Consider the following 136,208-nt stretch of genomic DNA (forward strand, 5'->3'; position numbering starts at 1 on the left):
TCTGTTTCGAAAAAAAATTCAAGCACGCATTGCGTGCAAAAAATTCTAGTGACCAACTACCAAACGAGCCGTTAGATTAGAGGAAAATATAAGGAGAATTACCTCCAAATATTGCAGTTGAAAGATTATAAGGTAAATTATTCCCAACCCACTACACCAAAGAAGTTTGGGGATAAGTATTCCAAACTGTAGTTCAAACATGTAAGTGTTACTAGTTTCTGTAATTTTCGTAGCCACACACTCAACCAAAAGAGATCTGCATTAAAATGTATAAAGAATAAAGGATAAGTAGTTGTGTGTCAAATAGACGACAACCGTGATAGTAGACTACGTAGCAACTATAGCGATGGAAATTTCACTTGATTACGACCATTTCATGCGTTTTCACGAGGGTATACTCGATTCCCTTTTTTAATAGGATTATCTTATTGTGTGGACTGTGGAGTGTGATGTAGGAAATTAAATGGCAAGCACTGAGTCATCAATTGACCAATAATGACTGAGAGTACCTTATACCAAAAATAACTTTTACATAAACTGATATACGTCCAAGTATGTGGATTAAGCAATTGTGTCGTATGTGCGTTTTATCAACATAAACTAGTTATTAGGCCCGGGCTATGCCCGGGTAAGAAAATTTTCATTTATTAATATTGTACTTTGATATGATAGCACTAGATACAACTTGGTCTAGTGGTTAAAACTTTAATACATGAACTTGAGGTCATGGGATTGAAACCTATACTATGCAATTTCTAATTTTTTTTATTGTACATGGAATACATGAACTAAAACTTCTTAGGAAGAGCGCCACGTGGCAGTGGCACCGTTCCTGATTTACGCACGCCTTTTAATATATTAGTATAGATACGTGATGATAATTTGCTAATAGATATCGATGCGCTCTAAATACGCACCTAAAAGTCCATATCCATCATGAATAGTGATAATAAATTGAACCTGTATAATTTTTTTATGTGGGTATAAATCTAAATTACATCCACCCTAGACCTAACAATATTATGAAGTTATTGACTAAATATCATATATTAGTTTCTAAATGCAAGATAAACATCAGTTATAACATCAATACATGTTTATTCTGACATTTTCTAATTGAACTACATGCACGTTATATATATTCTTTGAAATACTACTAGGTTAATGTAAATACATGCTTTGGGAGAAATTTGATAATGTTACAAGTTGGATTTGACTTGTTTCTTTGCTTTATCATGAGAAGAGAGTGTGCATTTGTGAACTTTAAGGGGATAGAGAGCATAAATGAAGAAATTGTTATTACTATTATTTTATTATCATATTCCTTATTATTATGATGATTATTATTATAACAACAATATAATTACTATTATTGTTATAGCTCACTGTATTCAGATCAGACCCTTCGACCATTTTCCGGCATTTACTTAATTTTTCCAGCGAACTTTTTTTACCCCCTTCCCTCTTTTTTCCCCTCCAATTTCATTCTCTCTTTCTCCTTTCTTTCACTTCCTTCCCAGCCTGACCCCTCATTCTCTCACGCAATATCTCTTTCTCCCAAACCCACCCCAATTTCCAGCCTCACCCCCATTCTTTATCCTCCACCCTCACCTTCTCGCCTTATCCTTTGCACAAGAAGCCATCGCTCAACACTGGAAGCCTTGGGCAGAGCCCCTATTTTAAACCTAAACAAACCATTCTCTATCACCTCTCTTTCAAATGACAATCCCAATTTGAATCTCCTATGAACTTGTCATTTCCTCTCCTTTCTCTCATCTCACCATGATTGCACGAAAAATTCAGCTTGAATGTTGTTAACCTAAGAAACCCCCCCAGCTTGTTACCATTAACAGTAAGAATGGAGACAGGGAACATAAGTGACATATTTGTATCATTTTTGGCGAATTCAGCGAGAAGATGAGTGGCTCGTTTAGCAGCGGCTCTACGAGCTTCAGTCCACGAGTAATTCGTCTTGGGAATATCAACCTGAGTAGCCACTTCTCGTTGAAGAGCTTCACCGGTAAGGCGGTAACAATGGCGGATTCTCTCTCCTCATATTGTTGCTCTAATTTCCTCTTTTACCCGTTCCCGTCGCTCGAATTTCCTTGCCTTGCCACTCCTTAGACCCCATTGCAGTCACAAAGGACGAAGAGAGAGATTGAATTGTTCTAGATTCTAGATAGATGGGAAAGTAAGAGAGAGATTGGTTTTTTTAGGGTGGGTTTACAAGAAAGAAATTGGAGGGAAATGAAGAGGGAAGGGGGTAAAAAAAATTCTTCGTCGGAAAAATTAAGTCAATGCCGTAAAATGGTCGAAGGGTCTAATCTGACAAGAAAATAGAGTTTAAAGATTGTTTTTTACAAAAAAATTATAAAAATGTTTCTCACAAAATAACACTTTATTCGCAACAACGTAATTATGTAAACAGTAATGTAAAAGAGATGTTGATTCATTGCACGTGTAAAATGGATTCAACTGAAACGCATAAAACAGCAAAACTTATCTCAAAAATCTTCAGCATGTGCCGCACATCAATTCTGGTGCGTCCATTTCGCAGAATAAAAAAACAATAATAAGTAACCACACACTCATACAAAGTCGGAAATGCTAACCTAAAGTTAACGAAGTTAATGTAAAAGCTTAATGAATTCAACAACGGCAATGACGGAATTTTTGGCAGCAACCGGTAAGAAGGTGTCGGCTTCGTTAGATTCGGCCGAACCGCCGCCGGCTAAGTCAGAGAGCGCCCGAAGGGTGATGTGAGGAACCCTTTGTTGGTGGCATATGAGGGCTACTCCAGCACTTTCCATTTCAACAGGGCTTAGCTTAAACTTGTCATATATAGAGCTTCTATAAGCTGCATTGTCTACATATATGCTTGCACTTGCTCCTCTTAGCACTGTACTCATCTTGGGTCTTGTAGGTAAGCATGTGGTTGCATTCACACATTGCTCCAACTTTATGTTCTGTAAACCAAATTTTAAATAAATTAGGTCACGTAAAAAAATTGGGTCTACAAGAGGAAAGCTAGGTTGAGAAAAATAGAGGATAACTAATTTTGCTAATAAAGATGTGGAATAGGAGAACAAGAATTCTATCCTGAATAAGGTTATGTAAAAAGATCGTGTTAGCGGAATGGTGTTGTCATGATTTGATTTTACCTAATTATTTACAAAAAGAAAATTAAGGGTTTTATTTCATATCGCAACCAATAACCAATTATACCAAACACATGTGTAAAAGCTCAATAGTTAAACAATCAATATAAGCGATCAATAAACAAGTAATCAAACCAGCCAAGTAAAACAACTGAAAGCCAACCACAAACAGCTAATAACTAAATGTGAAACGTCCATAATAAATCAAAATTCGTATTATGTAAACTTCAAATATGAATAATTAGTTTTTTTTTGTTGATTCAAATAATTTATTTATAATCGAGTTTTACCTGAAGTTTCTTGGCAAGTTTAAAGTAATGAGCATCAACTGGAATCCAGAAAACATGTTGTCTCTCTTCAGGAGTTCCATCTACTGGGAAAACTTCTTCTGCTTGATACCAGAATCTGTTCAATTGATTGTCAACTTTTTTGTTATGTTTGATATTTGTGGTGTAATCAGCAAATCTTAAGTTGCCATATTTCCTTGAATAATCTCCTGCTGCTTCAAGAGCTAGTTCTTCATTTGGTCCATGTCCATTTCTCTGCATCATCATTAAGCAATAATGCGTGATTAGAAACTTTAAATTTTTTCCAGTCGAATTAAAATACAAATTAAATATATGAGTCCCCAAATTAAAGCTTGTAAGACCCTAATCTTTTCATAGATTGTAGTGAACTGAAGTTACGGATTCTCAACAAGGAATTATGCCACGTGGCGCTCTCCTCAGGGAGTTTTAGTTCATGTAATCCATGTACAATAAAAAAATTAAGAAATTGCACAGTATAGGGTTTGATCCCAAGACCTCAAGTACATATACTAAAGTTTTAACCACTAGGCTAAGTTGTATTTGGTGTTATTATCATTAAGTATTATACTAATAAATGAAATTTTTTTTCATACCCGGGACATAGTCCAGGCCTACAAACTAATTAATTTCTATATGGCGGTTTACTCATATTTACCGAGCCAAACTTACTTTTACGAAAAACTACTACTTGTATTTCTAAATACATTTAACATTGAAATTAAACTTTTGCACCATTCAAATACTAAATTTGACGGCATTGCAAAGCTAATAAAATAAATACAAATAATATGTCATAATATGTTATCAAATTAGCCTCAAAATGTATTCTCAAATATATATTTATATAAGTTCAATTAATTGACAGTTAAAGGTGTTAACCATTAAAGTAATACATCGACATATGTGAAATTCAACATGTTGCGTGTATTTAGAAGCAGAAGAAGTAATACTATTATATTTGTAGTAAATCGAATAGGGTCAAATCGTCAACATATATATACTTTATTGTTAAATTAAGTAAATTGGTGCAAGTATTAAATTTTTAAAAATATTAGGCAAATTTTACCTGCCAATTAAGAAGACCAAGGTGGGCCCAATATTGAGGAATGGCAACATCTCCAATATGGAGGGAAGGATCTGCATTGCCAGCTATTCCATAATGTACAACTCCCGAGACCCTAAATAAATTCAGAAGCAATTGTGTAGTGACACCTGCATTTACCTGTAATATTTATGCAAATTCCCAAACAAATCATTAAGTTTATTACCTTTAATTATTAACAAATCACATGTTTATAATAGAGAATAATCTCAACTCATACAATTGAAAAAAGTTGATAATATTATTTGCTCATAAATTTTTTAAAAAAATAATAAAATTGTTAAACTTCAAATATTGTCCGGTTTAGTGTAGTTGTGTATGTTTGCATCTTGTTAAAAAATAAATGCTTCTTACCATGCCAAGTCCGGTCATGACCAATATCACTTTCTTGTTAGCTATGGTCCCAAAACGAAATCTTCTACCTACAAAAGATAGTAAGAAAGTAGAAAAAAGAGTAGTTTATATATGATGGAAAAACATATATATTAAATTATACGTCTAATGTAGAAACTTCGTTTGTCCTTTTTGACGCTATGTAGCTGATCAAAAAATATTAACAATGGAAAATATATTTTTATGAAAATTTTATTAGGGTAAACACAATAATAAATTAGTTCATGTGCTCATAAGGCAACAAAAAAATAGAGAGAAAAGGAAAATGAGTATAACATGAAGGGAAGATTATATATTGCATAAGAAAAAAGAAGAATCTAAGACATAGCATAAGAAAAAAAAAAGTATGTTTATCATTCTTGGAATAGCTTCTTTTTTTTTTAATCTCTAAGTCTCTACAAACTAAAAAAAGGAAAAACATTTCTCCTAAATTTATATTTTCGGATCAAATAGATTGTGTAGATATATTTTTCCGATCTTTTTGTTTCCTAAATCATTTATAAGCATTATATATACTTTCATTTCTTCAATGCACGTTTTGAATCATTAGTATCTTTATTTACATATATTAGTAAAAAAAATTAAAACTTTGATTTTTCAAATGTACACAATGAGCCGAAACAAAACAATTCACATAAGTGTATTTTATCTTATATATTGAAATTCTTTTTAGAATTTTCTTTACTTACAAATAATGTCCAAATAATAAATGAAATATATATAAAGGACGAAGGGAGTATAATACAAAAACCATCGAGGATTATGGTAGAGTATAGTAGTGTATGCATAAATATAGGAGGATGGCTAATGATTATTGCATGTATTTGTACCTGAAAAATCAATGTTAAAGTTGGAGGATTTATAGCTTGGAGATTGAAGAAGGGGGTTCAACTCAAATAAGTTGGGTATTACAACACCTATATAAGGGCCCTTCATATTTGCTACATTAATCATATGCATTGTTTTTCTGGGTATTTCACCCTTTGCTCCATGTTGAGCAACAACTAAAACAAAGAGAAAAATGATAGCTCTAGAAAACCCCATTTTTCTCTTACAACTTTTTTTCGGAAAGAATGAATTTGGAGTTGTATACCTATTAATTAAGCAAGGCAACCAGCGTTTATAAAGAGCTCAATTGGGTCACTGGGCCCAGCCATACCTTTTTTGGATGAAGTTTTTTCTTGTCTTTTTGTTATTTTTTCAAGAAACGTGCGGTTTATAAAGATCAAAATATGATAAGATTTTAGAAAAGACGTATTTAAGAAAATATATTATTTTTCAAATTACTAATTTATACTAAAGGAAAAAATCATGTGATAAATTGCTTTAGAAATTAAACCTAGGTCAATAAATTGCTCAATGCCAATGGACAAAAGTTGAGGTGCCAAATCACTTATACAAGGAAATATACGTTTTAAATTGACGCTGTCGGAAACTATGGAGATTAGCAAGCACTAATCTCGAATTAAGAACAAGCAGATTCACAAGCGATGAATCTGTAAAAACTCCGGAATCCACCAGAAAGAGTATAAACTCTGTGATATTATTAAAAGTCAAAAACTGCCTCCAAACATTGACCTAATAATGTTTAAATACGTTAAGTAAAACTCTAAAACGAAATTAAGGAAATAATTAAATTCGGAAATAATTAAAAAGCTGATTTCGGGCCTTAAACGGACCCGGATGGCCTAAAACGCCTATATGTCACAGCAACTGTGAGTTTGACTCGTTGGGTCGTTCCGCTTCCGAAAAGATATTACAATAGTCAATCGGACTCCGTCGGCCCATTTTCTGCAAAACAATTCAGGCCTTTTTCCGCAAATCCTTTTCGAACTTTTCCGCTAGTCTGCCTACGTCAGTCTCCTCCACCTCTAAAGAACTCGACCCCTAGTTCGTATCACCATAAAGGGCCTGATCTGCATGATACTCATAAATGTCAGCCACATTGAACGTGTTGGAAATGTTCATATCATCCGGCAGAGCGACCACATATGCATTGTCATTAATCTTGCGCGTCACTTTGAATGGCCCTTACTTGCGTGGTTTCAGTTTATTGTAGGTACCAACAAGGAACCTCTCCTTAAGCAAAAACACCATCACCTCATCTCCCACACTGTTACTCGCCTGCGTTTATCAGCAGCAGCTTTATTCTTCTGCCCAGTAGCATACGTTTTAGGCTTCACAGCCTCCTTAACAGCAACAATCTCCTCTGCCATGTTCCCAGCTGCCACACTAACTCCCGGCCCCTTAGGAAGCTTAATCAGATCCACCACATGCCTAGGGACAGAAGTGTAGACCACAGAAAAGGGTGATATCCCTATGGCCGAATGCACAGCACTGTTGTAAGCAAACTCTACCTGAGGCAAAGCCAAATCCCACTGCTTTGGTTTATCACCACATACACTACGAATCATATTCCCCAACATCCTGTTAGTGACTTCAGTCTGCCCATCTGCCTGTGGATGAGCTGTTGAACTCCTGTTCAGTGCTGTCCCAAACATTCTCCATAGAGTTATCCAAAAATGGCTAAGAAACTTAGTGTCCTATCCGAAGTGATAGAGTAGGAACACCATGAAGCCTGACCACCTCCCTAAAGAAAAGCTTAGCCACATTCGAAGCATCAGCTGTCTTCTTACATGCAATGAAATGAGACATCTTCGAAAAACGATCAACCACCACAAAAACAGAATCCACCCCTCGTTGAGTAAAAGGCAACCCCAAAACAAAATCCATGGCCAGATCTTGCCAAATATCATCAGGAACAGGCAAAGGCATATGAAGACCGTATTTTGAGACTGACCTTTGGAGACTTGACACACATAACAGCGACGAACAATAGTACCAGCATCCCTTCTCATGTGAGGCCAATAAAACCGCTCTTCTAACCCAGAATAGTTTTATCCCTCCCCAAATGTCCTCCAAGACCACCTCCATGAAGATCTCTAATCACTTTCTCGCGTAGGGACGAACAAGGAATGCACAACTGATCACCTCTAAAAAGGTACCCCTATCGAATGTGGAAATCTGCACTAGGCTGCCCCTTGCTGCACTTTGCCCACAACTCCTTAAACTCCGCATCATCCTCATAAAACTCCTTCAAACAATCAAAACCCACAATCTCCTGAGCTAATGTGATGAGTAAGGAAGCTCTCCTACTCAATGCATCTGCCACCTTATTCTGCACACCAGATTTATGTTGTATAATGAAAGGGAATTTCTGCAGAAAACTCACCCACCGAGCATGCATCTTATTGATCACCTTTTGGCTGTGGAGGAACTTTAGTGCCTGGTGATCAGTGAATAGAATGAACTCCCTCTGCACTAGATAGTGCTCCCACTGCCGCAATGCCCTAAACACTGCATAAAACTCCTGGTCATACGTACTCCACTTCTGCCTAGCATCACTCAACTTTTCACTGAAATAAGCCACAGGCCTCTTCTCTTGTGACAGAACTGCTCAAATACCGACCCCACTAGCATCACATTCAACTTGATACACCTTGTCAAAATCAGGGAGTGCTAATACCGGTGCACTGTAAAGTTTGGTTTTAATCAGAGAAAAACTCTTTTCCTGCTCATCTCCCCACTGAAACTTCCCTTCTTCAAACATTCTGTGATTGGTGCGGTTATGGTACTGAAATCCCGAATAAATCTCCTGTAGAAAGTTGCTAGGCCATGAAAGCTACGAACTTCCGTCACTGATGTAGGTGTAGGCCAATCCCGGATTGCGCTCACCTTCTCCTCATCCACCTGAATTCCCTCGGCACCAACAACAAAACCCAAGAAGAGTAATTTGCTGGTACAAAACGTGCACTTCTTCAGATTAATGTACAACTTATTTTCCTGCAACACCTGAGCCACATGCTCCAGGTGATCTTTCTTGTCCTTGCTGTAAATCAGAATATCATCAAAATACACAACAACAAAAGAACCAGTAAAAGGACGAAGAACTTGGTTCATCAAGCGCATAAAGGTACTAGGTGCGTTTGATAAACCAAAGGGCATTACCAACCACTCATACAACCCCTCCTTGCTCTTAAAAGCCGTCTTCCACTCATCTCCAGGTCGAATACGAATCTGATGGTACCCACTTCGCAGATCTATCTTCGAAAACACCTTAGCTCCTGCCAACTCATCAAGCATATCCTCCAGTCGAGGGATAGGGAAGCGATACTTGATAGTTATCTTATTGATGGCCCTGCTGTCAACACACATCCGCCACTGATTTCCTTTCTTAGGGACTAAAAGAACAGGAACTGCACATGGACTCATACTCTCCCGAATGAAGCCCTTTTGCAACAAATCCTCAATCTGCTCTCTCAAGATCTCATTCTCCTTGGGACTCATACGATAGTGGGGAAGGTTTGGTAGGCTACAACCAGGAATCAGATCAATGTGGTGTTGTATGTCACGCATGGGGGGTAGCTCTTTTGGTAATTCATCAGCAATCAACTCCTTAAAGCCCTCTAATATCTCCGAAACTTCAGCAGGAATAGGGTTCTCTTCTTTTACAGCCCCAAACAACCCTTTAACTACTATTGGACAGAAAAGGTTCAGTTTCTTTCACAGCATCATCAAGTTCCTTATCATTATAAGTCATTACTAAGAAACTGGTTTTCTTTCCACAGCCTTATCATCAAAGTTCAAAACAGGAGCCATTGCAATTTTATGGGAACCCCAAGTAAACATCATCACATTATCCCTTCCCCGATAAGTAATATCATTATCAAACTGCCAAGGCCTACCAAGTAAAATATGACACACATCCATATCAAGAACATACATCACATATTACCTCGTCTTTGTAGTGTTTCCCTATGGAGATGGGAACTCTGCAAGTCATTGTCACGCGAACTTGAGAACCCTTGCTGACCCAACCCAAAGCGTAGGGTTTCTCATGTGGTGTTGTGGACAGCTTCAAATATTCCACCAGCTTCTGGGACACCAGATTCTCCGTACTACCATTATCCACAATCAGGTTACAGACTTTGTTCTGAATAGAACAATGAGTTTTAAACAGGTTCTTACGCTGGCCCTCCTCTTTTGAAGCTAACAAGACCCTTTGTAACACGAAGTTAACTCGCTCCTCAGACTCTTCTTCAGCACACTCCGCACCTGCATACTCATCATTTTCTCCTTCAAACTCCTCTCCATCTTCTCCCCCTTCTAAAACAGTAGTTACTCTCCGAGTTGGACAGACATTGGATCTATGACCCTTGCCATTACAACGATAGCAAGTGTCCCCACTTGGCCTGGTATAAAGATTATTTTGTTTTTGGGCAGGGGCTTTTACTTGTGGTGCACTACTAGGGCCGACTTTTGGTGCAGACCCAGACTCCTTGTTTACTGCACCCTTCTCCTTCTCACTGTTAAATTCAAAGCTACTCTGGGCTGAATACCTTTTGAATGACGAGAAATTTCTAGGGGATTTCTCTATTTGCTCCGCCTTTAATGCCAGATTGGATGCCTCAGCCACAGTCCACACAGTTTGCAAACCCATCTTCTCTTGCAGAGAATTCTTCAACCCATTGATGTACCGAGCCACCTTCTGATTTTCGGATTCCCCTAAATCATTCCGCTGTATACTCCGTCACACTCCTCTTCCCCTGGACGCATTCTATATACATCTTATACAGAATCTGCTCATAATCCTCCGGTAAAAACCGCTCCAACATCAATTGTTTCATCCGACGCCAGGTTTTAACCGGCCCCTTCCTTTGCCTCTGCCTCTGCATAACCAACTTATCCCACCAAACAGCAGCAGTACTCTTCAATTTAACCGCCACCATCTTAACATGTTTATTTTTCAGGAACCTCCATAACTTCGAAAAACTTATCCACATCAATCTGCCAATCCAGAAACTCCTCTACCCCCATATTCCCATAAAATAATGGAATATCTGCTTTTACTCGGTAATCATGTTTAAAAGAATTATTACCTTCCTCGCTTGGTTCTTCTTCAAAAACCTCCTCTTCCTCAGAACTCGAACTATCTGCCACAACAGTTCGTTTTCCTCTCCCCCGTGGAGTTCGATTTGGTTCTGTCCTCCTGTCTCCTCCTCGATTGTTATTAGCCTGCATATTATTCACCTGCGCAGTCAACGCAGTAATCTGCTCGGTCAGTGCAGTAAGGGTCGTGGTAAAAGTCGCGGTAACCCCTTCAAGATCTGCCCTAGTCACTGGTTCTCCCATGATCTTCAAGCTACGAAAAGAGACAGGAGAAAGCCTGCTCTGATACCACTTGACGCAGTCGGAAACTATGGAGATTAGCAAGCACTAATCTCGAATTAAGAACAAGCAGATTCACAAGCGATGAATCTGTAAAAACTCCGGAATCCATCAGAAAGAGTATAAACTCTGTGATATTATTAAAAGTCAAAAACTGCCTCCAAACATTGACCTAATAATGTTTAAATACGTTAAGCAAAACCCTAAAATGAAATTAAGGAAATAATTAAATTCGGAAATAATTAAAAAGCTGATTTCGGGCCTTAAACGGACCCGGATGACCTAAAACGCCTATACATCACAATTACTGTGAGTTTGACTCGTTGGGCCGTTCTGCTTCCGAAAAGGTATTACAATAGTCAACCGGACTCCGTCTGCCCATTTTCCGCAAAACAGTTCAGGCCTTTTTTCGCAAATCCTTTTCGAACTTTTCCGCTAGTCTGCCTACGTCATAAATGCTCAAAGAAATGTATGAATTTAAAATAATACTCAATTCGTAAAAAATGTATATTACCTATTTTAATTAAAATATTTGAGTAATAAGAAGTATAAAATACTGTGAAATATTATCTTATCTTTAAAATAAATATTTAAATCACATTCCTAGTATTATAAAGAAAAAACAATGAGTTGTCATAAAAGAAAACAAATAATAAACAATAAAAGGAAAAAAAATTAAAAACATTGGATAATAATTCTACCTTGTGTCATTATTTAGTGTTTATTTGTTAGACAGCTCCCTATAAATCTCAAACGTTACTTGTAGTAACGCTATAGAACAGCTATCTATAATCTACTCCAACCACTATCCGATATTATAACTACTACCTTATCAACACTCATAATTTTTTTAAGTAGTATTTTAATCATCTCCAATAGCTACCGCAACCTAAAATGTTGGTGCCAATTAGGGACGGAAGCTGAATTACATATTTGATAGATAGAAATGAGGGAGTTAATTAATTCGCCACATCTCAGCGTAATAATTAAGCTGAATTACTCTCTCTTTTTCTCTCTTTCAAACCCTAGTCTCCGATCCCCTACCCCTTCTTCATCAATTAGGGGCTGCCATGGATGTTTTCATCCATAGTAAGCCCTTTTCCCCTTTTATTTTCAGTTTTTAGTTCTTTTTTTTTTGTTTTATTCAATAAATTAGTCTTTTTTTATGAGATTTTTTCAAACCCTGTTATGGGGTTTTTAGTTTCTGTTTTGAAAATCTCCTTCTCCCCTATGGGAGTGGTGAGTATGGTTCTTTTGTTTTTAGGTATGAGAAATTATTCTCATTGGTTGAAGTTCGAGACTCAACATGAAGGTATTGGAATCTCGGATGCGGTCAACCTGACTCGATCAAGAATGTTCTTCCCAAACTATATCAGAATGATAGACTTCCTCATCAATAGCTGCTTGATTCAGCAAATACAAGGGGGACGTGCTTTATTGTTCGATCTGGTTCATTGTAGTTTCTTCGAAGACGAATTTGATTTAGTTTTGTTTAATTGTATCTTGTTTTACTTTAATACCTATTGTAGATGTCGTTTGGCCTTCAATTAATGAAATTTCTCTTTCAAAAAAAAAAAAAAAAAGATTCTAGTAACACGAATGAAGCAAAGTCACTAATTAGATTTCAACCAATTTTATAAGAACTAAGGGTTTGTTATCCTCAACTTATTTTCAGTTCAGTTCAGCTCCATTCAGTTCAGTTCAGCTCCAATCAGATCAGTTCGGATCAGCTCGGTTCAGTTCAGTTCAGTTCAGCTGCATTCTTTTAATAACTATTTTGTTAAATATTATTATTATGTTGGTATAATTTATTTTACTAATTACTCTTATTATTATTTATTTTTATTCATTACTATTAAGTATTATTATTATTATTATTATTATTATTATTATTATTATTATTATTATTATTATTATTATTATTATTATTATTGTTGTTGTTGTTGTTGTTGTTGTTTCTATATATTATTTTGTTTATTATAGCTTTACTCATTATTGTTACTATTATTATTAGGAGGAACATGGTTTAGGTCAATGCACAAATAAACCCACGTTTTTTAGCCATAAACCAATCAAATAGTGTCAAAACGGTTTATGATGTAATTTTCGCGGTCCAACCCAATCATTATTTTTATTACTAAATATTATTATATTATTAAATCTAATTATTAAAATAGTAATATTAATTTACTTCATAATATTATTGTTATATATATCAGCATCAAGTATTAATATATTAATACAAATAATATAAAATAATTATTATTAATTATCATTATTATCATTAATTATTATTATTATTATTATTAATTTATGTTTATTTATATTATTTATTTATAACTATCATTTAAAAATATCCAAAATACTATTATTATTATTATTCATTATTATTACTTATCATTATAATTACTATTTAATATTCATATTATTATTGTTTAAATATTATTCATATATTTATTACATTCAATTTAATTTAATTTAATTTAATTCAATTCAATTCAATTCAATTCAATTCAATTCAATTCAGTTCAGTTCTATTCAGTTCGGTTCAGTTCAGCTTAGGTCCAATCAGTTTAGTGCAGTTCAGTTCAGCTCCAATCAGTTCAGTTCAGTTTAATTCAGCTGTTTTATGCCGAAGAGAACATGCCCTAACTTTCCTATCAATATTAAGAATTATGAGGGAATTCCCCTCACAAAAAAAAATCATGAGAGAAGCGTTATACAACCACTACGGAGAAATGTTTCACTCGAGGCATCGACTAGTTTTAATTGGTTACGCATATGTATTTTTTAATATATGAGAAACACATTATTTGACCAATGATGGCCATAATTATTAAAAAAAATTGATTGTCAAAATACACATCAAAAGAAATCTATTAAGATTTCACACAATTGTTATTTGGTAGGATGGTTTAACGTTAGAGTGTGTTTTTTTTGGTGTAACATGTCACATCATATCTTATTGTGTAGCAATATTTCATAAGTGTGAAATAATATTAATGTTTCATGTCATTATAAAACTATTTCGTGTCATTGTTAGCGTATTTCATATCATTTTTGAGCTGATTTTTCATTTTTAAAAAATCATGTCATTTATAAAACTCTTTCATGCCATTGTTATCGATTCAATGTCATTTTTCTAGAAAACTTGTATCATTTCGAAGATGTTTCATGTCATTTTCCCTATATCCTTATCATTTGTCAATTGTTTGTATACTTTATCATCATTAAACATCAATTATTCATTTTTTGTTATTTTAGCAAACTTGTATCATTGTCCCCAATTTCATCATCTTCTGTCAACTTTTTATATATATCTTATCATTATTACACAAATTGATATCGTTATCACTCAATTTTGTTTTTTTTAGCAAACTTATATCATTTCTTCCTATTTCATTATTATTTATCAGCTCTTTATAATCTTTATTATTATTACACATACTGATATCGTTATTACTCACTTTTATAACCTTTTTCCTTCTCTAATGATCAATCATCAAAATAATGTTCTTAAAAAAAAGGTCAAAATTAGGTAAATTGGCATGATTATATTGGGCCATCACGTGGCTTAATACTTACGGTCTCCAGGATCATAACACAAATTGATGACGTGAACAAATTGTTTCATTGTCTAAATTAATTCATACTAGTAACCTCATTTATTTACACAGGTAACTTCAATAAATCATACGAGTAACCTCATTTAATTATACAAGTAACTCCAAAGGTCAACGAAAGTAACCGCATTTGCTTATAAGAGTAACCTTATTCATTCATAAAAATAAACTAATTAGTAACCTCATTTGTTCACAAAAGTAATTTCGTTTTTTCATATGAGTAATCTCATTAGTAACCTCAATATTAACCTTATTTAATCATATGATGATGACCCTATTTGATCAAGTAACCTCAATCGTTCACAAAAATAACCCCATTTTATTATACCAGTAACCCCATTTTTATCACATAAGTAACCCAATTAATTCATACTCGTAATGTCATTTAATTTAGGAATAACCTCATTTAATCTTATGAATAACCCAATTAATTCATTCTAGTAACCTAATTCATTTATACAAGTAACTTTAATAAATCATACGAGTAACCTCATTTAATCATACGAGTAACCCCAAAGGTTCACAAAAGTAACCGTATTTGCTTATAAGAGTAACCATGTTTCTTTATAGGAGTAACACCCTTTTATTGTTAAAAGTAATCACATACTCATACAAATAACTCCATTTGGTCATAAGAGTAACTTCATCTGTTCATAAGAATAACTCCATCTGTTCATAAGAGTAACTCCATTTGTTTATATGTATTTGTGCATAAGGATCAACTTCAAAAGGTCATATCTCACAGCATACTTAATATTTTTGGGGAAGATTCAAGTTGAAGATGAAAATTTGACTCGATATCTATCCAACGCCTGGTCAAAAGCTCGATTCCGGTGAGAAACAAGTGAGATATGACCATTTGAAAATGAGCTGACATGCTAACAGCGTGTCGCGCGCGGCCACACTTGTAACTTCTCGTGTGGCCGGCCGTATATAAGAATTTGTGTAACATGAAATACTACGAAAGTATTACTTGTTGCCAAAAAAATATTTTTTTAAGGTAAGAGAAAGGGGACTCGCTTGAGGGGATAAGGGGAAATACTCAAATGAGTCTCATAAGATTTGATCCCTATACCTTAGGAATATGAGGTGGGAGACGATACCACTATTCCATCACCTCAAACTCTTGTTGCCAAAAAACATGTAATATGTAAGGTATCATCACATTTTTTTATTAGGAAAGATAATTTATCCGAGACCAACCCCTATTAGGCTACAAAGCTAAACAACCCGAAAGTAAATGTCCAACATATTGTTGGGATGAGGATTCGAACTCCAGACAATGCCCTAAAATTCGGAGTAATACTCTACTAAGCTACTACCTCTCCTCGAAAGGTATGGTCACATGAGCTGTACACAAAATACATCAAAAAAAATTAAAATACTCCCATTAAACTTACGGGTAAAAAATTTAGCTACCCAAAGAAAAATAATACTAGCCCATCTCCTAAATTGGCACGTGGTTATACGATCATGTAATCTCGTCCAGTGAATTGATACTCTCTACTCTCTAGTCAATTATCTGTACTATTTTGTCTTTGTTTAGTTTTGTTTTCGTATGACAGTTGACAGATATTTTATCACATTAAACTTCAAATAAAAGCTCTTTCCTTTTTTAAAAAAAAATCTTTTTAATGGAAAAGATAAGCTATTATTAAAGAGATATGCTAAAATTCAGATGAGGCCATTATTGTCCCTTTATTTAAAAACTAAAAAACGAGGCAAAAAAATGAGTGGTGAGAGATCAAAGTTATGTTATCTTCATTTTACTTGAAATATCCATTACTTATTTATGTGATATCCAGATTTGATTAGATCAAATTGAATGATTTCTAATCAGACCTCACCTAACTAGACAACATTAAATGTTTTATTCTCATAAATTATCACAATTATAAAGAAGTGGATGTATTGCTCAAAGAAAATGTTCTATAACTCATTTTGTATAATTTTGCAGAAACTTACAACACAGTTTCTTCCTCTGCTTGCTGCTGTCTCACTATTATGGCTACCACTATTATTAACTCTTTAGAAAATAGTCTACCATTCCCTTAAAAAAAATGGTCTGTCATTCATTCCCTCAAGAAAAATGGTGTGCCACTAAATATTCGTTGCTACCAAAATATTAAATTTGATGCATGAATTAATGAATATGCATGAATTTTAGAGTGAAGGGCTCTCCAGACCTATTCTTTCCGACTTATTTTCAGTTCAGTTGAGTTCACTTCAGTTCAGTTTAGTTCATTTCAGTTAAGTTAAGTTTTGTCCGGCTCTGGACAATACTTTTACTCTCAAATATCACTATTCATTTCAGTTCAATTCAGTTGTTTTATGCCGAAGAGAACAGGTCCTTCCTTTTTCTCTGGAATTCTCCACCGCCGCTCTCTCTCAGCCATTCCGCCGCCCCAAAAATAGTCGTCTCTCAAATATGTTTGAAGGCAGAGGAGATGCCATTTTATATGGTTTGGGGAAATTTCTAATTTACGTATATTTGACATAGGGAGATAAATCTTAGCTACGATCCATTATGTATGAATTGTCGTTAGGCGTACGAGTGTGAGGGAGAAGAACTTGACTATACGAATTTTCCCGACTGGTGCCAAATTTATTTCAAAAGCATAATTTAAACAACGCCTGTATGCCAAAAGCGATTTATCAAAAATAGTTCAAGTATTGATATTGCCTTGAATTTCAAAAATACGACTCGGATTTATAAAGCATGTTCATATTATTTCCGATCCTCAACTCAAATATTACGTGTACCTTTTACTTAGGCTCTATTCTTTTGAACACAATTTCACTTCAACTCAGCTCAGTTCAATTCATCTACTTGTTCTTATAGTTTTACCTCAGTTAAGTTAAATTCACTTCATTTCACTTTAATTCAGCCTGAGAAAACACAATCTTAAAGGTTTGGAGGAATCCAAAGAGAAAATTCTCATAATTGCCACGGGGGTTTCAATATCCTCCCAGAAAGGTACGAGCCTAGTTTGCCTCCGAGATGGAGCCAGGAGATTTTAGCACTAGTGTAGGAAAAGCTTTAGTGTGCTTGTTTGGTGTGACTTGTTAGTGACTCCCTCTCAGGCCTCAGCCCTAAAGACGCACCTAATACGATTATTCTACTGGGGCAGTCGCACACCGCGGCTACAGAAACTGCAACTTCCTTGCAGCCAGTCGGCCACTACAAGACCCAGCCATAACCGACCAATACTCATGCCACTGCCTAATGTTGTTACTAGCTGTGTTTCTATCAAAGAAATTATTAGCAGTTGTGTTCACGGTATTAAAGGAATTGCAATGAGGGGATTAGATATTATGTCCGAACTAATAGTTTACTTACTACTATTTCGGTTAAGATAGAAAATGGAACCCATTCTAATGCCTATTCTAGAATCCAAAGCATCTTACATAGGTCTCCTTTACCTAAGCCTTTAAGATACCCAATGGTTAATTACAGGCCTCGAGGTTGGAATGTGTTCTCCTTTCCACTAGATCAAACTTAGCTTGGTAAGTATCATGCTCTTTATACACACACTCCGTAAGTAAATAGCATACCGTTTAGAATAAAATAAGATATTTCACCTTTATTCATAAAAGTATATGCAATTAATAGTGAAAGAACATACTACATACAGAAGACAAGATTAAGGTCCAAGCTTAAAGGCCAGGAGGTTTCAAAAATGGAATGAAACCAAAGACTGACTCCATATCAATGGGAACCTTAAGAGCGGCACTCAGAATCTCCGGCGTTGTGGTTCTTCCTTTCCATGCCTCAAACCATGGTCCGCCACCTACCTCCAGAGCTGCCATGTTACTCGTTACCTCCAAGATAACCTTCAAAATATAACATTTTTTTTGCAAATAAATATTCCACAGAAATATCCCTTACCTCAAAAAAAAAAAGTGTAACAGTGACTACCCCATTCTTCATCCCCCAGCAGAGGGTGAAGACTCGCGTAGTTACAATTCATGAGAAAGTTAATCCCTCAGTCTAATTGTTTTAGCTGTTAGTTTGACAATGATTTGAGATTATACTATGAGACAAAAAAGCTCCATGACAAGCTGTGAACTTCAGGGACAGTAGCCATATCCTGGTGATTACTACTCACTAGGGCCTTATCCTCTCTTGCAGAGATAAATAATAATAAAAGATACTTTTGATAAGTAAAAATCAGCTTATATATCAAAAAAAATATTATGATCAATGAACATGACATTCAATCGGTGAATTTAGTAAATTAGTATGATAAAACAATACTTACTAGCAAAAATCAGTTTTGATAACTTTAAACACTCTTATGATTAGCAAAAGTCGGATTTGATTAATAAAATTCAGTTTAAATAAGTTTAAAATAAGTCCAGTTTTGTCAATATTTTTAAAGATCGAGTGAAGAGAAGACACCCTTACATAGTACATGTATGCTTAATGACTTATAAGCAAACTTTCTATCTGACAGATTAAATAAGCTCAGACTCACCAGACTTGGAGCACTATTTGACTAGCTGACAAGAAAAACATTATTGAGAAAATGAACAAACTTAAGTGCCAGAAAATAAAGGACCTTTCCCTTGCTGCCATCTGATCTTCGTTCCCACAGTTGCAATTTCAATTGACCGAAACAAGTGTCTTTGCAAGCAACAGCAAGACCATTCTCTGGGGTAGGAGCACGCAAAGGTGTACCTGGATCCTCGGTTTTCGCCTCTACTTCCACCTACACAAGGTAAAGAAACATATATAGAGAGAGAAAGGACATTATGAATTTACTTTTGCCGAGGGAGGGTTATGCAAGGAGGGACGCAGTTTAAGAGTGAGTCCGGATAGGAAAATATGGAGTAAAAAGGAGGAATTCCGTTGATTGGATAACATGGGAGAGGGGAATAGAACTCAAAAAATTCATTTTCAAGCTCAATACTCTTCCATCTACTTCCTTTTCTTCCCCTTCCTTCTCCTTCCCTAATACCTAACCTTTTAGACTCTACCTCCACGATTCCTATCCAAATAAAATGTAAAGTTAATTTGTATCTATCCCGTTTCAACATGAAATATTGATATGTGGGTTCTTTTCTCAAAAGGAATAGCTAAAGAGAACTATTCAATTTGAACGAAGATATCGGGATGTGTTGTGCATGGTTAAAAAGCAAAGACAAGATGTTAGCATTTCAAAATATTTGACGTTCTTCTTACCATGTATGATCCGTTGTTAGCAGAAATTTTCCAGTAACCCCATGGAGCAATCTCCCACTCGACAGATCCGTTCCATGGCACAAATTCATAGAAAATTCCTCTGTCGTGCACTCCAACCTGTAACAGAAGTACAGAACTCATGGGTTATTACTTGTTATGCTGCAATAAATAATGTCATTTTTTGAGAAAGACTCCATAGAATAAACAGAACCAAAATACTTTAGCATCTCTGTTCTTTGCCAGTCTTCCGATTGTTATATTAGTTCATGTATTTAATTTGTGTTCATGCGTACGTAACATTCGCTGTTCGTTTATTCCATTTAGCTACCTGAACTTCTAACATGGTGCACTGTCATCCATCTTTCTCCCTTAATAAGGCCTTATTTCTAGTTTATTTCAGTGTTCCATATTTATCACGTTTTAGGCCCAAGCAGCCAACAGGAGGTTGAATCCCAAAGTTAAAATTCTAGTGGCAACCATATAACCAGGCAGCAAACATAGTAATGATAAATGCACTTTCAGGTATTATTACTTAAGGCTCGGGAGAACAATGTCCACAAGGAAGTTGTGGATCACAAATATCGAAGAAAGAAAGAATTGAAGAGTAGAGATGACATAACATATAGTTGCAGAAACGTGTACCAATGCCGCATTTTCAATTCTGCCACCAGGAAGCTCTCTCAACCCACCTCCAACAGTTAAAGCAACTTCTCCGGTTGCACCCTCAAAGACATTGCATTGGACCTGGAGAAAGAAGGGAATTTTTAGTTTAGTCCACCAATCACTAAAAAAAAAAAATCTGCATGGAGACTACAGTATTAGAGTCAACAGTCACTGTTGCACAGATGGAAAACCTTGAGTCTAGGAAGCAACTTGAGCAGCAAGGACAACGGAAAAGTTTCTTAATCCTGAATTTCCCTTAATGCAAAATCATACAGCACAAAAGCAATTGCCTAATGCATTTAATTCATAAACTCGTAATCCAGAGATGGAAAATAACCTGAATCAACTGCCAAAGTTGAGAAGCTAGGTACAGCTCAAGCCTCAATGTGGACTAATATAGCCAATAGTCATCAAATTTACAAAATTTTGGAGGAAGAGGTGAAATTAAATGACAAACAGAAAAAGTTCTATTTGGTAAACAACAAATATACTAAGATTGATAATTCAAAGATGGAAAATATCTTCAATCAACTTGTACAGCTAATCAATGTGGACTAGTATAGCCAATAGTCATCAATTATAACAATATTTCGGAGAAAGAGGTGAAATCAAATGACAAACAGAAAAATTTCATTGGGTAATCAACATATACGCCAAGATTGCATTTGAAAGATAAATCAATTTCAGAGATTTGTAGGAAGTTTTTGGGTATAAGGAAAGAGAAGCCTGTCTACAAAATAAAAATCTAAAATAAAGAAAAGAATGTTACAGTGTGAAGAAAAGGTTAGTGAGACAGATGGCAGAAGCAGGTGTGAGGTACACCGATGACACAGGAAAAATTGACTTCCAAGCAAGGAAACTCTGGTGCTAACGTCATTTATTGACAGACTATATAGGCACTTAAATTAATGAAAAAATGAGGTACTAGGGATGTTTCTTTCCCAGGTTTGTCTTTGAGAAAATAGGTTCAATAGATAAGCATTCAAATTTCAGCGGATAAGCTCATGGGCAGCCTTTGTATAGAACATCAAGTTATCTATAAACTAGAAAGTGAGTGGATTGATATCAGTTCCAGTTATAGCCTGGTAGGAGCAAGCTAGGGGGGCCACGGGGGGGATTTGATCCCCTTTGCTCGCGCGTTCAATTTCAAGTTAGAAGTTAAAGAATTTAGTTACAGTTATTAAAGAATTAAGTTACAGTTAATTGAATCAACTCAATTGAAAAGAGAATTCATGAATCGGGATCCTGATTCATATATACAAATGGTTCAATGGGAGCAAGAATTTCCAGGAACAATTTGGAACATTTCATTTCTGAGAAAAAGAGTTGTTTTCGAGATTGGGGGTTTGAAGAAAAACAAACACGAAGAAAAACCTCAGCAAAGTGTTCACTTCTTTTTCACCAGCTTCCTCAGTGACTTCAGAGGTTTTTCAGGTCTACTTCTTGCAAAAGACTGGTGTATCTTTAGATTTTCAGTGGTGTATTTGTTTCTTTTTTCGGAAAAGGTAGTGAGGCGATTTAAGAAACAGCCTTACTAGCTGATTATGGGAATCGGGCGGCTGATAAGTGCACAAAGAATATAGCTAATAAAGCAGACCTGCGGTTCAAATGGAGGGCAAAAAAAGAACTCAACATTGAACATTCACCCAAATGGCCAAGAACTGCATAAGTATCAGACTGCATCCTATCAACAAAGTGTTTCACATTTAGAGCATGGAACACATGCTTTCTACTTCTGAGATGATTATTTGAGAAGAATGGTTGGCATGAATGCAAGTCTTAAGAGCTGAGGACAGTAAAACATGTACTCAAGGGATCAGAGATGGAGAATATTGCATTTACCCAAAACCACTTTTTGGGGAAACCTGCACCCCAGTTCTTTTCCGAATATGAAGGCGCGTTTTCAAATTCAAATCTTTCTCCATCCCACTCGATCCAACCTGAAACAAAGACCATATCCACGTGTAAATCCAATAAAACAATATAACACCCATTGAAACTGATTTGAAGCAACATGAGAAAATGTTCCAAGTTACAATCAAGACAGTGAATACTACTGATAGTCCAGCGGGTATGCCGGATATTAATAAGGATCAAAGGCTTCATGCAAACAACATCATTTCATATTTTTGCAGTAAAGCTGCAATAGAAGGTCAATGTAGCCTCTTAAATCATGAAAGAGTATGACAAAAGGGAATCAAAAACAAGAATAGACACAGCAAATTAGTAATCTAAGGCAGAAAAGAAAACAATATTTTAGTCTCACCATAATAAATCTCAAGCCTATAAAACAAACCCTCACTAAGTCATTTTAATTAGATGACATGTGATGCCTTCCAAGTTCCAACTGCACAAATTATAATGAAACAGCTCAGTGCATTAAGCCAAGGAACAATGGAGATGAATAGAAGTACCTGTTGACAGTCCCCCTGCCATGCATATTTGCCAGTGTGGTTCAAAAACAGGAAAAGCAGCAAGCCAACCTGCAGTTGATTTTTGTTTCGAGCTCACATTACCCCAGCCATATACAGGACGGGTACTATACTCCCAACGTGCTGTTTTCACTGTTTCGACATAGTCTGACCTGTCAGAAAAGGCATGCAGTGCGAACTGTAATGTCAGCCAAGAAAATTAACATACCAAGTCCAGAGCAGAGTACAGAAACTAAATTGCATGAAAATAAAAGTGCACGTTTCACATACAAGAAAGTTAAATAGCTCCTTCAACAAAGGATGATTTCTATGAGGGCAGTATGCAGACAAGGTAGATGCACAGAGCCAGGGGTTCAAACTTCAAACAGAAGACTCGTCATAAATACTAAGTCCTTAATTGGTGACTACAATATTGACCCGCTCAAAGTTGCGAGAGAAGAGGTCTTGTTGAAGAAATGCAAAGTAAAAAACTAAAAACTGCAGACAGGTGACTTGATGAATAAGAAGACATAAAGGCCTATATTACACATACTTCGACTAGCCATAAACATCAGTTAAGAACAACTAACCCCCAAAGCAAGGCATATCAGAAGCCATCCTGAGCACCTTATCATTAAGAATTAAAGATAACTATTGTGATCTTTTGACATAGCTAGGTCTCAAAAAGATACATAGGAGCAGGCTAACTCTAAGTCTGCAACATAGTAGATAACACATGCAGAACAAATAAAACAACAGATCAGAGAAAAAGACAAAAGTTAGGAAAATACCATAAACATACGTCTTTTATCACACTACATAAAATACAAAACTATGCCACTGGATATAATTTCACCTGCCATCATCGCAAATGAATCCTTGATGCCACAGTGGGGTCACTTGAAAACCTTCAGACACTCTCTCATTGAATTCCTATAGAAGATTACCGTCAAAATAAATCAGCAGGAATGGTAATAAGATTTTCCTGCAAAACAATTGTATAAACACCATGTAATACTATAGGTAAACAACTTATATAGAAGCAATCATTAGACAAGAATTAGAGCAAAAAATGCAATTTGCAGCATTTTCTTCCATAAACCAGTCACTCCTTTCATTGACATTCTGAGAAATGAAAGATTATTATTCTCCTCATAATTCCTCACTGGTCATAGGAGATTAGAGCGACCGTTGCTGGTAGGTATCATTTAACTGTGAAATTTAGGGACTTTCCATGTAATTTGATGTCCTAACCTTGATCTTGCATATTTGACTACTTGGTTCATTCATGAGCTTAATAAAATTTAAGCTCAACCCTTCATAACATGATGAATAACACAAGCACTCACATAAGCACACTGAATGCTGGATCCTGAGCCCATATTAGAAAATGTTCATGCCTTACATGGAGTAACTGATCATATGTTTCTTCCTCACAAATATAGAGTTCACATAAAGTCATCATCTACAAACAATTTTCATACTTCCTCCGTTTTTTTTTAGATGTTACACTTTCTATTTTAGGAAGTTTTAAATTAGATGTTATACTTTTATTTTGGGTAATAACTTCTCTCTATCTCTCTCCTATCACATGTTCACATGGGACCCTTTTGTTTTTCATTCTCTCTATCTCTCTCCTCTCCAAAAATTATCTAGGAGTCTGTGATTTGAAAAGTGTAACATCTAATAAAAAAACGGAGGAAGTATATAAATTTACTAGACATGGCAGTAGATGGACAGCAATTTACACATGATTTCCACAATTTATCCCATGTAAGGCCATGTTTAAATTTTTACAGACTAGGTCACTGCAGAAACCCATAGTCTCATACTTTAGCAGATGCCAAAACAAGTACCTTGCTTTCCAAGATTCATAATGCAAAATGTGAATACAGATATAGTTGAAGACTTAAAAGTATATGGCACCTCTGGAGGAACCTCTTTGTTGGGAGGCTGTGAACTTCCGCTAGATTTGAATGTACTTCCCAACATTAACTCATGCCTGCCTATACGTTAACAAAAAGTCAATTTAGTGCTAGGGTACAAGAGTACCTTTTGAGCACTCGAAAGAAGAAGAATGTCTTAATATTTCTGCCATCTTTGTAACAGCAGGATTAAAAATGACTAAGTGCAATGATATTATGATAAATTATTTAAAGGGGTAGGAAGAAAGGCTCACAAAGAAAGGCATCGGAAGAATGCAAAATTCACAGCAAGAAACAAGTCTGTTTCATTTTCAAAGATCTTAAAATACAGAAAAAGTAGAAAAAAGATTGAAGAATCAAAGTAACCAAACCCTAGGATAATGGATAAACTCATAAACATACTGAAGAACATTCAAAGAAAAAATAAAGAACCAGCCACTTGAGTAGCGTATTTAACTTCCTACTCCTTGGAAGCTACATGTTAATTCAAAATGACACCGAAATGAGGACATATAAAAATAAACCAGAATCATTCAGAAACTTACTTCCCCAAAAGTTGGGTGATTCTTCCGAATACTGGCAAATGTACTTGTCATCAGCGCCAAGAATCTGAGCCCCAACTCCAGTAAATCGACGGCCATATTTTGCTTCTTCGATGGGAGTTAATTTCTTGCGGAATGCAGGATTCTCAACCGAATACATGAAGCAGAAGCTTTGCCTCCTTTCTGGAATAGAGACCTTAAAATACCAGCCCTCAAAAAATTGTCTACTGCTCCCATCAAAATGATATCTACCAAAGGAGAAAGCAAAACAATCATCACTGAAAAACTTAATAACTACTCAAATTCAGAGGACAATTTAAACACCTAAGCATACAATATTACATTTACATATGTGCAGTCTCAACATCAAGTGACACATGCAATACCTATTCGAAGTAATTAATGTATGCCACGGGTTCAAATGATTAACAGATATATGCTCTGGAACAAGAAGCCATTAAAACTAAAAAGGCCTCAAGAGGGTGTTCAAAACTTCAAATGATTGATAGATATGTTGCCTGACTGTTCGAACCTCGTCTTGAAACTAAACCTCTCCTCTAGAATTAAGAGGGTGCATAGGATAACACAATACATCATGATTGAATTGCTATGATATTTTGATATGTGCACAAACTCAAGAAAACTTTGCACATTTACTACTATCCAGACTTCTACTCAACTTCATTGCACTCATTGACTTATCTTAAGAGTTACTCAAATTCTTTTATCAGACAATTCGACGGTCCGACCATCTATTGGTTAAACAAAAGAACAACAAAACTTACAAAAGATAGACAAGAAGTTAGCCTTGTAATGATCAAGGAAAAAACTTGTAAAAAAAATCTTCAAAGTTCAAACACTAATCAAAAAACAAAGTCAAACAAGTTCAATTTGATTTGGGGTTCTGGTCACACACAAAAATATGCACAAAAAACCAGCTAATTTCAAGATCATTGTGGGTCAAGTCAAATTATGCAAAAATTGAAATGAACTGAATTTAATCAATCAAAGTTCCAACATTTAGCATAATATAAAATGAAACAAAAAAACCCAAAACTAAAAATGAAGAAAATTACCCACTATGAGGAGTCCGAAGCTCTCGATTAGGGGGAGTAGGAGCGTAAACAGGAGTAATGGCGCCATTTTCTCTCTCCTCCGCCATAACAGAAGATTCTGAAGAAGACCCAGTTCCTGCCATTGAAGAATGAGGGGAAAAAATGCGTTTATTTGTAGTTTGAAGCCTTAAATTTAAGGGTAATTGAAGATTGGAACACGATAAATTATCAAATGGGTTGAAAGATTTGTGGGTTTTAATTGATGGTAGAGTGATTGAAGATGATGAAAGTCCACAGGAAAGATCAGTTGCTGAAAAACTCATAGTTTATACTATCAATGACTATAATATAATGTTTATAAGGAAAAAGATTGGGTTATGTTATATTATCATTAATGGAAAAAAAGGGTTAGGTTTGAATTGGTAAAATTGTGTCAAATATGTTGCCAGGTGACTGAGGTGAGACTGTGAGAGTGAAGTATGTGGATTGTGGAAGAACTGGCGGGTGGAAAACAAATTTGTTTTTCAATTAGGATGGAAGAGAAAATTGCCAAATTTTGTTCTGAAATAATAACTGCGACACTTCATCTCAGATCTGTTCCTTTTAGGTTCATGGTTAAAGCCCTAATGGTAATTAGTTTATGCTAGCAAATTAGAGAATTTCAATCTTGTGAATTATTCTAACTAATATATAGGGATGTCAGTGGGACAGGTTTGATAGAGACAGTTTCGCATTCATCTTAGTTAGGTGAGGATGGATGGAGATTTGGTGGATGGTGGGGGTCGGAATGAAGATGAAAGTTGTATCAGCTGAGTATGACTAGTATTATCCTAACTAATATATAGGGATGTCAGTGGGACAAGTCTGATAGAGATAGTTTTGCATTCATCTTAGTTAGGTGAGGATGGATGGAGATTTGGTGGATGGTGGGGGTGGGAATGAAGATGAAAGTTGTATCAACTGAGTATGACTAGTATTATCCTAACTAATATATAGGGATGTCAGTGGGACAAGTCTGATAGAGATAGTTTCGCATTCATCTTAGTTAGGTGAGGATGGATGGAGATTTGGTGGATGGCGGGGGTGGGAATGAAGATGAAAGTTGTATCAGTTGAGTATGACTAGTATGAAATTCAGGTTTGATTCATCCCACCTCATCTCCACCTGCCTTGCCCCATCCTATAAATTTTTCTTTCATGTACAAGACTAACTTAAGTTAATTACATATTATCATAACGTTGTGGTCTTTCAATTTTAATATTTGTATGTGGATTTCTTTAAAGACTAAGGTTGACTTGAATTTTTATGTTGATATACCCAATATGTGAATTTAATTTTATGATGTGGGTGATAAGAAGGATATGAGGTGGTTAAGGATACCCAAGTGGATGGTGAGGCGGGGTGCTCGTTGGACCGGTCATAGATTTCGAATATGTATCAGCCATGGATAAAGGGGCGGGAATGAGTACGGAAATTTTCATTAATATCTTTACAAGTATAATAATGTGTAATGTACGCGTATTACAATGAAATAAAATAACATAGAGCCAAATCAATATTGAAACCATCTTAAGTTTCAAGTATTCATATACAAGGAAAAATTTTACAATACTTTTCATTATTAAAACAACAAGACTTACACCCTTATTGAGTGTGAAATTATTTTTACTATCAATGATTTATTTTCACAATGCAATGATTAAATATGAATTGTGTAGCCATGGTAGAATGTTCCTAAAACAATAGATATGTTCAAGATAGCGGGCTATCATCATCATCAAAAATTGTGAGAAGTACCCCCTCGACCATCAACAAATGTAGAGACGGATCAATTGCACCATCAAACTTGATCTCACCTAAACTTTTTAGATTCAATCTTCGTCAAAGTGCACGTCTCTCTATGCGCTCAAACAAAACATATTCTTACAATATGTGCATCATGAGGCCATTGATTTACGCCATAGGAACACATGTTGAACCCAAGGTTTGAAGGCCAAAGCAAGAAAAACTACAAAATGTAGTGTACTATAGAGTGCCAAAACTATGCCCAACATGAAGTTAGCCCTTAGTTTTTCAACATAGGTGGATAACAACAACAAGGTTTCATAAGCGTCTGCTAGGGCGAGGAGGAGGAGGGAGATTAGAAACGCGAGCAAGAGGCAGACTACAATGGCGAAGATGATTACAAGAAGAATGCAAGAGAAGAAGGTACCATGGAGAAATGCAAGAAGAATGAGGTCTATCATGGGCAATATTTCAGAACTGTGGAAGAAACATAAGAAAAGTGTGTATATATCAGTTTATAAGATTTAAAGAATAGAATGAAGTGAAATGCACTCATACCATTTGAAGCAAAGTGAGAGCCCCATTACTAACTTTTGGTTTTTTTATACTAGGATGAGTATAAAGGAACTGCAGGTTTTCTTCTTATATGCATTTCATTAGTGGGCTTTTCTTCATTTGACTGATCACTATATTAGCAGCAATCTTATCACACGAGTAACAAGTAAGATAATTGAATCTTGCAATATATTTACTTCCTAGGATTTTTACTGGTAATGGATCAATAAAATTTATCACCGTACCACATTGACTATTTACTTGATAATATTTAGTTTTATGCGTTAGTAAAATCACAGTCAAATAGTGTTGCATGAATAGTGAACAAAATCAATATATTGCAACTAAGAAAAAAAAAAAGTAGAAAAAAATAAGCAACCACGTCAGACGGGTTGCTCGAGATAGGATTGTATTTAGTCAATTTAATATAAATATTTTACTTTTTTTTCTAAAAAGTTGATTCTAGTGGGCTCTCGAAATTTTCCCTTGAATTTGGCAATAGGTTTCTCAAATCTAATCAGGTTTCGACCAAAGCCTCCATAGTTCTCCTTTGAATTTGGCAATAGATTTCTCAAATCTAATCAGGTTTCGACCAAAGCCTCCATAGTTCTCCTGGAAGCACCTAAACATTTGCAGATTTCGACACAAGTGCTATTTCAAGAGGTCTGGTTGATGTCAGTCAATCTCAATGTCCATGCTTTAAGTATGACCTTTCGGACATTTCAGGTCCATTTTGGTCGGATTTTCTTCAGCTGGTTCAAGACAGATCTGTTTGACAAGTCAAAGTGGACCAGAATCCACCTATAAGTTATACCCATTGTTAAACTGATTTTGCAAGTTTGCTATATATTCTCTCAATCGCTTAAAAAAGCGGATCAGAGATCTCGAAAAGATTACATGTATTTCCATTACTTAACCACCTTTTGAAAAGTAGAACCAACACATGAAAAATATGGTGTAACACAGAACTTTCATTTTCATATGAATGATACACATGTATCATCAATGAGATTACTCACAAGGAAATACACAAGTTACAGTGCTGTTTTTCATGAGCCTGAGACTACCCAAAAAACACAAAAAGGGCATCAAATCTCAGTCATGAATCTATTTTGAACAATATATCATCCTAGCATAGAAATTTCACTGCAATTTTGCATCTTTTCTAAGAAAAAATATTATATGTTAAGTTAGCCGACTTAAACGAGGGCAGAAGATTTCTGAAAATCTGTACAAATTCAATGCCTAGCTTCACAAGAAGAATTCGAGTCCTAGATACACTCCCACCTCTTATGGGGGGTGCAAATCTTAGTATAACCTGCAGTTGATGTATGGATAACATGCTCACAGCATAAGACTTTCTTAATTCTTGCAGCCGAAGGTAATGTGCAAAGAATTCTATGCTTTTACCAAATTCTCTTTCTGCAAATAATAGAATTGACAGTTATTGAGGGCGGGAAGAAGAAGTAGGTATTTAAGAGAAAAAATAACGGGATAGAAGTTAACTGAATGAAGCATCATTAGTTTTTCGTGCATTTAGAAGGGGGATTGTACCCAACGAATTTATCAAAAGCCTATGATGCTGAGTTTACAAATTTCCATATTCCATAAAAATATAAATAACATTTTCTCCATCCCATCATTATATCCAGTGCAGGTTGGTCACACAGATAAAGAAATGAGTAGACTATGGGACAAAGGAAGTATTACATGTATATGCACTTCAAATCAAAAACTATTAATATCTGCAAACATCAGTTTCCTTCATAGCTAACCCATGGGGGCAACACTTCAACTGCCATGATAAACAAGGTTTTGCGCATGGTCAGGAAGTTGGTTTTTCAGGAATTCTGGTAGATTAGTAGCTGATGGTCTTTGTCCAGAGCAACTAAACATAGGAGTCAAAATCCTAAGAGATCTCATAATAATGGTAGTCAAAGATGGTGAACATCTAAGAATATTAAAGAGTGTTATCAGTGCTTAGGGAGAAAGCATTAGGTACAGAACCATGCCCAAGACTCACGAGTCTGAGACTCCTAGGAGCCAAACATTGTGTGCGTGGAGTTATCGCAAAAGCAAAACAAGAGTAGGGATCTCGGGAAAAGCCTGAATAATTAGAACAATATAAAGTATCAAATGAGTTGCTGTATAACTAGTTATTTTGGTCAATCAAGCATTCAGCAAGCCATTTATGCTTTCTCGAACATTGCCCTTTGTCTGTTAGTATCAACTAATTACAGTTAAACAAAGAATGTAGAAAGTTCTTGTACCTTTTTCCTTCAGATTGATCAGACTACTTCAGTTGAAAGGTGCTTCTCCATATCCCTGCTTATTAACCACTGGTAAGGATAAGAGGAGGAAGATGATTCAAGGGGAAGACGCCACACCATGATGCTTGAACAATTTTCTAGTAACCCTTCCATTTGACTCTCATCTTCCACAACTTGCTCAATGAATGTACTCGCCTGAGGATAGAAAATGGATAAAAAAGATGCATTAGCCTTGTACATGCAATTGAATGATTTCCTCTTCAGCAAGAAAGTTCACACTCAATAAAACACGCGAAATGCCAGATGCAAAACCTCGTTTCTCATGATAAAACATCTGATTTTGTCCCTAACCTTCCTCTTTTACATAGAAGAAACTCCTGGAAACCAATTATAGTGAGGACTGACAAGTATATACGGGATTTCCAATTTCTATAGATTGTTATTCTATTCAAAAATTATGCCCAATTTAAGCGAGAGATACACATTGGAGAGTGGAATATCATAACAATTGAGATCAACAAGCACAAAGCTTCACCACTTTGAGATTAGAAATTCTTTCCCACTGAAAGTGGTTATAATTGCTAGTTTTCCAAGGTATGCAACAAAATATTAAGAGACCAACCACGAATCTTTCTTTCACAGTGTCAAGCTGCCGAATAGGCTCAAGGATAAGGCGGTGCCATCTCTTTGGATCCCATAGTATGGTACTATTGAAAGCAAAACCAGAAATATCAGCATGGAATCTTCGAGTCATTTCACGAGTCTTCCAACCAATTATGTCACTCCCGTTACATACAGGACCATCAAGAAAATTTGCACCTCGAGTCACTGAAAGTGTGGCCAATTTCCAAGTCCCAAATCTCCTGGGATCATATACCAGGGAATCAAAAAGTATTAGAGGGGAGCTAGCATTAGCAAAGACACTAATAAGTTATAAGTAGTAATAAAAAATGTACCATCTGTAACATTCTTATTGAGTCAAACCCCTAGCTAATGCTAGATCAACTGCCAAGAGCTTTGGACCTCTTCACCAACAGATGTACAGAACTAGCTGTTAAGAGATCTAATTTACAGGAAATAAAAAAGTACACTGCACATTCCGACCAAAAGGGTATCCGAGAAAGCTATAATCATTGTTCATCCATTTAGTAAGCCAAGACAAGGAGAATGACATTCAGATTCACCCAGACACGGGTAAACACCGGAAGACCAAACCTCCCTCCAGTACAAGAGCATAGACAGTGGTCTTATTTTTTCCATAGAGCCTTCTCACAAAAGACCATCTGGAGGCATAATTCATAAACGTACACAGTACTCGGTCAACTAACCACCAAAATGAAACACCAATTTATTTGATAAAGTAAATATTTACTCATGATATATTTATCCGGAGCAATAAAGAACACTTCGAATTTTATTGTGATGCCTACGGTGACAAACTATAATGTAATGTGCAAATATTCAAAGAAACTGATCACAGAGTGTCAAATACTTAATAAGTATAAACTTCATCACTGATATCAATTACAAGTGGAGATGATAGATGCCACGTGGTCACGCATGCGGCAGGCATCAAGCAAACATATCAAAACTATGACAATGTACGATTTTTATGCTATTATATATCAGCTTGCCACTGAAAATCAGTTCAAAATTGGAAAGAATTGATAGCTGGTCAAATTGAGCACAAAACTGAGCTTTATGAATTCAATGAAGACAAGTGGACTAAACAATCTTCATCAGCAAACAGATAATGAAGCTCATCCAAAAGGGTAGACAAAATCCTCAGGTAAGACCTAAACCTATTTATGTCTAATCAATAATCATCTTGGCCTATTTCTAGGTATTCCCTTAAGAAAGACATTCATGCGACTCTGGGATCATGAACTCAACTTGCGATTTTGGGATAAGAAGTGTATCATTCTGTCTAACCTCAACTCGTTCCAAGTTATTAAGGGATCCCAAATTTTACTCCTTAAACATATATGTCTACTTCTTAATAAACAAAAATCTGGCATGGCCCAGGGGTTTGATTGACCAGAAGTTAGAGTCTCCTTCATTTGTTGTCAAAGGCTCTTTTTTTCTTTTGGTTTACAGTTCAAGGCAGATATTTTGACAAAAAGGATCCCTACAGCACAACTAAGGTGCTGCATAGCAAAACTGTTACAGCAGAAAATGCTTGTGCAATGGGTCTTGCTTTTGTAGAAATAACTGCTTTAATGAAAATACTGTAGGTCTTGAAAATTGCTGACTCAGACTCACTGACCTCCAGGGATAAGAGAATTCAAACAACTACCTAGGAGTTTGGACACCTAATTATCGTCAAGACTAAAACGCTATGTTGGTGATATAGCCAGAATAAAGACACATCATATTTTTTTTTTTATATATATATTTGCATTCTCCAACTCCTCAAGTAGAATACACATATGTTCAAGAACCAAAGGCGAAAGGCAATATCAGCTAGGGTATATCAGGGTTCAATATCCTCATGTACCACAGCCAGATATTGGTAACTGATTCTGCTCTAAAATCTAACTGGGATAATCCTGATTCCGGGTAGAGAAAACAATAACAAATACAGCCATTCAGAACTCAAAAAGATGACCCACCAAATATTGTAAGATTAAACATCATGGGAAGGAATAACTCATTTCTGCTTGCGTCAAAACTAATTAGAAGTGGACAATTGCTAAAGGCGTTAATGGCACATGAACGGACACAATTGTGACCCTAAGGGACAACAAGTAGATCAAAACAACTTAAAAGGAGAGGAGTCCACATCGGTATGTGCTTTGAATGAAAGTTTGCTAATTAAACCTATCTAAAATAGCTGTTTTCTAAAGTAAGGTTGTGAATCTTTACAGAGTGACCAAACCTTAGCTAAAAGACCTCATCAGTCATCACTGGGATGTCTTCATTGCTATAATAAGACCTTGTCACTTAGTCTAATATGAATTTCCATCATAAGCTGGCCAAGAAAGAAAATCATGCAATTCATGTATAATTTTGACCTCCAATGACAATTTCATCTTCTAAGCTTGGTGGTGGAGAAAGGTTGATACATATTGCGAGAGGAGTGAGTTGTTTGTCCTCTATACACAGCATGAAGCTGCAAGTGCCAACTAGCCAGGACATAATTTAAAGCTAAGGGTGAAAAGTAGGTAGAGTTGAAGATGATTATGAAATTATGATGAGCCAATCAGAATTCTTAGTGATGTGACCAAGATCTCAAAATGCAAAATTCAAAAGAAAATTTAGTGGCAGAACAGATTACATGAGATGATGTAATCATTACTCACAAGTTCTTATCAATTAAAACTGAAAAGGAAAGAAAATTTGTAGATAAATCAACCTTAAATGCTGTAAATGGACATAAGATATTAAACATAGAGCACAAAAGGCAACTATGAAAGAGGTAGCTACCTTATCTGCCTCAGTTGTGTAAAAAGATCAACAGAGTAAACATTGGCATCATCTGCAAAATAGACAATTCCATCAAGATGGTGTGTTTCAATGTGTCCCAAGGCCACATTTCTCTGGTGAACAATTCTGTCCTTCATATCTGTTATGTTCTTGTCGCAAACTAGATGTCTGTACATAAGTCCAGTCTTCCTCAAAATTTCCGTTGTTTCTGCAGATTGAGAGTTCATCTCAACCACAACCCACAACAAAGGTGGTGGGACAAGTTTCAATGTTTGTGCCAACCGATTGAGATAGTAAGCTTGAAATGGTCGAGTATACGTAGGAGTGACAACTATCAAGAGCTTGCGAACTTCCAACGGTGGATCCTCAATGAATGGTCTACCAGAAAGTGTTTCACTAGACATCTTTTCCATCTGCTCCTTTAACCCTTGCTGTAGCTCTTGCGAGGTAGTATTGTCAATATCCTGCCTCTCATCTATGGAAACGTGATCCTCCAAGTGGGTATCATCTACAGCGGAAATATTTCTGGCACTGAAGGACGAATATCTGACTGCAGAAGGGATCATATCAAAGAAAAGTCTCTGATGCTGGGGCATGATTCTTCCAGGAAAAGTTGTGGAACCAAAAGGAGTCATTCCAATGAAGACCCCAACCAAAAAAAAGACTAAGAATTGTAGGAGAGCCCTCTTCCAGACTTGCCATTTCGGTTTCGATCTATCTAAAGAGCGCGATGATCTATTTGAGAACAAACCAAGGATAAAATTATGCATTCTATACAATGCATATTCTAATGAGTTGTAAGATGAATATGATAATCCACTAGGCTGTAAAGGGTTCTGCACAACTGAAGATGATTTGGATAACGGGGACGCCACTGAGCAGGCTTCCCCATTCGATCTCGAACCTGGACGGGGAACAGGAGAAAGTGTTCTTCTAATAGAAGCCATTTAAACAAATCTAGTTTACCTTCAACAAACAGGCAGCTATTTCTCAAAGAACATCCAATTTCAGGAACACTTGATATATCCCCACAAAATTATCAGATTCTCACTCAAATGTTGCAATCAATTCACAATTTCACATCAAACACTTTCTTTCAGCATGCTTCTCAAATGCACAGCAGCATTATAATCCATGCTCAAACCCCATTTCCCAAACTTTTGGAGCATAAAATTCCAGTTATTTTTTAGTTGAAATTTACCCCAAGTCATCCAATAACATACCATGAAGATCTAGCTCAAAAAAGGTGATAATTTAAGCAACGGATCGAGACTAAACAGCAAAAAAGTAACAATCCATTAACATAAACTCATATTATAAAGAATCCCACTAAAAATTAAGCAACACCCAGATGCTTAAATGAGCATAAAATTCAAAGAATTTAACTTGGGCATCAAATTAAAGCAGGAATTTGAATTACCGTTACCAATAATTGTGCTTAAATTCTCCTGCTTTTCTGCTAAAATACAAGTAGCTCTTTGTTTCTACTTTGACAACAAAATAGGGGCGTATTGAAGATGGTTTTAGACTGGAGATTATGTGCAGTAAAAGGTGGAAGTGTTCAAGATCTCTATTATCGTGAAAAGGAGGAGAGAGAAAGTGGTAAAACTGGAAGAAGGTTATTACATTAATTTCATATGCCCTCAGAGAATCTTTAGAGATGCAGTTTTGAAGTAGGGAAAAAATCGAAACAAAGAAAGGTTAAGGACTTTAAAAGGAAGAAAATTTTACATCAATTAAAGAACAGACTTTAGAAAGAAAAACATTACTATCCAAAATCTAGTGACTGTTTAAATATCCCATTTAGTTAACTATATTGTAGAGTTGATCATTTTGGCCCGGCCCAATCCATTTTTGGGCCGGGTTTTGGCCAGAATTTTTCGGCCCGTCCGTATTTTTTTTTTGCTTTGGGCGGGCTTTGCCAAAAACGACTTTTTAGTCTATTTTTTGGCCCGGTCCGTTTTGGCCTGCAAAAGCCCGCTAATTTAGGCCCAAAATAGCGGGCTTTGGACACAAAAATTCGACCCGGATTTAGGCCCGACCCGACCAATGGGCAAAATTTAAGCACCCCGTCGGATCTGGATTCCTTGCATGAGGTTAATATCGGTGAGACATGTCATATTATACGAGAGAGTATGTTCATATAGAAGGGAAAAAAGATATGGTGACAAAAGGGTCATCTTGGCGTAGGCCACATTCAGGTCGAAACAGTTCAATCATCTTCCCGTTTATAATGACTCGATATGAGACCGTGGAAATACATTGGTGGACCCAGTGTGCTCGAAATCCGTATGCTTGGAGAGCCTTGAGTAGGAAAAGCCAACGTATCTTATCATAAGCTTTATTCATATCTAGTTTGAGGACCACGAGGTGGTTGGGGCCACTGTGCTGTCGATTAATAGCATTTGTCAATTCAGGATTGATGAGATGTTATCGTCCATGTGTCGTTCGAAAATAAATGTATTTTGATCATTAATGAGATGAGGTAGAAGGGGTCTCATGCGGTTGACCATGCCTTCTTCGACCCATCAACCAATGCAATACTATTTACCTAGTATTTTGAAAATTAAACTCTAAACTCTAACCACTAACACTTAACAACTAACTATGAATTCAACAATTTACAATTACTTCCACAATTAGCAATAGAATAACTACTTTTTCCAAATATGGTCCATAGTAAATATGGGTGTCATGACATGATAGGGTCAGCACATATGTGAAGATGTGAGGTTTTTTTTTGGGGGGGTGTTTAAAGTGTCAACTTTGATATTTTATATACTACTATATTAATTAATTGTATCTCTTGTGATATACTGATATTGATAGTTTGACATTACCTCATTTATTTAATGTGAATGGAGCTAGCTACTATGAGTATGCTCTGTTCGTTTAAGACTTAAACAATTCAGATGTTTGATGAGGTAGTTTCATGTTTCTGGTATAACATATGAAAAAGGAATGTTAGTGTCTTCTTTATATTTCTCAACGTTGAGTTTGAATCGTTCAAGTTATAGTTTATACTACTTCCTCCCCTTTTTTCTTTAAATTATTCCATTTCTCTTTTAAGTTATATATAATGTAAACCCTATTAGCTTAATTAAGGTTATGTATCGAAATGACAAATTGAATGTTAGAGCATGGAAAAGTAACAGATGGTTTTCGTATTACTATACTGTAATGCTATATCACATAAATATGAGTCTTTCCTCGCTAAACCAGTATTAAGTAAATGAAATATCAAGGATGAGATACATGGTTTATGTTGTTTGCAAATGACTATATTAGTACTGGACTAAACTAGAAATGAGATTCAAGCAAAAGTGAAGTGATATAGACAACCATGAGAATATTAATGGTTCATATTAAGTCGGAAACTCGAACTAAAATAAGTACATGAAATGCAAAATTATTAATGAAAGGAGTCATCAATCAAGGTTATAGTAGCATTAGATGATAAGAAATTTCTCATAAGTGCGTATTCTGAAAGTTTCCCAAATCATTTTCACAAAGAAATGGAAATATTGACCAAAATGAGTCTCATAGAATACAAGTGGAGTAATAACAAGAATTGACTCGAGTGGTAAGCAACTTGATGTCGTTTAAGGGAGGTCTCGACTCTTAAGTTCAAGCCTCACTGAATACAGAAACTCTTGTTGGGAGACTCATCCACCAAAGCTAGGTGTGTGACCAGGGTCAGACTCGAATGTAGTCGGAGCAAAGCTCTAGTGAACCGAGTGGTAAAAAAAAAAATACAAATAGAGTGGTTTATATATGGAAAGAAGAAATTGACATAAACACCACTGTAAAATACTTCTAAGGTTAAAAGGGAAATTTTAGTACCACTAATAGACCATCTCTATCATATAGATCCAAGTGATAGGCATTGAGAACAAATCATACTTAGAGGACAAGGTAGCAGAGATAATATTTACCTTGACAAAAACTTTTTTTCTAATGTATAAAATCACATGTTGATGTGTAAGATTGGGTGGGTTAATATATGGATTTTGAATATATATTATTTTTTAGTAATTTGTTACTAATTATGATGGTTAAAATTGTGCATTAATTAACAAGTGTGAAAGTCAAGTTGTTGATTTATTTTGAAACAAAAATATTAACACATCATTTAAGCACCCATGTCACAATTTCAAATATAAAATAAATAGAGTATAAAAGCAAAAATCACACATTTTTTTTAGGGGGGGGGGGGGACATTGTCACATCTAGTATAGTAAATTACCGGAATATGAAGGGGGGTGGTGTGGTTTTATTTGGTGGCGATGGGTGGTTTCTTGCTGAGTGATGTGGGTTTAGTAGGGTGGGGAGGTTTCTTAGTGGGTGGTGGTGGATTTTGGGGTGAGTGGCCGTGGTTTTTCAGGGTGGTGGACGTTTTGGGGTGCGTGGATGTGGGTGGTTTTAGAAGGTTGGTGGAGGTATTCTGGCGGGTTACTAAGGTGACAGTGGTGCGGGAGCGGCGGTCTCGATGGTTATAGTGGAGAGGTGACGGTAAGTGGTGTTGGTCGTTGGGTTAAGTGAATGTTCGATAGAGGTCTAAGTAAAGGATAAGTACTGAAACCATTGGAGGAGGTGGAGAGTGGATGTAGGATTTGTCAAATGAACTATAGGGACGGACGTAAACGAAACGTCCCTTAAAGAAGATCCGAGATTGGCCAATGCGTCTGCTTGCGTATTCTGGTCCCTAGGTATCTGCAAAATGTCAAATGAATTAAACTTTGGGGTAAAGATAGGGTAAATGAAATCATTAAATTGACCAAAGTAATGTAATTAACTTGAATACCTCAAACCAAACGCCCCCTAAGTTAATTTTTAAGTATTATTTTTCTAAACCAGCATTGAATTTCCTAAACACCAATTGTTTCTGAAAACAACTATAATAGCTAACAACAATAAATAACTAATGCGAATAGGTAATATTTTTTTTATAGGATGCAAAAATCTACCAATTACCGCAACCACTATTTTCGTTCAATATTTGCACGGATTCAAAAGCTAGTGCATCATCGATCCAAAGTATCGAATATAGCCGACAAAATAGACCCGTTCCCGTCGACCCGACTTGTAAACCGCTTTCACTTGGGAATATAGCCCCAAAATAAACTCGACCCGAACCAAAACAGACCCGAATATGACCATGACCCGAATCCACGTGATAATGATGACTACAACTCGAACCCGACCCAAAAAGTTGTCATATTAGTTACTTTATAAACAAATTTAAGGAAAATATTGTCATGAAATATTATATATGATTTTGCCACTGTCCATTAGTTATTTAATTTACTCTCATTAGTCTTATTATGTGTTCTTTTATTTGTGAGATTGGAAACCCGACCAAATACGACCCGAAATATGATGGACCAGATATTAACTCGCTCCCGAGGGAACCGGCCCGAAAGCAACCCCAACGCAAAGGTGACTTGATCATGTCCGACCTGTTTTAAACCGACCGTTTAACCCGTTTGCCACCTCTAATATTGAACAACACACTCAATATTTTATTTGTTGTTGCAAAGTGGCCAGCTTAATAAAAGAGTTCCAAACTTCTCTTCTTCTGAGAGTGCTCAACCCCAATCACTAATTAGATCTCTACCTCTACTTTCTCTCTCCTCGAGAGGTTTCAACGTTACAGCTACTCGCCATGGCAATGGCGATTAGGGTTTCTCTTCTTTTCTTACTCTTCCTTTCTTCTTCTTTCCTCGTTTTCTCTCTCTATGAAGATCAAGTTGGTCTCATGGATTGGTACTTTCTCTCTCTCAATTCTATTAATTCAACTCACTTCACATCCTTTTTATATTAATTTTAACTGAAATTCATTGTTTTGCAAAAATCGCAGGCATCAGCAATACTTAGGGAAAGTAAAGCAAGCTATTTTCCATACTCAAAAGGCAGGAAGGAAAAGGCTTGTGGTTTCTACTGAAGAGAGTATCATCGCTTCTCTCGATCTTCGTCGAGGCGAGATTTGTAAGTTTTTATTTTTTTGAATTGTTCTTTATGTTTATCTTTGTTTGAGTTATGATTTCTGGAATTGTTGAAATTTGGATTATTATTTTTGATTGTAATTTTTTGTGTTGTTGTTGGAAGTTTGGAGGCATGTGCTTGGGGAGAACGATCGAATTGATCATATTGATATCGCGCTTGGAAAATGTGAGTATATTATATTACATTGTGATTGAAGCTGTTGAGAATGTTTGTGTAATCTTTATCGGATTGTTATGATGTTGACTAATGTATCACATTTGAAGTAGGACTTTATGCAGTAGGTTGATTAGATGAGATGATACTGTGAGAAGTAATTTGTTATTGAGAACTTATCTCTGATGTGTTGTGAATGTTGACTTTACACTTTGCTTTACTGTGTTGGGATTGGAGTTTAGATATTGTGGAGGAAAAGCTTTTGCTTGTGTGTTTGGGGACTTCTATCTAAATGTAGAATCCGAGTTCGTATGTTTTAGGTAGTCAGATTGTCCAACATTGTAAGAGTGGAAAAAGATTTCATTTTCGGGGGTAATTCGAGCAATCTTTGAATAGCGGGATTTTTCGGGATTTCACTAACTAATTTGAGGGGAATTTTGATGTTAAAGTTCTTGAGATTTGGACTCAAGAGTCCATTATCTGAGATGGTTTAGTGTTTTGCCTTCTGGTAGTCGTCAAGAAAGTAGTGCAACACCCAAAATCGGAAAAGAAAAGAAAAGATTAAAGCATATGTGCAATTTAACATGTTACTGGTGTCGAACTGGAGCAGCATTTATTAATATATGTATTTGTTATTGATTTTGGGTCAGATGTCATTACACTCTCATCAGAGGGAAGCATCGTTAGAGCATGGAACCTTCCCGATGGGCAGATGGTGTGGGAGTCATTCCTTGCTGGCAAGAAACCCTCAGAATCATCTTTATTGACAGTGGTTGGTCACAACTTCCTCGATTTTTTGTTTAAGATATAATTGCCGCTGTCTAGTGTAGCTGCATATCATATCTGGGTATAGATAAATTTCTTGTAGCATTGAAGTTATCCTTCTTTGTATATATTACTGGCAGGACAAACTTAGCTTGCTGATTACTAGTGTTTTGCTTTATAGGTGAATTGTTTTTCAACAGGTTTTTGAAGTTTGATCGTCTTAACTGCTCCAAACAATTTGGTACTCTTACACCTTAAATATCATATCACTAATGAATTTCACTGGGCACTGTCATGCAGGTTGATTTGAAGGTGGAGCGTGATAATGTAATTCTTGTTTATAGTAATGGTTTTCTCCACGCAGTTTCAAGTGTAGATGGAGCAAGTTTATGGGATATGGAATTAGAAAGGTTGAGAAACTTACCTAGTTTGATTTATATTTGACTGTCCAACAGCCCCTGCACGGCTGTACCTAGCTATATGTTTCACATGCCTTTTTATTTTTTGCCAGTGTGGAACTTCAACAGCTTATCAAGCCTGTCAGTGGTGATGTCATGTATGCTGTAGGATTTTCAGGCTCCTCTAAGTTACATGCATATGGAATCAATATCAAAACTGGTGAGGTGCTCAAGCAAGATGTTGTGGACTTTCCTGGAGGCTTCTCTGGGGAGATATCTCTTGTTTCCAGTGAGACATTAGTAGCTCTGGATGCTCAGCGGACATTACTGGTTATAATAAGCTTAAAAGATGGGAAAGTCGGTATTTGGAAGGTGCATATAAATGATCTTGCTCCTCAATTTTCTGGAAGAGCAGCCATATTACCGTTAAAATTGGAAGGGATGTTCGCCATTAAATGCAGTTCATACACAATGTTTTTAAGAGTGAATGACAAAAGCGAGGTTGAGGTTGTTGACAAAATCGAGGATTTTGCAGCTGTCAGTGATGCCATTTTATTCACAGAAGAGCAGAAAGCTTTTGGAATTGTTCAGCAAGGGAATACCAAAATGCATCTCACTGTGAAGGTCGGTCATGATTATAGCACCGATCTCCTGAAAGAAAGCATTGAGATTGATCACAATCGAGGGCAGGTTCAGAAGGTTTTTATAAACAATTATCTACGAACTGACAGATCTTATGGTTTTAGAGCATTGGTTGTTATGGAAGATCACTCTTTATTATTATTGCAACAAGGCAATAGTGTTTGGAGCAGAGAAGATGGACTTGCTTCCATTGTAGATGTAACAACTTCAGAGCTACCCTTGGAAAAGAAAGGTGTATCAGTTGCCAAAGTAGAGCAGGGTCTTCTTGAGTGGCTGAAGGTATGCATTTTATTGTAGATGTGTATTTATGCATTGAGGGCTAGTTGTGGTAGTACAAAGAAAGTGAGTGATTATTCTTGTAAATGGCCATATCATAAAACTCATTTGATACTTTATTGCTTTTTCAGTGCTTTTATGATGATGCACATCTGTTGCTGTGTTGTGCTGACATTTAGTGGACTGTGGTTAATGAATTAGTTTCATGGACATACTCTTTCACTATGTCCAAGGGATCACCCCTACTAAAATTTGTTTTGTTTTGGTTCGACCTTTAGTCCCATATGAAATAATGGACGGTATCAATTTACAACTGATTTTGACATTTGATTCACTGAACAATTAACTTTGATTGAGTAAATCTTAAATTGGCTAACTATCACTGTTTTACTAGTCCTGTTTAATTATGTCTTTCTAATTGCTGTGCTAAGATACCCACAAATTTGAGACCACTCCCTGGAGTTTGAGGAAATGTTTGTTGAGGTCAGGCTGTTCTGTACTTCTGTTTAATGAGGGTGATGCTGTGATAGTAGTGCATTGAATGGAAGGGGGAGAAAAAGGGTGTTGGTCATCGAACTTGATGGGCCTTTATCTTTTTGGGGTGTATAAGTAGGACAGATAAATAGGGAAATCACATATTTTACAGTATGGGACTAATATATAATGGAGCAACCCATATGTGGAGATTTTATGGGTTTAATTCTCGTTCCTTGACCGCTAGTTCCCTCCTACTCACAACCCATATAAGAAAGAGAAAGATGAAAAATGTACTGCTTCCGTTTCATAATATCTTTCATGTCCTGTTTGGGATGCTTCAAAAATGCATGAAATATCTAATAAGTCTCTGTATACATTTAATGCACTATTCCACTAAAGCTATTGCTATAGGTTTTACCAGTTTCTCTTAACATGTGTAAAATTTCAATTAGATCAAATACTTTTGTTTCAAAAGGAGTATCTAGTTTCTTTCCTTGTCCTTTGTCAATTTTGCTTTATATAAATGAGCTCTTTGAGAAGTGATGATTCTATATATCTTCTTGCTTTCCCTAAAAAGAGACCTCTATTGATGAAGGAATTATATATTTATTGTGATGGTGGACTTTAATAGACACAGAAGTAACCTAGTGGTCTCATCTATTAACCTGCCAGCAGACTCTGTTGGCGTCCTTGCAAATGTTGTTTCACAATTCTTGTGCAGTCTAGATTTGTCTCCACCTGTTTTGTATTGCTGATTGACTTTCATGACATAGGGACACTTGTTGAAGCTTAAAGGGACTCTGATGCTTGCAAGCCCTGAAGATGTGGCTGCCATCCAGGCCTTGAGGTTAAAAAGTTCCGAAAAGAGCAAGTTGACCCGAGATCATAATGGCTTTAGGAAGTTGCTAATAGTGCTGTCTAAAGCAGGCAAAGTTTATGCATTGCATACTGGAGATGGACATGTTGTTTGGTCCGTTTTTTTGCCTAATTTGCGAAAGTCTGAGACATGTGAAAACCCTGTCGCTCTTAACCTGTACCAGTGGCAGGTTCCTCATCATCATGCTATGGATGAAAATCCAGCTGTTCTAGTTGTTGGCCGCTGTGGAAATCAAATTGATTCCCCTGGCATTCTTTCAATTGTTGACACCTACTTGGGGAAGGAGCTTAACTCTTTGGGATTAACCCATTCTATTGTCGATGTCATGGCATTGCCATTTGCAGATTCAACAGAAAAGCGTCTTCATCTAATAGTTGATGCAGTTAACAATGTGCATTTATACCCTAAGACACCTGAAGCTGCTGCCATCTTTCAGAGAGAATTATCTAATGTGTATTGGTACTCTGTTGATGCTGAAAACAACTTGCTGAGAGGACACACAATAAAGAGCAATTGCATGAGCGAGCTAGCTGATGAATTTTGCTTCAGCTCGAGGGATCTGTGGTCAATTATACTTCCTTCAGACTCAGAAAAGATCATTGCAACTGCTGCTAGGAAAGCAAGTGAGGTATGTTTGCCTTGCAGCTTTATCTGTTTTTGCATGTTTGTTCGGTTAGCCTGTTAAAATGGTTTGACTGGACTGCTGAAATGATTTTAGAGTTGCCTTATCATGTTTTTTACGTTTTTCTGGGTTTTGGTGTTTTATGTTTTGCATCTCTACTAATGCTGGCAATGTGTTGGAGGGATAATCAGTATTGTTGTGTGAAGAAGCAGATGAACTGGACTCAGTTTAAGAAGTTTTCAACCCATTCTGTTAGTTGGTAGCTAGGAAACCTGTTCGTACTCGACACCTTAGTCGTTTCGAACTAATGTAGTTCCCGGTTCTTGAAATGTTATTCGTTCCAAAGTCCCATCTGTTTCTGTGCTACATAGATCATTAATTTATGTTAGGATTATTTGAAAAGTGGAGAGTAGAAAAGTATTGTTGATAAATTGGAAATAAAAAAGAAAACTATGTTATTTTTGGTAGGTGAGAAGGCCCCGTGGTGATTCACCTTGTGGGTTTATGGGGCTTGAATAGTTGGTTCCCAAATGTCATGGTCGGATGTGCGGGCAATGGGAGCTCTACTATTTTAAGCTTTCTTTGTCTGCTCATCTGTTAGATACTAGTTGGCAGGTGCTTAATCTAGAATTTGTATATTTCAACCTTGAGATATCCAATTCTATGCTTTGATTACTTGCTTTGATCATCTGGTATGGATTGTGAAATTATATCTTTAATTTTATAGGTGGTACACACTCAGGCTAAAGTAATGGCAGATCGAAATGTGATGTACAAGTATATTTCCAAAAATCTATTATTTGTCGCTACTGTTGCACCCAAAGCTGCGGGTGAAATTGGATCGGTGACCCCAGATGAGTCATGGTTGGTTTGTTACCTTATAGATATGGTGACTGGTCGGATATTACACCGTGTGATGCATCATGGTTCACAGGGTCCTGTCCGTGCAGTAAGTAGTCTTCTGTGGTTTTCTATGGCATTCATTCTCCTAAAGTTTAAAAATCCTTCTCTACTTATGTGCCTTTCCTTTTGCCCTCTTTTTCCTGAAGGTATTTAGTGAGAACTGGGTGGTCTACCATTATTTTAATCTCAGGGCCAATCGATATGAGATGTCAGTGATTGAGATCTATGATCAATCCCGAGCGGTAAAAGTTTGAACTTTGTGAGCTTGTATTGTATTCTCAATCTCAATTTACCATTCATTCATGTTTCTTGATGTTATTATTATCTGCAGGACAACAAGAATATTTGGAAGCTAATTATCGGAAAGCATAATCTTACCCTGCCAGTTTCTTCTTACTCTCGACCAGAAATCATGACGAAATCACAAACTTATTTTTTCACCCATTCTGTAAAGACAATCTCTGTAACATTGACGGCGAAAGGAATAACTTCAAAACAGCTTCTTATAGGAACTATTGGGGATCAGGTTAGTCTGGGTTTGACGTGTTTATTAAGGCTAAATGCAAATGCTGCGTGACTAATTATGCTTACTCTATGCTATGTCATTAATAGGTTTTGGCTCTTGACAAGCGCTTTCTGGATCCTCGTCGGTCTGCAAAACCAACTCCAACAGAATTGGAAGATGGAATTATACCTCTTACAGATTCATTACCTATCAATCCACAGGTATGTTGTATTGCTTGTCTGCTGCCATTGGCTGTTGATTACTTGGTCTTTGTGCTTTCCAGTTATAGTTTTATGTTTAACACATAACCAAATACGGGGAAGGCGAGGGACTTTGAGGGATCCTATTTCCTCCCCCTTTTAATAAGCCAAATCTTCTCAATACTGGAAATTTTTTAAAGGTAAGGTGCAAGTCCACTCCTTCCCTCACCTTCCCTCACCTTCCTTCTTCTCTTCCTCGTCCCCTTCTTTCCCTCTTCTCCCTCCAAATAATTTTTAAAAATTCTTATGCTATTGAGCTGTAGAAATATCAAATATGTTATGTAGGATTTTGAGCGGCTTAAATGATTATTGTTTTTGTAAGGCAGTGAAGATTTGCTAATTTTTTTTGACCATGATGGCTATAAATTTAGAAGCTTGAATATATTCTGAGCATTCATCTATAGAATGTGTCCTATGCTGTCTAAAACTAAGTTAAAAATTGAAAACAGACAGTGATACTGCAGGAGCCAATCTTTCTTTTACTAGCATTTACAGAAATAAAGTGGTTCTGATTGGAGACATGCAGATAATCAATAGACTCTTCTTAAATGTGTGAGTTAGCTTGTTCTTTTCTTACTAGTCAGATAGTAATAAGTGTTGCTGTTCGCTTTGCATCTTGTTTTGCAGTCTTATATAACACACTCTTTGAAAGTGGAAGGTCTAAGAGGCTTACTTTCTGTACCGGCCAAGCTAGAGTCCACTACCCTCGTCTTTGCATATGGAGCTGATTTGTTTTTGACCCGCCTTGCTCCCTCAAGAACTTATGACTCCCTCACAGAGGACTTCAGCTACGCGTTACTTCTCTTAACCATTGTTGTGCTTGTTGCAGCAATCTTTGTCACCTGGATCTTGTCTGAGCGAAAAGATCTGAGAGATAAGTGGAGATGATTCCCTTGTTTCTTGCTTCTTCTCATTTTGCATTTTCTTTGAACAATGTTTACACTTGTAACTTCTAACAAATTTTGTAGCATAATTGTTTCGAGATAGCTCGTCATGGTTGTATATCTAGAATTGCTGGAGGGTCTTTTACTAAATTATATGTGGTTACATTGCTAAACCAAATTGTAGTTAGACGTCACCATGTCTTTTTGACATCAAAATTCATTAGGTTGACATTATCTGGAGTTTCTTTGAAGTCCGGTTACGCTTATTTATTCTCCATTCTTGCCAATATCTTGTTTGGGTAAAAACTTCATTTTCTTGCATTCAGAAAAAAAAAACCACTATTTTATTTCTTTTTAAAGATCCTCTGGTTACAGATTGTTGCAAATAGCTGATATTCTATTAGCCAGCTTAATGTTTGCATTACCATGTATTGCAACAGTGAGAAATGTAATGGTAATTCTTTGATAAAATCGCGATCTTTTTGATTTGTGATCTTTATGTGTGCTAATAACAACTAATAAAATAAAGTGATACACAAAATACCCCTAGCTTGACTTTGCACTCGAGAGCCAATCTCCGTCCGGCCTGAGGAAACCTTTGCACGCCTCCGTTACCTTTTGGCAGGCCTATTCCAAAAGTGTAGTTCACCCGTTTTCTTCTATAATACTTTATGATAGTAACACTAAATACAACTTAGCCTAGTGGTTAACACTTTAGTTTATGTACTTGAGGTCTCGGGATCAAACCCTATAGTATGCAATTTTCTTAATTTTTTTATTGTACATGGATCACATGAACTAAAACTCCCTAGGGAAAGTGCCACGTGGCACAGTTTCGTGTCTTCGCACGCCTTTTAATATATTTGTATAGATGCTCCCTCGTCCCTTGTATGTATTGTCATTTGTCAAATGCGTCTTCATAATTGCCAAATTGTCCACAAAAGGTAGATTACAAATTCAATTTCAAAGACAGTTAAACTGGACTTTAAAGAAACTACAGATAATGTCCAACAAGATGATGGCCGAATTGAAGTGGTTTGTCCTTTGAATATTATGAATTAGCCACCACAGTCCACATATGAGAGGGGAATCTAGCACAGTGGCACTCCTCAAAAAGGACAAGAACCATAAACTGATAAAAGAAGTAAACTACAAACTTCCCTTCTCCTACTCCCCTACTCCACACCTCTATATGATTTTGAACTTGTATAGTAGTCAAAATTATTAAATTTATGGAAATGTGCACTTTCCTAAGCAAGAGGCTTTTTGTTATAATCGAAACAAAATTGAAAAAAATTATTATTCATTTTCCAGTAAATTATGCCCGTTTTTTTTTTAAGTGTAAAACTTTAACTTTTACACTGTGCACAAATCTTACTTTGATCGTACTTTATTTTACTAATACATAAAAACAAAAATTTTCATATAAAATGTTGCTGGAGTTGTTTCAATGAATATTTTCATAACATCAACCTTTTACAACTTTTCAAGATACGTAATTAGATATATTAATAGTCAAAGTTGTCTATTGGCAAGCGTAAAACTTTTTTCTATTCCATTTCTTGCTGGCTACAAATGATTCAATTATTGCCTTCCTTCCATTTTAGATTTTCAATTGTCATACTTTCGAAATATAGAAAAAAAAAATAAGGAAACATAATTTATTATTATGTTTTCCACCTTCTATACTAGTTTTGTTATGCTACTAGCCAGCAAGAAAATTGAGTTTTTTGTAGTAAGAGAAATAATTAGCCCCAAAACAAACCCTTACTACGTTACTAGCCAGCAGAAAAAATTATGTTTAGTAAAATTATTTTTATTGTTTAATAATGAATACTTGACAACTATTTTTAGAAAATTTTTAAATGGAATTTGACAATAATATGAAACAAAGAAAATATAATTTTTCCATTGTCAAACAATCTTAGCTTCTTACATAAAAAAAAAATTCAACAATTTAATATTTTATAATTCATAAATAATACCTAATTATTGTATTTTTTCTTACACATAGGCTATGTTTAGTTCACCTGAAATTTTCTGATCTGATCTGAACTTATTTTTTATGATCTGATCTGATCTGATCTGATTACAAGATCTTATCTTTTAGATTTTTCTCAATATATAAGAAAAAATATAGTCATGTGGAGTCTTGTTTGATTCGTCTCAATGAGTACTTTATTAATATTCAATTATTATAATTTTTACTAATATGTAATGAAAGATATAATGATTTTTAAATATAAGCATGATCTGAACTGATCTGAACTTATTTTTTCTGATCTGATCTGATTAGATCTAAAATAAGTAAAAATAAGGTGAACTGAACATATTCATGGTAAGTACAAGATTTACAATTTCATTAGTACATAGTACTAGTCATTATATATGAATGGTGATTGGTGAAAAGATAAATTTAGAAGACAGTGAAATTGAAAAGTGAGAGCATAGAGGTAGTATAAAAAGATTTACACCAATCCCAAGTTCCAACTCTCACCACCAAGTCCACCATTATGAAAGCAGACTTATACTGACACCTCCTCTGCAACCTGCACCATTCTGCAATCCTTCATCACCCGAGTTTGTCTAGGCAACCAACCGTTTGAGTCTTTTAGGAGACTCAAACAGGGGCAATTTGGTCATTTTAAGCTTTGGAAATTTCACTCGCGTGTGTTGTGTTGGTACCAATGCTAGGTTAGATTGTACATTGTCCGAAAATTTTGATACCAAAGTAAGGTTGCTTGGTACCAATCCTGATAACAATGTGATACCAATACCAGGTTATAATGGTACCAATGTGAGTGTTTGAGTCTTTTTTGGACTCAAACAGTTGGTTACCAAGGCTTTCTCTTCATCACCCCCACTCCTTCCGTACTCTTCCTCCTCCCATACCCTTTGTTTTCTTGGAGTTAGTAATAGTATTTCTCATTTCTCTTCCTTTTTCTAACTAAACATCTCCATTCTCTCTCCTCCTCTTTCATTCTCTCTCCTCTCTTTTCACAATGAGAACAACCCACTCACACCACCATAATAATCATCACAACAATCATCAACCTCCAAAGAAAAACACTTCTTCTTCTTCTTCTTCCCTTTTTTCATGTGCATTTTTCCGCCATTGTACTCAATCTCCACTTAGCCCCACCACTCCTTGCTCATCACCGCCGCGTTTGCCACCTTCTTTACCTCTCCAACCACCACTTCCGCCACCACAAACATCCAATAAATCCATTTCTTTTGCACAACCACCGCCACCACACCACCACCACCACCCGAATAAAGTATCCGAGTCCGAATCCTCCTCCTCTTCCACCTCTCACAGTTTCACCCAATGGCGTTTCCCGCCTACCTTTCCTCATCCACCGCCAGACCTCTCGCCGCCGCCGCCACCGCCACCGCCGCCACCACCGGTGATGACGGATCAAAATCAAGACTTTCAGTTTTCTAACCTCATGGAGCTCTTCCACATGGCGGAGCTCCGGTTCACCTCCGGGTCGGACTTGGACCGGATTACGGCACTCCATATGTTGGAGCAGTCATTGGTTCCAAACCCACCCTCGGATGCTGTCCCCGAGAGCGGGGCTGAGGTGGTGGTTCCGGTGGTGGTGGTGGACGAGGTGGTTCAGTATATGACACGAACCTCCTCGGCCAAGTCGGCTACAAAGATCCTCCTCGCGCTTTGTTTAGCCGAGGGGAATCGTCGGGTGGCAGTAGAATGTGGTGCACCCACGCGTGTGGTGGATGCGCTACCTGACCTTGATGGGGCAGTAGTCGAGCGAGCATTGGCCGCTCTCGAGCTTATGTGCACTGTTCCCGAGGGGGCGGCCGAGGTGCGTGCACATGCGCTTGCGGTGCCCATGCTTGTAGCAACAATGGGAAGGATGGAAGGCCGAGGGCGGGAGTACGCTATTAGCGTACTCACCGCCGTATATGGTGGTGGTGAAGAAGACCACCAAGTGTGGGAGGCGGCGCCACCAGAAGAGGTGGCACGAGCGGTAGTGCTGGCCATGCAGCAAGGGAATTGTAGTGCAAGGGGGAAGAGAAAAGGTGCTCAGCTACTCAAGGTTCTTCAAGAAAATGGAAGGGTGGATTTAACTCAGTAATTAATTAATTAAGATGCATGAGATTATGAATATATATGATTAATAGTAATTATCTATGTTACTCAGATACGGATTGAGTGTCTACTCGGATATGGGTGTTCAAGTGTTCAATTCGGCTATTTTGTTGAAAAAAGTCAAGTTTTTAGTTTAAAATGAAGCATCCAAGTAAATGTCGGGTCGGACACGATACGACACGACACTCCGTATTTAAGGTAGATGAAGGAGTCGAAGTAACACTGGTAATTATATATATTATACTAATATAAGTGGTTGGAATATTATGAATTCTGCACCTTGATTCTTTCTGGTGATTCCTTTGTGGAGTGGAATCATCGAATTTCGGAAGTAATGGAGTACTGTTATTATATATAGTAGAGTAATAGTTTGTTTTTTGTTTTCAACATTTCATGTCGAGCTTTCATTTTAATGATATTTGTATAGTTAACGATATTGTAGTTTATATAATTATATATTTTATTTAGTCATAATACTTACTATCTTTAATTAAGTTATCGCATATATAACGAAAGTTAAAAAACATATGGTTCCTAATGACTTGACATTCAAAGTTTTGAGAGTGCGTATCAATGTTGCATGTTTCGGATTTTGAGTTATACAGTTCCAGTCATTCAGTTAGAAATTATATTATTATTTATATGTAGAATTGTGACATTAATATCTGTAGTTATCAATAGATAAAATAATATTTGATATCTCCTCCGATCCTTCAATTTTTTTTTTATATTTTCAAAATATATATTGTAATGAATGCAAATTCCGCAAGAATATATTACAAACTGAGTAGGTTGAACTTATTTGGTACTTCCTCGCTCCAAAACTAATGCAATACTTGTCTTTGGCACATAGATATAAGAGAATTGGATATTGGATATTGGGTTAATATTGACGATAAAATAAGGAGAGAAAATTTGTTTAGTATGAGAGGTTTAGGTACATCTTTTTATCATTTATAGAAATACTGCATTAATTAAAAAACGATTTTAAAAGATAAGTGTTGTAATAATTTTAGAGTGGAGGAAGTATTTTGTTAGTAAACTCTTGTTCCACGTGGAAGAAATACCAAAGTTTTTATCCATTCATATATTTTTGATGCTTGAGTTTTTATCCATTAATATGGAACAACCTTTTAGTACTTGTTGTTTGGTAAAGAATTAGAGCATAGAAGGATTGATGATTTACAGACATGCTCGGCGGCTAGGCCGTGGGTGGTCTTTTTTGGATTCAATATTTTTAGTATATTATATTGTTGATTGGAAGGAATAAGGATCTTGCCTTGCCGTTATTAGCAATGTGATTCGGTGTGTAAATTCTATTGATTATCAATCTAGAAATAATAGCAAATAATAATAGAATATCAAATAAGAAAGTAGGAAAGAACACACCAGAACTTTTACGTGGAAACCCAAGAACTGGGAGAAAAACCACGAATCTGCACTAGGAATCGATAAATATTCAAGAAAGATTACAAAAGCACTCAAGAACTCTCTCTACAACTTTTTCTCTCTCAAATATGTGTTTAGAGATGAAGAATTACATTAATCTCGTAATTAGGGCACCTATATATACCCCCACTAAAGAAAACGCGTTTTCGGAACCATCCCGCGTGAAAATAAGCCCCGCCCGATCAGGTCGGGCGAGACCCGCCCGATCGGGCGCTTAACACTCGAAGAATTTTGCTCTCGGGCCCGATCGGGCAACAAACGCCCGTGTCGTAATTCGGCCTGCCGCCCGATCGGGCGAGATGGCCCGATGCCATTGGGCGAGCCAACACAAGCTGCCAAACGCCCATTTTCACGTTTTTGTTGCGGGCCCGATCGGGCGAAACTTAAACCAGCCATAACTTCTTCGTTTCTTATCGGAATTAGGCATATGACCTGTCGTTGGAAAGCTCTCAGAACAAGCTATCACCTCCACTTTGAATCACCTCAAAATCATTTCTAGATTGAAAGATATGCCCATTCAAAGTTCGCCTTATGCTTAATATGATGTTTTCCCTTTACGCAACCTCATCTCCACACCCATACACCTCCATGAGCTTCATATGCAACCATATACCCAACACGGTGATTGGTAGTATGATATAAGTTTTCGTCTTCAGGATTTTGTGCTAATAACGATACAATGACAACAATATATCTTGATCAATATGAAATTTTATCAAATAAACGTTAGGTAAGAACCAAGTATAAAAATATAGGTATACTATGAAAGCAAGTATTTGTTTTTTTGGGACCATGGAAGTTGCACTTGCCTATTTAGATCCTAGGTGAGCAATTATGAAAAGTTTCTGTCAATCTTTTTTTTTTTTTTTTGAGTGAAAGGTTTCGTCAAGTTATGCACGTAGATATGCCAGAGACCAAAACAATCTTATGACAAATAGTGTTTGGGCAGGATTAAGGAAGTCTACTATACTAGCTCCTATTACTTATTGTATGTTATGCGGATTCCAGACAAATTTTTCATGTTTGATTGAGTGGAATTGGTGAAAGTAGTGAGACGAGGAATGATAAACATCTAATCAATAGATATATCTAACAAGATTTGTGTATACAATCAATAGTGTTTCCTTTTTTCTTCTCATAATAGTCTGATTTTTTTTTTTTATGTTTGTTCTAGATTAGTTTGAACTATATAGTTTACAACATGGCCTCACTATTATTAATTACTTTTCTTACATCAATCTTTTGACTAACTTTATCAAAAAAAAATTACCTAATTTTTTCTCTCCTTTAATAAAAAAATATTCCACCAACTCTTATCACATCTACTTTTTAATTACATTTGATAAACATACTATAACAGTACAACTTATCACCTTAAATTATGTGTCCCGAACAATTGTTCAGAATTTTTTTTAGATGGAAGGAGTATAATTTTTTTTTTTTTGTGTAGCTAAATAATATGTGTTGTTCGTGTTTGTAGTAGCAAAATAAGGTATTCACAAACACTATTTATTATATACACTATTTGTTTGATGTATCTATCGGTGAGATGTTTATCATCGCTCATAATGAGACCACATGTTTTTTACATAGATAAAAGGGACTTAATACAAAGTACAAACAACATTACATACAAGAAATGGAGATAAGGTAATACAATTGTTACTTCTTTTCGCTAGTATCAGATTTGACATCATAGAAGCCGTGAGGTATACCACTTGTTATAAATAACAACAAATAACTATAAGCATCTTATACTAGTCTTTGAATATTTGTTTTTAGTTATGAAAACAACTGAAATCTAAAAATGATAACGAACGAGACCAAAAAGATGAACTCGTGATCGGAACCATATCACGTATACATCATAACTATAACCACCATCGTTATCGGCCCACCACTAGTACCATCACGAACATCACTACTAGGATGGAGTCACTTCAATTCAACCACCATTACATTGCATTAAAATTATAGAACTCTAGTTGATTGAATGTTAGATTCAAATCACATGTGGTGGGGTTGAGTTTAGGTTTATCACATAAAAGAGGTCATGTAGTAATGGGACTAGTGTTGTGAGCTGTGAGCATATGTCAGAAATTGGGTGACAAAAAGCCAAAAAGATGATAATAACAGTTCAAAGGCATACAAATTTATGAAAGCTCTACCAAGATTCCTTCAAGACATAAAATTGGGCAATTTCTGAAAGCTCAAACTAAGCTCTGAGGTACTTTTGTCTGCCAATTTGGCATCGTTTGTTACTTTGTTTCTATTTGTTCACTATGAAGTGGGTTTAAATGCCTACTTCTTTTTGGGTAAATTTCTAAGAAGTAACATACACACTTACAAAAACAAGGGTAGTCTGTTTTGTTTTCTTAATACTTAGATATATCGTAGAGTATAATTGTTGACAACTATTCCGTCATTTGCTTGGCAATTGCCATATAAATTCAAAACAACATTAAATATTATACTTTGAATTTCCATTTAAATTAGTTTGGATAATCAAAAAGTTGTCGAGTAATGCAGTTTAAATGTTTCTGTTAGGTGTAAGTGTAAATAGTATTTGTCCCACATTGAAAAAGTAAGCAAAGAGCTTTCAGTTTATAATCCAAATGGGCTACTTCTCTTGCTGCCAATTGGTTTTAGGATGAAACCTCGTTGTGGGCTATTGTTTGTGGGCTTCTGGGTTTCTCTCCCTTGTATTCTCGACTTCTCCCCAATCCGTGTTCATTTTTTCTTTCCTTCCATAATTAAGGCACCTCTCTTGTTGAGTAACACATCTTTCTTTTTTGAACACATGACATGGGAGAAGATAGGGCAGACATCTTGCTGAGATCATTAGATGACCATATCGCAATGACTTGACACTATGGAGTATTTATTCTGGACATGCATTTCATTATTTTTTTTTGGCAGAATAATTTTATTGGGAAAATTGGAGCTACGTTCAAACTATGTGATGATTGGTGTAATATTATCCCATATATCCCAAGAAAGTTTCAGCCTATGTCTATTTAAATGCAGCTGTAGCTTCGCCCGAAAACAAGAGGCTTTGGTTGAGCTTGGATAGACATAGAGTCATAGATTGATACCATTGTTACATGAATGGTCCAATGTAGTTGACAGACAGAGAAATAGAAATTTGATGACGACAAATAACTAATGATAATGTAAAATTTACGTATTTTGACATTAATGTATGTAGGAGAGTTGGGACCCAAAGATCTATCATGCATAAAGTTTACTTTTGTGTTGGGAAAATGGTGACTCAAACCCGATATGAGCTGTCCCGGATTCAACTCGACTTATTATTGACTCGAGCCAAATTTAACCCGACTTGTTCCTGACCCATCTCGAACTCAATCACCTCATGGGTCGTGCCAGGCTAGCCCACATCACAACTCGATTAAGACCCCATTGTCAATGTTTTTTGCCAAAAAAGTAGTTAATTTTTCAACATTTTAACGCTACCTTGATGCTTTTATTTGAGATGCACGTATTAAACGCACATTTTAACATCTTGTCTTTGGATAAAAAAACCGAAAATAAACGAGAAATTCTCATTCGAAATAAAATAATTATATTCTTAATTCTTGTTGGTGCATTTAGTTTAATATACTTAAGCTCTATGATATACCTCTTTTGATAAATGGGCTCAAACTAGGTCCATTTACTAAATGGACTTTAGATTTCTGTACTAGCTTGTTCATTTATTTTTCGAACAAGCATATTGATGGAGTTGCATCATATATTCTGGGTTTGGGCAATTTTTTTTGCCTGCTTGTAGGCCTGACCCGACCTACATATCCCGGTCTGGTACGGCCCACGACCATCTTCAAGCCATCTTGTAGGCTGCCAATCTCTAAAACAAGGTTCTTAATATTGAAGTTGCATAACCCTACAGTTCCTACTGATGCTACTCCTTTGTTATATATACAATCAAGCTACTCAAAAGTACATTCTTGTTTTAATTACTCCTTCTTTTGCTTTTGTTGCTACCTTTCACTTTGCCATGCTTGATGCTACCACTCCCCTTACGGCCCGCTTGGTAGTTGGTCATAAATGGTGGTAATGGAAATGAATTTGTGTAAATTTGTGAAAAATGTCATTGTCCATTCCCATGGTAATGCTAATTTATTCTAAAATGTCCACTTTCCTTATTGAATTTTCATTCCCATCCAATACCACCTTGTAGGTGGTAATGAGTGGTAATGAAAATTACTTCCCCTTGAAGACAAAAACACAAGTTTAAGGGTGAGATTGCTTGCCCATAGAGAAAAAATGCCTCCCCATGGAGATTTTAAAGGTGCTTCTCTAATAAAATTACACTTAAAATTCATTTTCATTACCGCAATTTATTAACAACTACCAAACAGGCCGTTAGTGCTTCTTTAATTAATTCTGTCCTTAGTCTGCATCCCCCGAAGGTGCTCATCACCACTGCCCTGCTGTTCCACTGCTATCACAGTTGGTGCTGGTTGTTTCTTCCTCATATAAACAGCTATCTCTTGCTCACTCGGTGGGTTCAGGCCTTCAGGATTCAAAATTGTGAGTTCTACTCATTTGAGGATGAACTCAAGCATTGTCCCTGTGGACCGTGGACGTGGCTTTTGCCGCACCACCTTTGCAAATAAAGGAAAATATTGTTGCTGCTGCGTTAATGTGAGAATTTTTAAGGGCTAATATTTGTAATTGTGTTCATTGATTAATCATGAAGCACGTTTGATTTCTCTGCTTTGCCTAATTTTTGGGATCATAAAACTGCAGGGAGAGGGTGATTGCGGATTCTTAATGAGGATCACGTCAACCTGGCAACCGCCTTCGAGTCAGCCTCCCACAGGCCGTTTCAATCTCCTTCCAGCTCTTGGCAACCCACTCCCTTGGCTCAGTCTCAGGGGTCGTTTGGTTCGTTATTTTTGGGTTTCAAGAAACGTAATCAATTATCGAATCTCTTTCTTTTTGTTTGGTTCAACCCTACATCAATCCCTTACCATTACTTGATGGTAATGGATTCCCCCAATTTGTTACCTTCCCCTCCCCCTCAAGTAACAAAATCCATTACTTGAAGGTAATGGTTACCCTTCATTTCCATTACTTGGCTTAAACCAAACACTCAATTGAGGTAACCATTTTTGTTACCATTCTCCTCCTCTATTTGTATCCATTTCCTTTCCATTTCATACATTGAACCAAACGACCTATCAGTCTTCTCCTCCCATTACCCAAGATTTGGTGAGGTTTCAGTCTCCTTTAAGCCAAGATGCGATGAAGAGGAAAACTGAGCTACTTGCACAATCTCTTGAAATGGCTCAATCAAGTGTTGCCGCCTATCTTAATATCATTAAAAAATTTGCTGATTGTGAATTGGATGATTAGACTTGTTAATTTATTGTGTCCTACTCATGATGAATTGTTAAACCATAACTATATAGTCCTATTCCTAATAGATTATTCACCCCAAAATATCACATTCAAATTAAGAAAGCCTATAAAAGCCACAAATGCAGAATCTGCACCCTGCAAATTTTTATTTGTTCGAATATGTAAACAAATTGCAAATATGGTCCACGTAATAAATGTCCCAGTTTCTTTTGGGTCTCTATTCCAATATGATCCACATGCCTCATTAGCCCATACAACCCCTAAAAGAATACCTATGGTTAAAAAGATAAATCCTAAACTAATAACACGATAACTTCAATGATCTAGTTGTTCAATCAATTGGGACATCTAAATAATTTCTACCAAAAGAGGACAAAACATTTTGTACAATATTGCCTTTTTGATTCATGTATTGAACCTTACCGAAGAAAAATGAATCATTTAAAAAATGTTTTCATTTATCAAAATTCTTATTATATCTTTTTAAAATGTAACGATTAGAAGTGTTAATGATAATAATGGTCTGCATAAAAGAGTTGCATAACTCAATACCATCATACTTACATGCATCATTAACCACTGAGATTGAAAAGCATGTACTAATATTGCGAATGGATGCATTTCAATTAACATGCCTGAAGTAGCAAATCCTTGGGTAAAAATAGCACTTGGTGCAGTTATTGCACTTAATTTTCTCTTTTAAAAAAAAATATGAAATCATATAAATAACTTAGAAACTCGAGGATAGGAAGATTAATGATTGATATAGATCACTTAATGGGAAATGCTTCCAATAAACCCAGCGAGTCACTAATACTCCATGTCTTCTTGGTTGGGGCCGTTGTTGAGTGACAATTAGGTGATTCTTACTGAGTGGTGGTGAAACAACCTTTTGTAACTTTCCCACGGACGGTACCAAACTGTTTCTGTCAAGAAATTAAGATATTTTAGCAGGTTGAGAGACTTGACGTGGGCCCCAAAAAGGTATGCATGAGCTTCGTTATCCGTACGTCGGAGTCCTGCAAAACAAGGTTAGCCTAGCCCAGGGGTGGTTTCGGGATCCCCCCTCCGACGCTTAATTCATTAAATGATTGAGGTAGAGAGAGAAAGTGATCAATGTAGAGAGAGACACTCTGAGTTTTGTAGCTCAAAATTGCTTACCTTTTGATTGATGAGATAACCGCTATTTATACAGGATGAGACCTCCAATAAACGAGGGTATTTTAGTCTGCTCTACCTGGTGGAAGATTGTCTTTCCTAAATATAAGGATATTTTAGTAACTTTATAACAGATAGACTAGTTCAATAAATAGGCCCAAACAGGTTTACTACAACTTTTCATAAATATAGGATGAACTTCTTATAATAAACTTCCAAAGTACTTTAGCAATAAAACCTAATTGACAATAGCATACGATGAACTTTTGCTACACGGCAAAAGATCCACTATGCCAAAAGACAAAGCAATCTTTTTAAGAATTCTTTCCTTAATTAAGTTCACCTCAACAACTACATAATTTTTTTTATAAAAAAAATCCCTTGTTTGAGGAATAAATTGTATGTATAAAAATCCTTGCTCTTCAAATCCAACAAATGATATGTGAAGACAACTAGTTACCCTCTACAAGACTACAACCATATTTGGTCCCACCTAAAACTCATATTATATAATAATTGTCACCCAAAAACATATTTTCTCTCACATCATCATAGAAATCAAAATCAGTTCTTTCAAAAAGGTCAAAAATGGGAAATTATCACTTACATTTCTTTACCTTAATCATAGTAATTTACTCCTTAATTTTCAGTCTCCTACCACTTAATCTCCATGCTAAACCACCACCAAATCCAGTCCAATGTAATGATACCTTATGCACTCTTCATAACGCCTATGGTTTATGGGGAGATAGAAGAGACTGCGTCTCTCCAACAATAAGCTACCCAACTACTGAAGAACAGCTAAGATTAGCTGTTGCTAATGCTACCAAAAATAAACTCAAGGTAACATAACACTAAATCATTTTGTTTCTTTGTTTTTGTTTATCATTTAAAAAAAAAAATTCAAATTTTACAGGAAAAGCTGTGACCAGCTTTATCATAATGCTTTGTGTTGAACAATGACTTTATCATTATATAATATGGAAAATGATATACATAGGCCTTAGGCTATGTATAAGAAACTTAAAATGGAAATAAAAACTTGAATCAAGCATTTATTACCTCAAATGATGTGTAATTTTGTCTTGAATTCTTAAACTATTAATCTTCACTTGTGATTTTGGAAATCATCCTTCTATGATTAATTATAGGCTGTATAAAATTATTACTTATAACAAAAAAAAAAAAGCTAGGTTATGTTATATACAACCTTTAGGGTTGAATATAAGACATAAATACACTACTTAAAATGATAATAAGTTGTGAATTTATGGAAATTTTTTGCATCAATCGATGTAATAAATGATCAATTAATGCAACTTATTTCCATTTTAGCTTCTTATACAACCCTTTGAATTGCATATAGCTTTTCCCATAATATAAATACGTGTTTGGATCCTCTAGAGTTATAAAAGAGAACATATCTTTAGTGTTTAGACTATTAAATGATTGGTCTTAAAGAAAGGAAACAAGTTTACAAATTAATTTTCATGTTATATACGCTAGAAACTTGTGACAGAACATGGTTAAATTTGTAACAGGTAAAAGTGGTGACCAAATTTTCACACACTATACCAAAACTGGCATGTCCTAGTAGCCAATCAGACAAGACAATGCTAATAAGCACAGAATTATATAGTTCCGGGATTGATATTGATGTGAAAAAAATGGTGGTAACAGCTGATGCAGGGGTGAGTCTAAGAGACTTGATCAACAAGGTAGAGGGCGCCGCGTTGAGCTTAGTCGCGGCGCCCTACTGGGAAGGGGTGACGGTGGCTGGCTTTATAAGCACCGGAGCCCACGGGAGCTCGTGGTGGGGAAAGGGTGGAGCCGTCCATGACCATGTTGTTGGTATTAGCCTTGTGGTTCCTGGGAAGGAGTCTCAAGGGTATGCTAAAGTCCTTATGTTGGAGGGTAGTGACCCTCTTTTTAAGGCTGCTAAGGTTTCTTTGGGTGTTCTTGGGGTCATTTCTAAGGTATGTCATGTTCTAATCTTATCTTATGTTGATTATATGATACTCCTAATAATTGGTTTCTTTTACAAGTTTTTACTTCACTATTTCGTTTAAAGTGTTGGTTTATGATTCATTTGGGTAACTTTGAAGTGTTATGTACTCCATTTATCTCCTAATTCTGAGTAAGTAGGGGAAAGTGTGTTTTTGGGCTTTCTCAAATAATCCGGTATTGATAATTCTTTGATATTATAGGTATTAAGAATTAAGATTCGACTTTCTCTATTAACCTAGCCCCATAGTATAAGATTTGCCTAATTATGGGTGCGTTCTCTCTGATTGAATTTTAGAACTTATATGAACTTATCAAAATCTATTAAATAAGCTTATCAGAACTTACAAAAATTTATTGGACCTAAAAATTATTGATTTTTAAGGTAAAAAAACGCACAATTTTTTTGTTATAGTACGTACTAAGTAGTTGGCCAAGTAAATCAACTTTTTTTTTCATTAATATATAGCTGTAGAATCATCATTTTATCTATGATTCAAGATATTCGTCCAATTCTATATTTATAATTTATATATATATGCGATGCATCACATTCATGCACCACACCTATACTTCATGACATAGGCTATTAATTAGCATAAACGAGGTCATCAATAATGTAGATATATATATGAGGTTATTGATAAGGATTACTACAATTTTAGTGAGATTATTGTTATGCATGTATGAGATGCGTGATAAGTACAAATGAAATTACTGTTAATGTATGTATCATGTATGAGGTCAATACTCATTATAGCACCATAATTTCAACAGCATGTGAATCGTCTTATAGATTTTGAAAGTACCCCATATAGTCGCTAACAAACAACCACTACGTCATCCATAATCTTAAATAATAAAATAAAGGAAAAATTGATTCTAATAATCCAACCTTTGGGCCGTTCGCTCAAAATAATCCAACCTTTTTATTATTATTTAATAATCCAACCTTTTAGGACAATTCGCAAACAATGCACCGTGACCTGTTGAAACAGGTAGGTGACCATTAGAATAGGTTAATTGCACACGTGTCTTGCCCTGATTTGTTGTGATCTAATTAATCAATGTTAATCTTAATTAAAATAACCAAACAACACCCCACCCCCATCACCACCACTGCCACTCCAAACAATCTCCATTTCACCCCACCACCACCACTGCCAACAACCCCCCACCACCACCACACAACCGTTGTACCAACCACCATTGCTCACCGCAGTACCAACCACCACTGTCAACCGCATTTCACCCACACCACCACCACTGCCAACAACCCCCATTTCACCCACACCACCACCACTGCCAACAAACCCCATATCACCCCACCCCAAACAACACCACCACCACCATCAGCAAGAAGAAGAGAGAGAGAGATTCGAAGGGTGGGGGGAGGCGCTGCTGCGGGATTCAAGGGGGATGCGGGGAAGCGGGAGGGGAGTGGGAGGGGATTCGAAGGGGGATGCGGGGAAGAGGGAGAGGGGGGTATTCGAAGTGGGATGCGGGGGAGCAAGTTCGGGAGGGGGATTCGAAGGGGGATGCGGCGGAGGGGGAGGGGGAGGCGCTGCTACGGGGGAGGGGGCTGGTGGGGGTGCTCAAAGTGGGGGTAGGGGAGGGCAGGGGAGGGGGCGGGGTGCTCACAGTGGGGGTTGGGAAGGGCGGTGGAGGGGAGGGGGTGCTAACAGTGGGGGTCGGGGAGGGGAGGGGGGTGAGGGAGGGCAGGGGAGGGGGGTTCCTGGTGAAGTGATGAGTAAAGGACTAAAGGGTGGTAAGGGGGAGGAAGAGAGATAGGGAGGGAGGAGTTAGAGAAGGAAAAAAAAAATATGGAAAAAAATAATTTACAACTTCAACAGGTTAACGGTTTCATGGATCATTATGAGCAGATACAACTAAAAGGTTGGATTATTAAATAATAATCAAAAGGTTGGATTATTTTAAGCGAACGGCCCAAAGGTTGGATTATTAGAATCAATTTTTCCTAAAATAAACTCATACTTCAATTTTAGGGTATGTTCATGTGTGAAGTGATCAGACCTTCTCTATGTTCTTCAAATAGGAAAAGAAATTAGGTTGTGTAAAAGTTTGTAACTAAATAGATCCAATAAGTTTGGGAAAGTAAGGTAGAATGAAAAAAATACGTTTGTGTATACAAAAGAGGGAGAATTTATAGAAAAAAGACCAAAAAAAAAATCTAAGAAATTAAATGGAAGGAGGTAATAGCTCGAATACATCCAACATTTGACTAACCAAACTAAATTAGAAAAAAAATCAAAAGAGTAGTTCGAACAATGTCTAGTCTTCCCAACTATGGATCAACGATCATTTTAAGAAGACATAACCCCTTATAATTGGGATTATTGTGAAATGATAATCCCAATTATGGATGCAGTGGAAAACTAACAAATTATCAAAAAAAAAAAAAAAAAATAGTGAAATGATCATTAATTAGCTAGGAATCTTATTAGGATTGGTATCTAGGAAGGCCAACCATGGTACGTAAGAGTAATTTCTATTCACCTTAGATATATAAGTTTCAAGGTTAATCTAATCAAATGTAAGTACAAGATAAAATCAGCGATGATCACTTCCAACCATATTTAAGAAATTCAATTTAGATAAATATGGGTTAAGAGAACCCACTATCAGAATTATTCTCGTGAAATTTAACCAATGAATAATTATAAGGGAAAATATAACTAAACAACTAATATTTTGACGGGATCTAGAATCTAGATTCCTATTATTCGTAAACGACTAACATTTTGACGGGATATAAAATCTAGATTCCTATTATTCATAAACAACTAATAACATGTAATCAACAAACAAAAAATAATGATAAAGATGGACCCATACAAATAAAATCATCTAAACAACTTTCTCTCTCTTAAAATTATACCCTAGATTTGTTTTACTGGATATTGAATATGCCCTAGTACCATTTCATGTAAAAATAACTGTCCGAGTTATTAAATGGCATGATAGTTATAGACCCACCTAACAATGAAAAGATGAGTATATGCCATTGCCAGCTCATACATACAAACTTTCAGAGTACTTTTAAAATTTCTTCCGTTACTATAATCATGTCATATTGTCATGGCCCATACATGGAGAATTTTATTATATAATATGTGATGTTTTTATTATGATTAGGTAAAGTTAGCACTGGAACCAGCTTTTAAAAGAAGCATAACGTATAGTTTTACAAAAGATGATAACTTAGAAGAAGAGTACGTAAACCATGCCAAGAAATATGAATTTGGAGACATAACGTGGTATCCATCAAAGTACACCACAGTATATAGGTATGATAATAGAGTTCCCTTGAATTCCTCTGGAGATGGACTCAATGATTTTCTTGGATTTCAGTCACAATCTGTTTTAGTCTCTGCAGCAACTAGAGCAATGGGTAATTTTCTTACTCCTTAAATTTCAGTCTTAACATTTTATGGCCATGTTCGACAATGAGCTGTTTTAGCGGTTTATATTAATTGTTAAAGTTAGTTGGTAAGTATATAGTACTTCCTTCGCTTTTGGCCAATATACAACTTTATCATTATTATGTTCAATTACGTACCAATAGTAAAAAATAAAAATAATAATGAAAATATTTTTTCAAAAATGTACATGAAATTCAATCTGACATCTTTTTTTTTTTTTTGATCCATATGAGCCACGAAGGCGGTACAAAGTACAAAGAAGGGGAGGGGATTCGAACCTGTGACCTATCGCTCACAGCACCTCAATCTTGACCACTAGGCCAAGACATCCTTGGTAATCTGACATCTTATTAGATACTGAAAATTTAATTCAATATAAGCCAATGGAAAACCGTCCAAGTTAAAGAAAGAATAGTGCAAACAATCACTAAGAGGAAATAATAAAAATGTTCGGCAAACTTCTAAAACATTCTCCTTACAGTAATGACAAAAGTTGAACAACCTTAGATTATTTATGAGGAAGGAACACTCCTCTTTTTTTTTTTTTTTTTTTGATTTAAACTAGGGTAATGTTATATGTAGCCCTTAGGGCAATGGATAAGCATTAAATATATTTCTTAAAATAGAAACAGTTTAAAAATTCAAGACAAAATTACACATCATTTGAGGTAATAAATGCTTGATTCAACTTTTTATTTTCATTTTTAGCTTCTTATATGTAGCCCTAAGGGCTATGTATATCATTTTCCTTTAAACTAAAGTGAATTTGTCTAACTAAACTTAATTTATATGAACTCAAGTGAATTAAATGAGAAATGTGAAAGGAAACTAACTGAATTGAAATGAATTTTTCTAAACTAACCTGAATTTTGTTTGAAATGAACTAAATTGAATATGTCTGAACTGAATTGAATTTTCATCAATTAAGTCTAGAAGAACATATCTTAGATGAATCAAGGAAGGAAAGAAAAGGATATGAAGGACTTTCTGGAATTAGTAGAAACTATAAAGTGTAAGACTGCATGTTATCTAAATAGTTGGATGTAGAAAGTTGCACATCTTAATTAGAAGATTAATAAATTCATGATAATTTAAATCCTAATAGTTAAAAAAATTAGTTTGCTAAGAGTAAATGATATCTCGTTCATACAAAATTACATATAAATTTGTACATTCAAAAATTTGTGAATTATCTCAATTGTTCATCATATATATATACATATATATGGGTCGTCATGATCATGTTTGAAGACGAAGCTAAAGAATGACGGGAAGGGCCTTGCATTTAGCCTTTTTTTTTATGAAAAAAATGATTTTTTTTTTGAGAGACATTCTGCTGGTATAAATATTATAAATTCGAAAACAAATCACTCATATAGTCACATGATCAAACTAGATATACATGATCTTCGAAGACGAATTTGATTTAAATTTGTTTAATTATATCTTATTTGTCTTTAATATCTATTGTATTGTAGATGTCCTTTGACCTTCCATTAATAAAATTACTCTTTTAAAAAAAACCTTAGATTTATATGATATTAAACACTACCCATTTTCTACATTTTTTTCTGCGAATCCCACTTTCTACATGAATGTTTATGTCTTTGAATACTTGGTATAGATGAAGTCTCAAATTGTTTTCTAACTTAACTTTTTCAATAAAATTAGTACTAACTAGTGACATTTATGTTGAATTTGGGATATATATATATGTAGAGAAAACATTTGAAAGTACCAAAGATGAGAAAAGCAAATGCACAATGGCAACAACATTTATGGCTTACAAGAAACTCATAGCAAATGGATTGAAAAACAACAAATTACTCTTCACAAGTTATCCAGTTATAGGCACTCAAGCAAACATACAAACATCTGGTTCATGTTTATATTCTTCTCATGTAAGACAAGACCTTACTTGTGCTTGGGATCCTACAATCAAAGGCCTCTCCTTCTATGAATCCACAGCCATTTTTTCTACTACAAACTTCGGCGATTTCGTTAGAGATGTTAAGAAACTAAGAGACCTAATTAGTCCACAAAAACTTTGTGGCATTGATATATACAACGGCTTTTTAGTTCGTTTTATCAAGGCATCAGATGCATATCTTGGACAATCTGAGGATTCTATTGTTGTTGATTTCAATTATTTTCGCGCTGATGATCCTAAAACTCCAAGACTAAATCAAGATGTGCTTGAAGAAATTGAGCAAATGGCATTCTTCAAGTATGGAGCTAAGCCACATTGGGCTAAAAACAGAAACTTGGCATTTTTAGGTGTGCCTAAGAAATACCCAAATTGGAGTAAATTTATTGATGCAAAGAAACAACTTGATCCTCAAGGTATGTTTTCTAGTGAATGGTCAGATGAAATTTTGTATGGAAAAGAGATAAAAAGAGAGGATGGATGTGCTTTGGAAGGTTTATGTATCTGCTCAGATGATAGACATTGTAGTCCTTCTAAAGGTTATGTTTGTAAGCCAGGTTTTCTGTATTATGAGGCTAGAGTTTGTAGGTTCTCACAAGGTGAAGTTTCGAATTTAATTTTACAATGAGAAATTGTTTTATGATATTTACATGTAAATTTTCTTATACATTATGGATATTGTTTATGATACTATTGAATCCAAAATGAATGTTGGGTTATGTCCAGAATGTGTATGTATACAGCAGGTTATATTAGAAACTCCCAAAATATGAAAATGTTGTCTAGCATATGATAAATCGATATCTTGGTTTTTTGTTCACCATTGTTTATCTTAATTAAAATTATGACATCTAAACGGTTAAAAGATATAACCCAAAATCCTCTTTCATATTTCCCCTATATTCATTAACACACAACTTATGACTAGGGTGCACCCAACACTACAAACTTTGACTATTAAGGTTAATTAGGTAGAGTTAAGGGCCTTATGGTTAAGGGCTTAATTTAATTAGGGTATTAGTGTTCGGAGGTTAGGGTGAAGGGAGGTTAATTAAGTTAATAATGACAAAGTTGTAAATAATACAAACATCTACTTAACGACTAACGTGCATAGTGGTTTATATTTTTTAAAACTCAGGGGTATATGGCGAGCATCTGAAACATTAGGGGTGTATGGTGAATTTTTCAATTTGTCAAGGTTATATGGTGAAAAAACCGTAATAATAATAATAGTAATAATAATAGTAACAACAACAACAACAACAACAATAATAATAATAATAATAATAATAATAATAATAATAATAATAATAATAATAATAATATTAATATTAATATTTAATAAGAATAACTTTTTAGAAAATCTACGTGAAATACTTTTTAGAACACATGCAAACACATTTTAAAACAACATACTTACCATTTTTTTTTTAGAAAAATATACTTACTGTTTAGAACATACACAATACTTTTTAGAACAACATACTTCATTTTTTTTAAAAGGAAACGTACTTATATATATTTTTAGAACATAAGCGACACCTTTTAGAATAGCATACTTATTATTTTTTTTTTCGAGGAAAGATACTTAAGTTTTTTCTTGGGAAATAATACTTAAATTTTTAGAGCATATGTTTCATAACATATTTTTCTCCCATGTTAATTTTGTGCTTATTTTGTTGATAAAAAAGGGGGTGTTCTACGTGTTTGTTCTTATGCTCTAAATATAGTGAGGAAAAATTGACATGAATAATCCCAAAATTCAGTCTTCTAAAATTATTCCCAACTTCGAATCATTTTGGAATAATCCCAACATACTTCATTTTTTAATAATCCGAATTTTTAATTTTCTATATATTATATATCTAAAACGGATTAGTGTAAGCAAGAAAGTGATACTTTGGTTTATTTTGAGAAGATTCCCTCAAAGTTAGGATTATTCTGGAATAACTCAAAGTTGGGATTATTTTCAGAAAACAACTGAAAGTTGGGATTATTCATGTCAATCTTTCCATATAGTAAAACATATGTTCTAACTAGTTCTTCTAGTGTTCTAAATAGTCCTTGTTGTGATCTAAATAGTTATTATTACGTTCCAAATAGTTCTTACTGTATTCTAAATAATTCTTCTAGTGTTCTATATAGTTCTTGTTGTACTTTATATAGTTTATGTTTCAAATAGTTCTTATTGTATTCTAAATGGTTATTGTTATAATATTTCTTGTTGTCTTCTATATAGTTCTTCTCGTGTATGTTCTAGATAGTCACACTAGAGTTTTGATGCTCCTAGTTTATAAATTTATGAGAAAAATAAATATGAATAATACTGTATCCTTTTTATTTTTGCATTTTCGGAATTAAAAAAAAAAAACAAAAATCAACTGAAAATTACCAAAAACACATTGAAATTTTTTGGAATTATTTGATAATTACTTACTTTCTTTTTCGAAACATGTTAACATCAATGTAGAACATATTTGAAATAATTTGGAACTAACACACTTAAAATATTTTGAACATACTTGAAATAAAGTAGGAAATAAGCTTGAAAATTAATAAACATGTACATATCAATATATGCATATGTGTTGATTAGATTTTTACGTAGAAAGATGCCTTAATGTTCTAAAAATCATAGCATATATTCTAAAAAGTGTTGGATATGTTATAAAAACAAAATTTTATATATATTCTAAAAAGTATTGCATATGGAGAATCTTTATAATAGACCTGGGTGTACCATGCTCATGGTACACCCAAGACTATTTTCAGCAAATGAGAAGAATCAGCAAAGAGCAAAATGAGCAAATGAGTAAAATGAGCAAATGAGTAAAATGAGCAAATGAGCAAATGAGCAAAATGAACAAGCATTTCTACTCATTTAAGAAAATGAGCACACTTTTACCCAAACTCTGTCATTTGCTCATCATCATCTTCCTCAATTTCAGATCTGGAGGTTTCTTTTTTTTTCACGAATTTTAGATCTCTATTGTTGTATTTGGAAGGTTTGGAAGGAGGAGAGAGAGAAGAATTGAAACAACAACAATAACAACTGAACAATTAAACAAATGAACAACAATGAGCAAAACAACAAGAATAAAACAAACGAGCAACAATGGCATCGTCGGAATTGTGGCTGCTTCCTCGAGTTTTCTTCCACGGCTGACATCTCCATTTTTATGGGTTTTGTTTTTCTTTACTTTTTCCCGGCGGTGAGAGATAGAGGAGTAGAAATGAGCATCGACAACATCGTCGGGAAAAATGGCAGTGAAAGCACGCGAAAGAGGAAAACATGGGGAAGAGGAAGAGGAGAGAGAGTAGGCGAAATTACAAACGTGCCCCTAAAGTTGTAATTTATTACAAAAATACTTGGGTGTACCATGCTCATGGTACACCCGGGTGTACCATGAGTGAACTCTTGCATATGTTTTAAACATAAATATGTTCTCACATATGATATACGTTCTCATATTGTAAATGTTTTTTATTAAAAAAAATTTATATTTAGTTATTTTGTTGGAGGTGGTGGGACTGTGGCCTGTTGGAGTGGAGCAACTTTTGTCATATTTTGAACGGCATGCAAGTAAAACGTTAAAACAAGTACAAATGTCCCCATCAAAATACATAACTCAGTCATACAATGTTTTTTTTTAAAAAAAATTAGTAAGAACTTATTGATATACTTTAAAGGTAAACCAGTTTGAAAGGATGAACCTATGTATTGCAATTAAGACAACTTTAAAGTATAGTTGTAAAAGAGCCTTAGTTTTGATAAAACAACATGCTAGGGTTATTTTTGTACGTATTAATTGTAGGATGCTAAATTACTATGTAGATACAGTCTAAAAGTATTAATTGTAGGCACATTATCACAATTGAAATAGAGACAAACCTGTTCCTAATTTATGTAATTTTTGAAATTGAAAAGTGTTTTGGGTGTTTCCTAGAGATAGAGGTGTTTTATAAAATTATTTTCAAAAAAATTACAAAAAATGTTAATGACATATGTGCTATCTGCACAAATTGGATAAAATAATGTACGTATTATCTGATCCAAGCTGATCCTACTATTATAAGACAACCAATATAAATATCATGGATATACAAAATTCTCATTTTTATCTTAGGATTAAATAAAGTGATTAACAACTCAAATAATCCAAGAACAATCCCATAATTTAATTAATAATGAACCAATATTTATTTGTTGACTTAGATCGACAATCAACCAACCTATCAATAGATGAACATCCAACTTTACCAAACAAGGCCCATGGTCCTTATAAAGTAAATATAATAATAGAAATAATAATCCAAGGGAACAATATGATACAATTCATCATGATCCAATAAATAATATATTTATTAATTCCTCATGTGAATTAATAAAATAGAAGCTCCAAATTCCACATGCTTGCATCCATTATCCATAAAAATATATAATATTCATCATAGGCAACATGTTTCACAAAACGACATAAAACACGTGATTTCACTTGAATATAAGCCACATATGAACTATGAAAAGTTTCCTGTACATGATACTACATCAAACCCTAATCTTAGGACATGATACTAGTCTAATTACACATAGTTATATATGTACTTTGTGTAGACAAAATCAGAGGTCATTTTCACAACCTTAGAAATCACTCAAGGCATAATCCGCCTGCCAAATACCAAAACATCCAAGTATTAATACTTTAATAAAATTACACCAACTTTGAAATATTTTAAACCCTCTTAAAAAGTGTTTTAAAACCCTCTTAAACATTAAAACTTCAACCTTTAGTACTCCTTAATATATTACTACCATATTAGTCATTATAAACCCCTTAAAAATCAATACTTTAATGTTTAAAAACTACCATAAGTATGTTAATAAAACTTCCAGCCACATATATATGATATCTTTAAAGTCCTTTTAAATTCACTCTAACATAGTTATAAATATTAAAGTATTCAATTTTCATAAATTATAACATAGTACTATAGTTCTAACTCTTAAAATCATTAAACATCTATGCTTTCATGTTTAAAAACCTAATTAAAACATGTATGTTAATTAAATCTAAAATTTAAAATTAATATTAAAATAGTTAAAGATACAAACTTTAATCATCAAACCACCAAACAAATACTTAAAACATTAACTGGTCATTAAAATAACATAGAGGAGGAAGAGAAAAACCAAAACGAGGAAGAGAGAAAGAACACGCGTCAAGGGGGAGGGCGGCGCCGGCGGCGTGCTGGTAGTGCGCCGATGGTTGCGGCTGGCAAGCAAGGAGGATCGAAGGAGGAGAAAGAAAGCCAGGTGAGGAGAGAGAAAGAAGGGGGTCGTGAGGGGAGAGAGAGGAAGATGGGAAGTAGCGTCATTGTGTAATGTGGTAAAATTGTTATTGAGGAGAGTATTTATACGTTCCCTCGTTAGGGGTCCAAAAGAGAATTGAGTTTGATGGGTTGCTTTAATGAAAGGTCACTATGTAAAAAGTTATGGAGGTTTGGACTCCCCTAACTCAATATTAAAAGCTTTTGTACTTCAACTCAACTAATTAAATATTAAATAACCTTCAAAGTATGACTTAATAAAATATTTGCTTATTTAAAAATATTAAATAATCCTTTGACTTTAAAAACAGTCAACACTTTAAGAAATTAATTGTTTGTCCCACTTGATCCGCAAAAACTCATTTAGAACTCGATCTAGATCAACCCAAAGCTGATTAGAGCCGAGTAGAAATGGTTCAACTCATTCGCAATCCGCACCCGAGTATATATTTATGGGACTGTATCCGACCTAAGTGGCCCCAACCCAACCCACGCTCGATCCAAGAAAAGGTTTAATTCGATACGATCTGACCCAACGCGGGCCAAATCCGACCCACCCGATGACTCAAATACCCGAAACTTGAATAGGATGCAACCTCTTAAAAAACTAAATGACTTTATCATCTGGAGATAACATCTGAAATCAACACACATACGCATCCTGAATCCATGCTACATGCGATAGCTAACACCTCCTAGAAGTAATTTGTAACTTTTAAGTATGGAACTAAGCACCAAAAGTTACAAGTACTAAATTAGTATTCAAAGTAAATCAAGGAATAAGTGCATACATGCTGTTCACTCCATCTTTAACAATAATCATTTATATAACTAGCAAAATTTAGTTTAAATCAACAAAATCAAATTTTTTTAAGTAAAAGTAGTTTCATTGAACAATGAGGTGAAGTGTACCAGACCTATAACTTCTGTTTCAGAAAGACAGAAACTATGCAAGCCTCTACAATAATTCACCTAAATATGGCAATAGATTTTCCAGGACTGTCTCAGTTAACAATTAACATTAGAAAGACAGTCAATTGGAAGGTTCCAACTCTGCTTTACAAACCATCCAAATTTCATACAAAACCTATGTAAATACATCACCATTGGTCCCAAAGGATGTTCCCTATACCTTTAACATAAAGTTACAACATACTCAGTTTTATTCAAAAGCTTTAACAAACACTGATAAAAACAGGTCCCTCTTTAGTTCAGAGACAACCTTCTAGCTGAGAAACTCTCCCTAATTATCCAACAAAAAGAAAAAACAAGTGTGTGCTAAACAGTTTCTCCTTGGAGAAACTCTTCTACTTTGATGGAACTTCTCCACTAATTTATTTATACTCAAATGGCCTTTACGTTCCAACGACTCTGTCCATCAAAATGTGGCAATTCTCACGATTTCCTCTGCCATTCACGCTCTTTACTAGAAGGGATAGTCTTCTTCAGCCTGACGTCTTGCTTCTTAACGTCTGCTCTGGGCCGATATGATTTTTGACGGGCCATTCCTCTGGGCCTCAGGTCATCTGGGCCGATCATATAGCGAGACAACTCTCTCAGGTCATTGAACTCGCTTGGATTTTGGTTTAACCTGCAAATTTCTTTCTCAGGGATGGGTGTGATGGTCCTTTCATCATGTCTTACACCCCCTCCACACAGGAACTTGGGTCCAGGTGCAGAATCTTTTATACTCTGACTTTGCAAAGGGTTGACATAAGAGGGATGTGAGATGGCAGAGATATCCTTCCCCTTCTCTAGAAAAGAACCCATTTGTCTTCTTTGAGGTCTGTGATCTCCACCTTGAAGGACGAAATGGGAGCTCTCCATGTTCCTTTGCCCTCGCAATGTCAATGGAATGGGCCCCACAAATCCTGGGTTACTACTATTTCTTCCAATGTTCGCCCCATCTCTCTGAAATGTCGAAGCAAAAGGACGCACGGTAGCTACAGGAATGGCAGTAGGGTAACACGGATGACGAGAGCTGTCTTGCATACCGGAACTTCTACCATTGCTCTCCACAAAGGGCTGCCTCGAGCTAGTAGGCCCCACCATCTTTTGAGGGCCCAGAGACAATGCTGGATTTTGCATTTTTGCTGCATTTTGCATCAAACTCAGTAAATGCATAGCAGAAATGGCATCATTGGTATACATATTATCAGCTGCGGATCCTGCAGAACTTTCTGGATGTCCAACAATATTGTAACCATTTGAAAAGTTTAGGTTCTGCTGTTTTCCAAGACTGGTAGTACCAGATGAATTGAAGTTCAAAATGCTTCCAGAAGTCTGATGATGGATTTTCCCTTTATTCAGAATATTAGAGCTCTGAGAGATAATCTGTGGGTTCGTAATTCCCAAGGGCATGCGGCTCGCCACCACAGAAGGCCATACACGGGACCCTTCTGCAGTACTTGGTCTTGGTGCACAAGCTTGAAGTCTATATGACTCCACTGCTTGGAGAAAACTCGGAGGGTATCTTTGAGCTGCTGCCATGTTAATACTTTCATTCCAATTGTTTACCAATCCACAGGGAGGGTATGGAGGACAATGGTCTTGACCATGAGTAGGAGAAGAATATCTGACATAAACTGGATTTTCTCTAGGAAGACAGCTAGTGACACTCTGAGAGTTGCGGTTGAAGTCAGAGAAGTGACCTAAATTTCCATTGACCATACAGTTTCTTGTATCAGTAAATGGTGGTTTTTGCATGTTGAGAAAATGGGGTTGCCCATGAGATTGACCGAATTTGTGCCAGTATTCTCCATAAGAACCATTTATTCCATTATCCCTGATATATCTTGCAGAGATACCAGGGGGTGGCGGGTAAACATGCTTCTCTTTTGGGTCACCCAGATGCCTCTCATATTGATTTTTAGCCATTAGTTCAACAATATCCATAGGTATGTCGTCTGAAGGACCTTGTTCTGTTGATTTGTCATCTGTTGGAATACTGTTAATGTCGATATCATGCATGCGTCCCCGAACTTCATTGGTCAGTTCCTTCGGATTCATAGCTGAGTTTGAAACCTAAATTTTCAGAAACATATACATCAATAGTTACTCATGTATGACTGTGCAAGGATATGCTACATTACATTCATTGAAGGTTAACCAACCAACACATCAGTAAGCTTAGCCAATTTCACAACAGAGGATGTATCAGTTGAAAATTGTACATGTGAAAAATTAGCTGGGAAATTAGAAGTTCAATATACAAACATGATAGGATTTACAACCGACAAGTTCCTTCATTTTATGCCACAGATAATTTGCACCTCAACTTGAAAGTTTTGGGATGAATTTCTGTAGCATGGATACTCAGGCATGATTAATTGAACATGTGCTAACCAAATGATATAATAGCAGAACAAAAGTTGCGGAAAAGCTAGAAGAATAGTCAGCGGTACATAAAGAAGATATGCAAACCTGCAAATGCATATCCTGTGCCAGAGGACGGCACACTTCAACTTCAAAGATGCCAGTTTTCTTCTCCTTCGGATTAGCCTTTGCACCTATGCTTCTGTCTCCATTTCTGTCTAATGGGTTTTCCGTGAAATTTGTGCTAACAGCAGTAGTTCTAAAAGCTACACTAGTATCCCCAACATTATTTGTGTTTTCTTGATGATCTCGAACACTAATGCCATCAACAAGCATCGGCTCTGCCTGAGATGATGGAAGACAGAGCCCGTCTTCCCCTGGAGGAGCACGCACTTGACAGTTCCTCTTAATAACATAGCTTCTGGGAAAATGAACATTTTCAGCAGCGTTTTGTGCATTCTGAGTTGGAGTTCTCTCGGCATTTTCATCTTTTTGGGTGACTGCAAAGTCTTTGGGCATCCGGGTCTTCCAAGAAATAAATGAAGCTGCCTCTTTTCCTGCTTGAAGGACCTTGCCTCTCTTCTTGGTCAAAACTGAGCTCCTCTCAACTAGCTGATCAAAAACACCACTTCTTCGAGGCAGATTGTCAGAAGTTTTTCCCTTTCCATGACCTGCTGATCTGGACATGATCTTCTGCTGAGGTGTTGAAGAAGGACCACCGTGGTCAAATTTACTTCTTTTATTCCTTTTCTCAAGCAAAGGAAATTTAGACTTGCACCGCCTTTTCGCCAAAGCCTTAGAGATTATCTCTGTTGATACATCATCTGAATCAGTTGTATACTCTGAATCAGATTCAGAAATCTCAGTAGTTCCAGTTACCTTCTTGGTTCCATTATCTGAAACCATGATCTCCACAGACTTTGATCCCTCATCCTGAGACCCTACCCTCTTTCGTTTAACATTCTCATCCAAAGAACTAGTCAGTGAATTGTTTTTCTTTCTTCCCTTAACCGGAACTTGGATTTCTTTCAAACCCAATAGTTCACTCAAAAGCCTTACCTTAGGAATTTTCCTGCATTCTGCCCCTAAATAATCGTCATCATCTTCACAAAATGCATCACTATTACTATTAGTTATCACGGCCTCATTCATTTCATCATTAAGAGGTTCTCCACTACACTCATTTAAATCTGGCAAGTCTATTCGACGACTTGTGCTGACATTGCTAGGCCTGTTAACAAACCCAACTACCTCAGCTCCCATATCATTAATTGGTGAATCTCCATGCCGATCCTCTAAAGAAGCTTGTATTTTTCCTCGACAGTTTTCATTGGCATATTCCCCATTGTGGTTCACATGTTCTTGAGCAGATCCTGCTTCAATATCATCCACTCTGCTGTCTGTTTGAAGAGCTCCAATAATTCCATTTCCGTTGCATCTAGATCCAATTTCAGCTACTGCAAAAGATAAGCATTATTAGTATCACAAAATAGTTAAAATAAGAATTACTACAGCCTCTTATTAATTATCTATGCATTGTGTAGTGTACACTACCTTCGTTACCGGCAGCTAAGCTAACTTCAATTTTGCCACTAGTTTGCTGCAGAATCCCCTGACTTGTAACCTTGAGAAAGCCATTTTCACAGGCTGCAAAAAGTAAATATAGAAATCATTTGAAATCCCTATTTTCGCTCATTTGGTAAATTCAAGGTGCATAAATCTAAAAAGAGTTATCGAGTCTTCGAAAAGCTTTCTTTCAACAATCTGCCTACAAGGTTTTAATATTTGTTGGACTTAAATGACTCTAAATCTAGAAAGCCCCAACAGGGTAATAGAATGGTGATAAATTTGTATTGTATGGTCAAGAACACATATAATGCATGTATATACTATAAAGATTAATGAAAGAAAGAACTTTAAGGGGTGAAATTACACCTGGGGATGGTGCAGGCTCATCTTCAACATGAGCTTTTCCTTTCCCTTTCGGATCAGATAAAACTTTTAATGGAGAATAGTTTTTGTTGTCATATGAATCAATAGAGGTACTTGCTTCAGTATTTCGTACTCTAGGAGCATTGGCCTTTGAGGATTGCCCTACTAAAGGCAATGGAACATCTACATTTTCATCAACCTTCTGAACTTCTTTACTCATGACACTGTGAGGAACGCTAGCTTCTGGGACACAACTAATGCACTGCCACCACCTGAACTTAGGGACCACCATAGGAGGCAGCTCAATAGACAGTGGCTCGGAGGCATCCTTCAGTGGAAACGGATAGCAAATTTTTGGATCCTTTTTGCGGACTTCTGATACATAACCGCTGCAGATAATAAAAAAAAAGTTGAAAATCTTACGCCAGTAATAATTTTACAGTAAGATATGGACAATGAAGGGTACGAATGTAAATGAGCTAATGTGTGCTAGAAGACAACTTCAACAATTGCATAAATGTGACAAATTGAGGTGGACTGGAACACATTTATAGCTTGTCATCATTGGTTTCATCAATTTTCATTAGACATCAGTTACATGAAGGAAAAGACATCAGGAAACATGTGGATTTCAAGCTGTAATGCAAAAGAGATCCTAAGCAAAAACTTCTGCAGAAGTAATTAATATGATAGGGCAAGAGAATCATAACAGATTTTATGAGCTTATTACTGGATAAACCTGCTGGTGAAGACCGAAATATATCTAAGCAAGAGGCTTGAATCTTACCGTATGGAGAAATGGTTGCACTTCACTGTAAAGTCGTTGTGCTTCTCACTGGAAGTGTCGTTTAGAGGTACCAAATCCATTGGAGCATGCGGTCTTGTAGACTTGGAAACAAGACTAGATTCACTTCTTTGCTGATTAAACTCTACAACAGCACTTGCCATGTTTAATGTATCTCAATATACACAAGCTAAGCCTTCATAACTCTTCCTATATAATTCCCTAAACCATATTTAAATAAAAATTTAAATTAATAAGATTTCACTAGTAAATTAAATAATTTTATTTCAATAAAGCCAGCAGCCAACGAGATTATCAGAAAACAGAAGGATATACTAGATTTGACATAAAATATATTTAACCTAGCTAGCTTGGTAAACTAAGAACCTTTAGGATCTTATTGGTAATAATTTAGTTTCAATAGTTAAGCCTCTGTGTCAAGAAAGTAGTCCAGAGATTTGATTATAAAAGCTTTATAACCATTAAAGAAGAATAGATTATCAAATAAAAAGTGGTGGACAAGAACTATTCTCCTTCCTCCATTCTATCAAAATCAAGATAAAATCTTAAGGTATCATTTGATTACATGGGAACTTAATCTTAGGAACGAAGCATATACTTGATTCGTAAACAATCAAATCCTTAACTTTGAGAAATAAGATTAATCTCTACATATCCGAAATAGTACTCAATCTAAGACATCAAAATGTATCACATAAATTCCCTAAATGGTTACTAATCTAAGACATTGATACGCATCACATTAAATCTTAAGATAAGCAATCTACGATATATCTTGGAATCAAATGAAGTGACGGTTAACTCGAAAAAGAAAGGAAAAAGTATTGAAGTATCAAACAAAAGCCATAACCAAGAGTTTGAAAAGAAAACAAAACGTGTGGCCCCTAGCTTAGTGGCTTGACCTTTGTATAGCATTTGTGATTTGACACCGGAACACGAAGAAGAAAACTTGTGGATGAAAGGATTTAATCAATAACAATCGAATTCGAAACGATTAATTGAAAATGTAGATGATGAACTCAATCAAAATTGAATGAATTCAATGAAGAAAAGCAAACCCTAGATCTCAAATGATGGCATAGATGATAATTACTACAAGTTAATTGAAGGAATTTCAGCAAGACTGAGTGATAACTTATACAAATAGAAGTGATTAAGAAGCAACAAAATGAAATGAAATGAAATTCAACATAAATTTTGATTTGAGAAAGTCATTAGGGTTTTCTATAAAAGGAAAAGAAGCTATTTTGCACATAAAATATAAAACCCACTGGATTTTCCAAAATTGAGAACACCCCAAAAACCCAGTTCACACCACAAAGTTTCAGCCTCATAAGTCAGAGAAAGGCATCAACTTTAATACTAGATAATAAAAAAAACTTAGGGTTAAACCCAAATACCCAGAAAAATTAAAATCTAGGGTTTTTTCCAGAATGTTCACTAAACATGAAATAATAATCAGCACCTAAATTACAAGCAATAAAAATCATCAATATTAGCAAGAAGAAAGAATAAAAAAGACAACTTTATGAACTAAAAAATATAGTAGCTACCAAACCAAATAGAATTAGTAAAGTTGTAATAATCTGAAATCAATAAAAATTGAACATAAAAAAAAAGTTAGAGCTTAATAAACTGAGCTAACAACAATCATATGAACAACATTAAAATCAAAATAATTTAGAAAGAAGAGAAAAAAACTGACCTGAGAAAGCTCAGAAATGAGGAAAAATCAAGTGGGTGGACTTGACTTGGATCTGAAACGGCACCGTTTGAAACTCCCATCTAGAGAGAGAAGACTTCACCATAAGTTCAAAGGTGGGATCTTTATGTGAAGATTCTCAAGTTATTGTTATGAATTTGAAGGAGAAATTGGTAAAAACCCTAACTTTTTTGGGTTTTTTTGGGGGGTTAAAGAGGTGGAAGAGATGAGGTTTCGATTCTACAAAGAAGAGGAGAGAGAAAGTAATTTAGTGAGAGAAAATGAAGAGACTGAAAAAAAAATGAGAGAGATGGGGTTAGAGAGAGAAAGAAAGAGCCTTCTATCCTTTTTTTTATGTTTATTTTTTTAATCTAGTTGATGTTGTTTGTCCTTGAAAGGTGGTTTTGTTGTATTGAACAACACACATCTCTATGTCCCCATCTAACCCTCCTTTTTCCTCAATTTTATACCATATTTATTTCTTTCAATTATTTTTCTTTTTTAATCCCCTCAAAAAAAAATTATTTTTTTAAAAAAATACAATACTATTCCATCTGTTTTCTAAAAATTATCGTACTTAATGTACCACTTTAACCATTTATATTATCTATATATTAAAAATATTTTTGAAAATATATATTTAAAACATTTCAATAGTTTATACAATAAATACTTCCTCCGTTTCTAAATAAGTGCAACATTTGCATAGTATTTACTATTCACAGTTTCAACTTTAATTAGCTTTGGTGATTTACATTTTAGAAAAAACATAGTCATGTGGGATCTTGTTAGATTCGTCTGAATGTGAATTTTTTTAATATCAACTTTTTATAATTTTTACTGATTGATAATTGAAGATATTAATGCTTAAAATAATGCATTGGCAAACGTGAAAACAAGAAATGTTGCACTTATTTAGAAACGGAGGAAGTATTTATTTTTGAATATAAATTGAGAAAATAAAAATGAGATATTTAATTATGTAAAGACTTGGTTTAGCTTAATTCTATAAAAGCTAGAGGAATTATGATAAAATAATGTTATGTGAAGTAGTACTAGCAATTTTTTATTTTTTATATATTTTTGTGATAAGACATGTCATGTATTATGTATCATACCATACATGTTTTAGAGAGAGAAAAAAGGGAAGAAAAGAAAGGCATCTACAATATATTATTTCCATTTCTCTCTATCTGGCTACTACTGTGCTAGTTTAGCTAGTGCGTTCTTATCACAATCCATTTCTTATAATAAAAAAATAATATTATTTTCCATTATTTTTAATATGAGAGACAACAAAATGAGGAAAACCTAGAAAGTGGGTTCCACGCGCCATCTTGTCAGAGTTTTGGCATTAGATGCCTCACATCCCACAAATCTGGGATATGATTGGAGCGTGAGATACACGTAAGAATGTGGTGATGGAATTTGTGTATAAGATAAAGTTGGTTTGGTTAGTCCCACCAACCCTAGATATTTAAGGTAAAAAAACCCTAAATTTGTGGCAAGTGAAATCTAACCCTAAAACCTGGGGTATTTAAATGTGGTGGGGAATAAAATTAGTAGGGTAGATTTTTACTGTTTAATTATTGCGGTAAAAAAGATGGAAAGTTGCCAACTTCTTTGGGTGGAGGGTAAAAAACTAAAAACTAGTAGAAGTACAATATTTTTGAGAAACAAAAAAAAGTGGGAAGTAGTATAACTGTATAAGGTAAGGTCGGCCAACTATTTGCATGTGCTAAGTGCATAGTAATTTGAAACTCTTAATTACAAATGTGGTAATGATGTACGTTTGTGGGTTTTGCTTCTTTTTGTGTCTTATTATTGTATTTGTACAAATTTGTTTTAGTTTTAGAAAGAGAACTACATGCATATAAATGTAGTATTTTGTATTATTATGAGCAAATGAGGTAGTTTTTGAGATATTTGGAGGGACATGAACCATGTTTATTGAGAAATTTTAATTAGGAAATAAATTCATCTGGTATATGTTCCCATCAAATACACCTTTACTTAATTTGAGGTTAAAATCCACCTATGAGAGATAGCTTTACCATTTAATAAATCGTAATTTTGTAGTTTTTATTTGATTTTTAACTTTTGATTGTATTTTTATATTTTTGATTAGTTGTTATAGTGTATATAGAAAGGGTATTTATATAATGGAGTATGTGTCATTATATCGATAAAAAAGAATTCAATCTAATAAAGAGGAGAAACAGTGTGGAAGTAGGTACTTTTTTATTTTTATGAATATAGGATTAAAAATGTGGTTGTAAAAGAGTGCGGCACTATATGGATTTAACAAGTGGAGCAAGGTAACGTAAAATGAAAATATTAAAGAGCATATGTAACGGAATGGACATAAAAGAAAACAGAATGGTCTCAACGGCATAACGAGAGTGAGAAATGATTTTTTTAGATGTATTTTGAGCAACATTTTCATACTTTTTCTAGATAATTATCAAAATAAATAGCTAAAAAACTATAGTAATGATAAAAAATGTACATTAAATACGGTAAAAAGGTAAATATAATAACTTATAATAAAAGAAACAAAGTATCATGAAAAGTAGCTTTTGGCAATAATTATTGCAGTAAGAAAGAGATCTCAAGAGATCTGATTTTATGAATAAACATAATTTTGAAAAATACCAAATTTTCATAATTAAATACGCATTATAACAAACACAAGATCTTTGTGAGTTTGAGCCACCTACTAATCTTCTTATAGTTACACGTAAACATTCTTTTTTTACCAAAGTCCCAGAAGTCCACAAATATCTTAGCTGTAATATCCCAACATACCAAATTGTATAGTACTATTAAATATATTCAATTTTCAAAATTTTCATATTGAACACCCTTAAAAGTATTCCAAATTCTATACATCCATGGTACAACTTTCAAAAAGAACCCTAAAATCATTATTAATGAAGCTTTAATACAATCAATGGAGTAACTTTTATTGATCACTCTAGTAAATTGACATGTAGCTAGATTGTCCTAATCTTTTCTTTATATTAATCACAGATTATGTCGAGACTACATATATTTTTTTTGTATTTGCACCCGGTTCACCCTTCGGGCTACATCCGAATCGAGGCTAAGTTCGGGGTGGTTAGGTTCCATTCCTTTCCCAAAGGTGTTGCGGGGATTCGAACACGGATTCGTCCTACCAAAGCCAGTCTCCATCACCACTGGGCCAACACTTACTTGGTATGTCGAGACTACATATGATTAGAGCAATTATCTCTTGTATAAGAACCATGTTGATGTTGATAATTAGTCATTAGCATGAGCTAAAGTTGCCTCTTTTTTTTCACCCGGTTAACCCTTCGGGCTACATCCGGATCGAGGCTATGTTCGGGGTGGTTATGTTCCATTCCTCTCCCAAAGGTGTTGCGGGGATTTGAATACGGATCCGTCCTACCAAAGCCAGTCCCCATCACCACTGGGCCAACACTTACTTGGTTAGCTAATGTTGCCTTTAACTGATACTTTAATTTCTTACGTTAGTACATCTTGATGTAGATCTTATTGACTATTTAAGATCACCCATGCAGATTCTTTATGGCTTTGTGGTTACTCTTTCTGCGGTCGGAGTAGTACAAAAATGGTTGTGGCTAGCTCTTTACAAGATATAGGACATGAGGCCGACATCTCCAGCCTAATTATTGAAGGGGATCAACCAAGCTCACTGACATTAATGTTCTTAAGGGGCTCGTCCATTATTGTCACTTAGGTTAATTTAAACGATTATATATCGACGATGTCCAGAACGGCAGAACCTCTTATTAATCTATTTCGGCTACATTTCACTCATGTCTACCGAGAAGCAAATAAAGTTGTTTGTGAATCTCTCAAAAATCGACAATCACATTTCAAGAACTATACAAAATGTCAAGACATTCAAGCTTATGCCGATATACTAGTCTCAATTATCTTCTTTTGGATTGATTACTTTGAGAGAATTGAAGAATACCTAGATTCTTTCTGTATGATAATAAATGTGCGTTCTTTTCACATATATATACATATCAAATGTAGGGGTATATTGATCAGACAAAAAGTTGAACGTATCGTTCAATTGTGATTACTCCTGGAAAAAAACTTACCTTGTAACAAGAACCAAGAATGATACTCCCTCTATCTGTCCCAAAATATAGTTCCCATTTTCATTTTCGGTGTCCCAAAATATATTTCCCATTTCATTTTGCACAATCTCCAAGACCTATCTTTGACCTACGATATCTTCTATTTCTTATTAATAAAAAATATAAAAAGTTGATATTACGAATTTACACATTGAGACGAATCCAACAAGACCCATCATGAATATGTTTTTTTGTATATATTAGTAAGAATATTTGGTCAAAAATTTTAAATTTTGACTCGCAAAATAGAAATGGAAACTATATTTTGGGACGGAGGGAGTAGTTCTCATTTCTATATTTATTTTCACATTTTTCCGTAATTTGTCTAAAAAAAATCGTGTCCCATCATTTATTTGCTTCTTGAATTTTGTTTTTTCTTTTGTTTATTCAACCAAAAAATTACAATTGATGCTCTTTTACCAATTATTCTCCATTTTGTCTCCTAAAATTATTTTTTCCCATACACCATTAATTTAAATAAACAAAAAATCTTTACCATCTCTCTTAGATTCTACCTGCATAAATTACCATAAAAAAAGAGAAATAAGAACTATATTTTGCAAAAATTATTAGAAGAGACGGTCTAATTTTAATATAAAAGTAGACCTAGTAACTAAATGGATTAAACTAGTGACCGAAATATATTAACCTAGTCACTATTGGGCTTTAATATTGGGCTTAGCATTGCCTAATTTTAATTTAAAAGTAGGCGGTCTCTTACACGGGGAGTATATCATTATAGTAATGATTGGCCCCACTTAAATTATTAATTTTTTTTTGGAATTTTCCTTCCAAATTTGTGACTTTTGAAAATTTTTGACTACTTCACCTCAATATATCAAATTTGTTTTGCCGCAACTACTAATTAAGTATATTTTTTTGCCAAGGTTGGGGTTCTGACTTCTGAACATCATTCTCAAAGAGGGTTGAAAATACTCAACGCTTATACATCATGCTATATGGACAACAGGGTCAACAGCGTTAGCATCATGAGTGCTACAGTATCAACCGAATCTTTATCAATCAAAGGTTATTTTTCCGAGGAAAGCTTGATATCATTCTTCAAATTCTTAAATAACAAAATAAACAGTGCGATCCATGAGAATGCTAGGATTAATGAGCTACTCTAATATTTTGGAAAACTTATGCGACATTGATAATATATATGTACAAGATCATCATCCAAAACTCAGCAGAAACTGTGAAAGTTTCAGAGCATTGCCAGATATGAGCGCTCTCTCTCATACTATTTCGTTTTACAATATATGCACCATTTTTATATATATGATACACAAACTAAGAGTAAGGAAAGACGGTATTGTGATTGCTTTTTGAACCCATATGATTATGTTTTAAAGAAAATGATGTATTGTGAAACATCCAAAAAAAAAAAATGCTGCATGTATTATAAAACATCCAAAAGAGAAAAATGGTGCATAAATTGTGAAAAGGAGATAATACAGACATACATAATCCCTTCTTATAAAGAGAAAAAAAAGTACTAAAAATATACTTCATTTGTTCATTTACCTGCAACACATTTTTACCTGTAAACTTATCAATATACAAATTTGATCAATAATATTTCTAATAATATAGTATTTGTGAAACTTATAAAAATTTGAAATCTTATAAATATATACTCCCTCCGTCCTTTATTAGTTTACCTCTTTCTTTGGGGAACATTTGCCAGGATACTAATTTGAACCTTACTATCTCTAATTTTCGATAAGCAAAAATTACAAAAAATTGATATTTGGATATTACACATTGAGACGAATCCAACAAGATCTCACATGACTATATTTTTCCTTATATACAAATTACAAAAGATAGTCAAAATCATGTATGTGAATAGCGTCAAAAGTCAAAAAGGGTAAACTAATAAAAGACGGAGGGAGTATATTGCAATGAATCCAACAACACTTTACATGTAAAAATTTATATTATATATAATTGCTAAGTAAAAATGAATTAGGAGAAACATATCATAAATCTATCACAATCTTTAGGTTATATACTTAGTCCACCCACCCCCGGTTTCTTTAATATAAAAGTTAGTTTTACTCTAATATATTAGGATTATAATGGTTTATGGAACTCTAGTATAGTGTAGGTACAGTAGAGAAGGTTTTGATGGAAATTAAGGTTTGTATAAACTAGTATAAATTTAAGAAGAGGTTACAGAGTATATGTGAGAGAAAAAGGTGAAGCAGCTAGTTAATTACGAAATGGTATACCAAGTAAGTGTTGGCCCAGTGGTGATGGAGACTGACTTTGGTAGGACGGACTCGTGTTCGAATCCCCGCAACACCCTTGGGAGAGGAATGGAACATAACCACCCCGAACTTGACCTTGATCCGGATGTAGCCCGAAGGGTGAACCGGGTGCAAACACCAAAAAAAAAAAAAATTACGAAATGGTATGTACCAAATTAGACCTTGTAATTTAGACTGGATTAATTAACTGTTTTTGTAAGTTTTGTATGCCTTCATTCTCGGCTAATTCTAGGTTGGGATATGGACTAAGAAGTCCTTCCCGAAAGGTTTGTCCATGTATAAATAGTTTGGGATTGTAGGTCCCACTGATGAGAAAGTACTTGTCTAATAATGTGGGAATTTCTTTAAATATTTCAAGGTCAAGCCTGGTAAACTTTAAATTATATATTGACCTTGGATACTTCTATATACTTCATATTATTTTCTTTAAAAATGTATCATAATATAATATTATTATATAAAATCTTGTATTCATATTAATTTTTATTTTCAGCATATTATTTTCTTTTTAAGTTTGTAGAAATGTTTAATACTTATATTATCCGTTTTTGAATCACTTACAATATTTTGGCTTAGCTTTCATCCTTGTTCAAGCACAATTATGACCATTTATATAGTTAATTATTAATTACAAGAATATATATATATATATATTCAGCTTATATATACATTGAGAAGAACTCAACAATAATTTACATATGATAACATCTTTTAAAACACGTAGGGCCTGTTCTCCCCAGCTTATTTTCAGTTCAGTTCAATTCAGTTCAGTTCAGTTCAATTCAGTTCAGTTCAATTCAGTTCAGTTCAGATCAGTTCAGTTCAGTTCAGACCAGTTCAGTTCAGTTCAGTTCAGTTCAGCTCTTGACAATACTTTTACTCTCACATATCACTATTCATTTCAGTTCAGTTCAGTTCAATTCAGTTCAGTTCAGTTCAGATCAGTTCAGTTCAGATCACTTCAGTTCAGTTCAATTCAGTTCAGTTCAATTCAGTTCAGTTCAGTTCAATTCAGTTCAGTTCAGCTGTTTTATGCCGAAGAGAACAGGCCCGTAATATAAAGACGTGATCAAAATTAGTATATAAAGAGTGGAATTCAAAGTAATGAAATTATTTTTGAAAGGGGGGAGTAATTTCGTGGTAGGACATACAAGAATGATATATAGTTTCCTAGGCTTAAAGTTCAAAAATTGTAAATCGATCACTTTAAATTTTAATAAGTTGCAATCTAAACTAATCTTCAACGGGCCTCTATATATAGCCATTCGTTGGATAAAGATTTGAACATGTTTTAGTTTTGTAGGGTTCATCCTCAAACCAATGGTCAATAAATGAAATAGCTCACTTATATGTTAATTAGCCTCTTTCCCATTCTTCAATGTAGATTTTTCTCTCCTATTTTGTTGTTTGAGTTCCTTGTATCGAAGTATAGATTTCGACCATAATTTTCTTGTACTGTAATGTATCTATGAAAATATAATGATGTGAGTTTTTCATAATATTTTCCTAATTAAAGTGTATATCAAATTATTAACTTTTTTAATTTTATTTATTATATGGTCAAAATATTAATATTGAAATGTGTGTAATGAGACGACTACAAATAGGGGTGCTTATCACACGAATCGAGGCCGAACTGTACTGGGCTAGGCTAGGCTCAGCTCGGCTCGTGAACTCGACGAGGTCAATGAGTGAAGCTCGATCGTGAGCTTCTCTCAAGGCTCAAGGTCGAGCTCGGTTTGAGACAAATTAAGAATAAACCAACATAACATTAAATCAAACAGAATATTCATATTCGACATGTAAAAAATTGTTGGTAGATCTTGTAAAATTATAGACTAAATTCAAAAAGTTACACGAATAAATATATTTTGTTTCATTTTTACATGCTAACAAAATAATTAAATTACTTACAAACATACATAAAATAATTGACAAACTAGATCTAAAATGATACAAAAAGAAAAGACATGAATTGTTCAATGTAAAAAGTTGTATAAAAGGATAGATATAATAACTTTTTAAGGTGTTTTAGCATATAGTACTAATTTTTTAAGGATTTAAGTTATATTGATTTTTTATATAAAATAATAATCGAGCTTGTTCACGAGCTTTTCGAGCCGAGTTTGGCCTAATTCAACATGACTCGTTAAGGTTTAGAGCCAAGCTAGAATCCGAGCCGAGTAACCACGAGATGAGCTTTGATCGAGTTGAGCCCGAACTATTCACCAATACATCGAGCTCGTTATTATCCCTATCTCTAACTATACAAGAACTCAAGAAGGGAGTATATTATACCTTTCTTTAAAAGTCAAGCAAAACTTTTGTTCTTTTTCCTTTTTTGTTTGGCTCGTAGAAAGTTGGTTACTCAATGATAAAGCATTATAGCTTATAATGTGACCCAAATCTAAAGGCACGTTAATGTACTCCTAAACAATCGTTAAAAATAAGTTTTTTCTGCTTATGCTGACAAATAAGTGAAGTATATTGCAATCATGGACTACTCAGTACATGCAAATATGATAATTACCACTAGTATATTGCTACTAGAACTTACCATAAATAAATAAAACTAAAAGAAGAACACAGCTGCTTGCATATAAGTGTTGCTCCTGCAATCTGAAGACCTGAATTTACCTAATTTGTTAATTAACTGAAACCAATTGAATTAGGATGCAGAACAGCAACTGAAAAATATAATGAAATGCATAAACAGTTGTATCTAAACTATGGAGTATATATTTTGTCATTTCATCGATATGACAGAAAAGAGGAAGAGTTGGTATCTCAGTAGAGTACCACCCGAATTTCAATATATTACTCCGAGTTTGAATTTTCATTCCAACAATATGTTCGAAGTTGGAACATTTACTTCTGAGTTATTTAGCCTTGATCCCAACTCATAATTTGTTGTGCGCTGCTGACTAATGGCCTAGCAGCCGTAGGGATTGGTTACCCGAATAATTATCTTTCCTGATAAAAAAAAATTAATAGGGCAGAAAAAGTGAATAAGTTATAAGCTGCTGCCATACGTGGAGGGTGGTCAAGGATGAGGAGCTAGCTCATGTGGTAGAGCACTCCCCTCTGATCCTTGAGGTCAGGGGTTCGATCCTTACCCCCAGCATTATGCTGGGCTATTTTCTTAGCATGCTTTGCATGCTTTTGTCAATAGAGGTGAACACAATAGCATAAACATTTTTTTGGATTATTGACCTTTTTTTCCTTTTCAATTCATGATCATATTGGACTTCAATTATTTGTTGAAAATTTTGAATTTTATACTATGATCAGTATTCAGATCTGTTAATAAATTATGAAAACTGACGTCTATGCATCTTTACTTCTTAATTCCTCCAATTAGACAACTAAACTTTAATTTGAAAGAAAGCCTTACTAATTACTTGAATTAAGCAACATAATATTTTTTTGTCAAACTCCACCCTTCTAAAGTATTGTATATAAAGAAGTTGAGCTTAGTGAAACCTTATTAACTTTGGCTATTTGTATCTAATTAATCAGTAAAAAAAACATGTTAGTTTTGTTAACATAAACATTATCTAATTCTAATTACTTTTTTGTAGTATTAATATAGTTAAAGTTATTAACTTATTATTGGTTAAAGGTATACATTCACTTGAGTCTATGCCCATTGAACAATAATGTCATTATTTGTTAGTTTTAGAACAAGGAAATTTTCTAAGTTTCGTTTTGTAAGTATGTTAAACACATCCACATTTAATCATTTCGTTATTACTACTAACTAGAGTTATTATTAATCAAAAGTATACATAATGCCATCTATCTTAGAAACAAGGGATCGAGTTGAGTGTGTGAATATGATATTATTTATGATATATAATATATGTATGATCTATTTGTTTTTCTATTATAGTACATTTTAACACATTCTTCCTCGTTTAATAAAACTGATGTCAACATTTACTGGATTTTCACGATCTCCAACATATACCTTTTGATCATGGATCAAAATATGTAACACAAATTTAACAATATATCATATAATAACTTTGTTTTTTGCATTCGTAAATTTAAAAACATTGTCGAAGTTAGTGATATATTAACCTATAAGATAAAAATGTTGCTCCATATGTAATTTAGCTCCAATCAATTCTATTGTAAACTTTATCGTAAAGTCTAGGTCTACACCAATCTGCTCACATATTTCTCTATTTTCTCAAAATAAGTGTAATTAAATGATACTACAAGTCTACAAACCAAGCAAAAAGTTTGGAACTGATGGAGTACAATGAGAAAATTACCACTTTACCCTTCTACAAGAATATTAGTAGAATATATTTGCCTAATCATCAGGAGATTCTGGGTTAAGACTTTTTTTTTTCTTTTTGGTGATCTGGGTTAAGACTTTGAGAGACCTCGTATGCAAATTTCAACAAACTTTTTAGCCATCAAAAAACATAAAATTTACCTCTTTTATAATCTCACCTCTTACTTACAGCGGTAAAAAGTTTTTTTTTACCTCTTACCCACAGCAAAAATTAACCTTAATAATGATAATAATAATGTTAAACAAAACAATAAAAAATAAAGAGGAAAATAAGGAAACCTCAAAAGAAAAGTTTATCGTATCTCAGAGGAACCCACAAAAGTACCATGCTTTTTACTTTGCCCAAGACCGAGTCAGTACCCGAGTCTGCACAGTTGACTCGCTCGTGACTCACCCCTGCGCTGAAGCCTGAAGACCTTGACTCGGCAGCTGATGATCCAGATTGTTTCAGATCGGACTGAGTCGAATCAAGATTAAATTTTTACCCCGATTCAATTTAACTCGACTCGAATGAGCTCGACTTCTCAGTAATCACTATTGCTACAAAATAGTAGTAGAAATAAAAAGAAGGTACTATATTTTGTTTAGGGGAAAATAGGGTACTATGATTTCATCACAAATTTTGAATCTTTCACTTTGCCGTAACAATAGTGATGATGTAAAACGCTGTCATCCTTAAAAAAAAAAGGCCTCCTCAATCTGTCAGATCATTTCTCCAATCAGACACTTGGCATAAGAAATTAAGTACTATTATTAAAAAATTTAAGTTAATTTATTTATAATAATTTGTATTGGAGATGGTGGTTCAATGATAATAATACCTGGTCAGAAACTAAAGGCCATCTGCTACTGCTACTAATTAGGGAAAGTGCATGTCAAGAATCGAAAGTCTGTCAGAAAATTATTACTCCTATTCTGTCATGTCATTTTTGTGCCATTCCTACTTTCATTAGGGGAATGCAACACTTGTTTAGTCCCAAATCATCCACTTTTTAAGTTTCACTCTAGTTTAATCACCTGTTCAAGGTCATGAAAAGTAAAAAACCTATATTTAATTGAATTGAATTAAATTGAAACTGCGTTTAAAAAGAATAGTGTTTTATCAAACAGATATATTTCGCATAAAATAGAAAATCAGAAAATTCATAGTTTTTTTATTCAAAAATTATTAAAAGAGACGGTCTAATTTTAATATAAAAGTAGACCTAGTCATTAAATGAATTAAACTAGTCATCAAAAGAAATTAACCTAGTCATTATTGGGTTAATTTTCTTTTTATTATTGGACTTATCATTGCCTAATTTTAATTTAAAAGTAGGCGGTCTTTTACAAGACAAACTCTTTTTTATTCTAATACACTGTGTTTTTAGATGGGATCATGAGAGATTACGTGCCCCATAGGTAAATTAAGGCACCTTGTTGGATTGAGAGAAACTAAATTGAATTGAAACTAATTAACTGAAGTGAATTAAATTGAAAATAAGTCCAAAAGAACAGGATCTAAGTATTGGATCAAAATTATGAAAGTTGTCAATTTATTAAGTGTAAATCGTTTTTTAAGTATAAACGAAACAAGATTATAGTAGTAGATTTTTTTTGAAATTAACATTAATTCATTGATTCAAAGTCATACAACATCTACAATCGAAAGTAGAAACTAAACAAATAATACATGTCAAATGAAACAAATACAATTCTAATATGACAAAACCAGAATCATTGAGTAGATCTAACACTTCTGAAAACCCTCGTCTTTTACATCACTATTGCTATCTGATGTAACCTTTTATAAGGGAGTTTATCGATCTTCTTTAGTTTTGATAAATAATTATTACGTGATGTGGAGTGAGAGTAATTGGAAAAGGGGGGAATAGATGGTTATTGGTGGGGTATATACTCCATCCTACATTTATACCATATTTGCCTAATATGATTTTACGTAACATGTCCAAATCTAGCTTTCATTTCTGCGTGATTAGCTAGAAAACTATATCCTTATCGATCAACCACCTAATTAGATATACACTACACGTACTAAAGTTACCGACAATATATATTCCCAACTCTATTAATAACATATATGAATTCTTCTAAATTACTATATGAAGATGTCACTTATATAAGTTGAAAATTCCTTTCAAAATATATATATAAGTTGAAACTTCATAACCATAACATAAATACAAAATGCATACATAGATTAGAGTGCTATTTATTGGCGATAAATATTAGACTTGGTCTAATATTATCTTCTGCTATTGTATATATTTGTTAATTATGTTATTATTGTTGTAGCTTAGAAGATAATTTTGTTCAATATTGTAATCTTGTATTTCTATCCATATTCACTGAGTTGTTATACATAGTTATCCTCTAACATTTAAGGTTGTATAAATATTTTCTTACTTTTAATAGAAATCTCAAGCTTCTCAATGATGAAGATAATAAAAGAACAACCCAATGTTTTCGGAAACAAAACAAAGAATTGAGACAACTATTTATTGAATAAATTGATAAGAAATTCGTAATTTGTACCCCTTCACAATATTTAGACTTTTACATCATTAAAATACATTCTTTTGACTATTTCTTATAATTTATACATAGAGATAAATTTATTCATGTGAGATATTTTTTAGCATTACTCACAACGAGACATAAATAGAACCTAATTAATGAATTAGATAAAAAAAATAGAGTTTGAATATTAAAACGAAACATACTCTCTTCTCTCGAATTTGGATTTTATTATTCATGATATTCTATAGTCTGTAGTGATTTAAAATTTTTCTTTTGCTCTCATGTCAAAAGAGATAGTAATTTTATTGCGCATCTCTTAGCTAAGCTAGTCTCTTTTGAAGTTGAACAAGTTTGGGAGAGCTATTATTCTCAGGAAGTTGCTCTTTATGTACTCACATACATTTTGTCATTGAAGTAATACTAGCTTGGTTTTTTCCCAAAAAATAACTTCAAATCCACACATTTATTCTCGTTGTGAGCGGTGCTCATTATGTTCAATGAGTTTGAATCTTTCTTTAAATTGGAGGCATTCACAATCTTTGTTGCAAGATCATACTTGGGTAGTAGATTGTAATTAGAGGTGGCAAACAGTTACACGATCCAACACGAAATTAGCGTGTTTGGGTCAAGGTTTTCAATCAATCTAAATAAATGGGTTGACTCGATACGACTCGTTTATTAATCGGCTTAGATTAGGTTGAGTTTTCTATCCCGAATCCGACAAAGTAACCCGTTTAAGTACTATGCTATTTTAATATTAACATATTGGGTTGAAATAGTTTGAATACCTTTCTTAACTATATAAGACTTAGTCTTTGGTTATCTGAGTTAGTTTATTTAGATAAAGTAGTATTAGTATATAAGAAATATTAAGAAAGATATGTGAGTTTGATTTGTTTGGTTTATAGTTTTATACATATGTTCACGCTTGATAGACGAGTTAATAAATAGATAGGGTAATTCGTCTAATAAATGGATCGGATTAAAGTTGAGGTTTTTTTGACCCGTTTAATAGATAGGTCGAGTTAGAGATAAGGGGGCTTGACATGTTTACCTGTAAACCTGACACGTCCCGTTTACCAGCTTTATTTAAGTGTAATAACTTCCCAAATACAATCCTTTAATCGTACTTTTTTTTTTCTTGGTTCAATTCTTCATATATATCACTAGGTTTTTTTAAGCCAAATCTGAATGAGACATATTGTCAAAGTTTATTTAAAATTAAAGCATTTACTCATATCCTTAATACACTAACTATGGTTTTCTCCCGCTGACGAGGCATTTATATCTAGTATAAGGGTGATCGATCATTCAAGGGAATTGTTAAGATTAGTTTGTTACTTTGTTCGTATTGAATACGATATATTTTGGACGCTTTTTTACGTTACTTTTGCGAATAAATAACCTAGTACATGAGATGAGAAAGACGCCACGAATAATGCATATGCCCAATGCCTTAGTTTCCCCCACTTTCTCTACTTCCTCCCTTAACTCTTATCAAGTTTTTGCTTTTTCCTAGAGATTATGAGTTAAGAGACACTTGATGTAGGACCCGTTCTCCCAAACTTATTTTCAGCTCAGTTCAGTTTAGTTCAACTCAGTTCAGTTCAATTCAGTTCAGTTCAGCTCAATTCAACTCAGCTCTGGATAATACTTTTACTCTCACATATCACTATTCATTTCAGTTCAGTTCAATTCAGTTCAGTTAAGCTGTTTTATACCGAAGAGAACAAGCCGATAATCTGCAGATTATTTTTGTCCAAAAATATACGAGAAAAAATAAAATGTATGCAGGAATATAAAGCTATAGATTAAAAAAAGAAAAATGATACTTTGATCGAGTATATAAGAAGTTATAAGTGAAAATATTATACCTGCACAATAAAATAAATCCGCTCTACGTACTATTGTATCATAAATTCCTAAAAGCATATATATATATATATATATTATTATATTTTGTTTGTTAGAGCTATATATATCAAAATCGTAAAATAATTACTCGAAATAATATTGCATAAGCGGAAGCTCAAATAACTTGGGCAACCATGTAGGTCAGCAAGTGGGACACATTTGTTTTTTTGTTTGTTGCCCACAATGTTTGCCAACAATCAGGCTTTGGCAATTCGTTACATCACAATCACATTAACTATTTTAAACATATAACTCTTCCGTTCAAGTTTTGTTTACCATTTGAATATTGATGCCTCTATTTTGGAGACTTTTTCATGGAAGAGCGTTTTTTTTTAGGAAATTCTAATAAATATTCCAACTTGTAGATATCAATCTCAATCTTAACAAGTTTTTTTCTATCCACCCATACAACTTTTCTCGGAGTATCTCAATCCCACGCCTCAATATAGACATGCTTTGAGATCTCTATATTTGCGTTCTTTTCTTAATATGATATATTCCCAATATATATGATATATTCGTAATTTAGTTATACATAATTAAGCTTCTTTTTTAAAAAAAAAAAAATAGCGGATATTTGTGCTCATGCAGTGAGATGCAAAGCTTGCCATTGGTTAATAGTTGTTCGGATCGTGAACGAGATTTGCTTCTTTTACCGCTTCTATCAATTTTGCCTCAATCATCACAATCAGTGAACAGGGACAACCTCTATAATATGTGACTCTTTATTGGTTATATTTGTTTTTGTTTAATATGGTTTGTAAAGAGCTAATAAAACTCCTTCAGTTTTGTTTGATTTGTTTTATGTTTGGATATATTAGTATTAGGCTTTACTTCCTTTTTTTTAATCAATGTATGTTTTCTCGTTGTCAAAAAAAAATGTTTTGGGTCCTTTGAATTTGTGATGGAGTGTTGGATTAATGCTACTAAGTATCAAGAAAGATGGTGTTTAAGTGGGACTTTTAAACAAGTACTTTAAATGTTGCATGAGTAATTTGCATACTCTTTCGGAAAGTGAGGAGACGTCGTGTAAGCACTCCAAATAGTGTTTGAAGTGCTATCACATAGGTTGGGTTTGGCTTAGATCAGGTGGTGAACCCCAAGCTCGCAACCAGTCGCTATTAGGCTAGACACGTCGTGCGCGTGCCTTGTGATGAGACCACATTTTGCGCATTTGACGTTTGTGATGGTTCAATAATTATGAAACTCCTTACTTACGGTAATGCCCAATCAAATATGGTAAGTACAGTGACGATCTTTTTGTAACTCAATTTTCGACCCGTTAATCCGAGATGCCATGGCTTTTTCTCTCTTGCTACCCGGGTGTTTACACACAACCTTCGGCAAATGGTTATGTATTTATGAATTTCTCTTCTTTTTCAGTGCATAATTAGGAATACAGTGTGTTGAAACCCATTAAGTGTCCACTTGTGAGTGTCCCACATTGGAGAAAGATGAGAGAATAAACCACTTTATAAGATAAGGAGTTACTCCTCCCATCACCAATTGGTTTTAGGATGGAACCTCCTAGCTTGTAAGTGTGTTAAACTCTCCTCCTCCTTATTGGGTTACCACAGTGTGCTTAAGAGGCAGGACTGTCTCATAAAATTAGGGGTTCCGTGCTAAAATGAATTATAAAGATTAATTTTTTTGGTAAATAGAAGAGACGGAAGAGTTATAAATTGGACTTTTTTTTGGAGAATAGGAGAAGTAGAAGAAAAACACCAAATATAAATTAATCTCTTTAAATTTGTAATTGGATTTAGGTTTTTTTTCCATTTTTTTAGACGGACAACTAATAAAATTGGATCTTTATATTTCGAGGACCCTGTACAGTTGCTCACCCTACCTATGGCATTAACCGCCTTTAGAGGGAATGCCAACATTTGATTGCACCGTAACAGGGCAAAGTGGGTTCTAAGATAGTGTCTACAACATGTGATAGGCAATACATCATACTATATGATCCACGTTCCAAATCATTTCTGACTATATTACATTACTCTTTGTTACCTCTATATCTTGTACTTACAATTAATAAGGTTGAATTCTATATGGTAACAAAAATAAGGTAAAAATTATTGTGATACCGGTAATCCTATATATATGTCCAGTATTTGAAATACTTCAAATTCTAAAAGTCAAATTAATCCTGTATGGGTACTACTCAAGTTTGCTGTCGGCCACAACGGTATATCCGACAGGAAGTATCTTAGGATAGCCCACGTTTGTTCTTGTGCAGATCACCACTCCCGAATAGCCCCCATTTACTAACGGACAACTCTTAAGTCCACCACCGTTTCGTAACCGGAACAAATCCGTCAAACTTCAACTTACCATCTTTCAAGTTTCAACGCGTATCTATATGGTGTTTATTACAACTTAGAAATGATGTACCTTTAGACTAATCTCCTTTTCTTGGACATTAGCATCACACTATTTCAACGTCTTAATAAATCCTAGATTCATGTAAAAATTAAATTTGGAATCAATTTTAAGTTGGTTAAATTAAATCTGTTTGCGGGCCTTGCGACTGAAATAAAAGTGGCACGGAGCGTCAATACCTGCTGCCTGCATGCTAGTGGAAAAGATATTTGCATCATGCAGTGGCACAGTTGTGCTACCCTTCACACGTAGCTTCTGGTAGTAACCGGCCCCATGAGTATCACATCGACATGAATTTTACCTTTCTAGAATCTAAGCGCCTCAACACGCTTGGAACTTTAACACTCTTATGTCTTCACCTTATGAATCAAATTCATGTACTTACTATGTTCTAAAATAAATAAAACTCTATTTTTTTTTTATGTCATAGTGTTTTGAGATAAATGTTTCATTTATTTCAGAATAAATGAAGTATATTCTTAAAGTTGCAACATTTCTATTTACACATAAATTAAGTAGGAAAAGATAAAGTAAAACATGATCCATGTGACTAGATAATAAAATTACAATTTATTTGTATAAGATTTTACCACAAACAGATATTTTGCAACTATTGTGAATCTTTCCTAATAAAATATGTTGCAATCTTTAAGGAGTAAATAAAATATTTTTCGTGGTTGTTTAATAGATACAAGAATTTAATTCCCGTGAGAAGTTACAATACATGAGAAGTTAATTCCCTCATATAATTCCTAAGAATTTACAAAATTTGTTTGGTTGACATCAAGGAATTTGAAATTTCGAAGAATTTTGAATGACCTTGGGGGAGTGGGTCATTAATTTCCACGTTTTGTGGGAATTGCAGAATCCCAAGAATTTTGAATTCCCCCATTTTTCTTACTTCTTGCTAACCAAACAACTAACCACATTAGAAATTCATGAGAATTTTCATTGCATGTGTTTCTTCCCGTATATCAAACAACCACTTAGGCCCTGTTCTTTTGAACTTATTTTGGCTGAATTGAAATTAAATTAACTAAGCTTAAATTAAATAATAAATAGAAATTAAATTAACTGAACTGAAATTAAATTAACCGAGAAAAACTGAACTGAATTGTATATTTAATTTCTAAAATATAATAATCGATAATAATCAATAAGTATTAAAATAATAAGAAAGATAATTATAGTAATAATACTAAAATATTATTACTATTAACTGAACTGAAATTAAATTAATTGAATTAAATTAACTGAAAATAAGTCCATGAGAACAGTGTCTTAGTTTCAACATTTATTATATGGGGGGAAATTCCTAAACTTTAACCATATATTATCATGTAGGATCTTGTTTGATTTGTCTCAATCATGTTCTTCAAGAATTTAATTTTTTTTGTTTTGTTAACAAGCCAATAATTAATCCAATGGCCAAAGTTTGGAGAGCATGATGAGGAAAGTATATTATATAGAACAAATTGGCTCTTATGATTGTATATATATATCTTCTACTAAGGCTTGAGGGATGGCTTTTTCTCTCCTTATTAGGTTCTGTTTGACCCCAATTGGAGCATTATTGTTACATTGTACGAAAAATTGACAAATTCTTCTGAACACTTTTAATTACCATTTCATCTCTTTTTTGGGAATATGTTGCCGAATATTTAAATGCATTGGAGCAAGGATGTAAATTATTAAATATGCTTGTGAACAATTCGCTAAATAAGCTTGGCCAAACTCCGGTCACTAAGTAATAATCATACCATTCAAGCAAATCAATATTTCAATCTCCTTAATGCTATGTTTTGATAGCAAGATTTCATTTCAAATCTTGGATTTGGATAAAATCTACTGTTTGGATGGCATGGAATATGAAATTATGGAATTTGTCCAAGTTTTTATCAAAAGCCTATATTAGTAGAATTTCAAATTCAATCTATTACATTGTCATTTGAAATTCTCTCCTCATACATATCTCAACTCCATGAGTAAACCCACACTTTTTCTCTCTCTTTTAGTAAACCCGCACTTTTTCTCTCTCCTCCATTAAACCTCTATTTCTCTCTCCTCTATCAAACCCCCTTTACAAAACAGTGATTAGGATTTGAAATACAAACTTTAAATTCCAGATTTCAATTCCATTATTTGAAATGAAATACAAGTTTTCAAACACTACCTTAGTATACTGTATACAACTATACAAGCCACAAATCACAACAATCGCACAATTCAGTGTTCCGCGATTGGTTTAGCTGGGCTCACAAGTAACTCGATTGTATTATGTAAGCTTGTTAACGATCGTCTGTAACTCATTTGGAATTTCATTTAAGCCCAGGTAAGTTGATGGCCTTGAAAACACTTGAAATAATGTAATACTCAGCTGAAGAGGACAGTAGTTAGTATACCATGTTACTTCCAGTCCATCCCAACTAATACATACTAATAGATAAACTTCATCTAATTTTGTAGTTTTTTCTGTTACAATAGCTCAACATGACACTCATAAAAGAGGTCCATGAATCCGTTTTCTTTGTATAAGCACTTAAATCACTTATTTGGCTTTTTGACCTTACATTGTAGGTGGATCTAGAAAGATATGAAACTTGCCAAGCACACGTGATTAAATGGGTTAGACTAATCTTCTCAGCTAATGGATGATGGCTTAGACTTCGTCTTAGTCCATTCATCTAGTTTAAGCTAATCTAATTATATTTTCGCTTATTATCAAAAGAACTGATAAAAAACGACCCAATATCCATTAAAACTCATCCCACTTGATAATTGTCTAGACCAATTTAAGCTTCTCATCCTCACCACTCAAACCAACCCAATTACCACCACCACTTTAAAGACATATCTACAGTTAAGTGGCACATCCATAAGTTAAAAAGCACATTATACTGGAATAGAAAGCTTGCGATAGATAATTATAGCCTAGCCTAGTATTTTGATTGAGCAAAGGGACAAAAGAACCCTAACAAATAAGAATAGAAAAAAGAAAGGAGGTGGGCACTGGGCACTTGGGCAGTACCAAGAAGAAAGTGGACCCATATCTGCATATAAAGTAGAGTAGTATATTGCTGGGCAGGGCAGGGCAGGTTAAGGGTACCCAGAATAAAAAAAAAGAAAAGAAAAGAAAAGAGAAACCCAAAAGGGCCACTGACCTGTCAAAAACTCCTATCTGATTATATTCTTATCAGACAGCTAGAGCTAGCTACTCAACCCCAATATAGTAACCATATATTGTTAAGCACTTGACCTTAAAAATCCCGTATTCTACGAATTATTATATGATCATGGCCAGGCCGGGCCGGGCCTGTTTACGAGTTCGTCCCATGGGCTTGGGAAAATGGCGGGTCGGACTTGAAATTTTCAGATTTCGTCCACGGCCCAGCCCAATCCCGTAGGCTTAGCTTGATCCGTGTTTTATGTTGTTTTTTTGTATTTTTAACAGTTTTAGACCAAAAAACAAAAAAAATGAGCGTTTGGCCCGCTGGCCGGCCCACGTGGGCTCGTACCGGTGCGGGCCTAAAATAAAATTTCTTGACCATGACGGGCCCGCGGACAATGAGTCAGGACGGCCCGCGTGCTGGCCCGACCCATGCCCACCTCTAAATATAACCTTGAAAATCTTGTGATTTACATGAAAATAAAAATATGAAATAAGAATTATTAAAAATTTTATGTTTATATGTATAGTTGGTCACCTTAAAGTTATACCCAAAGAATTTTTCTTTTGGATGACAAAATATTTAATTACATGTATGTTAGAATTTCTCATTTTCTTTGTCGTACATCATTTAATCAATATTTATAATTATTTATTCTTATTTAGACATTATGAAATTTCAGATCTAGATGACATATATGATAAGATTTCACATAAATATATTTCTCATATATTTATCTAATAAAAAGACCAAGAGTATCCATTTTGATCCCAAAAAATCAAAGGTAGCATGCAAGTTAAAAAGAGTACATTAGAGAGTATTCACAACAAAGACTATAGATATCATAGATGGAATTCTCTCATAGATCTTGGGTACCAATTATCATCTCTAATACATTCAATCTAACATTTGCTAGCTCGTAGTAGTAACTATTTACTTTCGTTTTTTAGTTGATCGATACAATTTTTTGAAAGTTGTATAATACTCCCTTTGCAATTTCTTAGTTTGCTCATTTGAATTTTGACAATATTCACAATTTGATTCTTTAAAATCTTATCAGTAATCGGTATATAAGAAAAAATATAGTTATATAAGGTCTTGTTTGATTCACCTTAATATGTACCCCCTCTGTTTTTTTTTTATCTTTCTCACTTAGAATCTTGACACTATTCATACTTAGAAAGAATCTTCTAATTGTTCCACAATTTATAAGAAAAAAACATAGTCATGAGGGGTGTTGTTTGATTCGTCTCAATTAGTACATTATTAATATTCAATCGTTATAATTTTTACTAATATATAATGAAAGATATTTAAGCTCAAAGAGATGCATTGGGAGACGCGCATAGGAAAGTGAGAATGATAAAAAAAAACAGAGGGAGTACTTTGTTAATATTCAATTATTATAAATTTTATTAATATATAATGGAATATATGTAAGGTTAAATAAGTGTATCGACAAACGCGTATAGTTAAAATAGACAAATTTAAAAAAAGATATAGAAGGAATACTCCTTCCGTCTTTTACTAGTTTATCCCTTTACTTTTGGAAGACAAACGTCATTAACTTTGACCTTATCTAGATTAATATATTAAAAGACATCACTAAACTATGAACTATGTCACGTGACGCTTTCGCTTAAATTGATTAACTTCATATAATCCACATACAATAAAAAAGCAGAAATTTCATTGTATAAGATTCGATCTCATGATCACAAACATATACTAAAATATTAACCACTAAATCAAATAATATTTGATGTTCCGCGGCTTTCAAGAGGTTCATAATTAATCATAAACGACCTCCAGTTGATTGAAATTGAGGCAGTTGACGGTTGGTACACTTGGTTCAGAGGACCATCTAAAAGCAAACTGGATCGCATTTTCGTCCAACCTGAGTGGATTGCACTCTACCCATCAATGAAAACCTCCCTACTTAAGCGCAACATCTCTGATCACTGCCCCCTCCTAATACATGCTCATGATATTGACTGGGGCCCAAGCCATTCTGATTCCAAAATTATTGGCTTTCTCATAAAGGTTGTATTGATATCGTGGAAAAGGCTTGGAGTGGGCCAAATGACCTATCAATCATGGAGAAACTCAAAGTGGTGAAAGAGGACCTTAAAACCTGGAATAGGAGGGAATTTGTTACATAGAGGATATAATCTCCTCCTTTGAACATGAAATCCAAAAATGGGATCTTTTATCAAATGATAGAGATTTGTCTGAGACTGAATTAAAAGAAAAGGCAGCGGCCCAATGGGAGCTATGGGATTGGCTGAAAAAGAAGGAGGTCTTAAGGGCCCAAAACTCACGAATACAATGGCTGAAACTAGGAGATAGAAACACAAGAATTTTTCACCTATATGCCTCCAACAGGCGAAGCAGGAACAATATATCCTCCCTCCACATCGGAGACGTCAAAATCTCCAACCCAGGGATCATCAAAAGAAAAGCTGTTTCTTTCTTCAAAAACCTTTTCGATGAAGATTCCTCTCCTAGACCTTTTTCATGGGCTTGATTTCAAGAAACTCATAGAAACCCAATCCAAAGTCCTCACTGATCCTTTCTCCCATATTGAAATCGACAATGTCATGGCTTCGTGTAACCCATCAAAATCTCCAGGGGCCAGACGGCTTCAATTTTGGTTTCATTAAGGCTGCTTGGTAAACGAGTTCTGGCTTTCTAGGAAACTCCCAAAAGGAAGCAACGTGGCTTTTATCACTTTGATTGCTAAAACAAGAGCCCCGCTTGGTTTTAAAGATTATCGACCAATTTCAATGGTCGGCAGTATCTATAAAATCATAGTTAAACTCCTGGCTCATAAATTAAAAAATGTGATGAGCGACTTGATTGACTCGTACCAGTCGTCGTTCATCGAAGGACGATAAATTTTAGACGGAGCTTTAATTGCAGGGGAGTTATTTGATTCTTGTAAAACACATAACTCCAAAGCAGTGTTCTTTAAACGTGATTTCCATAAAGCATTTGGCAGCGTTTCATGGATCTTTCTGGACTGGGCTCTCAGTCAAATGGGTTTCCCCCCAATCTGGCGTAAGTGGACATCTTCTTGTGTTACTTCAGCAGCGGCTTCGGTTCTGCTAAATGGTTCTCCCTCAAAACCTGATCTTAAGCTCAAAAGGTCCCCTTTTCTTTTTGTAATTGCAGTGGAAGTTCTTAACCTTATGATAAAAAAATCCACTAAACTAAATCTGTGGTCGGGCATTGAGATCTGCAAAAACGGTACCAAAATAACCCACCTTCAATTAGCAGATGATACCACCATCTTCACCCCACAAAATCTCCAATATCTTCACAACATAAAAAAACACTCATCCTATTCCAGTTATCTTCAGGCCTCAAAATAAATTTTCATAAAAGTGAGATTTCGGGAATTAACATATCTGAAAATTGGTTGAATTTGGCAGCTTCTAACCTTTATTGCAGGGTCGGCAGATTTCCCCTAAAATATTTGGGCCTTCCAATAGGCGGAAGTATTTCAAGATTGCGCACTTGGGATCCTTTGCTAGAAAAGATGAACTCAAAACTAGCCACCTGGAAAGGTAGATCACTCTCGATAGGAGGCAGACTCACTTTGATCAAAGCTTCACTCTCAAACTTACCGATGTACAATATGTCTCTCTACCCCATTCCTATGGGTATTATTGAGAAGATCAATAAAATTCAAAGGCAGTTTTTGTGGAGTGGCGAAATTGATAAAAAGGGGATGGCTTTAATAAGGTGGGAACTAATTCAACTACCGAAACGCTTTGGTGGGCTAAATGTGAGCAATATCTTCAGTAGGAATCTGGGCCTTTTGTGTAAATGGGTTTTGATCGGAGATTCTTCCGTGAGACCAAATCTTTATGGAGTTCCCTAATCAAGCAGATATACAAGTACCCTGACTCTTTCACCATGGCAGATGTCTCTCACATTAACAGGGGAAACCCATGGAAAGCAATATGCAATCATCTTTTAAAACACCCGACTTCAAGAGACCTCCTACACTCAGGTACCCGAATGAAAGTGGGAAATGGAGAGGACACGTTATTTTGGCATCACCCTTGGTTGGCTAATTCCACGCTAAAAGTCAGATTTCCCATACTGTATGCATTAATAACCCTCCTCCTCGCATCAGTGGCTGCCATGGGTTACTGGAATGACGGAGTATGGATTTGGGACCCCCCTTGGTCACGCGCCTTCAGACCCCGAGATAGAATGGAATGGAACTCACTTCTCCCTCTTTTACATCAGGCTTGCTTATCACCAACTGCAACTGATGAATTATCTTGGACTCCCCACAAATCAGGTACTTTCTCTGTCAAATCCTTCTATGAGGAACTCATAAAAAAATCCGAACCAATTTTAAATTTGGTCTCAAAGAAAATCTGGAAAAATCTTGTACCACATAGAATTGAAATATTCTTCTGGCTTGCTCTCTTAGGGAAAATTAATACCAAAAGTAAGCTTGCGCTCATGAAAATCATTCCACCATCTGAGAATGTGTGTCCTATATGTGCTTGTTCGACCGAGGAAGTGGGTCATCTGCTAATCCACTGTCCTTTCTCTCAATGTTTATGGGCGTGGTGGTGTAATTTGTGGAATGTCAAATGGGTATGGCCTGCCATAGAGCCAACATTCTCTCAATGGCATTTTCCTGGGAAAAATTAATTTTTCAAAAAAATCTGGTTAGCAAGCTTCATTGTAATCGTCTGGTCAATATGGAAAGAAAGAATTTTACTTAAATAAAAAAAATTTCCACGCAAATTCTATCTAAATTAGCTTGACCCGTTTTTGAACTATCATTAAGATTTTGCATCAACTGTGCTTAACAGCTTGTTTGGTAGAAAAAATTTGGAAGGAAAAGAAAGAAAGTGAAAGAAAACGTGTTACTTTCCAATGTTTGGTTCATTAAAACACAATTAAGTGAAAGGAAATGGGAGGAATTGGAAGGAAAGACTCTTTAATAAAATTTCACTTTTCTTTCCTCCCAAAAAATGGGGGAATTTGGAAGGAAAGAGAGAATTTATACCAAACATGAAAAGTTAAGGTTTTTTTCCTTTCTCTTTCATTCTTTTCTCATCCCTTCCTTTCTCTTCTCTTCATTTCCTTTACTAAAAATGAACCAAACACACTGTAAGTTTTCATGACTTCTTCCAAACAGGGGCGGACCTATTAAGGGTCCTGGGTGGCACATGCCCCACCATAAAAAAAAAATCGGGTCCCTTTTTATTTTAACGTCAAGTAGATTTTTACAATAGGTGAAATTTAAAACGCGCACAATAATTGCATATACTGTAACTTGCTCCAGTGGTTCTCTCAGTAACATGTGCTTGCTGTTGTTGCGGGTTCGACTTCTCCTACACACATTTCCTGCTTTCTTTTTTTCTTTTCTTTCGTATTTGCTTAATACCTTTTGTTTTTTTTATTTATCTTTTTTACTACTTGCTCTTTCTCTTCTCTATTTTGGCTTTTTTTTTTCTTCTCCATTTTGGATCTTCATTTCATATTTTGAATAGTATCCATCTATCTAAATTCTAGCTCTAATTTTAACCATTTTTTTGGTTTGTAATATAACGATTACTTTTTCTTTCATTTACAAAATAAATGTAATAATTTGACTTTTGACATTATTCAAATATATTAACTATGACCAAGATTTATTTACAAACACTTAAAAATAAATTTTACTACTTAAAATTTTGTTTTGATTTCTATTTACATTTAATAAATTTATATCGGCTTCTTATAAACTTTAGTAATTAATTGAAATACAAATTGCATTTGTTGATGAATGTGAAAGTCAATATGTTAAATTTACTAAAAATGGAGATAGTATTGAATACTTAATACTGTATTATCTATAAAGGTTGTGAAAATTAAAGTGTTGCATTGCTTTAAAATATGATATTATGATTTTTCTTTTGTAATTTGGTTCCCCACCAAATTCGAAATTCTGGATCCCCCTTGCTTCCAAAGATATATCTTTTCCTTGATTTCAGCCCTACGATTATCATGTTGATGCCCCTTCTCTTCCACCACCATTATCGGTGTTTCCCTAATTTTTTCCACCTCTACTTCTTTCTCATCAACCGCCATGTTATCATCCTGGTTCAAAACTTTGAACCTTGATCCTCCACTTGATTGTGCTTTAGCCCCATGGTCTTGTTTACCATCTTTTGCTTATGTTTGGACTATATTATTACCAGTACAGTCACCAAAGGTTTTCCCATTGTTACCAATTAAATTTGATTACCTCCATAGGATAAATTGTTGACATTACACCGACTTTGTTTCTCGACAAGCATGCATTCTCTATACTTGGATTCAACTTCTGGACGAAAGAGCACAGGCTTTGGATTTTTGGTCACTCTTCTTCCATTTTGTATAACAATACATATTAGATTGCATTATTGGAAAAAGGTGAGATTGCATTATTACAAGGTTTTTTTACAACCATAAATCATATTACTACAAGGTACTTGCAAGTTAATTGCCCACATAAATTTTTTTTGGTGCAATTGCCCACATAAATAATTATGCATGGACAATTAAGGTCACTAATATTAATGTGGACTGTACAACCATTCTTATGGCATAGTGATTTTTTTTTTATATATATAATCAACTTTTACAGTTTAAAGTTACACTAATCTATTAATATAGTATTTTTTTTTTCATATAGTCACATTTTCTTACATTTAATTTGTTTATTATAAAGAAACTTACATTTTATAACACAAGAACCTCTTTTGTCACATAGTCACCCTTTAGAATCTATAACAATTCCTTTTTTATATCTAATGATTTTTGACATAATGACCCTTTTTCATAGCTTAGATGTACTAGCATTTGATCCACACCGAAATTTAGTGTGGACTAGGTCTGTATAATTAAGATTTTACGATAGATAGTTCTCCCTTTGTTCAGAGTTAATGGTCACATGTAGTTTTATAGAAATTGATATATGCAATTTTTTTTAAACACAATGGTTAATTGGATATAAAAACTTGCTGGACTACAATAAATGATTTATCTTTTTAAAAAATTGTTTAATATTCTTAATTATGAAATTTGAATGCAAAAAGGTGATCTAATGTCTAAATGTCTTAAAATCTAGTGCTTGAGGATGACACATCATGGAGGTTCAAAGGAATAATCAAATCTCAATGATTAAGTTTATTAAGGGAGCATTTAGTAACTTCTATTTAGGTTAAACTGAATTGCACTTTGTTTTTTTTGAACTTTTACGAAGTAAAGTGCTCCATTATATTTAATATCAAAATGCGCGGTAAGTAAATATTGTAAAATTGATGTGTACTATATTATTATTATTATTATTATTATTATTATTATTATTATTATATTCTTTTGGAATATACAACTCATACTTCTATTAAATTGCAACAATTTGAGGTTTGCTCTGTTCAATTATTTCATATAGGTAGATTCATACTTAAGATAACGCAAAGTTGTATGATTTCCGACCATCTTAAAGAGAAGATAATCGAAATGTATATTTTCATAATACTATAGTTATGCCAATTATGATGGGACAAATACATCGTTCATACCCAACCTTGTGAATTGTAATGCTCATAACTTGCACAAAACATTCTACCAGAAAAAAGAAGAAAAAAACAGTGCATAACATATATTTTCTGAGCCCAAACATATCTATCATGGCATCGTTGCCTTCTCTTACTGTTTCCGTAGAAGATCACTTCTTTTCTTGGTACGAATTGCATGGTAACTAAAGAGTAAGGACAGTTAACTTCTTCAACTCTTTTTATTTTGTCCTTTTTATTTGAACCCTAACGCTAAACAAAGAGGGACAAAGAACGTGGGATGCTTCATAAAGTCGGGTCCCCAAGGATACCGAATTATCATTATCGTAGTACAATAGTAAAATACTCCCTCCTAATAATAAATGTAATTAAATAAGCAATAGAGAAAGTTTATAAAAGAAAAAACATTAGAATTACTTTGCACTTTTCCATTTAAAAAAAGCTCATAAGAATTGGGTTCCTCCAATTAGGCAGGATTCCTATAAAGTAGACTACTCTAGGTTAAGATTAATAACAATAAGACCTCAATATAAAAAAAGTTCACAAAGGATCCACCAAAATTGTACATTAGAGAGGAAAATCTATGATGACAAATGAAGTATTCTATCCGTCTTTTTTTAGTTGCTATATTTACTTTTGGAAAATTGTCAAAAAAATGTGTATGGAGTATGGACCACTAAAAAGTAGAGTAATAAAGTATAAAGTAATTGTCTTTTTGTGTAACTAAGACAAAAATAATGGTATAAAGGTAAATAATATGTGGGTACATACATACTAAAAGTAGAAATATTTATCAAATGTAGCAAGTAAATCAAGACACCCGATAATGTAACAACTAAAAAAAAGACGGAGGGAGTAACTAGCTAGTTGTTATACTTAGATATGGCCATCCAGTCCGAATTCGAAAGAAAAAAAATTCGAGTCGACTTTGAAAAAAAATAAAATTTGACTCTGTTTAAAAAGTCTGAATCCGAGTCGGAGGATGATCGGAATCGGATCTGAAAAAAAAACCTACTCATCTGATCCAACTCCGATGGATGCCCAACTCTGACTTCGAGTCCCATTAAAGTAATGTTTAGTTAAATTATCGACATATGATCGTTAAAAAAAAAAGTAGTGATTAGATTATATGTATTATATAAGATCTTTCTATTAGAAAATGGGGTGGGAAAAAAGTTGGATCATCGGGGACGAGTGTTACAATGTTTAAGCCAGGGGTGGATTAGGATTTCGGGGTCGAAGTACTTAAAATCCGATTTCTTTTTAAGGTTGGAGTCAGATTATGTATAATGCGATCCAGATTCGACCTGTTGTCATCCCTATTTGTTTAAGTTACAAGTGATTATTACGACCTACTTATATATGTACCTATTCGGCTATTCTTATTAAGCAATGATACATTTATTCATTGGGTAAATTACCCATTAAAGATAAATTATTAACTTAAATACTTAGGGGAGCTTCTGAGACTTTGGATAAGGAACCTATATTTATATATTATTCTCTCGAAGTTATTATATTAGATAACTTACTTTTGTATTAAAATAAGGTCCTTATTCAACGTGATAACCTCTTGAGGGGCCGTTAGTGGGATCAAATTATTAAAAATATATGGCTTAAATTTTGATTTTGAAGCTGGTAAAAAATGTTTTTTAATGGGTTATATATATCCCAATCTACTACTTAATTAATATTTAGTTCTAATGCTTTTTTTGGGGGGAAAAGTTGACCATACAAAACAAACTTCGCCAAAATTATGAGAATTTGAGGAAAAGAGTCCATACAAATAAGTTCAGAACTTAAAATGGTTAATCTACTTAGATGTAAAATAGGTTTTTTTTTTCTGATTTCAAAAAAATAAAAAAAGGTTTTTCCTATACCTATTTTGATTTTGTAACTATTTATACTCCAAACATTTTACTCTGTGGGGGTATGACAAAGATGTCTGTTTCAGGGAATGGGGAATATTTATATATATGTTGGGGTCTACTCTTTATTTTCTGTATAAACTAACATTTAACTTTCTTAATTACCCACAGAGAAAGTGGCTATAAAGGTCGGGCCTACTTTCGTGGGGCTCAGCTTCCATTTATTTACTATGTACATGTCATAACTCATGACACATGCTGGACCATCCTCCATAGACCATGTCCATAATCCACATGCAAATAAAATTCTTTCATTTGTGTACACGCATCATGATTCATGAACTGTGACTAAGTATTTACGCGCGAGACCAAGTAGTACTTGGTTTAGTGATTTGATACTTTTGGAATTGTGGGATCAAATTTCATTAGAGGCACTTTTGGGATAGGAATTTTTCCTTACTGTTCCCCTTACTTTCAAAAAGCCTTGCCTGCAAACTCGGGTTGAATTGACCTGTACCTTTGAAAATATATATTTACGCGCGTAGTGCCGTAGTATTATGGATATATGTCATTATGTGCTATTGTGCTTGTTTGGTTTATATAGAAAGTAAGGCTATATTATATTTATCTAAAATAAGGTGATTTAACGTCAAAAAATATAAAATATTCTGGTATGAAACTTTTATAATTTGGTGTAATTTTTTCTATCTAATCTGGTTAAGAGTTTGTTTTCCCCAACTTATTTTCAGTTCATTGAGTTCAGCTCTATTTTTTTATAATCATTTTGTTAAATATTATGATTATGTTAGTCTAATTTATTGTAATAATTACTCTTATTATTATGATTATTTATTTTTATATCATTATTATTAAGTATTATTATTATTATTTCTATATATTATTTTGTTTATTATAGCTTTACTCATTATTATTACTATTATTATTAGGAGGAATATGGTTTAGGTCTAAAGCACAGATAAACCCACGTTTTTAGCTCATAAACCAATCAAATCGCGTCAAAACGATTTATGATGTAATTTTGCGGTCCGACCCGATCATTATTTTTATTACTAAATATTATTATATTATTAAATCTAATTATTAAAATAGTAATGTTAATTTACTTCTTAGATATTATTGTTATTATATAATCATCATCAAGTATTAATATATTAATACAAATAATATAAAATAATTATTATTAATTATCATTATTATCATTAATAATTTATGATTATTAATATTATTTATATAACTTTGATTTTAAAATATCCAAAACACTATTATTATTATTCATTATTATTACTTATCATTATAATTATTATTTAATATTCATATTATTGTTTTTTAAATATTATTTATATATTTATTACATTCAATTTAATTCAATTCAATTCAGTTCAATTCAGTTGTTTTATGCCGAAGAGAATAGGTCCTAATTCTGAATATATAGTCTCAATAAACTTCAATTTTTTTCTACATCAATCTATAAAATAAATTTTATGTGGGATATTCCTAGATTATTTTTCACATATAGTTTTCAAAATTCTATTTTTAAAAAAGTTTGCTAATTATGGAAATAAATATATTTTGTTATTTATTACACAAAAGTAAGAAGGTCGTCTAATATGATTTAATTTAATTTGTTCTAAATTTCTGACCTGGTTTGATTAAATATTGGTATTATTTGATTTGAACAAGAACATATATTTAGTTTTTGAAAGAAGGTATAGAAAATAGACCAACCATGCTATTTTCAGTCTTAACTGATTCTAAGCTAATTAATCATTTATTTTTTTTACAATAAGTACACACAAGCAAGGAATGACACTAACCTCACTACTCGTTCCCGGAGGCCCTTTCATGGGTTACGATTTACGAAGAACCACAACAAACGTTACAAAGCAAAACATTATTACGAAAAACCACTAGCTAACGTGACAAGTGACAACTACTATTTAAAAAACGTTTTTTCCTTCGACAATAATAGCAGCTTGATGGAGGAATTGAATCGTTTCTTTTCCTACATGTAGGAGAACAATTAGGGCTCCGTTTGGTAGGGCGTAAAATATTTTCAGTGTAAAAATAATTTTCATGGAAAACAATTTACAATGGAAAACACAATTCCAAAGTTAGTTTTCCGTTGTTTGGTGCGATGTAAGAAAAATGATGAAATGAAAGGAAAATGAAAGGGAAAGTAAGGAGGTAGTGAGAGGAGTGTATAAGAGAGATAAGGAAAATAGTTTTCCCTTCATTTTGAAAGGAAAATGGTTTTCCATCATTGGGAGAGTAATTTTACCCCAATGGAAAATGATTTTACACTCTTTTGCCAACCAAACAATGTAAAACTGAAAATAGAGGAAAACACTTTTCCGGGAAAACGTTTTACACCCTACCAAACGGAGCCTAGATGATGAACAAGCAGTGGTCTTACTTTAATTTTTCCTTCTAGATTTATTCTTCACATGCATGTACTGATTTTTCATCCTAGCTCCTTGCTGATTAGAAACCCTTGAATGTTGCTTATAAAATATAGCATCCTAGCTTGCTTGGACTCGTTGCTTCTGAATAGGATAAAATCCCCACCCATCAACCTATTTGTATAGTTAGTTGCTCCACTCTTCGTCAGAATTCATTACCCACTTTGTTTTGGTATTAATAAGGAGGAATTATGGTGTGAGATATTTAAAAGGTACTTACTTCATTCTCTGAGAAAGGCAATACTTTTATCACCATTTACATATTCAATTTCGATCATAATTTACAATTGTTATTCCCCTCATTTTTATTTGTTCGTCCTACTTTTGTTATGGGATGTTTCAAAAAGTTTGTATAGAGAATATTAATTACTCACCTTATTTGGATAACGAAAAGTAAAAGAGAAGTACCAAAAAGTATGAGAGAAATACTATCAAATAAAAGAGGAGTTCTAAAAAGTAAGAGAACGAGTATGTAAACAATGCAGCATGTACCTTTGTTTCTTCTTATATTTTGGGACCACGAAATGTATACAAAAACAAATGCTATTTCATAAAATCTTATTATATCTTGAATATATCAAATTTTTATCAAGTTTACTGATAAATGGCTAGGCTGAAGATATTTGTGGTCAAAGTTGTAAGTATGTTGGCAAGCGTAAACTTTAACGTTTTGCAAACTTGCGGTTTTTGTAGAATAGATGAAGTATTATATTATGTATATTGAAAAAAGAGAAATATAAACTTGATTGAAATTAAGAATAAGTTGTAATTTTCTATCGAGGATGGAATAAGAGAAAAGATAGATGTAAGATGGAATAAGGTAATTTTATATTAATATAAACCTTACTCGAAAAACAATTCAAGTATATCAAGATATCCAAAATGAAAATTGAGAGATGTATCTTAAGATGGTGGGAGTGTTTTGTAATATCATATGCACATACAAATTCGAACATTTTCTAATACAAAAGTTTTAATTTTTTTATCTAGTTATTGGCAAACAAAAATCGTAACAAATTTAAAGTTACACACTTCTTTTCTTTTTAAAGATCTTTAAATTTAATTTACAGTTTTCATGATCTCTAATAAACATCTTTTATTAACATCTTTAGTTATATGTTTAGTATAAATATGTAGAAAATGCACATTAATTTCAAACAACTTTAACAAATCGTACATGATTTTGAATATTCCTATATATAAATTGCCAATTATTATCAAACACCTATGTTACAAAAGTTTATGTAGATAACAAGACAACTTTTACACATCAAAAAGCGGATTGAAATCTCGTACTGATCAACTAGATTCAGTTGAACAAGACATCCCCCTTGAAAGTAGGAGGGGTAAGAGAGATTTCCAATCTTTGATCCTTTAAGATCAGTGTTTCAAGATCAAACCAACAGTGACACCTTTTTTTAAATAAGAAGCAAACTATCATCCATTAATATCAACTATATTAAAGAATTAAGATTGGTGTAGTTGAATTCTTATCCACTCTAAAATGGGATCTCTAAGTTTCATCCGCTTGTAAGGAATTATCCCACCTTTCAAAAAGAAAAATAAGAGAAATTTCAATTATAGATACAGAAACTATATAATAGACCGTCTAATCTTAACATAAAATTAGGCAAGCCCAAGCGTAAAGTCTCCGAACAAGCCCATTCAACTTTAACCCAATAGTATTCCTAGAAATCTCGCACTAACCTAGTTGTGTCTTCTCTTCTCCTTTCTTTGTTTTTCTTTGAATCTTGAACTACAACAGACAATTTTAAAAATTAACACAACAATCTCACCAAATACATACTAGTAATAACTAAATGAATTAAAGAAAGTAAAAACTGAATATATTTAATTGGCCAGTAAATAGATTATATAGGTTACTATATTCAGAAAGATAGGTCGTTCGTTCACTTCTTAATATTGGGTATGGATTGTTGCCGAATTTAAACTAAAAGTATGTGGTCATTTATAAGACCAGCTCTTATAATTATTTTCTTTCAAAGAAAAAGGATTTATAAATTTTTAAAGAGATATACACATTTATAATAGTTATACATTTTCTCATTTCTAGGAGTCCAAAATTTGATATTATTATAAATTTATAATTAGTACACTTCCCTCAAAATGTTTGAGCTGGCCGTACACATTAGGAGCCAAAATTAAAGATTTGACATTTAAAGCTAATAATGTAGGAACTCTTTTTTTTTGTACAAAAAGAAGGAAATTATACATGATGGCTTCATACTTTGGGTTTTTCCACTTGGTGGTAGTCTGGTAGATCAGTTTTTTTTCAAGTGACCTCTTACTTTGGCAGTTTGGCTAATTCTACTTAGTGGTCTTAATTCACTTAAAACCTAGCTAATCCATCATTTAAAATAAATTTACTAACCTACTCCCTAATTAATTACCCTAATTCATCTATTATAACTTATAGGCTCTAAATTATAGAAAAAATCACCAGCACAAACTACATGTAGATGATGATGGATGTATTAACAACGAACACTACTTCGCGGATCCTTTTTAACTTATGAAGCTGCAACACTAGCCATGAAAATAATGTACTTAATCCTCACAATCAGAGTTGATTATGCAATTACTATCCACCTACTAACAAAAATTCCAAAACCTTCAAAAACTATCGATATTGACGTAGGCAGACTAGCGGAAAAGTTCGAAAAGGATTTGCGGAAAAAGGCCTGAACTGTTTTGCGGAAAATGGGCCGACGGAGTCCGATTGACTATTGTAATACCTTTTCGGAAGCGGAACGGCCCAACGAGTCAAACTCACCGCTATGCCGTGAAGTATAGGCGTTTTAGGCCATCCGGGTCCGTTTAAGGCCCGAAATCAGCTTTTTAATTATTTCCGAATTTAATTATTTCCTTAATTTCGTTTTAGGGTTTTGCTTAACGTATTTAAACATCATTAGGTCAATGTTTGGAGGCAGTTTTTGACTTTTAATAATATCATAGAGTTTATACTCTTTCTGGCGGATTCCAAAGTTTTTACACATTCATCGCTTGTGAATCTGCTTGTTCTTAATTCGAGATTAGTGCTTGCTAATCTCCATAGTTTCTGACTGCGTCAGATATAAATATCAAACATAAACCAAATGTTCCTTTGGTAATCAATACAATATAATCCAAATTATTTTTTCCTGTAAACAATAATTTGTTCACGAACAAACGAAATTCCATTCGCGTGTCATCAATCAATGCTTATATATCGAACAAAAGCAAAATATATCGCCAGATTATAATCAAATATTAATCTATCAATGTTTATATATCAAACAAAAGCTATTTATAGCATAAAGTAATCAATTTTCATCAATTAATGTTAATCAACAAATTGAAAAAAGACTTAATTTCCAAAAAAATAAAATTGAAAAAAATTACCAAGGAAGAAAAATGAGGTTATGTTAACCATCGAGCAAGGAGACAATATGCCAAAGTAGGGTAATTAATTAAGAGGGTAGGTTAGTAAATTTACTTTAAATGATGGATTAGCTAGGTTTTAAGTGAATTAAGATCAATAAGTATAATTAGTCAAAGTAGTACTTCACTTGGTAATTTTTTTGACATGCCATAATGTAGAAAAATCCAAAGTAGGATGCCATCCTGTCGAATTTCCAAAAAAAAAAATCTTTTTTTTAAAAAAAAATTGTCAAGAATAAGCCAACATATAAGTCATCTGCTAGAAAAAGTCAATGTTTTGATTATACTTGAATAAGTCAACCTTTAATACCATTTGTTTTTAACAAGTCTTTGCTTGTAATTAACATATTTAACCGCTTAAATATGATATATGTAACTCTTTAAAGAGGAGAGAGAAAATAAAAAGAAATTAAAAAGTACAAAAAACAAAAGGAAAAAGTCAAATTATTTGTGATTTAACTTGTATACAATTAATAATTACTAAAGGTGACTTATTTAGACCTGGCAAAGTTGGTCCTGATCCGAAAATCCGGTCCGAAATATCCGATCCGTGGTCCGATCTGGGTCCGAACGAGACGGTCCGAACCTTGATCCGAATCCGAAACGGTCCCGATCCGGTCCGAATCCCGATCCGAAATAATCTTGATCCGAAACTCATCCGAAATCCGAATGATCCGATATAATCTTACCCGATCCGAAACCGATCCGACCCGAAGGTAAACCGATCCGAAATTATTGGTTTCGATTAGGCTTTGATCTGAAATACCCGAAACTTACCCGTTTTTTTATATAAAAAAATATCATTGCCATAAGTATTCCATTCATTCTACCATAGTCCGATTCCGATCCGACATAATAGTCCGAACGATAACCCAATCCGGAACGATCCGATCCGGTCCGATCCTGGTCCGAATGTAACTTGATCCGAAAACGGCCCGATCTGAATTGGTCCGGTCCGATTCCGATCCGAAATAATAGTCCGAACAATGACTCAATCCGAAACGGTCCGATCCGGTCCGATCCCAGTCCGAATGTAACTTGATCCGAAAACGGTCCGATCTGAATTGGTCCGGTCCGAATCCGATCCGATTGGTCCGATTGCCAGGTCTAGACTTATTAAGTACTTATTACCTTATTACATGACAAAAATTACCTTATTATTGTTAAAAAATTTTAAGGAAAAAAGAAGTCTTTTTGAGCAATCAAAACTTTTCCTCATCTATTTCTCTCTCCTCCCCCTCCCCTCCATCATTAAGCAACATCTATCATCGGCTTTGACCCCATCATCATATCATCAGTCATCTCCTAACCGGTGATTTCCGCGAACTCTTACACAGGAAAATTACTTTTGAAGGTCTGAAATTTCTTAACATATTATTCTGTTGCGACTCAAAGATTAGATAACTAATGATGGTTTAATGGTTTTTTTATTCGATACTCCTATAGTACTATATAGACAATTAGACATCATGACTATATTGACACCCAACATACTCATATGAGTCATATCTATAATCCCAAAGCTTTGATATATTTTTGCCGTCGATCCATTTTACTGTTTTTTGTTTTCCAAGCAACTTTCAATATTTGATAATATTATTCATTAACACACAATTAATAAACTTATGTCGTTTTGTTTTAAATGAAATATAGGGTATTGACACGGAAATTCAAGAGAAGAGAGAAGTAGAGAGATAAAAATAGAGGGACTATTGGGTTTGAGATATATCTATACATTATCCCTAATTTGTCAGGAACCAATGTGATGAAGAATGAGATCAAGAGAAGTCTATTTTTTTTTTTTTTTTTTTTTAGCCAGAAAGAAAAAACTAGGGTGGGGTCCAAGAGACAGGCCACCCTAAAGCATCCTTACGGATGATTTTGGTAAACATAACATTTTGTGATTCAAACCAATAACAAAGATTATCAGTAGAGTGCCCATAATTCGCCATCCAATCAGCTGTCATATTAGCTTCACGAAACACATGATGAATCTCATACGACTCAAACTTTCTCAAGTCTTTTTCAGCATCAACAATTAGAGCTTCAATAGCCCACGGGATTTTCCAAATGCGCTTAATTGCCTGAATAACAGACATGTTGTCACCCTCAATAATGATGTTCTTAGCCCCTAAAAATAGAGCACCCCTAATCCCTTCTCTAAGCCCCCAAGCTTCAGCGACAATGACAGAGTTAACCTTCTCAATCTTACTAGCTCCACTAAGCAGGAGATTACCAACATCATCTCTAATAGTAAACCCATAAGCTGAACTCCCTTCAGAAGACTTAGAACCATCAAAGTTAATTTTAACATAATTAGTAGGAGGCAAGACCCAACAAATATCTCTCCTGGAGGCCTTCTGAGAAACATCCTGTCTAGCTAGAGAAGAAAGATGACCATCCACATTCCACCCCTTATTTGCTTGATCCCAATTCTGGATAAACGTATTTATCATAATTGCAAGAGCTCTGGCAGAAATGGAATGTTGACGGAAAATAATACTATTTCTAGCATACCAGATAAACCACCAGACAGTAGTAATAAAGCTAACAGACTGCTGAGAAACTACTTTTTTTAAATTACAAACATAATCTATGAAGCACATAACATTACCCATCGAAGGGAGATCTGAATGAAAAGGAAGATGAGAAGTATAAAAAAAAACATCTTGACTATATGGACAAGAGAAAAACAAATGATGAGCATCCTCTGCATGATGATTACAAAACACACACTCTAGAGGTAAAAAGACGTTGCTAACCTCTAAACGTTTTTTCGTAGGAAGGCCGTTCTGACAGATTTTCCAAAGAAAAAATTTGATCTTTGGGGGGATATCTGCAGACCAGATCCAATCAAAGGACACACGTCTGTTAGTACCAGACTTAATACCTTGCAATAGGCGCGCACCGGACTGAACTGAATATTCCCCATTAGCTGTTAACCCCCAGACAACCTTATCCACAGCATCATTAGAAGGAAGAAAAATACCAAACATAGTAACTTTTTATTTATTTACTAAAATTATTAGTATTTCATTTATTTTAGAATTGAGAAAGTATTAAAAGTCGAATATGTTCCTTCCAGAACATTGAAATATATAAAAAGTAATACCTGCATGCAAAGTACTTCCTCGATTCGTTCTTTTAATAACTTGCAAAGTTTTTCAATTTTAGGAAATTTTCTATGATTACTTGCAACGTTAACATTTAGGACAACTAGTCTTTTGTGCACGCGATGCGTGCGAATATTTTTAGGCTTAATACTATTTAAGTTCCATGTTCTTCCATGTTAGTATTTAAGTTCACCTCCTTTTTATGAATAAGATTATTCCATGTTCTTTTTATGTTGTTTTTCATTTTTGTGATTTTGAATAGTTTTTTGTTTCTCAAGTCTTACATGCGCATGTTCTTTTATAATCAGTATAATGTTCTTTACTAAATATTGTCATATTCTTTTTTTTGGTTTTATTCATTTTTGTAATTTATAATAGTTTTTGATATGGATTTCAGTAATTTCTCTATGATCCCAAAATTGTAACCGAAAAGTATAATACAATTTAAGTTTTTTTTTTTCCTTGTCTAACTTCTAAATTTTGATTTCACAAATTGATATTTAAGAATTTTCATCATTTTAATTTTTCTCCTTTTCTAAATGTTCACACTTTGAGTTTCAATTATATTTGAAAGAAATTTTTAGTTTTTCATACACAATTCGATTTCGCATGAAATGGTCATTTTTAATTTTTCTCCTTTTCTAAATTTGAACACTTTGAGTTTCAATTATAGGTGAAATGAAATTTCAAAATTTTCATACACAATATGATTTCTCAAATTTATGTAATTTTTTTATTTTTGAAAATGGAATTTTGCAAAAGTTGCTCGCAAAAAAGTTTGATATTGTTTTTTTTTCAAAATTTATTTCTGAACATGGATATTCTGCAAAAGTTTTGGGCAAAAAATTTATATTGGAATTAAAAAAAAAAGAACTAAATTTGTAACTTTTTTCATCAGTGTCATAAATGAATCAAATTTCATTCACATCTTGTTTTCTGATTTTATATGAAAATGAATCAATTTAAGTTTAATAATATAAAAGCCCTTTTCAACTAATTGTTATTATCTCCGTTTTTTCAACTACATAACAGTCGACTAATGTGAAATAACTTTGAAGATTAAAAGAATTATGTAACTATTTGAAAGTTCCCAAATTATCGATGGACGAATGTGTGATATCACTATCAAAATCTTATGTTTTTCTCAAATTTGTGTTTATAGGTAATTTTTGTGAGTATATCACTGTCAAAATCTTATGTTTTTCTTAAATTTGTGTTTATAGGTAATTTTTGTGAGTATATCATTGTCAAAATCTTATGTTTTTCTCAAATTTGTGTTTATAGGTAATTTTTGTGAGTATGTAATTGTGAATGTTTATTAAGAAAAATGATTTGTAAGTGATTTTTGTGAATGTTTTTGTTTGTATTGACGTCCTAGTATATTAGTTTTAGTTTGTAAGTTAATTTTTAGTTTTTGTAAAGTATCCTGATCATTATTTGAGTGGTTTGCGTGATTTTTATACACTAGTAGAAAAAGGACGATTTGCGTCCCCTCATTTGCGTCGCACAGACACGGAAGTGACGCAAAAAACCTATTTGCGTCGCATGCCAAGGAGCGTTTGACGCAAAAACGAACCATCTGCGTCGCACGTACTTAAGGTGCGTTGCAAATTATTGATTTGCAACGGACCCCAAGCCCATGCGACGCACATCTTAGTTGGGCCGCGTATCCATCTCATTATCTCCCCATCTCCTTCTCCTAAAACTCCTCAACTCCCCATCTCACTCTAACCTAAAACTCTCTCTGATTTGCTTCTCTCTCTCTCCCTCTCTCTCTCTCTTCACTCGAATCTTCTTTCTCCCTCCCCGTGTCTCTGAAACCCAGAACTCCAAAAGTGAAGCGTCCCCAATGGCTTCGTCCCCAATGGCTTACCGACGCCATCTTAGTTGGTTCTGCCGGATTTTTACCGCTGCCGTCCCCAAAAACCCCGTGAAGCGTCCCCAATGGCTTCGATTTGAAATAATTTGGCTTCGAAGGAAAAAAGCATGGTGAAGCTTCGAAGAAAAAACCTTATAGATCTGAATAATTTGGCTTTCTTCAACGTTCTGAAATAACAGGTTCGATTTTTCAAATTTTTTAAATCCGAGTTTTTTTGTGTTCACAGATTCAATTTTTTTAATTTTTTATTTATGATATTTTTGTGTACCCTCTTATAGATCTGAAAGTGACTGAAATACTTTGGCTTTCTTTCCCATTCTCCATATCCAACAGGTTCGAATTCTTTAAATTTTTCTTTCTGATTTTTTTGTTTACACTTTTCTAGATCTGAAAGATAATGGCGTTTTTTATTTTTTATATTTGGTTTTTAACAGAAGAGGGCGACTATTGATGATGAAGATCGAAGAATGTTTTTTATTTTTTTGGATCTATGTAAAAGTTGTAATAAATTGTAAATTTTAATGTTTGGATATTAAATTTTAGGGTTTTTTGTGTGTTAGATCTATTTTTTTTTTTTGTTTCAAATTGTGTGTTAGATCTAAATTTTTTGTTTTCAAATTGTATACGAGGTTCTGTTCTTCTCTTTATTTTTTCTTTCTTCTCTTTATTTCTTTTGTGCGTCTCACAGAGATGATTGAATCTGGAATTTTGGTTCCAAAAATATTTTTTTTTTTATTAAAACAGTGATTTGCGTCGCACATAGCCTATTGTGCGACGCAAATCACTAATGTGCGTCGCACCCTTGGCAATGTGCGACGCACATTATCTCTGCATTACTCTGAATTGGGCTGGGATAGCCATCTGCGTCGCACCGTATACGAGGTGCGACGCAAATAGATGAAAATGTGCGTCGGATCTGCATTCGACGCAGATCATTGATAGTCATTTGCGTCGAGGCCTGTGGCGTCGGACCCATGTCCGACGCAAATAGGCGCCTCACATCCGACGCAAATCGCCTATTCTGTACTAGTGATAACGTGATTTTCTCAGTTCTATGAGTTGTTTGTAAAGTTTCCTCATATAAGTGATTTCTGAGTGATTGTTGAAAATTAATTTCCGGTGGCTTTGTTTGACCCCCATTTTGCTATTGAGATTCCTTTTGTAATTTAGAAAGGGAAGGGGGCAAAATAGTCAGTTCAAAAGAGGACACCGTTGCTCCCTCTTCTCTTATGTAATAGAGATATACACTCTCTTTGTCTTTCTCTATCCCAAGCAGATGGGGTCTTTTTTTTATCTCTCTTATCTCTTAAATCGTTGGGCACACCTAAACGGTGTGAGTATTATTAAAAAATAGAAGAAGTATGTAACAATTTAAGTTAACTTCTACAAGTTTCTGTTCACTAACCATATTCAATGTATAAGTACAACCTCCATTCTTCGATAACTATGTTTTGTATTTACAATCTCTAATATACTACTTTAACGGTTGATATCTTTGATTATATATTAGTAAATAAAAGTATTAAATTTAATATTAAATTATAAGAAATCACATAAATATAAATTAATATAAAGAAAATTTGACGTGTTTGACTGATATTGTATTAGTAAATACCTATTGTGATAAGTGTAAGAAAGTTTATATACTTCCTCCGTTTCAAAATAATTACACCGTTTGCTTTTTCACGTTTGTCAAGACGCTTTTTTGAACGTTAATATCTCTAATTGCGTATAAATAAAAAATATAAAAAGTTGATATTTGGAATCCTCGTGTTGAGACGAATTTAACAAGATCTCACTTGACTATATTTTTCTTATTAGATAATGGTGAGAGAAAGCTTGTCAAAATTAATTGATGAATAGTGATCAAATGAAAAATGGTGTAATTATTTTGAAACGGAGAAAGTATATATTACCCACATGGCGACATCTTGCATGAATGGAATAGGCTCAATTTAAAACCTAAACAGAAAACAGAAGCCCGAAAGGAATACATAGTAAGACACGGTAGTAGGTTTTCGAAGCGACATCTTCAAGGCATTTTAATAAGTATAACGAAGGAAGAGAGATTAATAAAGTTTTTAGAAGTTTGTATGGGTAGTCTAGGAGCAGGGCCGTTTTGAAGATTTTGGGGCCCCGGTTTTAACATGAAAATTGGGCCCTTAAATTCGTAGAAAATAAAGATGGAAGGTTAGAGTTCTAAAGATGGAAAGTTGAAAACCTAAAGATAAATCATTGACAAATTTATTAAGGGTGGGAAATAAGGGTGATTTCTTCAAATATGAAGTAAATTTTTTAATAATAATATATTTTGGGGTCTTTATAATTTTGGGGGCCCTGTGCTGTTGGGCTCTTTGCACACCCTAAGCTACCCCTCTGTCTAGGAGATTCATACACTTATCTTGTTCATAAAAGAATTATCCATAAACAATTAACGTACAATTATGTAGAGATATATTTTGGGTACTACTGGATGATGTACATATTCATGTAACTTACTTAAACTTCTAGAAGGTTAACAAAGGGCATTGGCATAAATGAGTTTTATTTCTTGGCTTTCATTACCATACCAATTAAGAAGACTTTAATGTACAAACTATTATATATAGCTAGTTGACAACCATGTTTATTAGGAGAGAAATTTTGACTCAACATGGTACATGGATATAGTAAAAAAAAAAAAAGTAATGTTATACGTAGCCTTAAGGGTTACATATAAGCATTAAATATATTTTTTTAAATGGAAACAATTTAAAAATTCAAGACACATTTTCACATCAATTGAGGTAATAAATATGCTTGATTTAATATTTTATTTCCATTTTAAGCACCTTATACATATCATTTTCCTAAAAAAAATCAGGTATTTCGAAATACATATAATACTTCTTCATTTTTTTTTTCAGTTGCATCATATGAGATTTTATACTTGTGGACAAGTTTGATCATTAACTATTAGTAAAAGGTACATAATTGTGATTAATCTAACATGTTTTTTTGGGCCCCACTGTGAACCATTTGGTAAGAAAAATGACCCTATTGGAGCAACACCTCTCATAGGCCAACCAATCCAACTACACAAGTCAACGCTTGAGAGTAAAGGGATACATAGGGGAATCCTTACTCCCAAATGCAATTAGGTAGTAGGCTTCGAAGTTGTGATCTAGTCACAACTCACAAGGTGAGTTTCCCACCACCTTCACTAAACATACTTGGTTAATTAACAACATGTTAATTACTAATATTTATTATTATATACCCCATAAGTAAAAAAAAGAAAGAAAAAGAGACATATTAGGCAAAAACTTCAATCAAATTAAGCTTAAATCTAAATAGTTCAGATTATTTTGTGCAAGGAAAGATTACAAGCCATGTTCAAGAACGAAGTCATAAACTCCTATTCCTCAGATGACCTCAACCCGAAAAATTAACACGAGGGCTTTACTCTATCCCGAGTTCACTCATGGTATACTCGAGTGTACCATGAGCATGGTACACCCAGAGGTATTTTTGTAATAAATTAGAACTTCAGGTGCTCATTTGACACCAAATTTGCTCATATGTGCATTTTGCTCATTTACTCATTTTGCTCATTTTGTAATAAAAGTGTTTGCTCATTTTCTTAAATGAGTAGAAATGTTTGCTCATTTGCTCATTTGTTCATTTTGCTCATTTGCTGATTCGATCATTTTGCTCATTTGGAGAAAATAATCTTGGGTGTACCATGGTCCACAACAAGAATCCGCGCTTTTAGCGTCTGAATTTACCGTCCGGCACCGTAAGCGGACGGTAAATTCAACATTACCGTCGGATGACAATCAGACGCAAATTAGCGTCCGTTTTTCTAAAATTAGCGTCCGTCTTTGGAGCGGACGCAAATTACCGTCCGTTTATCAAAAATTAGCGTCCGATTTTTAACCGGACGGTAATTAGCGTCCGTGTTTGATTAATTAGCGTCCGAAAATGCGGACGCTAATTATAATCCATATTAAAATTAAATCGACCAATACCCGTTCAAACACGTACGTGGCAGCCCGGCCTTTGCTTTCATTCTCCTCATATAATAACTCCCTCAAACCCTAAATCCCTCTTTCACCTGTCAAACTCTCATTCTCTCTCTCTCTCACTTACGCGGCCCTCCTCCCCTCTTCTCCTCTTCCGACCCTAAATCCCCTCTTCGGATCTAACCACCATGCGAACAAAGCCTCAACCGCCCACAAACCATCAAGCAACTCCGCACGATCCATCGTTTTTGTCGCGTCATTGAAACTATTTGTCGCCGCCGAAAGTGTTCGTCGCGTTCATCGAAGAACTCCGCTCAGCATCGAAGATCCGGTGGGTTTTCTGGTTTTTTGGTTCGTGGGGTGGGTGTGTTTTCTGGTTTTTATTTAAAATGTTTTTTTTTATATTTTTCGATATTTTTTTTGTTTTTCGGGGGTTAGTATTGTGGTAGATCTATGTTTTTTTATGAACATCTTTGTCCTTTTTTTTCTAAAAAAATTCCATCTTCCCCTATAAAGTATTTGTATATATTTCAGTTTGATTTTTTTTTTAAAAAAAATTTGGGTTTTGTGGTTTTTTAATTTCGTTTTTTAATTTTAATTTCGTTTTTTTTTTTTTTTTTAAAAAATTATTTTCTGTTTTGATTTTTCGTACTTATTTTTTGTCATTCTAATTTTTTATTATGAGTTTCGGGTTTGTGGGTTATGGGGTTCGGATTTTATTAATTTTTCAGTTGATCTTTGGTTATTTTTCTTGTTAATTTGGTTAATCTCATGTAATTATGCTTGGGTTAAATTTTGGTGTTAATGTTTTGTTGTTTTAATTCTATGGTTGCAGATCTTGGTGGTTGCAGATCAGATGTCTTCAAGGATTATTTGAAGAGATTGAATCCAAATATTAGTTGAATAGATGTATTTTTTTTTTTTGAATAAGTGAATAGAAGTATTTTGAAATACTGTCTTCCATATGAGAAGAGATTGGATTTGTTTCATATTGTAGTTGATGTAATCTTTTTATTTAACATTTTAGTTCAAGTAATTTTATTCTAGATATTACTGAGGGATGTAAAATATGTTGCATTTACCATAATAATTAATAAGAAGTACTTCCATTTATGTTTCAATTTCATGTTTCAATTCCAATTTTTTTTATCTTTTCATTTTGTGTTCACATTATTAAGAGAAAATGAAACTAGTGACTCAAAAGGACATTTAGCGCTGATTGTACTGGACATTTAGCGTCCGATTTTGTCAGTTTAGCGTCTGATTTTCAGACGCTAATTAGCATCCGTCATTTCAGATGCTAATTAGCGTCTGAAAAATCGGACGCTAATTAGGGTCTGAACATCAGACGCTAAATGGAAAAATCGTCGGACGCTAAATTTTTAGCGTCCGCTTGTCGGACGCTAATCCAAGTATTAGCGACCAGGGGTTTTGCATCCGACTTTTAGCGTCCGTTGTCGGACGCTAATTCTTTTAGCGTCCGATTCCGCGTTTTTAGCGTCTGATTTTTGCGGACGTTAAAGGTTGACATTCTATGGTACACCCAGGTGTACTATAAATATTCTCCTCTAATATCCCACCATGATTCATGCATGTATAGAATCATATTCTGAGTAACTTTTTTCTTTGACATAGCATCTATTAAAAAATGAGCAAAAGATTTTTAGAAGTTCCCAATTAATATATATACACGTCCTTACAATGAAAATCAAATACACTCTGAACATGAAGAACCAGTCATAAACACAAAAACTAATACCAATAAACATGTACCAACAGAGATGTACATATGTTAATCTGGTTGGATATCCATGTAAATGTGTTCATTTGATTTGTTATCAATGTACATTTGACTTGTTATCAATGTATATGTGCGCACCATGCATTATTTACTAGTGTATGGACCAGAGGCATTAAATGCGCATCCATGCACTCTTACTTAAAGTGTCATAATTGTACCACTAAAATGTGCAACGTAAAACTTTTACCCCGGCCCCGTTCCACAAAAACATAGAGGTTTTACCCTATCTAAGGAGTAATAAAAGGAAGAAGCAACCAAAACTTATTTACGCAAAACTTACTAGCGATTAACCTTGCACATTTTCAAAACATGTTGCTAATTTCATGGGCTTCGTTAACAAAACTTCGACTAACTTTGAATACACCATACTGATTTAGGAATTATTCTCTTACCTTTGGAAAAAAATTAGGAAAAATAAGTTTTAATAATATTTGACAGATTTCAACAAATTCAAATTAAGGTCAATAAGTTCCAATCATGACCGATAAGTTTCAAACAAATCTAACGAGTTTCGATTAGGTTCAATTATATTAAGTTTTCATTACTGCTAATAATTGATAATTAGTTACTAATTGTGAGTAATAGTGTCAAACAAATCTAATGAGTTTCGGTTAGGTTTATTTACATTAAGTTTCCATTACTGCTAATAGTACAAGTTGAATTATGTATCCTTGTATGAGGAGTTAGAAAGTTTGTTCTAGTTTTATTAAGAAACTTAACATAAAATGTAAATTAAAGATAAAAGATACTATCTACAAGAGTATATCGATCTTAAACCCATGAACATAACATTTTACTTATATTTCTATCATAAAACATGTGTATTCTCCTTAGGTGCTCAAGCAGGTCATAAAGTCTGGAGGAACTAACGTGCATAAATTATTGGAGTAAAAGGTAAGGTCTAAAGAAGTAGGGCCCACATTATTTTGTTTCGAAATGCTTTTATATATATATACTTTGGGTTTTCATTAACTGGGGCTTGTCAAAGATCCAATATATACAGAGATATGAGATATCAACATTATACAAATGGTGAAAGATGAAACAAAAGATCAGGGATAGCAAATCAAGCTAAAATTGCCACCTTCAAATTCATATCTATGATCATGTAGGAACTAGGAACTAGGAACTTAAACTGGTAACAACTTAAGAAAATTTATGTGACAATCGTGACGTGAAATGATCACTGCTCTAAAGTTGAATATGTCATGCAATAATACACAGACTCACAGAAAATCAGATTGAGAACGCTCTTGAATATTGGCCAGAAAGAGGAAAATGGAAAAGAAGAGTTCCTCAAAGAATACTAGAACACTAGTATTTACAGGAAAAATTGAAAACCAAACGTGATTAAATCATTGCTAATAACGTGGGAAAAAACGGACAGAAAATGGGAAAGTTAATGGCAGCAAATCAAGAGAGAAGTTAGCTACGAGAAACAGTAACTTAATTACTGATTAAAACATCACGGAAATTTTTAATCCCTTACTATTTGGCCAAGTATATACTATTACTTGTTGGATATAACTAGAAATACTATCTTTGTACTCCAATACTGTGTACATTCATACCATGAAACTACTTTTTTTTTTTTTTTGAGAGCTACGTACAAGCTAAGTACACAATCAATTGTCCCTATCTAAATGAACTTATAGCTAGCACATGAAGGAGGGATCATGATTATTGATGAGTCTTGCAGTGACTTGCACTCTTACCGAATCTATCTCTTTAATTCCCAATCCTCCTCCCAATGTTTTTCTTCTCCCTCTAAACCCCATCCATGGCAACTTCTTCCTCTAAACCTTCTCCTTCAGTGGAATAAATTTGTTTTTGCTGCTTGGACAATTGTATAGGTCGTTATATGTCATCTCATTGTCACATTGTATATGTTGTTACAGCGTCATGTAAGTTATGACATGACGATTCTCCTTTTATTTTAAATGAAGTTGTGCAAGAAGGTTCTAATATATACTCCCTCTGTTTTTTTTTTTATTGTTCTCACTTAGAATCTTGGCACTATTCATACTTCGAGAGAATCTTCTCAATTTTTTTCAATTTATAAGAAAAAATATAGTCATGTGGGATCTTGTTTGATTCGTCTCAATTAGTACATTATTAATATTCAATAGTTATAATTTTTACTAAAATATAATGAAAGATATTTAAGTTCAAAAATGTGCATTGGGAGATGTGCACAGGAAAGTGAGAAAGATAAAAAAAAACTGAGGGAGTATTTCCTACTGATCATATGCTTGGAATATCTCTATTTAACCACTAGGTATATCATATCTCTACTATATAAGAGAAAGGGGAAGAAGACGGTGTCCCTTTCTGAAAATACTAAATTAGTCTTAATAATTATGGAACGAAAAAATATTATAAAAAAAACAATTTAAGAATTTTTTTCTCATCTCAACTTGGCATTCTAAACAAGTTAAAATGGTATATGCATCAAATATTTCAATCAAAAAATTAAATGTATAAAATATTTTGATTTTTTTTATAAGAGAAGATGATATACATGACGTCCACCTAAAAAGTCTAAAACACTCACTACCTTTGATAATTTTTAATTCACTCAAACCAACTCATTATTATGTCTATTCTTTTTGATCAAAATTCATTCACAAAAATTAATATGAAAAATCACTCACAACATTTGTTAGTTTTTTACATAAGCGAATTAATATATTTAAATCTATCTAACTATTATTCTTTCACATTTTAAGTGTAATCATAACTATAATTAGAATAGAATATATATTAAAATAACAAATTTTAAAATTGACATACACATCGCTTGCATATGAGCTAGTTTTCTATAAGTAAAAGTCCATATCCAACTGCTAAATGATTTTCCCGTATTAATTAAAAAATATTGAATAACTAATGCTATGTTCGGTTCACCTTATTTTTGCTTATTTCAGATCAGATCGATCAGTTTAGATCATGCTTATATTTAAAAATCATTATTACTATTAAATATCTTTCATTATATATTAGTAAAAATTATAATAATTGAATATTAATAAAATACTCATTGAGACGAATCAAACAAGACCCCACATGACTATATTTTTTCTTCTATATTGAGAAAAATCTAAAAGAGAAGATATTGTAAATCAGATCAAATCAGTTCAGATCAGATCAAATCAGTTCAGATCAAATCAGAAAAAAATAAGTTCAGATCAGATCAGATCAAATCAGATAAGTTCAGATCAGAAAATTTCAGGTGAACTAAACATAGCCTAAGTCAAGTATAGCAATGATACTCTTTAAATAGACTTAAAGTAAAAAAAAAAAACCAAGACTGAAACAACTAGCCCTATGAAAACATAAAAAGGTACATAATAAGAATAAGGCAAAATTTCATAAAACTATCTTTTATAATTAAATTTTTTCAAAAAACTACTTCTTAAAAAATTTCTTTCAAAAAACTACCTTGTATAACAAATTTATTTAAATATACTACCATTGTATCATAAATAGGGTCTAATAACTAATAATTGAGTCACCGTAAATTGCTTTTCTTTCTTTCCCTCTCGTTTCTCTCTTCTTTTCTCGTTACTCCATCGACAGCAACACCTACGCCGACTGTCATTTATTGATTAGTATTAAATATAAATGTAATATGGTAGTATATCGAAAGGAATTTGTTATATAAAGTAGTTTTTTGAAAGAATTTTTTTAAAAGGTAGTTTTTTGAAAAAAGTTGATTATAAAAGAAAGTTTTTTGAAATTTTCCCTAAGAATTAAGAAAGTTAAAAAAGTAAACCCTATCTCAAATGCTCCTTTGGAGAGGCTGCCGCCTAGCCTCACGGCTGGTGTTAGGCGTCTCCTCTCCCTCTGAGTGTTTTTCTTTTGTCTGTTTCTTTGTGTTTTCTCCCGATCTATTTCCTCATCTCCACAATTTTCTTTGCCCTCATTTTTTTGCTCCGCTTAGATTGTGGGTTGTGGTTTTTTCCCTCCCATCTATTCTGATTAGAGAAGGTGATGCAAAGTGTTTGATTGTGGTGGCCCTGAGACGGTGATCTTCCTTTTCAATAAAGGTTTTGTCTTCTCATCTGGTAGAAGTTTGTTCTTTCTTCTGTATTTGCTCGGTTTTATGGTTGTTTCAGGGTAAGGTGTGATTTGGAAGATGAAAGATCTGATCTACTACAAGGGTAGTGATATTCAAAAAGTTACAACACGTTCAATGAAGATTCAGTTCAAGATATGTAGACATTGATTCAAATGGGCTCGAATAGATTTTCAGTTATCTTTTTTGAATGATGTATTACTTGTTGTTTTCATATCTACTTCCGTATGTCTTTCAACAATCAATGTAAATGCCGAATGGCTTTTCAATGAATGATAATTTTCTTCCTATTTAAAAAAAAAAAAGTTTGAAAAAATTATCCCATTACCCCCCTCATTCCGAATTTCCGATCCCTTACCTCTCTTTCTTACCCTCTCACCACACTATCATTTTCTCATATCCTCTTTCCTTCTTAACACCATTTCATCACCAGATGAAGCTAATAATCAGATACCCGACAATCGACATATGTTTATTATATAATACAGACTAAAGAAAGTATCATAATTTTTAATACACCAGAAGATCTAGAGGGGAAAAAGTGCAAATTCGAATATACTATGGCGAATTGAGTGAGTGGGGAAGAGGGGCATCTCTAAAAGTAATTAAGACTACTTTAGTTATAACTAGTTTTTAGATTCGAGTAAAGATTTCATTTAATCATTACCTCTCAAGAGTTACAAGAAGTTCATGACTCTATACTCTTTCTTTTCTCTCAAAAATTCCATCCTTTCCTTTTTTTCCCCATCAATTAGGAACTGTTATGGATGATTTTATCCATGGTAAGCCGTTTTTCCCTTTTATGTTTAGTTTTTAGTTTCTTTTATTATTTTGTTGAATAATTTAGTATCTCTTTATAAGATTTCTTCAAACTTTGTTATGGGGTTTTTAGTCTCTGTTGTGGAGATCTCCTTCTTCTCTATAGGAGTTGTGAGTAATTTTTTTGTTTTTAGGTAGAAATTGTTCTCATTGGTTGAAGTTCGAGACTCAACATGAAGGTACTTGAATATCGGATGCAATTAACATGGCTCGATCAAGAATGCTCTTCCCAAATTATGTCAGAATGATAGACTTTCTCATCAATAGCGGCTTGATTCAGCAAATACAAGGGGGTTGCGTTGTATTACTTAATCTAGTTCATTGTAGTTTCTTCAAAAACAAATTTGATTTAACCTTGTTTAATTGTATCTTGTTTTTCTTTAATATCTATTTTAGATGACGTCTGACCTTCCATGAATGAAATTTCTCTTTAAAAGTTTTTAGGCCCTGGTTATACCCGATTAATTATAATTTTCATTTATTATTATTTTAAAATTATTATAACACCAAACATTACTTGGTTTACTGGTTAAGAATTTAATGTTTAAGTTTGAAGTCATGGGTTTGAATCTTATACCACGCTCCTTGTTTAGGAACGTCTTTTAATATATTAAACTAGTTGTTAGGCTTGGGCTATGCCTCGGGTAAGAAAAAATTACATTTATTAATATTTTACTAAAATGATAAGACTAAATACAACTTGGTCTAGTGGTAAACACTTTAGTATATAAACTCGAGGCATGTAATCAAAACTCATACTATGCAATTTCTAATTTTTTTATTGTACATGGATTACATGAACTTAAACTCCCTAAAACTTAAGTATAAAATGTATGTAGAAGCGTCAATATTTACGGGCCTATCGTTCCAAACTTAATTTGATCTAAATTTGACCTTTCTCTCAAGAGTAATTTTGAATTTATGATAACGAAGATTTGCTTGGTACTAGACTTTTTTTTTTGTATATTAATTGAGATGGTATTGTGTCAGACTCGTCTGACAAACCATTCTCGTCGGACGAAACCACGCGCGTCTTAGTTAAAGCAGCAAAACAATATCAAGACCAAATGAAAGAAAAACAACACAAGCTGAAAGAATAATAAGACTAACTGAAACAAAGTAAAATGAAACCTGAATGAAAAAAAAAGCCTAACTGAAAGGAAAAAAAGAACCAAATGAAATAAACAAGCAACAAACTGAAACATAAACAAACCAAACACCCAAATAAACACATCAATTGAAAACAAATACACCATTACCAAAAGAAAGGTAGTAATATGTAAATACCAAAGAAGCTAGAAGCTAAATACTAAACAACTGAAACACATAAAAAATCACATGAATCATTAAACAAACCAAATAAACAAATTAAGCAATTCAATAACAATCTGGAAGAATTTACACACCAACTGAAAGAATACAAAGAATCAACTGAAAGAATATAATAATCAACTGAAAACATCAAAAAATCAAAGAAAAACAAAATCAGAATTATCAAATGAAAGGTAGAAATGTCTAAATGAAAGAAAAACAACATCAAATGAAAGGAAAACATATGTGAATGATACAAAATAACAATTAAAACACACAAAAAAAAAAAATGTAAATGAAACAAAGACAACATCAACTGAAACAAAGATAGCATCAACTGAAACAAAAACATAATAAAATGAAAGAAATACATATCTAAATGAAACAACAAACAAATAAAATGAAAAACAACATAACATTATAAAACAAAAATACCAACTGAAAAAACACTTAACTAAATGAAATCAATACAGCTACTAAATGACAACAACATCCATCACAATCAAAGCAAAAAAATCAATTAACAAAGTAAACAGACAAAAAAAAACAAAAAGCCCGCACGCGTTAAGTTGGGCTCAACCCATCTGACGGAACCTATTGAATCAAACGATCTGACCCAATAGTTTCACTTGTATATAGGGATGGGCAAGGGTAGGGTCTGGGTCGGGTCCAGCTGGACCCTAGACCCGGACCCTAAATATTTTTGCAGACCCGGACCCTAAGGGTTTGAAAAAATTGGACCCTGACCCGGACCCTTAGGGTCTGGAGGGTCTAGAGGGTCTGGAGGGTCCAGACCTAAATTTTTTATTTTGCTAAATTTTTAGCATTATTAATATCAATAATCATCTGAAATTCGCATGAAACAAACACAAAAAATCGCATAAAACAAACACAAACATATAAATTGAAAAAAACGAAACAAACACAAACACAAACTTATAAACTGAAAAAAAAACGAAACAAACACAATTCACAAACATATAAACTGAAAAAAAACGAAACACAAACATACAAACTGAAAAAAAAACGAAATAAACACAACTTACATAAGAATTTAGAATGGGTGTTTTGGTGTTTTAGTTTAGGTTTTAATCTTTTAGAAAATCAATTTGTTTTTTCAAAAAAAAGTTAAAATGTATATATTAGATAAGTTTAGGGTCTAAGGGTCGGGTCTGGGTAAGGTCTGGGTCCAAAATTTTAAGACCCGGACCCGGACCCTAAAAAATTTACTTGGACCCAGACCCGGACCCGGACCCTTAGGGTCTGAAAAAGTTGGACCCAGACCCTTAAATTAGGGTCGGGTCCAACAGGGTCCAGGTAGGGTCCTGGACCCATGCCCATCCCTACTTGTATATTATGGTTAACTTTTACATTTCTCGTGTAACTCAGATTTTGTCTCACCAAATACTTTTTGTAAGCAATCTGGCACAAAATCCACCGGTTCATCTGATAATTGATTAGATAATTTTAGATAGAGATGCAGGCCGGCTGGCCGGGTAGATTCAACATAAGTTGCATGAGTTACCTAACTTAAAATCTATACAAATAAAAACTTGTCAGCAAACTAATTAATATATAAACTTACAAGTTCATGTACCAAATTCATATTAGGGTTTACCAAATTCATAATACAGCCAATAAGGTCAAATAAAGGGTTATTATTTTAATATAGACACAAACACATAAAGCTTTAAATGTGGAGTTAAAATTAATCGCTTCCTTCAACAAATAACAAAAATATTTTTTATTTTTTCTTACGAATTAAAGCATATTAAAACACTTAATAAAGTTTTTCTCATGTTGCTCAAAGATGACGACAGTCACCAAACCAATTCTCTTCAGAGCTTGTATTACCCTTATCAACCTTCAAATCCATAAACTCATTACACTTATTTATATAAAATTTCTCAAAACATAATGTAAAATCAAGTAGTAAAACTAAGTTAAGAAAAAGCTCTAAAAATACGTCATACTCATTTTTGAAAATACTCTATAACATACATAATTTTCGTAGTAGTATATATTCATTTATTCTTTAATATATAATGAAATTGATAAATAATATTTCAATTAAGAATAAATATATTAAACGAATTATACTAGTAATCAATTTAGTCAGTAGGTCAAAAGTTAAAAATGAGTTATTCAACCATTAAGGGAGTGTTTTGTTCACCTTATTTTCATTCCTTATCAAAATAAACAAGTTAAGGTAAGTTAAGATAGTCAAGATTAGGTCAAATAAAGCCTAATAAGAATTAGTAAGGTGTAATATATTCAGATAAGTTTAGTCCACCAAAAATAAGCTAAAGTATGAATACGACATTCTCCTACAATAAGGTATGATAAGGTTTAAAATTCTAAAAAAACTAATATGAACCCAGTGCACACTAATTAGTGTGCATCCGATCCATATCACGTGAGTTTAGGATAGTGTATGTTAAAATGATATAGTATATGTTAAATCGATATAGTGTATGTTAAAATGATATAATGTACCTATGTATAATACTTCCTCCGTTCCATAATAAGTGAAACATAGGGTTGGGCACAAGATTTAATAAACATCACTTTCAAAAGCCAAAAAGTCATAAAATACCCTTTTTATTATCAAAAGGAGGAGTAAGAAAAGCAAACCACACAAGTTTGTGATGGGCGGCACTCTTGTCATTTTGTAACTTTCTTTTATCCATTTAAGATATGTTTCACTTATTTTGAAACGTTCTAAAATAGTAAGTGTTTCACTTATTATGGAACGGAGGAAGTATAGTATATCTATTTTTGATATAATGTATCTATTTTTGATATAGTGTATCTTTTTTTGATATAGTGTATGTTTCTGTAATGCGTTTAAATAAATATTTTTCCTATAGGATATAGAGTACCTAGTTATGATGTAGTGTTCCTATAGGATATAGTGTACCTAGTTATGATAAAGTGTACCTCTGTATGATATAATGTACGTAGTTATGATATAATGTATCTATTTTTGATATAATGTAACTATGTATCATATAGTGTATCTATTTTTGATATAATGTATCTATTTTTGATATAGTGTATAAGTGAGTACTTCTTAACCGGTCACGTGCCTGAGTCTGGTCCACACCATTTTAAGTGTGAACCGGGTCCATGCAAAACGAATTATTAAAATTC

At 34.1% G+C, this 136,208-nt stretch overlaps 7 protein-coding genes across 10 annotated transcripts; 3 read left to right on the forward strand and 4 right to left on the reverse strand.

Moving 5' to 3' along the window:
- Window positions 1–2,433: 2,433 nt before the first annotated feature.
- On the reverse strand, window positions 2,434–6,070 carry LOC104885190 (bark storage protein A). The gene is made up of 5 exons (XM_010669895.3): window positions 5,792–6,070; window positions 4,923–4,990; window positions 4,533–4,688; window positions 3,449–3,700; window positions 2,434–2,966 (listed from the first exon to the last, which is right to left on the reverse strand). Exons 1-5 carry the CDS (start codon window positions 6,003–6,005, stop codon window positions 2,628–2,630), a joined length of 1,029 nt encoding a protein of 342 aa, XP_010668197.1. The 5' UTR covers window positions 6,006–6,070; the 3' UTR covers window positions 2,434–2,627.
- A 12,281-nt stretch (window positions 6,071–18,351) lies between these two features.
- On the reverse strand, window positions 18,352–27,173 carry LOC104885180 (tocopherol cyclase, chloroplastic). The gene is made up of 10 exons (XM_010669885.4): window positions 26,615–27,173; window positions 25,542–25,786; window positions 24,998–25,077; window positions 23,928–24,004; window positions 23,075–23,244; window positions 22,503–22,600; window positions 20,640–20,741; window positions 19,998–20,114; window positions 19,375–19,524; window positions 18,352–18,646 (listed from the first exon to the last, which is right to left on the reverse strand). The coding sequence occupies exons 1-10, from the start codon at window positions 26,914–26,916 to the stop codon at window positions 18,470–18,472; spliced, it is 1,518 nt and encodes a 505-aa protein (XP_010668187.2). The 5' UTR covers window positions 26,917–27,173; the 3' UTR covers window positions 18,352–18,469.
- A 2,711-nt stretch (window positions 27,174–29,884) lies between these two features.
- On the reverse strand, window positions 29,885–36,359 carry LOC104885172 (probable beta-1,4-xylosyltransferase IRX9H). Of its 2 annotated transcripts, none has more exons than XM_010669877.4 (4): window positions 34,630–36,357; window positions 31,826–32,066; window positions 31,204–31,398; window positions 29,885–30,355 (listed from the first exon to the last, which is right to left on the reverse strand). In XM_010669877.4, the coding sequence occupies exons 1-3, from the start codon at window positions 35,574–35,576 to the stop codon at window positions 31,222–31,224; spliced, it is 1,365 nt and encodes a 454-aa protein (XP_010668179.2). In that variant the 5' UTR covers window positions 35,577–36,357; the 3' UTR covers window positions 29,885–30,355; window positions 31,204–31,221. The 2 variants fall into 2 exon arrangements, with proteins under 2 accessions (XP_010668179.2, XP_057248677.1); XM_057392694.1 differs by lacking the exon at window positions 29,885–30,355 and adding an exon at window positions 30,469–31,039 and having other exon boundaries at window positions 34,630–36,359.
- A 3,838-nt stretch (window positions 36,360–40,197) lies between these two features.
- On the forward strand, window positions 40,198–47,684 carry LOC104885167 (uncharacterized). Its single transcript, XM_010669872.4, has 12 exons — window positions 40,198–40,395; window positions 40,490–40,617; window positions 40,738–40,800; window positions 41,439–41,560; window positions 41,854–41,963; window positions 42,065–42,872; window positions 44,120–44,851; window positions 45,573–45,794; window positions 45,895–45,990; window positions 46,080–46,274; window positions 46,361–46,474; window positions 47,141–47,684. The coding sequence occupies exons 1-12, from the start codon at window positions 40,295–40,297 to the stop codon at window positions 47,399–47,401; spliced, it is 2,952 nt and encodes a 983-aa protein (XP_010668174.1). The 5' UTR covers window positions 40,198–40,294; the 3' UTR covers window positions 47,402–47,684.
- Window positions 47,685–50,136: 2,452 nt separating this feature from the next.
- Window positions 50,137–51,987, forward strand: LOC104885156 (U-box domain-containing protein 26). Its single transcript, XM_010669865.4, has one exon. It carries the CDS (start codon window positions 50,400–50,402, stop codon window positions 51,495–51,497), a length of 1,098 nt encoding a protein of 365 aa, XP_010668167.1. The 5' UTR covers window positions 50,137–50,399; the 3' UTR covers window positions 51,498–51,987.
- A 7,968-nt stretch (window positions 51,988–59,955) lies between these two features.
- Window positions 59,956–67,567, forward strand: LOC104885147 (L-gulonolactone oxidase 3). Its single transcript, XM_010669858.4, has 4 exons — window positions 59,956–60,346; window positions 61,045–61,479; window positions 64,664–64,919; window positions 66,670–67,567. Exons 1-4 carry the CDS (start codon window positions 60,092–60,094, stop codon window positions 67,503–67,505), a joined length of 1,782 nt encoding a protein of 593 aa, XP_010668160.1. The 5' UTR covers window positions 59,956–60,091; the 3' UTR covers window positions 67,506–67,567.
- Window positions 67,568–73,259: 5,692 nt separating this feature from the next.
- LOC104885133 (protein EMBRYONIC FLOWER 1) lies at window positions 73,260–80,328 on the reverse strand. 3 transcript variants are annotated; one of them, XM_010669849.4, is made up of 6 exons: window positions 79,963–80,328; window positions 78,240–78,381; window positions 77,456–77,841; window positions 77,075–77,167; window positions 75,629–76,977; window positions 73,260–75,229 (listed from the first exon to the last, which is right to left on the reverse strand). In XM_010669849.4, the coding sequence occupies exons 2-6, from the start codon at window positions 78,317–78,319 to the stop codon at window positions 73,601–73,603; spliced, it is 3,537 nt and encodes a 1,178-aa protein (XP_010668151.1). In that variant the 5' UTR covers window positions 78,320–78,381; window positions 79,963–80,328; the 3' UTR covers window positions 73,260–73,600. The 3 variants fall into 3 exon arrangements, with proteins under 3 accessions (XP_010668151.1, XP_010668144.1, XP_048495696.1); XM_010669842.4 differs by having other exon boundaries at window positions 78,240–78,458; XM_048639739.2 differs by lacking the exon at window positions 77,075–77,167 and having other exon boundaries at window positions 78,240–78,458.
- Window positions 80,329–136,208: the final 55,880 nt, after the last annotated feature.

This window comes from Beta vulgaris, chromosome 2 (genome assembly GCF_026745355.1).
Source record: "Beta vulgaris subsp. vulgaris cultivar EL10 chromosome 2, EL10.2, whole genome shotgun sequence".
Lineage (NCBI taxonomy): Eukaryota > Viridiplantae > Streptophyta > Magnoliopsida > Caryophyllales > Amaranthaceae > Beta > Beta vulgaris.

Excerpts from the sequence above, each read along its gene's own strand:
- LOC104885190 (XM_010669895.3), bottom strand. The coding sequence starts at position 6,005 with ATGGGGTTTTCTAGAGCTATCATTTTTCTCTTTGTTTTAGTTGTTGCT. Across the intron at positions 3,701-4,532 it reads TTGGTCTTCTTAATTGGCAG|AGAAATGGACATGGACCAAA; the intron begins GTAAAATTTGCC and ends ATGATGATGCAG. Across the intron at positions 2,967-3,448 it reads AACTTGCCAAGAAACTTCAG|AACATAAAGTTGGAGCAATG; the intron begins GTAAAACTCGAT and ends TTTGGTTTACAG.
- LOC104885180 (XM_010669885.4), bottom strand. The coding sequence starts at position 26,916 with ATGAGTTTTTCAGCAACTGATCTTTCCTGTGGACTTTCATCATCTTCA. Across the intron at positions 24,005-24,997 it reads ACAAAGAGGTTCCTCCAGAG|GAATTCAATGAGAGAGTGTC; the intron begins GTGCCATATACT and ends AATCTTCTATAG. Across the intron at positions 20,742-22,502 it reads TCCCCAAAAAGTGGTTTTGG|GTCCAATGCAATGTCTTTGA; the intron begins GTAAATGCAATA and ends TTCTTTCTCCAG.
- LOC104885172 (XM_010669877.4), bottom strand. The coding sequence starts at position 35,576 with ATGGCTTCTATTAGAAGAACACTTTCTCCTGTTCCCCGTCCAGGTTCG. Across the intron at positions 32,067-34,629 it reads ACACAACTGAGGCAGATAAG|GAGATTTGGGACTTGGAAAT; the intron begins GTAGCTACCTCT and ends ATATGATCCCAG. Across the intron at positions 31,399-31,825 it reads CTGTGAAAGAAAGATTCGTG|GCGAGTACATTCATTGAGCA; the intron begins GTTGGTCTCTTA and ends TTCTATCCTCAG.
- LOC104885167 (XM_010669872.4), top strand. The coding sequence starts at position 40,295 with ATGGCAATGGCGATTAGGGTTTCTCTTCTTTTCTTACTCTTCCTTTCT. Across the intron at positions 45,991-46,079 it reads TCTATGATCAATCCCGAGCG|GACAACAAGAATATTTGGAA; the intron begins GTAAAAGTTTGA and ends TATTATCTGCAG. Across the intron at positions 46,475-47,140 it reads CATTACCTATCAATCCACAG|TCTTATATAACACACTCTTT; the intron begins GTATGTTGTATT and ends CTTGTTTTGCAG.
- LOC104885156 (XM_010669865.4), top strand. The coding sequence starts at position 50,400 with ATGAGAACAACCCACTCACACCACCATAATAATCATCACAACAATCAT.
- LOC104885147 (XM_010669858.4), top strand. The coding sequence starts at position 60,092 with ATGGGAAATTATCACTTACATTTCTTTACCTTAATCATAGTAATTTAC. Across the intron at positions 60,347-61,044 it reads CTACCAAAAATAAACTCAAG|GTAAAAGTGGTGACCAAATT; the intron begins GTAACATAACAC and ends AATTTGTAACAG. Across the intron at positions 64,920-66,669 it reads TGCAGCAACTAGAGCAATGG|AGAAAACATTTGAAAGTACC; the intron begins GTAATTTTCTTA and ends ATATATATGTAG.
- LOC104885133 (XM_010669842.4), bottom strand. The coding sequence starts at position 78,400 with ATGGCAAGTGCTGTTGTAGAGTTTAATCAGCAAAGAAGTGAATCTAGT. Across the intron at positions 77,842-78,239 it reads TGCAACCATTTCTCCATACG|CGGTTATGTATCAGAAGTCC; the intron begins GTAAGATTCAAG and ends TATTATCTGCAG. Across the intron at positions 76,978-77,074 it reads CTTAGCTGCCGGTAACGAAG|TAGCTGAAATTGGATCTAGA; the intron begins GTAGTGTACACT and ends TATCTTTTGCAG.